Source organism: Nesoenas mayeri (assembly GCF_963082525.1).
Source record: "Nesoenas mayeri genome assembly, chromosome: 4".
Lineage (NCBI taxonomy): Eukaryota > Metazoa > Chordata > Aves > Columbiformes > Columbidae > Nesoenas > Nesoenas mayeri.
Genome location: NC_137540.1, coordinates 62,579,768 through 62,723,946, shown reverse-complemented (window position 1 = coordinate 62,723,946; position 144,179 = coordinate 62,579,768). Strand labels below are relative to the sequence as shown.

Genomic DNA, 144,179 nt, shown 5'->3' with positions numbered 1-144,179 from the left:
CAGAGCAGTGACTTGGTCTAACCAACTGCTAGCTGTCCTGAAATGGGCCCCAAGGCATCACCCCTGCCCTATGCTCTCTCCCTCCACCCTACCCTCCTCAAAATCATCCCATTGCACACTGACATCATGAGGCAATTACTTAATCCGAAATATGACCTTTCATTTCAGCACCTCCATTATCTTCTTTGCTTGCCGAAATTTACATTTCTCACCAATTCCCCTTGTGTTTCTTTAGACATTAACCTCATGTCTGTGCATGAACATGCAGCCCAGGAAAACCTTCGGAAAGAAAGGCAGAAGATGTGGTAAAATTCAGGAGTTTGGGGGCTCTTGCGTGCTTCATCTTGCTGCTAGGGAAAACAATTTGCTGTAGGTCTGATGAGGCACTGTATTATTCTTGGGTCTTGGCTAGCTACGAGCATATAAATATTTCTGTATAACATCATTTCTTTCTAGATTATGCCTGATATTGAAAATGTAGATCACATGGTTAGGCTGGTTTGTGTTGAAAACAGGTATAAAATGCTACAGTCATGACAGCAGTATTAACTACTTGAAAAGCTATCGGTAACTTTTTCTACATTAATTTCAATATTTTTCAATATTGTGTCACAATGACATGACTCTGAATTACCACCTCAAAATAGCAAGTGGATACTCCTGTGGATAACCACTTTTCAGATTCCAACTGCATGATTTCCATAAGAAAAAGACCAAGCAATAAACCATCCAAAATGTTAGGTAATGTTTCTAAAAACATCTTTGTTTCTAAGGAGCTTAAATATGTAACTTTTGAACTTGCACTTAAGCAATTATGAAAAATGTTAACGCATATCTGAAGAAAAGTACTGTTGGGGTCTAAGAGTTGAAAGAGGAAAACTGTAGGAAGGAGAGTAAAAATTTGATGTTTCGTTTTGTTTTTGATTTTTACATTAAGTGAATTGACAAAGGTAAAAGCTGCTAAAGGACTTGAACTAGCTGGGATAAGCCTTGAATAATACGCTCACTCTTCTAAACTTAGCTCAAGATTAACAAGTAACACTAGTCAGAGCAAGGATGAAAGATGGATACTGCTTTATTGGGAGATGAATGGATGTTATTCGCTTACAGAAACAGGTCTGGGATTTTTGCTTATATAAGGGATCAACCAGACAAAAGCTGTAACTCTAGGTTGAAAGCACGTACATATGGAACAGGTGTTGCCTTCCTCTTGTTCACCCAGTAACAGAGCATTTCTAACACCCTTGGTGTTTGTCTGTTGCTGGTTTTCACTGTTGTGACACTGAAGTGACTTGAAGGAGGATGGAGCCCAAATTCTTCATGCAGAAAACCGTGGAGGATAACCAGCCCTTCAAGTGGCTTTGTGTGTGATTCACAGCTAACAAAAGTCTCCTTGGTTTATTCTCCCTTCTCAGTATTGCTAAGAGAACATATCCCCTTTGCAGTTAAATCCAGAAAGAATTACAATTATCTCTTTGACCTGCTTGAAAATAAGAGAAGGCAAGTGGATCTTGGGTTTGAAAGTTCACAAGTCCTACCAAAAAGACAATGAATCAGCTCAGGAGGTGTAAGTAGTGGCATTCTTTCCACTGAGCAGCGTGTCCAGACCTCATGTGCCTGGCACTGGACTCCTAACATGTGGCTGGAGCATGGTCCAGGACAGCTTTGAAGTGCTGGATTCACAGGCTGGAGCTCTCGTTCTGCCAGCTGCTGCACAACCCCATGGTAGAAGAACATAGGAAAAGCGGGTTCCCATCTACTTACTGTGAGCAGAAAAGGGCCCAGGCCTGTTCATTTCAGCCACAGCACATCATGAGCAAATCCCACGTGTGATGTGCAGGTGACCACGTGCCTCTGAATGCAAGATCTGACGCAGCCAGAGGAAAGTTCTCTGTCTGTGATTTCAAATGATGTCCTGTGTGTCAGGACTCAGCAACACCAAGTACAGGGAATGATCAGGTTAGGCAAGATAGCCAAGTCTCTTCATTATGGATCACTTGCTTCTCTTTGGTGACTTCTTGCAGGCCGTGTGAACACAGCAGTTGACAGGACCAAACTCCTGGTTGTAAGTAGGCTTGAGAAGAAGAGTAAATTCACTCACTATATACAAGTACATGTATGTAGCACACCCCTACAAGGACCTAGCAGCAAACAGGTACACTAGGTCTCATTCAGATGTAAGGCACCAAACACAACTTCAATAACTTTTTTCACTTTCTGAGACAAAGAAGTGGCTTTGTGAGTCCCACTGCCTTAGCCAAGCCTACTGGCCATTGCTTGGCCTGTGCTAGTGCAGGAAATCAAAATTACTTCTTCTTCAGGAAAAAGTTCTTTACCCAGAGAGTGGTGAAGCACTGGAACAAGCTCCCCTGCAAAGTGGTCATGGCCCCAAGCCTGACAATATTCAAAAAGCGTTTAGACTATGCATTTGGAAATATGGTTTAATTTTTAGTTTGTTATGTGTGGAGACAGGAGTTGGACTCGATCCTCTGGGGCCCCTTCTGACTCAGGATATTCTTAACCAAATGTCCTGGGACTCAGTGCCTTCCTAGTTATAGAAGAGTTTTCATTCATTGCCCTAATCCAGTAAAGGAGCTTCACATCCCATAAATGACCCTTTCACAAAAGACGTGATTGACACAAACCCTTCCAGATCTGTAATTTTCAAAGGCTGCTTTTGAAGGAAGCAAACTGCTGAGGAGAAGTAGAATCAGCTGGGACAGTTGTGTCTCAATATAAATATTTTGCTGTTGTACATGGACTGTCATTAACTTCCATATGAATGGAAGTTTCACAAATGGAAGTTTCCCCTCCTTCAAAAAATAAAAATAAACAAGCATGGGTGAGCCAGAGTAAAATTCACATCGTAAGCAACAGAGTTCAATGTGTTAAAAACCATTAATCATGCTGAGGTCAACCAGTGCTTTACATATTTCCTCCCCAAACTCTGTCTTGTGGGTGATCTGTATCCTAACAGGTTTTGTATTGCTGAGTTGTAAAGCGTTCCTGATGAATTGTTTTTGGCACTCAATCCAAAGCCTTGAAAGCCTGAGTCCTTGAAAATAAAAAGCAGAGCCTTCCTTTAGCATTAGTGTTGGACACAACACTGGAAGACAGTCTGCATTGTATGCCAAACAGAAGAGCCTATGGCCTGTGTATAGGTTTGTCTGTGACATCAGGGAGAGTCAGGAGGCTATCAGCAGTGTCATAAAGTATAACCATTAGAGAAATTACACTTTTGAAAGGAAGGCTATTAATATTAAATATATTCCTCCTTCACTCTGCCACAGTAATTGCATGACTTGTTATAACCCCTCTAACTCCCACCATCAGACAGTGACCCAGTGCATCCTCCCTGCCATCCTGTTACTCTCCCTGCCTTTCCTTAACCTCTTGCTCTCATTAGTTTCCTCACACTTTTGACAGAAACATGCCTCATTCTCCTACATTGTATGAAGAAGAAAGGCACAAAAACCTCTCTGGCTTCCATCCTTTTATCCTGCATTTGCAGCAGTTGCCATGAACCGTCATATTGAATTCTTCCCCACTGACCTCATCCTTCACTCAGTCTGGTCTGGCGTCTTCCTTGAAATTACATCCTTCCAGATTCCTACCTGAATCCAGATGTTCATTGTCTCTCAACTTTAATCTGCTTTTACAAACTCTTTGCCATGCTTCTCCTGTTTACATCCAACCTTCCTGTGCTTGTTGCCTTTTGAGTAGGCATTAAACAAGTTATTCGACATCTCTCTTTCCTTTTCTTTCCTACTTTTGACAAAGGATCCCAAGATTCCATCCTCTGCCTATAACTTTTCTCCTTCAGCTTCCATACCTATTTTTAGCTGTCATTTTTACCTCCAGTTTCTCTCCAGTCTACAGCCTCATTACAGATTTGCCTTCAGCTGTTCAAACACTTATTGGATGGCCTTCCTCTGTGTGGGGCACCATAAGTTTAGCTTAAACTATTATCTCTGTCAAGTTTCTATGTCCTCCTCTTCTTCATAGCAGTAATATTCACTGTGGCAGGTTTATATATCTAATGAATTTGTCTGAAGTATTCCTCTTGATTTCTTCTTACCTCATTAAAATACCATTTGGGTTTTGATGCATCAAGAGCTTTCTTCAAGTTTCCATCACTGCATGTCTTTGCTTTTCATGTCTCTGGTGTTTCCACTAATTTTCTGCTCTTTTGTCAAATAACCTTTACCTCAACATCTCTCCTAAAGTTGGTTCAACTTCAGCATGAAAACACATCACTTATATATAAATTCTGCTTTCTGTGAAACCAGATTTCAAGAGTTGTGTATAGCCAATAGGTATATGCAGGAGAATACTCTGTCTCCCATCTAGAAATAAATGTGTTTCAGAGAGATTTGTCAGTAAAAAAAAGGACAACTGGGTATACAATTACATCCCTTTCAAGAAACAGAAGAATGCAACTCAAAGAAAGTCCTTCAGCAGAATGAAATTTATCATCTGTGTATGAAAGAGGCAAGTTCATAAACATTCAAAACCAGCAGTATTACATTCTGTAAACAGGCAACACTCCTAGACTGCACAGAAGGACACAGAACCATTCTCTTTTTATTTCATCTGTTCTTGTTCTCTTATCATATCAAATTATCAACTGAGAACTGAAATAGTGCTTTTAAGCAATAAGTTAAAAAAAGCAATATATCATTCATTGTCATATGGCACTGTTATATGGTATGCCATACATGTACACCTCATCCACATATACTTATACTACCTCTGCCATAATTTATTTTGTCCTTCATAAGACCACCCAGATCTTCCTAAATTACCCATAATCAATAACATAGAATGAGAACTCTTCTATTCTCAGACAAATAAAACTGCTTTTCAAATAATAACCTCTTTCAGGTCTAAATATTTTGGTACTATAGTGTCTCATGGTTGAGGGTTTATGTGGATTTAACTATGCAGACTAATTTTTCATAAAGCTTGCAACTTGAATTAACAGATCATTTCTTTGTTCGTTTTCACTGCAGTCAATAGGAATCTGTTCCTGGATTTCAGCAGGAGCTGGATCAAACACCTATTTTCTGTGATATTCAACTTCATTCATCATTATTGTCTACTATTTATTCTTCACCACTTGACTAGGGTTGTGATTAAAACACAACTAAACTAAACAACTCAAGGAAAGTTAAAAGATATTAAAAAATGTGGCTACTTTAATGAAATAATATATGGCAAATAACCATTTAAAACATAAGACAAATATTGTCTTCATAAGAATTAACAAACTGTAATGAAGGAAATATAATAAAATTCTGTTGAGTCTTCATTCCAACAGTATCTTGTTTAAATACAACACGTAGTCACTTTAGTAACTAGCTATGGATTTTTAAGTAATTACAATTTCCCCTATGATTGTGAAAAAGAGTATTAACATAAGGTTGTGAAGATTATTTCCTTCATTCATAAGATCGCTTTCACTTAGTTATTCCACTATTTGTTTGGTTATTTGTCCATGTCATGTCTTTTCCTTTTTTGCCATTAAGTGCTCAGAAAGAATTTTCTATCCCACATTTATAAATAACCTAGCACAATAGTACCCAATACCGGTTACAAGATTCAGAAATAATTTAGCTTCTAATTATAGTAACTTCATTATTATTTATGACCAGCCACAGGAATAGTCCCATTTAACTCTGAGTTAAATAAAACTATAAGCAACATTGCTGTCAGCCCCTTGTTTTTGTGATAGAAACTGTGGATTCAATGAATGCTTTAAGTATCATAATTTTCTCTCTCATTTATGAGAGAATATGTTTTTATATAGACTCAGATGTCAATAAGCTGAATGTACCACTTAATTCCTCACGGAAACCAGTGATCGATGTTCCACCTCAAAATTGCTAGGAATCACTATGTTAGCCTCTAACCTCAGTTGCCCCAGTATCTACTGGGGGTAAGTGGATGTAGCAAGAAATTTCTTGGTCCTTCGAGCTTGCCAATGGTCTGATTTAGAGCAGCGCACGTCACATCTGGCTAGCTGTGACCCCAGAGGGCTGCCTGCCAGCTGGGATTTGCCAGAACATCGTGTGCTTTGGACATTCCCCTGTTCCCACAGTAATGTTCTTGTCAGGGGCTGTGGGGAATGTGCTAAGCAATGAGAATACCCAGCTGAGGAGACGCGGCAATTTTCCAGACGGTGCAGAATAAAGGAGCTCAGACTGACAGTTTCTGAAGCTGTTCACAAGAACAAACCCTCTTGTTCCAGGATTGAAATATCACACCCCTCTACACCAGTCCTGACTCCAAAGGAGAGAAGGGGAAATGTTGCCTACAAAGGCATTTCTACTTTAATAGGATAGCTAAGACAAGCAATGCTAAGTTGTGACTGTGTTCGGATGGAGAGCATTAAGGTAAATCCAGATAACAAGGCACCATTCTGGGTTGAAGCAGTACTATCCACCTTTTGCAAAGTTTTACTTGTGTATTTATCACTGCTGATCAGTGGAACATCACCTTTATAAAATCTGTGTATATAAATGAGACATTTTGTGATAATTAAATATTTTTACACTTTACCTCTCTTTGCAAGGTAAAATACCCAATTGGAACAGGCCTGAACCTACACCCAGCAGTGTGTTAATTTATATTTTTCTCAAAAATAACGTTTCTTGAATGAGACTTAAAAGCACCAAAAGCACTTAAAAATCCCAAGCAGTTTTAAATAAAGATGTAATCAACTACCTCATCTCATTATCTTCTCCTCATTCACTTCCTGTCCCAAACCACTATCCAGGATTGCTCAACAGCATTGGGTGGTTATTGAATTCCCTCCCATCGATCATGGCACTCCAGTGCTGTGTTTCCAAAGCTGCGAATAGTTTTGCAAATCCCTGATGAAATGCATAAAGCACTTTGGGGGAACGTTGATAAATGAAAGCTCCGTAGAACTTTTTTGTTTAGCACAAGAACTTAATGGAGCATGATCGTGGTGGGTGGTGTGCACCTTCAATGGGTGGTGAGGAGGGACCAGAAAACAATCTCACTGAGTAAAAGGGAGAGACAGTAAACACAAAACGGTGGACTTTTAAAGATATTATTTCATTTAAAATGTGTATTCCAATATGCAGCACACATATTTTCTTCTGCTTTGAAATTGCATCTGCTTTTTATAAGAGTAGGATGATTATTATATAAGAAAAGCCTATTTGCCTGAGTATGTGGTTACACATTTTCTACTGACTTCACAAATTGTTCAAATTTCAGTATTTGTTGGCTTCATTATAAACCAGTGTTATTACTGGCAGCTACTATAAGGTATTAAAAAGACTTCTTTTATTGTTGCTATAGTGTGACATTAAGGATCAGAAACTCATCTGAAAAACATGAAAGCTGAAAGGGCAGGAGTAAATTTACATTGTATTTCAATTTAAAATCTTACTTAAATAAATTATATTTTCTCATCAAGTCAAGGAACCAAGAGATTCCCCAAAAGTGTGATGTCTTTTAAGATCTCATCAATTAGAGCTCTCCAGTTCAAATCAAATCCTGTCTGATCACTCTGCTTGGTTGAAGAGACTGACTTTGAGTGGCCTTTGTGCTTCGGTTCATCTCCTACCCAAGGCACTTTCTGGACTCATTTAGGGTTGATTTTTTTCCCCATACTTTGATATTTTCTGTTGGTTTTGGTCTCATACTAACTGAAAACATATTTTTCCCCACAATCATCCATAAAGCAGCAAAGAGGAATCCTGACCTTGATGGGCCATGAATGCATAAGCTGATGAGTTGGCATAGGTCAAGCCAACAACAGTCTTATTTTTGACAAGTTGCCCACTGTTGGGTGAGATGTATCAGTGTTGAATTTCTGCCAGTGTGACACACTCTGACAGTGAGAGGAGCCAACAGATTTCAATGAATTGCTTATCTAAGCCCTCAAGGTCTCTATCATGAGGCAGCCCTGTGACTTGAACACAGGTTCTTCTGTAGCATCTGAGAGGTAACACACAGCTTCAGGTACTGTTTTCAAGGGAAACAGGCTTGGAAGGACCCTTCAGGTCACCACATCCAATCCTGGCTCTCAGAAGCACCAATTCAGGCAATTGTTTTTGTATAATTTGCCTCAAATAATCTGTGGCTTGCTTTGTTTTGATGGGTTTTGTTTCTTTTATTCATGTTGTTAAAAGACTGTTTCAGAAATTCACTGGGAACCTTCTCATTTCCAGCCTGACTGCTTATTTATTTTTATGACCAATCTATATCTGTCTGCTGTTCATGTCACTGCAGTTCTCATTTTTTAATTTTTCTTTCAGTGAAAACCTGAATAAAAGGAGATTTTTTTTTTTTTTCTCAGCTAAGCCTCATAGAATCACAGAATATTAGAGATTGGAAGGGACCTTGAAAGATGATCTAGTCCAATCCCCCTGTTGGAGCAGGAACACCTAGATGAGGTTACACAGGAAGGTGTCCAGGTGGGTTTTGAGGGTCTCCAGAGGAGACTCCATAACCTCCCTGGGCAGCCTGTTCCAGTGTCTGTCACCCTCACTGTGAAGAAGTTTCTTCTCATATTTAAGTGGAACCTTCTGTGTTCCAGTTTGTACCCATTGCCCCTTGTCTTATCATTGGTTGTGACCGAGAAGAGCCTGGCTCCATCGTTGTGGATATTAATGAGGTCACCCCTCAGCCTTCTCTTCTCCAGACTAAAGAGACCCAGCTCCCTCAGCCTTTCCTCATAAGGGAGATGCTCCATTCTCTTAATCATCTTTGTTGCCCTGCGCTGGACTATCTCCAGCAGTTCCCCGTCCTTCTTGAACTAAGGGGCCCAGAACTGGACACAATATTCCAGGTGTGGTATCACCAGGGCAGAGGAGAGGGGAAGGAGAATCTCTCTCGACCTACTAACCACCCCCCTTCTAATACACCCCAGGATGCCATTGGCCTTCCTGGCCACAAGGGCACAGTGCTTGGTCATTCTGCTGTCCACCAGGACCCCCAAATCCCTTTCTCCTACACTGCTCTCTAACAGGTCATTCCCCAACTTATACTGAAACCTGGGGTTGTTCCTGCCCAGATGCAAGACTCTACACTTGCCCTTGTTATATTTCATTAAATTTTTCCCTACCCAACTCTCCAGCCTGTCCAGGTCTCGCTGGAAAACAGCACAGCCTTCTGGCGTGTCAGTCACTCCTCCCAGCTTGGTGTCATCAGCAAATTTGCTGACAGTGCACTCTATTCCTTCATCAATGTCATTGATTAATATATTGAATAGTACTGGTCCCAGTACTGGCCCTTGAGGCACTCCACTAGATACAGGGCTCCAACTAGACTCTGCCCCATTGACCACAACTCTCTGGCTTCTTTCCTTCAGCCAGTTCACAGTCCACCTCACTACCTGATCCTCCAGAACATAATTCTTCAGTTTAGCTGTGAGGATGCTGTGGGAGACTGTGTCAAATGCTTTACCGAAGTCAAGGTAGATCACATCCACTGCTTTACCATCATCTATCCATTTGCTCATGTCCTCATAAAAGGCTATGAAGTTTCTTAAGCATGACTTCGCCTTGGTGAAGCCATCTTGACCCTAATGACCCTCATATCCTTGATATGCCTTGAGATGGCACCAAGGATAAGTTGTTCCATCACCTTTCCAGGGATGGAAATGAGGCTGACCAGTCTATAGTTACCCAGGTCTTCCTTCTTGCCCTTTTTGAAGACTAGAGTGACATTTGCTTTCCTCCAGTCCCCAGGCACCTCTCCCATTTCCCAAAACTTGGCAAAGATGATGGAGAGTGGTCCAGCAATGACCTCAGCCAGCTCCCTCAGCACCCATGGATACATCCCATCTGAACCCATGGATTTATGGATGCCCAGATTGCTTAATTGCTCCCTAACCCAGTCCTCATCAACCAAGGCAAACTCCTCCATTGTCCTGACTTCCTCTGGGGCCTCAGCGGTACAGGACTCCTCAGGACAGCCTCCGGCAGAGTAGACAGAGACAAAGAAGGCATTCAGTAACTCTGCCTTCTCTGTATCATCTGTCACCAGGGCACCCACCTCACTCATCAGTGGGCCTACATTGCCTCTAGTGTTAGTTTTATCTGTCATGTATTTGAAGAAGCTCTTTCTGTTGTCCTTGACCCCTCTCACAAAGTTTAATTCTAAGGAGGCCTTAGCTTTCCTAGTTGCCTCCCTACACCCTCTGACAACAGCTCTCTGCTGAGACTCTGCTAAGTCATTAGTTCTCTCACTATTGTATCTAATTCAGTGCTTCACCGTCATGAACAGAGGCAGGGGGCTGATTTTCAGGAGAGCAGTCTTCCACCCAGACCTGTGCCTGGAATCCCCATTGAAGCCAAAGGGCTTCCCGTTTTGTCACATGTGGGTGACCAAACTTGAAGTAAACTGCAATGAACAGTAACAGTGCCCTTCACAAAGATCAGGTCACCCATATACAGACTCATAGCATTTTGAGGAAACTAGAAAAATCAGGGAAAACTCTGTTCCAAAAGGAGACAGGATAAATCTCTCTTGTTTATGTTTTTACTCTGTTTCATCAGTAAACGGAAACACAAAAAAATGTTTTATAAAATCTACAATTATAGACCGAGGTAAACTTACTCCTTCACAACAGTAAACTACAGTTGTACAACATGTGAAGTTTTAGGGCAGCAAACCTGAGCCTACATCCATCCCAGTAAACCAAGACCACAGGATGTACCCATATGCATTAACAAATAGGTGAGCTGTTGATTTTTAAGACAGTACAAAAACATCAATTATTTCTTTGTCTTTTAAACTGAAGTGCTCAAAGAACATGACAATTGTTCATAATCCAAACACTCTGAGTATGTACAGCGGTTGCCTAACTTTTCAGTGAGACACCAAACACAATGGTTAAACTATTTCCCTTCATAGGGTCACATTGAGTGCTACAGTCAGCAGGAGCCACCTTGCACCCCTGAGGGCAAAACTCATCTTGTTGGGTCTGCTCTCATGCACAAGAGTTTCAGAAAAATCAGGTTTATGGTCAAATGTAGTGGAACAAAAAGACCAAAAACAAAGCCAACAAGGCAAGCAAAATGAAGTGTCCATCTCAATTTATGGCAGCACTACATGCAGCCTATTAGCAAGCATATGTCCAGTTTGCTAAGTATTTTGGGGGGAGAGGTAAAGGCATTCAGAGAAGTGTATGCCTTTTCACAGCGTTACTAGCCTCGGTAAATTCCCAATATCTACTGATTTGACTAGATTTGAGACAGCAACTGAAATACTGTTATTTACAGCAGTGCAAAACACTCAGTAAGTTGCCCCAACATCAGCTCTATTCTTGGTTAAGGACACAAGACACTGGCTGAGCCCAACTTTTCACAAACCCTGGGCAAGACAAAAGATTGTCAGTTTCCCATCAGTAACACACTGCAGTTGTTCAAATGACAGGTTATTTTGACACCTACTGGCCAGCCCAGAGTACAGCATTGTCAATTTTCCAGGTTGAGACAGTGCCAAGAGTAGGCAGATGCTTAAGTCAGCCTCAGTAAAAATCCTTTTTCTTTCTTTTTTTTTTTTTTTCCCCGGTGTGGAAGTCAATGCATGGTTGTAAAATGAAAAGTCAGGACAGACTGGTGAAGATCCCAGGATAGTCGGAATCACAGGGTTACTTTAAAATAATTTGAGGGGCTAGGGACAGGGAGCGGAGTGGAAGGAGGAGAAAAATGGAGACTGGGAAGCAGGATGTTGCTTGGAGAGTGTGACATTTATATTTGTAAGCACTGGTGTGGTTAATGGCTCTAAAATACCTCTTAGGCATTGATGCATGAAATCCATTGCCAGGTCCAGGTGTTGAAAAAGCACTTGACTGATAAGAAAAGGCTGGTCAGAACTGAGAGTGCTAACAAAGATGTAAACAACTGCCATTTGGGGAAGGAAAAGGAAAAAAAAACACATTAATCACCATTTGAAACTAATCAGAACACCATTGACCCTAAATGCTGTTACAGGATTATAGTATCAGGGTCCATACAGAGAGAGGAGTGATGTTATATTACAAGTCAGTTAAAATATATAATGAAAGTAAAATCTAGTCAAGATTTGGGAAGAAAAAATTAATAAACCTTATGAGATTTTGACACTGGGAGTCAAAAAAGCGTGGTTATTGTGGTTATTGTAAACTGTCCTGCCAGGCTGACAAAGCTACAGAATCAGTAGATGTAGACACAAAATTGTGATCCTGCCCAACTAATTTGGTCTACAAAAAGGAGAATTACTAAGGTCCAGAAATGATAATTTTTTGGAGAGAAAAACTGAGTGCATTCATTTAAGTATCAATTCCTGGGTTTTCCAATCCTCAACACTCCAAATCTCCCTGGCTGTGCACCTGAACAGAAGAGAGATCGGATCCTGCAGCGCGAAGAAAAGCAAAGTTCAGAGAAAAACTCAGCTTGAAAGCAGAACAAATTTTCCAGCCTTCAGCTGTTCCCAGCCAGTTCCTTGGATTTAGAGATACTGTAGACAGCATAAGAAACAAGTCATGGCGTGATTTTTACTAGTGAGGAATATTGCAAGGAAACAAGCAAACAAGCAAAACCTGCTTGCAATCTTTTTTTTTTTTTACTAAGGAAATTTAACAAGTAGCACTAGAGTTGCCATATACCACATTATACAGTGAGGAGGGGTGAGGAACAGGCAAAAGAGATAGCCTTTAATGTAAGCATTGAGAGCAAGTACCATCCCACTTTAGCCAGCCAGACTTGGACATGCAACAACTGTTTAGTTGGAGCATTGAAGAAATAAAGAAAAATTGATGAGAAGAGATGGACAAGTTTTCCCACACTGAAGAGTTTGTAAAAAATCTTCCTGGTGAAAGATGAAAGAGGGATGAAAGTTTTCAAATTTTTTTCTTTCTTCCCTCTTCAGACCTTTTTTATCATGTTAGGAGTAATTTATTTTTTTAACTGCTCCGTTACATGGAAACTTCTTCTCCAAACCCAGCAGTGACTGGCACATATAGTACACAGAGTGCTGACATTTTCATAGGAGTTTCTGCCCTTTCTAGTCCTGTTTCTTTACCACTCTCAACCTCCATATTAGTTTTTCTAGAAAGGAGCACTTCATTGCCTTTTTTGCTTCATAGTTCTACCATTTTCTTTTTCCCTGCCCCTTTGATATGATCTTAAAAAGAAGCATGAACCCAGTAATGTTCAAGCTTGAGCTGAACCTTCAAAGTGATGATATCAGAATGTGTTTGAAATTAGACAAAATGAGTTCTCCATTCAATTGATTGGGAAAATATGTCAACCTCTTGACAGAGACATGGGGACTGACATTTTCAAACAGCACAGAATGTTTTTACAACCAGTGTGTGCAGTATTCGAGATACTGAGTCACTGCAGAAAGATTTTGTACCCTACTGTCCAGTGTTGAGAGAGCTCGTACAGAGCTGACACTTCACCTGGGACTCTTAGAGAATACAGCCCTTTTTTAAGCAATCAGTCTACCAACAAATATAACCCCGCATGGTGGCTATAAAAAGGCGAAGTGAAGCTGCAGATGAAATACCACAATTACCTTTTTTGCAGTTTGGCCTGATCTGGCAAAACGTGTTTTCTCAGGCTGTGCATCCCACTGAGACAGGGAATATCTTTTTTGCTCTCCTCTGAAAATACCATAGTCCCAAGTCTCCAGTAATGTGAAACATTGCAGTGAGACTGATATGAGCATAAATCTGCACATAAGAAGAATTATACTGTGAGGATTTAGCCTGCACATGTAAGCAACAGCAATCACGGGCATCTGCAGAATGAGAGATTGCTGACTGCAGTTCCTGAAGTTTTGCTAAACCCATTTTTGTTTGTATTTGAACTAGCTGCAGGGAAAACAAGTGCTGGACATGGACATCAGTGTGTTAAGTGTAGCTTCACCCTGAGCAGAAGAATGACCCCTTTGACAGAAACATTGCAATTCCAGTATCAGACAAGAAGGTACAGGCAAATGCAGATGGGCAGATGGGAAAGTATAAAGAAAACTGAACAAGTCATCTTGAAGTGCAGCAGTCTCACCTTGCCAGGTGCCTACTACTCATTTTGTTGGCTTTGTGGAAAAACATAATTTTAAGAAGTGATACTTAAAATTCATCTGCATGTAAAGCTAGACTCAGTCTCTCCTACCCAATAAAACAAGGAGAAAAATTCTTGAGTTCAAGCCCTCCAGCAAATTCAGCCAAAGAACAAGAGGCAGCGTCCACTGCATCTGAAATGTTAGCAGTGCAGTATCAAGGTTCTTGAAACTTTATACCATCAAATAATGAAGTCCCTGGTAGCTACTGAGCCTGAGGTCAGATATTCCACAGCTGCACTCCAAACACAAAAACAACTTTTATCTTAAGCTTCCCATGATACTTCAGATGCCTTAAGCAAAATTCTCCTCTTTAACATGCACACTGGTTTTCATCTCTGCTGCCGTTTGCTCTCCTCCTGTGGGCAGAGCTGGTGGGATTCCCACTTGAGTGGAGCAGGCAGAATAGCAGAGCTGAGATGTTCTCTGTGATTCCTTAGGGGAAGAAGTTGGATTTTAACCAGGTTGCCCAAAAAGACCAGAATTGATATTATTATTGAAACATTCACCTCCCCCCAGCACCAAAAAAGCAAGTACCCCTCTTCCACTCATATTCATGGAAGAACACAAAAAGCTTGTGAACAAATTTCATAGTTTGATGGTGCTACCTCACCAGGATTTTGTCTGCTCATTTTATTATTGAAAAAGAAGCAAATAAACAACACAGAATATTTTTTCTGCATAAGGAAAGTCACTGTTTTGTGTTTTTCAGTATAATATTTCAGGTGTGTGCCAAGAACAGCACCCAAAAGCACTTGAAAATAGATAAGACTTTAGGAAAAGCCTTTACTCCCAGGGATGAAGGCTATATGCAGACACTGAAGAGAATAAGCATAGGAATGACAAGGCTAGTGTAACACTAGCCTTAGTGTTTCATGCTATAATACTTGCTCTGCAGCTGTAGTTTGTACAAGTAGAAAGAAGCCATGTGTTGAGAGAGGAAAGAGAAGAAGGAGGCAGTAGTTGGCCAAACTAAGGCAATTTTGCAGCTGTATGGGTTACAGATATATATGGGTGAAACAAAGGAAACCCCAGAGCCCATTTTTCCTTCTACTAACTATCTAGCCTCTGAACTCTGATCATCTGCTCCCCCTACAGCTATAGTTCTCTTGGCTTATTTGAGGATTTAATTTCAAATTATACATGTGCAAAAACAGACTGAAATCCCATTTTACCACTGGTTTGATCACTACTGGCTGAACTATAATTCTAAAATACAGTGGCTGTAATGTAGTTATGTTTCTTGCCTGCTATTTGTAGTATAATAAGACACAGAAGCCAGGAACCTACTGTATCAAGCACTGTGCAAACATATCCCTGTACAATTCTTCCTCCATAAGTTTACAGTTTAAGTACACAAGGGTTGAACTATGTTAACACTACTGCTACTTCCTTTTTTTTCTAAGCTCTGGAAGACCTAAACATCAAGTTGACTGTATATGTTACAAATATTTTCTAAATATTATTTACCCAAGAGGCAGGATAACAGCTTTGAAAGTATAAGTACAATGTAAAAACACTTAAAACACACAAAATTTCCCATGCCTCTCCCTTGCAATCCATTTAACACAAACACTCACTACTGTATTCTTCTAACACCTTCATGCTAAGCATTTCCTACATAAAACAGAGCTTGTCTTTACCGTCAAGGCACCACTTAACAATCACCTCCTTCCTTTGCCCAGACAGTAGTATCTTCTAGCCGCCCCTCTTCTTACCATGGCTTTTTTCCACACTACCTTAAAGTTAATGGAACTTAAAACTAGACAGGGCAGAATCCCCTTAAAAATACTTCTGTCCCAAACTAATTTCTACTTGCTACATATAATTACTAGCAGGTTTCTGTACTGTGCTAAATTGCCTTTTTTTGTCTTGGAGTATACCCAAAGATGGCAGGTCCTGTAGGGCCTATAACTCTGAAATGGCTGGTCGGGCTTGATACATTTCAGAGACAAGAAACAAAACTGGAGTTTATGATAAATATGATGCCACCTTTATTTCTGAATTAATTCCATCTTCTTCTGTCTAAAAATATAACTTGAAAATTAATCCTTCCAGTGGGTTTCCCACTGTATATTCTCTTTCCACCTTTAAGCACTAAAGTCAATGGACAAGGGACTGTTCCCATTTTGTGTCTCACACAGAACTGAGCAGTTCTGTAATTTGTGATGAACACATGAAAGTGAAACACAGGAATGTACCACCTAAAGTTTCCATTGCAGATCACTGAGTAAATCCATACAGGACATTAAATATGAATTTCTGCAGAACAGACCAGAATAGTCTCTCCTTTGTGACCCACTAACAGACCTTTTGTGACTTAAGCTTTTTCTTTCAGGAATCGTATTTAGACTGAAGGCTTAGCTCATTGCTTAAACTTGCATAAATTTATTATCTTGATGGAAATTCTTACTTGTTTTAAAAACTGATCTTTTCTTAGAGAACCTATTACAGTAACGAATTATGTAGAAGTCATTATAATAAAAGCATACCTCAAAATCCTCTTCTGTTACATGTGCATTGCTCAGGCAAATCTTCCACATTTTAACCAGTAGCAGGTTTACCCTTACTGCTGTCAGCGGTTTCATCTTAACATATTGAATTTTAAATAATTAATGCTGATGATTACAAAAATCTAGAAATTTATTTAATGGACATTTAATTGCTGAAGAGGGTACAATTTTAAAGCTATTCATCATGTTTTAAGTAGTTTATTACATGTAACTATCCCATTTAAAACTCAAGGTGCTTTGATTTCACTAATATTAATATTTGTCCTAAGTTACTACTAATGATGGATACCAGTGTGAAATGATCCCTTTTTCTTTATATATCTGACCTGCAACCACCCAAGCTGTGAGCCCACTGCAGATGCACTAGAGAATCCATCTTATAGTTGCAGTCATGTCTAGTTTTCCCTCTTTGCCTTATAACTTATCAAAACAGCTGTAGGAGTTTGGAGGGAAATGAGCAGCTTTATATTATTGTGTATTCTAAATAGTTGACTACTCAGCCAAAATAAACTTTGGCCTTCTAGTAGCTTTAAGGCAGTATTGGCACATGTAAAACAAAACATACAACAATACATACCACGATGAGTGCCAGATGTTCATGGGAGAAAACACACAGCTGTTGGGCTTAGATCACCTGAACTCTTTCAAATGCCAAAGACACCGGTCACCTTTGTTGAGCTGTCAGATTAGCAGAGGGACTGCAAAGACTGGAAGCAAGGAAGGGCCGTCTCAGTTACACTTAAGAATGCCAATTTACGCCTCATCAGCCAGCTGTCATGTAAAATTCCTTATGATAGACAGGACTAAAAATAACTAATTTGTCTTAAATGTACTGTTAGGCACATTGAAATAATCCAGTTATAGTTAGTCTTCTATTAGAAGCTGAGTGTTTCTCAAATTTAGTGTAAAAGCCCAATTGACTCTAATTCTTCTGTTCTTCTATAAAGAAATAGCATTGAGTAATTCAGTGAGAGGTTATTCAGCAAGACTAAATTTCACTGCATCACAAAATACAAGCAAGCAGGCTGCAGACTCCTGAATTCTAGATAACTATAAAATAATAACTAGGAGTTACAATTATCCCACATACACAAACATAGATATTATTACAGATGAATATTAGGTGATACATATCCCTGATATGGAGTTTCAATAAAGATTAATTTTGCTCAAAAGATGAAGACAGATTACTACAAATAATTGAACTATTAAAGGTGGAGTTACCTCAGTGCTGAAATAAACTCTGGCAAGCTAGTCCCCAAAAGAGCATTTCCCTTAAAAGCATATAGCTACAGGATTTTTAGACACTTTGATGAAAACCAGTTGTAAGACTAAACACAATATTCCATTCCCAGTGCTGAATTACAGTAAAAACTATTAATATTTTCTTCAGTTTTCTGAGAATCTAAACAGCAGGATCATGTATTCTTCTAGAAGGATTCAGGAGCTAGGGTGTTTGGATCAATTATCTAAAGTTCTGCTAGTGTACAGTCAGAAACATAAGCATACTACTTTTAAATCGCAATAACCAAAAGAAATATCTATTTTTAAGCCTATTTTTGCTAAGCTCTTATACTGCATATGTATCCAACTGAAAATACCTAACAATATGTTGTATTTGCACATGCGGTTTCAGTTGTTTCTCTGAAATTTAATCGAGCCAAATTCCACAATGGTGTTTATCTGCTCGTATCCAAATTTCTATGCTAATTCCCAATAAAATTTGGAGATTTATTTCTTCTAGATACTTAGAAATTGCTAGGTTCTGCTGCCTTCTCATATCTGCTCAAGATAATAGTTCTTTTCTCACTTTCTAGAGACATCCAACAAAATAAAACAGGTTTTGAATTGGCCAAACTGTGTTGACGGTGAATCTAGAATTTTACAGCTAAAAATCTTAAAGGCACGTTTTCAATACAACTTTAGTGGGGAGTGGGGAGGGAAACACACAACCAGCTTCACAAGACTGCAAATATACAATGGATAGCTTTACATTTCCTGTGTATCATATACATTTCCCATGTCTCATATAGCTGTAAAAGCATGGCAACAGAATAAATGAATACAACCACAACATGCAGGTAAACACTCTGCTGTGAGGAGTCTCTCTGCAATTATTGGAACCATTCACATCCATGTATGAAGAAGTCAGGACAATTATCATTGTGCATTTTATTGTCTCACTTTCTCACTATTCAACAGAATCTTCTTTTACTCTTTTTTTATTACATTCATATATAAAATAAAACTCCTTTTGGCAAGATCTTCTTGCCTATACTGAGTAAATGTAAAGATGTGCTTCTGGTTAGCGCAAAGAAACAAAGTTCAAACAAAAGCAATCCTAGCTCTTCACCATTGTTCTACTTACGATGTGATGGCAGATCTAGGAAATTTTATCTTACTGAAGACAAAAGTAAAATTCACACAGTGCTCGTTCATGAAAGATTTGGCTCTGAGAGCCCATACATTAAGTTCCTTTTTCTCAGTCTCCACACGCCTACTACACTCCTGTGCTTTCACACGTCCATGCCGCATTTCCCCAGTACAACTCAGTAAATGGCAAAATTAGAAATGTAAGTTTTTAGTTTTTATGAATCTTACTTAAGAAGACTTACTCTGTCCTCACTTGGAGTCAATATTCGTCTGACAAGCAAATTGTATCATGGTAGAAAATTCAGAACGTATCAAACTTTTGCTATGAAGTTTAGATCCATCTTTATGCAAAGACTTTATGCGAAGAGACTATGAGGCCCATCTGCTTTTGATAGGGTATGAGTGCCTGTGAGACTCCTGTAGTTTCATATTGTGCTATTAGTTAAGGACTTCATTGCTTCCTAAATAAATAGAGCTGTTGAATCCACAAACTCACCACTGTATAACATGTTTGGTACCAGAGGCTTGACATTACCCATCTTAACATCTGATTACCAAAAGCAGGTGAACAATTTTTTGTTCAAATCTCTGTATTTGTATATGCACTGAGAGAAATGCAGAGGAAAAAAAAAAAAAACCACTATCGTAATAAAATGTAACAAATAACTTAAATATTTTCACTGCTATAAAATCTCAGAGGTGGTTTCATGGAAACACCCCCTTTTTATTAAGTCTAATAAATTCAATGCTTCCTTAAGTTGTTGCCTCAACTGAAGATTTTAATTGCTATAACAGCACGAAACATTTATTCACACATCTGGTTTGAATTCCTTTTCTTTGACAAATTTAATCAGTGTAATTATCTATTTGACAGACACACAGTTAGACAAGGAGAAACTTCAACAAGATGTAATTTACATGCTTCAATTAATCGTTCTAAAAATTTGTACAATCTAACAGATGGGTCAAACTCTATGAGAGCATTTGACCAAAGGCTATAAATCAACAGTGACACATTTTCTTTCAGGCAGTAGCTTGAGAAATTAATATTATTTCACAAAGTTAGACAAAGGAATTGTGAATCTTACACGTACAATAGCGCCATTCCTCATAAAACTATCTACTACATAAAGAATATTAGTGATGTAACATTTTCAACCACAACAAAGGATAGGTTTAAAATATGTATTATTCTTGTTAAATCATTTTCTTTTACCCATGTAAAGAACTTCGTAGCCCTACACTACTTCAAATTAATTCACATTAACACTGCCGAACAAATAGTGAAATTCCCCAAAAGGCAGACACCACAGTTACCACCTAATATCACAGCACGCTTCCCTGATTTCATATTTTCCATTAACATTTAAAAAAAAAAAAAAAAAGTGCAAATGATTGTGATACAGAAACAAAATCTGCCCCAGGGAGGTGGTACTATTCTAGGAAAGGCTCCAATAGACTATTTGTACTGTAGAGGAAAGGGGACTGTGACCACTGACCCTCCCTGTTCCAGACACCACCACACTGTGCTGCCCACGGAGGCAGCGCCTGCAGCCCTGGCCAGGGCATTTGTGTTGCCCATGGTCTCTTGAGCATTGATACCACAATACCGGGGCTCAGCACACCTGCGGTCAGCTATTCGAGAAAAGCTTTGGTTGTCTAGGCTGAGAGCCTGTCAGATGAGACCTGCCTGGACCTCCCAGGTAGCCCTCAGAAGGAAAAGTAAACTCACTGCTTCCCCCTCCCAAGTAATCAAAATCCACAGCAGCTGAAGTGCGATGGTCTGCATCAGGTCACCGTGTCACCACTGCCCCACTCCCAGCAGCATTGTATGCCCACTTGTACAAGCAGACACATCCAGAGCTGCAGCACCCACAGGGTCTCATATCACCCCCCCTCAAAGCGAGAGACACCTGATGAACCAAGGAAGGGCTCCTGTTCCAGCTGAGCTCCTGCAAGCCTTGTGGAGAAGGACAGAGTTGCTGCCTCATACAGACGCGTTGCTGATCAGCTGAGTAATGGCATCTTCCTATAGACCAGCTTAAACAGCTTCAGCAAAAGGAAATAATAAAATTTGCATCTCTCTCCCACTATAAGACTGAGCAACATGTCTAAGTCTAATCCCTTCACTATTTAGGCAACTTTTAAAATAAAACTTTATTCACTGGCAGAACATGCTATCGTGCTGCTGTCACAGTATGCTTTAAGATGAGGTACCTTTGAGTGACAATTAATACTTACTCTTTAAAGCATCATGAATGAGAAACCATAGGAACAAAGTTTGTCTGGCATAAAAACATAGTCTCTTGGTTGCGACCTTTGTCATTCTGCACTCTGAGAAGTAACAGGAGCTTCGATGACAACTATGGAGCCGGCAACACGCAGTGCAATCCAGACCGTGCTGTGTAGTATTGAGTGGGAGCAAGAATTTCATTTCAATTCCACTTGTTAAATACATCTTTCCATCTGTCTCTAAGTCAGCAGCCTCAGGCTCAAGGTTGATACAAAGCTCAAGAGGAAACAAAACTGCTCCAAGACATTTTCAAACTTAATATATCAAGCCAATATTTTAAAACATCTGAGGTTCACTCTAAAAGTGGGAGAGAGGAGTGTTCCTTTCTGAACAATGAGTATACTTCAAAGGTAGGCTCTTTTCACTTCAATGTGAAAAGCAGACCTAGTGCTCTACAGTTAAAGCTCCAATGCCCTTGATGTCTTAAAGATTATTTAAAATCAAATAAAATAAAAATTAATACCAGATGGGGAGGGGCAAGGAGGCCAGAGAAAGTGAAAAAATATTAACATTGTTTTATCTGCAGTTATTTTTGGCGTTTCATATTGGTACTTTAATTTTTTTACCCTTCAGTCTGCTATGACTAACTAATTCCAAGCTTAACTGGTAGCGACTATAGGGAATTTTGCTCGCTTGTCAGATGATCACAGCAGTTAATTTTTCCACATCTTTTATTTAATAGTGCTAGGCAAATACATCAAAATTTATTTGCAAATACTTTTCCCTTGTCGATTATTTCTCCTGCTGATTCACTGCACTGGTATTTGCACCATGCTTGTTCACTCAGGCCTTGGATTCTGCTAGTGCTTATGTTCACAAACTATTGCTCACGCAGAGCCAGCCAGTGGGACTATGCATGGATTGAAAGCTCTCTCATGCAAACCATGGGTACAATGGGTACATGCAGTCAAGCTTTGCATTTACAGGGAGAAAAAAAAAAAACCAGCTCTCATTTCACAGCATAGAAATAACCATTACAAATCCTCAAGCAACTTGGAAACTGAGAAGAAGATAGCACATTTTTCCATTTTAGGCTTTCCATAAGGAAACAAAAAGAATAATGTGCAAAACCAACTAATGATCCTATGGCACGAATAACTTGCAGCAACTGGTATAATAAAAAAAACCCACAGTCTAAAATGAATTTTCACAAATTACTGATTGAATATTAAGAACATGAACACATTCCCAGCACAATCCATTTGTGGGAACTTGGAATAATCTTGAGGGATGTATTTTAAGAAGCTGGAAAGGTCTCTTTTTACAACATTTCTAGCTCAATCTAACTGAAAACTCAACTAAGATAATTTGCTTTGAAGTCTTCTAAATGTCACATGGCAGCCTTGGCTCCACCACAGTGTATTTATTCATACTATACTATAATATTATATTAAGTTTTATTCAAAAAAAGCTGTATGGAAGAACATTAAGACTCCAAGTTAGCAAAAAGTTAGCAAAAATCCGGAGTTCAAGTTGTCTGTTCCACCATAGTACTGCCTGCTCATGCATGTACATTTGGACACCATCTCCCATTACATGACCGCTCACTCTTTTCCCTAAAGAAACCCTTCCCCAGATATTGCATATTTTCTCCTTGCCTCACCAGAAAGGTGCGGTACATTCTGTTATTTACTACCCCAGTGTGAAAGCCTTGCTGCAAGGGCAGGGCTCATTTCCTCAGTGGTGAATGTGGTGCTGCACATCCCCCTAGTAACTGAGTGCTTTGACCACGCACATGTTTTCACAACAGCCTTGTCTCCATCCTCACGCCCCAGTCACCCAATTCCTCATATAATCTTGGTCTCAGCCACACTTAAGAGAATGAGGTTTCCATCCAAGCCATAGCTCTGGAAAAAATAACTTTAAAAGGTGGAGTTTAACCCCTTCTGATGAAGCTCCTCCCCGACTCCTGCACACTCGCTCAAGGGGAGAAACACCAGCCCAAACCCAAAAACTTTAGCAAAGCTTTTAAAAACTGAATGCAGGGAATTGGAAGGGGTAATGTAATCTGGTAAATCTTTGCAGAAGTTGCAGCAGCTCTGCTGATAGTCTTTATAAAAGAAGGAACCGCCGTCTAGTGAAAAGGAGCTTGAACTGAGGAAAAATAAAAAAGAAAAGCACACAGGGTTAAAATCACTCCCTGGAACAGAGAGAAGCACTCACTTGCAAAGACCACTTTCAAGGTTAGGACTGCTTCATTTTGCATCACTTTAAGAGCCAGCTCCCAGCAAAATGTGCCAAGGAAAGAAAGTTAATCGTACGGAAAGCAGACGATGTTAACAGTTGTAGTGAAAAGTGTTCTTTATGTGTATTTTCTAATCCTTCCAAAAAGCAAAATATATGACATATTCTGAATCAGTTCTTGCTATCTTTGCAGATTTGAAGTTTTTTAAAGATAACAGTAACATGAAATTACACTTAAAGACTGATCTGTTTTTTTAAGCTTAAACACAATGTTAAAACTTCTTGTCTGTACAGTAATGGGAAAAAAAATGTTCTTGGAAATTTTCTCTCATTAACACATATTTTGGTGGTCAAATCAACACACTCCTGCATGTCGAGGAATAGCCTATGTTGATGAGCTGGACACTCACAAACACAAAACCAGATTCCCTTTACAAAGCCTATGTTTCTCTCCATGCCCTCCGGCAGGTTCTCCTCACCCTGACAAATGTATCTGCATGACAGGACACAATCTGGATAACCCAGGCACATCAGCTGGGGAAACCTGCCTTGGATCTAATCTGTCTCTTTTGCAGTATCTTTGCGCACAAATTACACCAGCTCCTAAGAGGAAACCATAGAGCAGTGTGGGGAACACTATGCTAATGTAAAGCTTCACTGTCCTAAAACCTGTCAGTCTACCCTCTGTTAACTTCTGAACAGATTCTCTCAAACACCGAGTGCCCAGCAGCTACTTTAAACCTTGGAGTCTGAAGAAAACCCTGGCACTGTCTCCACATCTCAGAGTTCACAGTCTGAGTGTAAATGCTCAGGGCTAAGACCTTTAAGCCAAAGGCTGGAGGCCCATCTGTACTCCTTGGCTCACTGTTGTACCTTTGCAGCTCCCCTTTGCAGGACAGCGGTGCAGCTCGTAAACACTCACAGAAACAGCAGCAAAGCAGTTTCATTTCTGTAGACCCAGCAATACGACAACAGCATAGAGGTACTGGCCTTCCACCGTGCAGTATTGGCTCTGGTCGCAAACCCCTGTTAGAGGTGTGGGACAAAATTAACTTTTTCTTTTATCAAATAATTCATATAAGAACTGACCCTGTAAGGTCAGCTCCTAAATATCTCACAGCAACCAGGAGCACTCACGGGAACCCTCCCCACCTCCTAACAACAGAGGCCAAGGCAGATATATTTTTCATACTTGCAGCTTTAGGACCAAGTAAAATGTCTCAAGTTAAAAAAAAAAAAAGAAAAAAGAAAAAAAAAATAGCAGCACAGTGACAAAAGAAAAAAAAACAACCAACAGGCTTGGGTTTATTTCAGCTTTATCAAATCCCAGTGACTTCTCAGAACATTTATTCAGCTGGTCTGGATAAAAAATAAGATTTAAAGTATTTTGAAGTATCATCAGATGTAAGACTCTCTCATAAATTACAAATTGAAAGGTCAATGACTCTATGAGTGCAAATAGCAACCAATTAGTAATCTAGGGCAGAAGTCCAACTATTATGAAATCCATCTCCTGACTCTATTAAGTAGCAGATTATATACTGTGTAACCACATGGATAAACCCTTAGTCCTTTATTCGTCTATTATTTATTAAAATTGAGCAAATGTTTTGAAGGCCACACCAACTTAGTGTAGCATCAACCTTGAACCAAGGAGCCTCTGCTTTTTTGCCATACCTAGTTGGACTGCTTATGGTTTTAACACTTTCCAAAATGGGCACTCCTCGGGACATAAACCCTCCCTATTATGCTTCCAGCTACCACCTTGGGTTGTGAAGTATTAATCTGCCCTGGAGTAAAAGAAAACTTGTAATCTCTCCACAAAACAGGTATGGATTTCCCAAGGTATTACTGCATGACCATTAAAAAAAAAGCAGAGAGAGAGAGAAGCCCAGGTCTCCTGGTCCCCGTCCGAGGGCTCCACCCATGAAAGCTGGTTCTCTTTTTAAATGCCTGGTTGACAGTGTTTATCCAGAATTGCTTTTCCAACTGGGTATCTGACTAGATGCCACCGTCAAGCACCGAAGCACAATTTTTTCAGTCAATAAGACAGAAGTTCCTGTACAGTTAATGTGTTCTCTGAATCTAGCAGTGATGGTTCAGGTGATGCCATCAAACATTCAAGTCACGTGTTCCCAGCTCTTGCCTCCTACCTGGAAGGTGTTCAACACCACCATTCAGCTTCTTCACGTTGAACATACATGATGGCTATTACCATTTGCACTATGTATGAATGCACCATTCTGAATAGCAGGAGGTTGAAGACAGACTCCCTTTGGTTTCTCTGTGAACCCAGGAGACCTCATTTGGCCTCCAACTTGAAAGGTGTGCTCAGTCTTAATCAGAGTCCAATAAGTAATTTTACTGAGTAATATCAGTGTCATCAAGCATCACAGATGTGAAACAGTGAGCAGTTGCCTTTGTCAAAATCCAGCCTATGGAGCTTATTTCCACCTCTAAAAGGGTACCGTACCTCTATTTACCCTTATCTTTCTGCATCCATGTTTGGCTTCCTACTTACAATGGCAGCTCTTTGGAATGAGGTCATAATTTCTTTCTGCATCTGAACAGCATCAAGCTTAAGGAGTTTCAGATCACAGCTGAGTTTTTGCCACTTTTTGATAAATATAGCAAATAAATATTATTCCATGTTTGCCCCAGCAAACACAATGGGGAGAGGAATACTTAGGTTTGAATTATTTAACAAAATGTATATAATTTACATAACAAATGTATATCATACATAAAACACTTATACTGCAAATATAAATTAACAGCTCTGCCTAGGGATTGTAGCTTCTATACAAGGGGGCAACTTCAGCTTTGATGCAGGTACACACAATTACATTACCTTCAGTTGTAGCCATATGCCAAACACACTTTTCTCACACAGAGAAGCTTTTAAACCATAAGCAAAACTACAAGAGAAAGCTTCCAATCGGTATTGATTTGCTATTATGTTACAGTCCTTTCCTTCAGTCACTTATTCACCATCAGATGGAAGGAGAAGAGAAAAGTCAGGTATGTTAAAAACAGTAACTGCTCCTTTCATTAAAAAAGTTCTAGAAAACCTGAAGAGGAATGTAAAGTATTTCTTTGCAACAGATTTCAGAAGGGCTGAAAGGGCACCCCAGTACATTTCCTCTCTCTTTGCTGTTCTGAGAAACCACTATAGAGGTACAGTAAAGGGGCAGGCCATTTTATACTTCAGGTATTAATTTTTGTTCATTGAATTAAAAAAAAAAAAAACATTAAAAAACCTCACAGATTATTTTATAGAGAAAGAAGTTACAAAGATCGATTTTCAAAACATGGGGTAACCCCAGCCCTGCTCAGTGCCTCATTTTAGGCATCTCTGAAGTATCCCCTATTTGGAACACAGTCAGGTCTGTCTTTTGGTGCCAGATGTTCCTTGACGACACAGCTGGCTTGGCAAAAAAAGGGAAAATTATTGAAAATCCTTATTATCTTCTGTGTTTCTGCCATTAATTACAACATACAAGGACAACAATGCAAACTGAATATCTGGGAGCCCAGGAAAGGACTGACTTTCTGCAAGTGGAATCAATGTCAAGAGGAGGTCAGACAGTGGTGAACAGGATGAGAAAAAGGTCGCTTTTCTTTACAACTTTTGTACAGCCTGAGGAATGCAGGTCAGAAAGAGCTTTACATTTTCCCAGGCCTGTGGTTCCATGAGAAACTGTCTTCACCAAACCAGAAACAATTACAAATATCAGAATTACCACCAGCTACTTATTACATCCTCTTTTAACAGAGATTGCAGCATGGTACTGAATGTTACTCAGAGAATTGCCTAATGAGGCCGGTGTCTGCACAAGGATCTGGATTCAGATTTGCCCAAAGCTGAGTCAGATTCAGTGGTCATGATCAGAATACTTTTTTACATTGGAGAATAATTAATTTCCTTATTGCAGGAAATCTTTACTGTCTGACAAACCTGCCATAGTAACAGATCTCTGGCTCTGTAAAATTCCAAGGAGAAATACAGGTAAGTTGCAAAATGCAGTTTCCACACGGAAAATGATCTCTTGAGAAGCACCTTTACCCTCCTTCTTTCTTTCCAGTTCAATTCCCTGCTGATGATCCAAACCAGGTACAGCACACAGCTTTGATTAACTTCATACACAGGAGAAAATAATGATTGCATTGCATTCAGCCCTCTGCAACCAGACAGGGAAGATATTTTTCATATGTTGAATGACAAAGACAATTTTCTCCAGTAGCAGATCATTGATAATGACTTGGCGGTCTTCATGGACCCTACCATTGCCATAATCTACCATATTTCTGTGGGCAACATGAGCATTCTGCAAACATCTGTGCCATGATTTAGCAGATTTGTGCCTCTCATACTGATTTCCAGTTAGTTGTCAGAAAATGTTGAAAGTTGTTGTATTTACTTGTTCAGACAGATATCTTAAAGCACACTCAGAGTGTGGTACCACTATTTCCTCCTCAGATGAACAACAGACATTGGAATCAACATTATTTTACTCTTTTGGGGGAAAGTTTGGCCTCATCCTTGCTATTCCAGTCTGGAAAACTAGAAAGTGCTACGAAACTGATACAGAAAACTTGAACTTTTGTTCAGAAAAGCCACAAAATGTGCCCTGAGAAACCTCTACTGAATGATGGAGGTCAGTGTACACAGAAGGTAGTAGTAATTTATGAGCACTCATTTTGAAGTATCCAGGTACAAAAGGAGTTATAGGACTTGCCATATAATAAAATGCAGAGCCAACAACCCACTTCTTGCACTGATCCCATCTTGCATTTCTCTGACTTTCCACAGGGACACTCCACAGATCAGTGTAGGACTTATGGGATATACAAGACCCTGTGTGGATCCTGCCCACTGCCTTCTTTCATGTGCACGATTTATGCTACCACGGAGATGAGCATATGTGCACAAACCCACCTTTATTTTGAAATTGCTGCATTTTCCATAAGTCTGTTTTGTCTCTGGAGGGCACGGATTTCCCACTCCCCAGTATAAATCGCTCTGAGCTGTTCCTCTACATCTGCTTTCATGGAAGTCTATGAACAGGGCTAAATTATATGAACTCAAATACATCTTTTTGGAACACACACATAAAGAGCAACAATAGCAGACAGCATGAGGTACAGTTCAACAGCACAGGTGTGATATAAGTACTTATATAATAGCTGTGAGGAACTGGATTTGCTCTGGATTTGGGTGAAGATGGAGTTAAACTCTGCATTTCAATGGCTGGCCATTTAGTCAGAAAGATTAGCAAACCTTAATGGGAAAAAAACCAAAATAAAAAGATAGGGAGCACTCTCTTAAGACTCTTGATTATATTCAGGCTTAATTGGCACAAACACAAATTGTGCTTCTAATTTGATAATGTGTAACCTGCTGAGTACAGGCTTATTTGTATCGCTGAATTTCTGGGTGAAAAAAACAGGAAAGAGGTTAAACTGAAAAACTTCCATTTCCTTTCTTACATCAGTGTGTGATTCCTGAGGGATATGATTAGTTTTCTTGTAGTTTATGCTAGGTTGTGAGCTCACTCACTTTTATAAATGGGTTGTCTGAATAATTGTTACCAATTACATGCAAATTGCTGCTAAATGGCACAGACAGCCCATTTGTGCCAAATGTTGGTTTACACTTTGCTCTCTTTCCAAGACAGTGGGGAGATAAAAAAGTAATTGGATTGATGAGTGGGATGTCAAAATTTCTCTCCAGTTTCCATTATGCAGTTAAACATTGCCTCACCATTCTTTGACAAATACTGGAATATATCCAGAAATCACACTTCATTTTTTCCAAGATGGTGATCAAACACCTCCCCAAATCTGAGAAAGAAGTACCGGCTCTTGTTTATCCTCCATGTCAGATCTGCAATTCAGACACTACAAATGGGAGCTTGGTATGTTTTCCTGCACTATTGGTCAGTATTCGGTTTGCAAGGAGACTTGCCAAGTGTCTCCAGATTCCATACTCTGTTTCAGATTCATTATGGATCTGAGGGGCATTTGTTCCAAAAACAGCAGCTATCCCAATGTCAAGTAAATGCTCTGATCACACAACTGAACCAGATTTCAACTTTTCTTTTTCCAAGTTCTGTATCATTCATGCTGGGCAAAAGTATCAGAAAAGCAACCGAGTATATGAGAAACACCTTTTTACTTTTTTTTTTTTTTCAACTTGGGAGTGGCTTCAGTTTATACCCTTCCCAATGGACAGAAAAATTTAAGGAACGACACTGAATTTCCTGAAAGAACTTTAGCCTCAAAGGCATTTATTTCAATGGAGCCAGAATTTCTGTGTCAGCAAAGTATGCCAGAATGTATTTAACTTCAAATTTGTACTTAAATCACGTAGACTTCAAGAGAACTTAAATACGCGCTTAATTTTAAGCATATGCTTAAGTGCTTTTGGTGAATAGTATTGAACCACAGCATTCATCTCTTTGTAAAGGAGAGAATGCTTTCCAAAGAACATTTACTTCTCAGGGCACCGTGTGTGTCTTTTAAATCCTCCTTTGATGTTTCTTGGTCTACTTTGTTTTTAAAAGCTCACCAGAAATCAAAAAGGATTAGTAGGTCATGATCCTGCAAACTACCTGGTATGGATCAGCCCAGGAAAGGACAGAAATGGAGTTTAGCTAGCAAAGAAAAAATGTTTGCCTGGAGCGGTTTACAGGAGCACTTTTCTGAGGCAAAATTTAGATAAAAACAGTTTGGTATTTTATTTTGCATTTATAACAGTTATCATTCTAAATAACATTTAAAATAAGTAGAAAGCAGAACATTGGATATTTAGCAGATCATACCAAATAAAGATGACTAGTAATTTGTATTAAACACCTTCACCTACGCCAGTGATACCTTATACAACATAAGCAGTTTTTTGACTCATCCTTAAAACTTTCCTGAACGAAAGTATAATTACCACATTTTGGTTTTTAAATGGGGACTTCAATTAATATTTTTATAAAATATTGGTTGTCAATATGACATGAGAGTAGAAAAAGTCTTGAAAGTGAAATTAAAAAAAAAAAAAAGAAAAATATCTGGATTCCTATTTCCACCAGAATTCAGTGTCAGTGCTCTAAATGTGGTATCTGAGCAAACACAAGCTCTTGACCTCAAATCTATATTCTTGTCCGAGGTTTATCCACTAGGATAAGGAACGCTGTGTAACAGTTAAATACAAAACAAACCTGAAATTGGTACCTTCTGAGGTTTGGTTCTGCCCGGTCTTTGAAACAAGATTGCTTTCAGTCAATTGGTTATTTCAGCACTTGACATCACCCCCACATAAAACAAGGCAAATGGCCAATTAGCTAACTGGAAGTTTTCCAGTTCAAAATGGTGCCAAAATGAACGAAGATGAAGTGGAGTAGGAAAAAAAAAATTAAAAAAGAAAAAAAAAAAAGTTTAAATTGGCTGAACAGTCAGCTCTCTATGGGAAGCCGAAAATAGAAGTCAGTTCATGGAACTCAGGAGCTTCACTATCTTCTATTTGGGGAAGATCAAACTTCGGCATTTGCAAGTTAAACAGGGATCCCCAAGGCTTCTAGAGAGTACTTTATAAAAAGAGGTTTTATATAGGACCTGTGTATTTTGCAAATAAAACTGTAGCACATTAAATTCTAATCACATTCTATTCATAGCATCTGAAATCAGAGTATAAATTTGCTTCCTACGGATAATTATCTGGACTGGAGTTTTAATCTCGTATGTATTCCATTACCCCTATGCAAACACAGATACATTTTTGCTTTTTATTTCCAGCAGCATTCAGCTATTTTGACATTTAAGTGGTTATGAGTCAGTTTTAAACCAAGACAGCCTAAAGAAATTAGATTATATGTTAAGCAGTAGGACTTGAACTGAGAAAGAAAAGAATACCGCATTGCAGAATAACTTCCTTGCTTGGGAAATAATGCTCAAATTCCAGAAGGAAAAGTAGTTACTCATGTCAGCTTTGAAAAGATAATTTCTATAAAACTCAATCCTGCTTTAAATACATCTTATCAGGCCCCTCATGCAAACTGCTAAGCTACATCAGAAATTAATGCAAGCATTTTAAATAGGAAAAAACCTCCTGCAGAAAATTTCCCATTACTATAAAACTGTTAACTATGTTAAGGAACAGCAGCTTAGTCTTCTATCCATGACAAAACATACACAGGACAGTATGGTTCTAGTTAGATATACCAAGATTTACTTTGACAGGGTTTCAGACAACTAGTTATGGAAGATTTTGTTTTGCTTTCAGTCAGTTGCAGTTGTTGGGCCAGCTGAGAGCAGTGACCCAAGCACGGCACAGGCACAGAGTGACACGGCTTCAGTGCAACTTGCTCTTCCCAGCGACACCTGAATCTTTGGTCTCAGAACAACACATGAAATAGGGACACCTTCCAAACAGTACTCTCTACTACAACTTGTATGAAAAGCTCAGGGTCATCATGAAGCAAAGATTCCAAACCTCCTTTTGTGAAAAAGCACCCATGTTCCTAATACAGCTGTAAAAAGGAAAAACATGATTTTGACTTACTTAAATTGCCATCATCACCAAAAAAGCAAAAGAATAGCAACTTCAAATATTACTACAATGTTTTTTCATTATAAAATTATTAGAAGATTTTGGCTACCATGTTAATTATCAGGTGCATTTGCCAGTGTTTACTCTGACAAGCAAATGAGCTCTGCATTTAAAATAAGCCGCCTGATCCAAAAGCCCTTTACTTCCAGTGAAATCCAAACGGTGCATTATGGAGCAGGGTTTTTTTGGTAAACAGATGCCTAATGATGCAGATAGACAGCACCAACAATTTCCAAATTCCTCAAAAGAGAACACTTCATGTGATTTTTCTAGTAAACTTTTATGTGTCCTTTAAAGCATTTTTTTAAGCTATTCTGGTTAAAAAGAAGCTTCGTGTGTTTTCATAACTTCTATGAACTGTCAAAAGAGAAATGTATTCAGAGAGGAGATCATGAACTCATCGCAGGTTCTGGCACTCACAGCAGCTGGTCACCAGGGAAAATACCTTCACACAGCTGTTTGTGAGAGACACTCAATTTGACCCCACCAAATTTTAGAACCACAAAAGTTGTATGAGTCTAAAAACACTTCAAACGTGTTAAAAGCACTGGTAATCTAACACACAGCCAGATGCAATGTACCTATTGGCATCCACCACAACACAGAAGACTGACCCAAGCGAGAAGCTGAACTTGGAATCCAACAACTTTTAGCTGCAGAGCTGTTACTGAAATGATTAGTTACAACAGCTCCGAGCAGGCAGATCACTTCACCAGTGGGGATCTGTGTAAGATCAGGGCCTGAACACATTTCTTCCCTTCATCTGGCCTCAGCTTCAGGAAAAAACATGCTTCCCCCGGCCCCAGCCTGCTCCCCATGTCAATGGACATTAAGCATATGTTGCTTCGCTTTTGGAAAGTGTTGCATTATTTAACTTCATTACTGTTTGTTGAATTGCTTTCAAAGAGTTCTCACCTTGCAAAAAACTTTTAAGTGCATTAACACAGCAGATGCTTAAACTCCACCATATGTGAACCGTGTGGATCAGCAGTGGGACGTTCCTCTCAGAAGGACACGGGCACAGGGCAGTGGCTCACACCCCCCTACACAACCTCTCTGCCTGCATTTGTTTCTATCCCTCTCCTCTCAACAGAGACCTTGCCTTCCCTCCAGAACAGCATCTACTCCCTCGCTACATGTTTCTTAGTCCTCCGGAACTTTCTCTGTCCTTTCTGCTCAGGCTGGTGGAACTCGGGCCATAGCAGCCACAAAGGCCCCCTGAACCTTCACCAGTTGCTGCAGCATTTCAAAGGCGGCCATCGCAGCCCAGGGTTTGGGCTGCAGCTGGAATCCGGAGGCTCAGGGTGGGGTCCCCGGGGCTGAGGAAAAAGAGTAAAGCTCATTTGTAAGGATTAAAACGTGGACAGGTAATGGATCTAAATGGGGTGGGAAGGGTAGGGAGAGGCAGGGAGAGTGGAAGTCAGTATACAATACAGAAAATCTGAGGAGGTTAAGAGGGGCAGCAAAAGGAGGGGCTGGGGCCACAGAAGACAAGAGATTCCTGGTTAGCGTAAATAATACACATGTATGTTAGGGAGGAAGAATGAGAGCAGCTTAGAAATGTAAACATAAATATCTTCAGAGGAGGTAGGGCTTTACATAGAGAACAGTGAAAAGATCAATGGGAATAAAACACAAAAGGATGTGCAAGTCAAAGACAGCTAGGAAAACAGGCACTAGGAATAACAGATTGTGATGAGAGGAGACACAAAACCCATCTGTAAAACAGCTTGGACTGGGACTTGTATTACAGCCTTCATACTGCTGGATTACACCAAATGTAAAAGCAAAAGTTTTTTATTATTCAGGGTAATAATGGGTTTTGCATATTATTTTATGAAAAAGCATTTTTTTCTGAAAAGTAAGATTACAGAAGTTTAAGAGAAAAGCATGGTTTGTTTTTTAAGACCATGCTACATATTGCTTGGGAAGCAGGACTATGAAGTCAACTCACATGAACTAGGGAAGAATGCTCCAGCCACCCAGCTGTGCTCAGCTCCACAGAGAGGGGACCCTTCTCATGAATATTTGAACATATGGGCAGAGTTCAGGATGCACTAAGAAATCTGAGGGTGCAAAAAACTTACCACATGCTTCAGAAGGCATAAACTTATCAGCTACTTCAGTAAAACTGTTTGAACAGATGTTCTCATCTGGTGGTAACAGAATACAGTTCACTTCTCAGTTGCATTCAACTATAAGGTAAAGCTATATGGTGGGACACAAACTCCATGGTACAGGAGCAAGAACACAGACTGTAACCATAGGATAAATATTTCAAATTCACACCTACCTTAGTGTAGAACCATTTCTCCATATCTCAGCTTGTTGCTTAGAATTTCCCACATTTGAATGATACAATATTACAACACTAAGTCATTATCGTGTAGTTATAAAACCATGTGTCAAGCTGCGTGTTGAATTGTTTAAAAATGAACTTAGCTTTTCAGTGAACTTGGAATATACCAATATAATAACAAATAGCACATTTTTGCCATCTGTAATTTTTTTTAACATAGTTTAAATAGTTAAGCTATTTTATTAAACTATTAATAGTTTAATAGTTCCACCTATTAAGCACTTGCTTAACAGCTTAACAGGAACACTCAGTTGAAGGACCTTGTAATTTTCACTTGTGATATACAAGCTTCCTTCGCTCAGCCTCATTGATTTTCCGAATCTCCAAAAGTTTTGTTGTACTTTATAAGAAAACACATTCTAGAGTTAAAACAGGAAACAATTGCTAATTTGGAACCAAGTCCACTTATTTTTTTTTCTCTCCTTAGCTTTCTTTTCAGACGTGCCAGCAGAGAACTGCATGTCTAAAAGCAACTGCTAGAAAAGGAGCACAGGAAAAATGTGATGATCACAGAGCAGACAGCTTTTTTGTCATTTACTCTGAACTAGAAAGAAAAGAGTATCAAGCCAAAAGTCATTCAGTTAGTTATTAAAAATGATTGACTCTAATTGATCTATCAACAGTTTCTAATGCATGTTGAATATATCACTCAACATTTACAGCCCAGACTGTTGACTGAGGTTCATCCATATTCATGAAGACATATGAGCATATCTACCACTGCAAGAAGTAATGCTGATGGGGTAACAAAAACACACAAAACCACTAGCATTTTTCAGAGCATCCATGGAGACAACCCAAGACTTTAGAAAAGTAACTAGTTTTATATTACAGCTTTATTTCAAGCACTGTTTCTTACTGGATACAATTTATACATTTTGCACTATGTGTGTATATATATATACACTAATGGAATACTTCCCAAATTACCCCTAGATAAAATATACTATGTGCTTAACAATATTCCAGCAATAGCTTTTCTGAGTTACATTTTGCTGAGTGGTAGTTCAGATCACAGAAGAAAAATTTTTAAAAAGCTTTGGCAAAATACCCTTCCATGATGATGTCTCTGAATGCAGGACTTCTTAATCCATTTTTATTCTGGTGTCAGACAAATAGAGAGAACAAAACATATAAACACAGTTATACTGCTTTATTCAAATATAATTTAAAAGAGTAGAGAGCTTAATTTTCAAAGTGTGTGGTCTCACGTTTGAATTTTGGCCAGTCAAAAAACTGCCTGCTGCTCTCAACATACAATGCTGCAACACCTTTTTGAAACCTCTAGTTGCATTGTTGCAATGGTCACTGTTAAAACAAATTTCCTGGTAATCCCAGAGCCTGTGTCAAGGTAGGAGGACCACCAAAGGTATCAAAACAGAGAAGAGTCTGGTCATTGAACTGCACACATTGAGCTTCTAGGAGGATTAACGGTTCTTGTCACAGGCTCCTGACTGTAGTTGACAATATCTGCCTTCACCACCCTCTGTCATAAAAGAAAACAAAGGAACAATCAGAAAATAGAATCTTCATGCTGGCAAAGCATTCAACAGATATTTTCCTGTGAAATATGAAGGGAAAATTAGGCAAAGCAAATACTGTTTAGGGTTTTTTTCATTACCTTACAGAAAGTGTTATCAGGTGCTAATTCTCTTTCAAAATGTCATTTTATCCTTACCAAGCAGAAGGAAGTGCCTTGGCAGGTTTTCACATTACAAATGGAACATGTGTTTTTTTAAAAAAGCAATGAATACAGTTTTACTTCCATGAAAACTGTTTTGTATAGGTATAATAAAACAATATTTGTTTACAATGACTATGGCCCACAATTCTTGAAGAATAACTGCCTAAATTGTAATTGGCAACTGTACATAAGTTTGTCTTTCCATCTTTACTCTAAGCACTTCACAGGAAAATATGGGACAGAATTCAAAGCAGATTTCAAATATAACCATATTTCAAAACAGCTTTGATAGACACAGACTAAAGACTAAATTAATATGAAAGTGACCTCCGCATACTATAATATTTTTCTAATACAGAATCAACAGATATTATCCATTCTATTTACAAAGTGTTTTATAAGACTGTTGGCTCTCTCCTATATGAGACGTAAATATTCCAGTCTTGTGTCCATTCCCATCTGAGACAGCTATGTAACATTTTGAATACACAGCACTGAAGGAAGTTCCTAATACAGTAACAGGAATTATTTCAAAAATTCTATTAACTGTCTTGTTAGACACACCATGTAATTGTACACAGTTCCAAGTTAATACATTAAGCTTTACAAGTACTTACAGATACAAAATATATTTTTCCAATAGAACTTACTGTAACAGTTGTTACCCCATGTAAAAGCAATGCAGCTCAGAAAAAAACCCCAATTTTTCCGTCAATACCTGAACTACTGCATTGAGCAGACTTTGCTCTGGCAGTTGGAAGTGTTGTGATGTTGGTTATCTTCTTCAGGATATTTCACTAGTTCTGCCCTGACAACATGCTGTTAATCATGTATCAACATAATGGATAGAGGGCAAGGAGAAGAATGTGGAAAGAAAAGAGAAGGAAAAAAATGGAGAGATTGATCAGTAGTTGAAAAGAATGAATGAATGACATAAAAATACTATGCAGAAGCAAAATGAAAATGCATATTTTTCAGGCCTTATGCTGATATAAGAGCAATACGTCCAGCTGAAAGCGGCACTATCAGCACCAAGGCTGCTTCTCAAGCTTCTTCAAGGACATGCCCTCGCAAAGCATCAAAGTGAAATGTTCATGCGTGCAACCAACAACAGGGTATTAAAGCAAGAGAAGGGACAGACAAAAAGGAAACAATTCAGTGGAAGAAAAGATTACAACAGCCAATTCCTTGAAGTCCAGCGTACTTAAATATTACATTAGTCATCTTCCTATCAACAATTGTAACAAGTGCATTAGGTCTACACATGCATCTTTGCCATTACTATCCATTTCAATATTTACATTATATTTCCATAACTATCACACTGTAACTAAATATATAATCAAAAACAGTGACATAAATTAACAACCTCACATCTAAGTGCTGCAAAGCTTTAATTTTTCTTTACTTCATTTAAAAATAAAAGGCTTTTCTTTTTGATCTTAAAGACAAACGAAACCGTCGAAAGTTTTCTCACTATTAATACAGGGTTTGTGCAAAGAGGTGAAAAATTCATAGAACTATTACAACAAAGAAGTAACAGAGGAGGTAGGTCTGCTATGAAAGATACTCTAAACCAGTTTTATAATTTTTCTTAAATATTTCAACTTTAACACAACATATTTTCAAGGTTAAAATTAATGGATAAAGGAATGAAAACCACTGTTTTAAAGGAAGCAACATAGAAACTGGATTATATATATAAAAACCGTATATGTTAAAGATTACGTCTATAAATAAAACCTGTATGTCAAACAAGCAACAATAACTGAATTGGCTGGTAAGGGATCTGGATTTATTAGCTGCTGATGTACTCTTCTTGAGTTTAATTGATCACATTCATATTATCTTATCTAGTGGACAACACTCATGATTTACTGGACTCCTGGCCTGATGTTATCAAGGGAAAGGTTGCCAAATCCCATGTAAGGCAGCAGTAGAGTTTTAGCATTAAACAGTGTTATCTGACCTCACAGGACCTAGTTTCTTAATACTAATCTTCTGACTAGAGCTGAGGAGGAAAGAAAAAAAAAAAAAGGAGCCTTGCAATCAGTGTGCAATTAATTGTTCCTCAAAACATTGGTCTAAATCCCATCATGTAAACACAGGCAGGTTAGTGACCCATCCTTAGACACCTTGTAGCAAGAAACTGACTATCATAAATGACTTGTATTTTCTACAGGAATTTAATCTAATAAGGATAAAAAAAATACCACTGCAATGTTTCTTTTATTAACTTCGTGGTAATTAAAAGTTTGGGCTTCTTTGTATTAGTTTTTATGTCATGCATATCATTGCCATACTTCAAGTTGCTGTCAATAACGAGAAATAACCTTTCTTGGTGCAGGTGCCCTGAATTCCAGATCTGACTTATCTACCAAACGTTTTGTTGTACAAAGCTGGCACATCCAGCCTAGTTTGCTGAACTGCCATTCAGTTAAAGAGAAAACTACACATCACGTACAAAACTGCTGGCTCTTGCCAATGCCCAGGAACAAAGCTGTACCCCATGCAGCTTCTACACTATGGTTGAAAGCAAAAAATATAGAAAGAAAAACATTCGATTAGTAAAGGAGCTATTTCCTCAAATTTCATCAGACCCTTGCGATTTAAAAGGGAGAGTATTTTGAGGACTGAAAAAAGTCAGAATCTGCATTTTTTTTACTTTGGAACTGTTCCACTTCCAAAACATGCTCTACTTTCCAGTCACGCATAAAGAGCAATCTAGTTCTTTGTTTCACCACGGTTTTGACCAAACAAAGGTTTGATTAACAGTCATCTCAGCATGTTAACAGACAAGGTTTAGTAGCTCTAGCTGAGATAGTTTAAAAACTTACCACCCCCAAATGTCTGTGCTATTCCTCCGCTGGAGATCACTGCTGCCAAAGGAGAGCTGGTGGAATGTAACGTGTGCTTGTACCTCATCCGCTTCAGCACAAAGTCTGGCAGCTTCGCTTAAAAACAACTTTCGGCAGCAGTTTAAGCTAAGCTGCTCAACTTCACCCTGATGTGGCCAAGGCACATGATCACCTTCCATTTTCTGATTCTGCTGTGGGAGTGATAAATTCCAGCAAAAGGGCAGAAACATATAGCTTGGGTTGCATTAATATCTTAAACTGCTGCAGCTGTTTTCTAAAACAATGCATAGTAAGTAGTTAAATTTCTAAGGCTTGTTCTTGCAGTTAATTAACAGAAATTCTGCTGTTAATTTGAAGGGGACCGAGAACCCCATCCACTTTTCACAAGAACTTCTGCAGTTCTGCCACTCATCAAAGCTCAGAAGTCACGAGTCAAGCCCCACAAATTCATACAAGTTAAAATAATGTGTTTGTGATTCCTATTACTTATTTCTAACCACCTGTGAGTCACTTCTAAGACCTTCCTCGTGACTGTGACGATTATAATTTATTTTAAGCACAAGAAACATGATTTTCAGGCATAAAATAAAAAATGGGAGATATGGTTTTTAAGATTATTCTCAATATTAGGCAATCGGTAACAAGGAAGAAATGCATAATAACACCTAATTCATATATATGATTTCACTGTTGGCATCTCACACAAACGCAGTATTTAGTCTTATATTTTCTTACCACCTAGACTGAAGAAAGACATCAGATGTTCTCTGACAAACATATTCAAGCAACAAGCTTCTCATTTTTCAAAATAAGGAAACCTCACATTACACAAAATATGGAAATACAAAGGTATAATCCAGCATATAAATACTGCACATTTGTAAAAACTAAAATGTATTTTATTATTTGTTTTAAAATTAAACCTAAGTCAATATTTGCATACTTACTCGTGTATGGATGAGTCACATTACTATTGTGGGTTTTGTTTCTTTATAGCTTTTACCTAGCATCCACCCATCTAATAATCTACTTTTATAGGCCCTTGGCTAGAGTATTAACCGTCCAAAAATTTTAATATACACATTCACTGTTCCACAAGTTAAGGAAGCCCTGTGCTCATTTTGGAGATAGAGGAAAAAAAAACTAAACAAATAAAAAAAACCCCACCACACTAAGGAACCTGTACCCGTCACACCAAAAGTATATGATAAACCAGAAACCTAGTAATGGCAACATCATCTAACACCAGCTCCTTCTAGCCAAGAGACCAGCTCCATGATTTTGAGAAACAGCATCAACATTTTACTTCAATTAGTCTTTTCCACTGCAGACTAAGAAATTTCTCTCAAGAAATGTCCTTTTATTCATCTCCCTGTGAAGGTTAAAGTTTTCCTTCTCCAATTTTATGTAGAGACTTTACCTTTCCTGTCTTAAGAAGTGACCAAGGTATTTGGTTCCCCACAACAGTGAACCTTAAGTTACAGCTGACAGACACTCCAACACAATTCCCATGGGCTTGTCATTGACTTAAATTTGGGCCATTCCTACAGCCCACTCAAAACAGCACCCTGGAAGGAAGCAAACATCTTACTGGTAACAAAGAACTACTGCTAGGTTACAATAAATTGAAACTACTCTTATTAGCAGAACCTTGCAAAGTCAGGCAGCTGCTTTCCAGCTCTCACTCTTTAGCTACACGCTCAACAAAAATTAAAAATTGTAATTACAATACCAAGGTAGAAATAAACCTACTTAAAGTCCATACCAAATTGACATAGAAAGTTACATACTCCTGAGTCAGTGCTATATAGAGGTGCTTACTTTAAAAACAACCTAAAAATAGACACTTTCTTTAGAAAGCTACAATTTTCTCTTTAACTCCATTTCTCGTATTCTCTTTTTAATGTAATTTATTTGCATACGTATCTACAAGCTTACACCTGAGTTACAGGAATACAACACCACACAGCACAGGGAGGTCTGAGACTGATGCTCCAGTGCTAGCTAAACAACCAAAGAAAAATTAAAGAACCCTCTATGTGCTGAATTATTTATATGCAAATAATCACAGAGCTCAGAACAATAGGTGATGCCTTAGTAGTAAGAGATCACTGAAATGACACAATATTTCTCTACCTATTAATTACAGCTTTTCAAAGCTCCCTGGTTTTGCTTGTTAGGTATGCACTATATTTTACCATTTTACTGTTTGCAATACAGTTTTTCAGTCCACCACTTCAACACAGATTGTAAACACTGCTGTGGCAAAACACTTTCAGAAATTAAATATTTATTGTATATTTCAAAAAGCAGGAGATCAAGACATACATAAGAAATGTTTTGCCTTTCTTCTAAATAAACTTGTTGACTTATTTTGTGGTACTTGCTTAATGTGTGTAGTTACTAGCACTGCTAGCATATTACACCACTAGAACAGCTACCTTTTGGTTCACTAAGTATATTTAAAATAAGCATATTGTAATCTGAAATGTCATTATATAGGAAAGCTTGCTTTAGCATTATAAGCTTAGTTTTCAAGGTTTCTGAACCTGGATTTGTATAAAATCTTTTTGGTTTAAACCTACACACACAGTTTTCCTGGCAGGAAAATTATTTTTAGAAGCAGGAACTAGGAAGAAATAGGTGGTAAGAGAAAAAAGGGCTTACATTAGAAAACCTCTTGCTTGATAGCTTATTTGAACAATTAATACATTTTTGATCTCCTAGCTTTCACTGATGGAAACAAAGTGACTTGCAACTCTGGGAGGTGAATTTAAGCAAGTATTCACACTTCAGTTAATTTACTTCTAGTTCAAATTTTCAAAAACAGTGAAAACACCTTTTCCACACTAATTCGTAACGTCATAAAACAATGTTCTCATTAGAGCTATTTTGCATACATCAATTACTGAACAGTAGGAACTGCAACAAAGCTCTGCTACAGTTCAGAGGACACACCGCAGGGTTTTGCCATGCGTTCCCAGTGAAATCACTATATTCACATCCATAATGCACTGCTAACCAATATAGGACAATGGGGGACAACCTGCTTGATGACCTTCCCACCTACTGCTGGGAAACATTCTGCTCTCAGCCCTTTCTTGCTGCAGAGGAAATGGCCGAACCTCCCCAAGATAACACTCATAATGCAAAGAACAAAACACAAGGGCAGAAACGCTGAGGTTCCTTTAGAGGGAGATTATTTGGGACTGGTACAGTGAGAAAAAAAAAAATTCAGATGCCAGGGAGCCATAACAGCTACAGGTCTGTCTGCTGCTGAGAACGGGTATGCTGAACCAGAATAGGATTAATTTCTCATCTGCACATCAGAATAAAATGGGAAATGGTGACTAGAAAGTCAATATCCCTTCCCCGAGGTAGACAGTCACTAGCAAGGAAAGTACTCCTGTGCTGTATTATACAGGCACACAATGAAAATTAAAATCTGAGATTAACCAAACACAGGATTTGACATAGTTAATTCCTGACTCTGTGACTGTCAGATATTTTTCTGTATGACTACAATGAAGATTGATTTAGAACATTTCCACTCACAGAAGCTTATGTCTTCTATCACTTAAATTTGTAGTGTTCTAAAATGAAATTTATTTTTAAATGTAATGAATTAAAAAAGAACCATTATCATAAAAACTGTAACTGACATCAATGTACAGTAATAAACGTGTATGACTACCTTCCAAACCTGTATATGCATACATATAGAGAGGCTTTAATTTCCAAAACTATTTTAAGTACTATTTTTAAACAAACAGTTCTCAAACTAAAGTTTTTTCCTGATTTTTTTAACATATATTTTCTTGTTTCAGCAATTTTATCATGATGGACAAATAAGGAATTATTATATTACAAAAAGTTGTTGTGAAAGAAAATAATTGTCATCAGAACAAGAGATGCAGCTTGCTTTAAAGGACAGCTATTAATTTGCAATGAGATTACTTTTTTAATACTAAACAAAATACTATGAAAAAACATGTATTTGTGGCAAATCACCTGTGACTGTTCCAACTCTGCTTTGTTTAATTTGATGCCAAGTATGTCAGCAGCAATTCTCTGAAAACACAGAAAGACCTATGGAAAAAAATTAAATTGCATTTAAATGATTAAAACCAGACATCCAGAGGTTCTTTCAAACATATCAAACCATTCTTGAACTGTAAACAATGAGATATACAAAATTATGACCTGTGCAAAACAGATCTGAAAATAACCTCATCTGGTACATTCAATTTTGTTTAAAAATTGGAGAAAATAACTCAACAATGGCACAAGGAATGAACAGTACACTGGATTGTTAAGCAACACTTCTCCTCTGCCTCCAGAGACCTAAGTTTAAACAAGCTTCTACACAACCAACCTCTCAAATACTACTCTCAGTGCTATAATATATGAATAAGGGTATTCACTAATGTTTCGCACAAGAATACATTACCAGTGTATTGTGTAACAGAGATGTAGGTTTTTGAAACTGAAAACAACAGAACTGTGCATCAACATCACCAAAATATTTACTGAAAGTGTTTGAAAAAGCCATTAGCAACACAAAAGTCAAGCAAAGATACTTTTGTTCTGAAGAGTCTTGCAAAACCTTGTGAGTATTACACTGAACATAAGTTATCTAGGAAACAAGCAAGATGGTGCACAGCACACTCCAGCCTAGCAGCGCTAGGCCTGGGACAAGGTTTGACAGATAACATGGAGTGGCAATACTATCTTCAGTAACTCCTTCACTTCATCTCAATCAAGTCCTCCAATCTTACTTTTTAGGCAGCTGCATGTTAAATGAGATTAAAGAACACAACAGATGTTAAAGAGGAGCAGCTTAAGCTTCCACTGCTGCTGAACACTGTTGTCAAGCTACACACTATATTTTATCTACATGTTTTTTCAACTGAGCTCACAAGCTGAACTACTAGCGAATTTTGCTTTTCATCATGCAGCTGCCGCTCCCAAAAAAGGTAAGGCCTGTGTAAGTGCTTTTATTCATTTTCAATGAAAATTCAAACAAATAACATTTACACAATCTCTTCTTACACCTGATGTGGTAACTATAAACAAATTAGTGGCACAACCAACAAGTCATGATAGCTTCCAAAATAATTTCTCTTTAACTACTTGTTCTGTTACAGCAAGAAAGGAAACCCTGGACAGACTCCCCTGAACCTGCACCAGGTTCTCAGGTGTACTGAGCTACATCACCTGCCACGAGGATGCTTTGTGCACAAACATTCAGTGCTTTAGTTATGGAGTTTGACAGACAGCAAGACAATGAGCTACACTAAATCTTTCATCAAAGTTTTTCTCCCCTGAGGAGACTTTTGGGCTTTCCTATTTCTAAAAATTAGTTTTTGCAAACAAGTCTGCTGGAAAGATGTGAGCTAAACAAATCAAATCACTTCATTTATCTTGAGTATTTAAAACTCCTGTAGTCTATATCCACAGTAGCAATGAAAAACCTCTTCTTAAATCACTGTCCAGGGTAAACACCCTGTCTTTCCTGCACAAACCCAAATACATGAAGGTTCTTAAAGGATAGATGGCAGCAAGAGTGAAAGAGTTAATTCAAATCTATACTGAAACTAAAAATGGACTACTGTAAACTATAGCTCATACCTTCTTTTGTTAGTAAATATTTAAACAGAGATTCCTTCATAATTTGTAATGTTAAATGTATCAGCCTTATAAAAATAATTGCTTTTTCTACATATTACCAAAACCCACAAAAAGGTTGTCTCCTTGAGAAAGGAATACGTTTTATCAGATGTACACCTCACTGACTGAAGTATTATAAAAGTTTTATTCTGTTACTAGCATAAAAAGCTGGAATTTTCACACTTTAAACAAAAACTTATGGCAAAGATTTAACACAAATTACAAGGAGATTCAGGATTCACCTCATTTGTAACAGCAGTATTGTTAGACTTTACAGAATAACTATTATCTTATGAAATTGGGCAGTACGGTGAAGAAGTTTCATCAAGGATTTTAAAACAAGTGATTCCATTTGTGTTACAGAATTATATTTCCATGTAATTGAACATGGTATTTTTATGTTCTTGAACAGTAAGAAAGTAAAATTTGTTCCAGTAAACAGGAGACAGACACAGGGCTGTTTTATGGGAATGACAAAGTCATTAGGCATGTAAGAGAAATCAAGCAAAACAATACAGTGTGATTTAATTTGACTGATACAGTCAACTGAAAAAGAACCTTTTCTTCCATAGGCTTCCAACTAAAACAAACAACCCAGCTTGGAGTCAAAAGATTGTTCAAAAATATGCTTTGCAAAGCACTACAAATACCAGAATGTTCAAATTTCAATGGACCTGCAGACGGTGTGTGTCTCATGACTCAGTACCCACATTTAAAAACTTTGATCACAACACAGTTTTGTGACATTATCAACTGTTGAAAGTTTCTGTATTGATGGCCTATGGATGAGACTCCACCTGGACTGAAGGAATACATTAACTATAGGCTGACAGCAAATAGAGATCTAGCTGGTCTCAGTTCTCATGGTGATGTATAAGCTAGACCACTTCTATATTAAAATCTATACCTCAAACCGCAGATCAGATGAGAAGCCACTGCAGTTAATAAAGAACATATACACTAATACAAAGATCTGTTTTTCAGGCAAGCAGGTAGGCAAGAAGGACATGCAGCAGCCAAAGTTCTCAGTGGTTTGATATGTGAAGTATAATAGAACAGTTACATCATATCCCAGAACAATGGCTTTCTTAACAAAAAGACATCTACAAGGATTTGGATTTTCTTACTTACAGAATCTCCTGTCTTGGCCGACACGAAGTGGCTACTGAAATTGTTTTCCTGACAAAACCGCTGGTGCTTGTCAACTTTCACTGTGCGCATATGCTCCAAGTCAACTGAAAATAAGTTGAAAAAAGGAAAAATTACTACAATGGAGCCCATTTAGTTACTCGTCTTAGAAACTATTCATTGGAAACACATTAGATGTAATTTTTGCCTTTACAGATGTATGCAAATACAAGTTTCTTTCTTTTTATAATCATCTGCCAAAATATAAATAACTAATTGCCCCAGATTCATCTTGTTTGCAAAACTAAAATAAAACCACAATTAAAATTATATGGTCAAATTCAAAAAAATCACATCTGAAACAAAGGACAAATTTATTTCCAGATACACACAAGAAATTTGTAACAACTTTTGTACTAACTACCTACAAAAACCTGAGACAAAACTAAATTTTGCGCATTCTCTTTGCAAGCATGATGCATATTGGAGATTACAGTGCAATCTAAAGACTTTTACAAAATGGAGTCCACCAAGCACATCTGAATCTACATTTTTTTTCTAAGTAAAATAGTAAACAAGTTAAAAAGAATTTTATTGCAGAACACGGTAGAGCAAAAGCATTCACTGTAATAAAAAATGAGCTGAGTGAAACCATTGATGCATAGTTACTTGTACACAAAGTTTTCAATTCCACAAAGGTATGGTTCAGAAAATTTTAAAAAGTAAAATACATATTTCAAGAGTCACACACATTTTCATTTTTATCATTTTACAACCCTTGGAAGCAGAACAAAGTTTTCAAATGGTATTTTATGTTGCAAAGCACTGGTTGCTTCCAAAACAACATGGAACTCGAGCCTTGCACAGGTTTTATTGTGTACATTCCAGTTTCTCCAAATCTGATCCTAAGGTAACTGGAAACTATATTGAACAGTTTCTCTTTTTATTGCATTACAGTTCCTATAAGGGTGTTGACTCAATGCTGTCAAATTATAAGGCAAATATATTCAGAAGGATTTAAGGACAACCAGCCTCTTTGACTCAATACAGGAAAAAAAACTTAAACTGATTTCCTGAGGAAGGGACCCAACTGACTTGTAAAAACTTGTAAATTTGCAAATCTAGTAAGCCTGCATAATAGTGTCATTTGATTATCAGTTGAAAAAATGCTCTCCTACTACATAAAAGGCTTTATTTTAAAATGATATTGGAGGTCTTTAATTTGTAGGCTCTGGAGATTTTCTCTTGGAGATTTTGAGTCTAACAGGGGATTCCTACACCCCATTTATACTGCTTACCTTGGTTAATGTGGAGTTTTTGCCACATATTACTGTTCCTTGCACATCAGTAAGGCCTTGTTTATAAGAGCAGGCCTAAAATCATCCAGTTACCACAGGCATTAATTTGTGAAGGACTAAAATACTAAGCTATTAACACTAACATTTGAAGCACAGTTTTTCATAATACTAAATGCAGAATAAATCGTTTTCTAAAAAACAGGAAGAACAAACGCATTTACAAAGACAGAACTCAAAGTCAATAATTTTGTTAAAAACTCACGCAGTCTGTGTAACAGTTACTTAACCTTTTTCTCTGCAAAATAACTACCAGAAGAGAGCCTCTGCTGAAATGCTTTTAAGAATAAAATACAGCATACTGCCTAAACCATGTCATTATTAGCTATTATTTTTATTCTTCACATATTAGCTTTAAGTGCAGCTTGGAAAACACAACAGCGAGATTACTCTTTTGGGAAAAATAAATAGGTTTCTTTTTAATTTTTATCTGACAAGCTCTTAAAGCAACCTTAACCCCAGCTCCACATTTTACTCACTCTACCCAAAATGTACACACGGTTGCAATAAAAATAGATAGATAGATAGATAGACAGACAGACAGCATTTACACTGCATCCCTCTAAAATACCATGACATGCTTATAAAAGTCCATAAATACAAGCTTCCAAGTTACAATCTCTCTCATACTCTCCCAAGAAGGAAAGAACAGGGAGTGGAAAAAAACAACAGCATGCTGAAAGCTTGATGAATTTTCAGGAAGAAGATGCCACTGCCATATTGGAAATCATATCCTCAAGTGCCTTCTATCTTCTATTTGAAGAAACATCAAGAATAATATATGGTCAGTGAAGCGTATAATTCACTACAGTTGAGAAATTAAAAGCACACAAGATCCTAGAATCTAGCAGACTGAAACTGAAAATCAAAGTGAAATCATGTTTCTGAATTTTGTGTAATTCTCAGTCCCTCTCCCCAGTTACAAGTATTTCACCTTGTGCCTTCTGAATTAGGGGCAGTCTGCTGTGAACTGTATGATCACTTGTACACCAGATAACTGCACCATAACTGTCCATGTGCACACTCGCAGCCCACTGTAAATGCAAGGCAATTCATGTCACATTAGCTCTCAATGAAAGAGGGCACAGTTTTAGTACAAGAAAAGGGTTTCAAGCGTTAATAAATATTTAACTATAAAAAGGTGCAGTTTCCAGTCAATGAAAGACAACTATGCTAACTCAAATTACTTTGCATTGCCACAGGCTAAAGGCACAATCACAGACAGTTACTGAAAATCAGCTAAAATACAGTGAATAATTACCCTCCAGTCCTTTTTTTTTTTGACATTGGTCAGCCTGACAGGCAGAATTCTTAGCACACCAGGAGATAAGTCTTGTCCAGCTTTTGTTTAGACATCACAGCAAAAAGACTAAGGAGGGATTTGGAGGAGAAAAGTGATTTTCTAAGAACATGTTTATAAGGAATGCAGGGACTTTATAGAAAGAAAACTAACAGCTGGCCAATGTGGGCTCATATGATGAGCCAATTAACAGCAGGAATAGATATTTCAGGATGAAGGATGATACTAGAATGCATTTAAGCCATGAAAAGTTTAAAGGCAAAGACAAATAAGTTTTGGATAGAAAGAGAATCAGATACATAAATACGGTTTGATTTTACAAACCAGGAAAATGATCATTTAGAATGACTAAATGACTAGATAACATTGCATTGGCCAAGAAAAAGGAATTACTGAAATTAAGATGCAAAATAAGAATATTTTTAACAGTGGTAATGGTTATGATAGGCCATATCTAACAAAGGTCTCAAAGAAAGAGTCTGCAAGATTTGGACACACATCGAACACAAACATTTAGAGAAAGGCCCAATGTGAAGTTTACGTGCCAGATACTACAGTCATCCTCCTCATCTGAAGGGAATGAGAAATAAGACAATGGCAGGGGAAAATTAAAAGCTCCATTTTTACCAAGTAGAATTTAAATTGATGGCTAGAAATTCACAATGGGATGTCAAAGAGATGTGCGGATTTTTAGTTTGAAAAGTGAAAGAAGAGGTATAACTATTTGCAAATGGTGAAAGTCTAAAGCACATGAATGTTACACATCGGTACTTAAAAGTGCTTGGATACAAACTCTGCTATTTACATGAATAAATTCTGTTTTCTGATCATGAAAAGCTAAAAGTAACCCCAAGATGTGTAAATTTTACAGACTGCAGTGAGAGCATTTATTTGTTCTACCATATCTAAAATTCTAAAGGTCTTAAAAACGGGACCAACAGGAATGGCAGTTAACGTTAGCAAAGCAACAGTTAAAACGTCAAATGAGTACAAGAACTTCGCTAATTCTTTGACAATACAGGACCCACTTAGTATATTTGTGTTAAACTGCGTACTTAAATAACTACACGAAAACTGAAAACAGGAGAAGCAGAAGGACATCACGAGCAATGGCAGAGAGAGATAAGTCACAGTATTGTTTCACTGACCGGCCTGATGAGGACACAAAAAGGGGCTCATCAGCCCCCAAAGTAATTTTTAAGTCCCTTTCTAGAAAAAGCATCCAAAAGATGGGCTGCTGCCATTTGCTCATTTTTATGTCTGAAGTACACGCTAAAAAACTTGTGTGACAAATACCAAAAACCCCCAAGGTTGCCAGATATTCTCCAAAAATTATCTCCGTTGTCTTAGTTGTCCTGTTCTGCAACTCTCTTTCTACCTAACCAGTCAAGAGTTCAACCTTTTGATTCTCTGGAATCAAACCAAACATCCACCATTAAGCTTGTCTGGGTGGGAAGAGTCATTTCAATCAAAGCTAGTAAGATAAATTGTTGCTCCATAGCTAACAGATCTATCTGCATTTGGATGTACAGGTACCCCATAAAGATACTGGCACAACAAAAATAGATTAGGAACTTCAGTAATTCCGACATAAATTGCATGAAGTCAGACAGATCCAAGTGAAAAAAACCTCACCTCGTAGATTAAACCAGCATCGGTCAGCATCTGCTGTACCAAAACCAGGTAAACCTTGCTAAAAAACCTATTGCTCGTGAACTCTGGAGAGTTCAGTTTTGATTTGAAGGTGAGACTAAACAGAGATCGAGTGAGGTGAAAAAAGAAAACAGAATCTAGCAGACAAGTATGAAACTCCCACAGAAATCCCCAAGATACTCCCCTTTAAGGCATTCCTGAAGATATGAGGAAAAGAGGAGAAAAAAAAGAAAGGGGAAAAAAAATCAGGTAAGAAGAGAACTGCAGAATCTATGGAAGGAAACAGATGCAAACAACATGATGGCTGCCTACGTGGAGAGCAAGTGACTTTTCAAAGAAGCCAAGGACAAAATAGTCAGTTTAAGTTAGGACCAGACAGATTTGATTAGACCGCACTTCAGGTGATTTATATAAACAACATTTTCATCATCCTTTGAGTCACCTTTTGAATCACCTATTTGCAGTGAAAAGCTGATAGACTGTGCTAACTCAGAATGGAAAAGGAAATCGTACTTTAAATGTCTGTCTGCAGGGCTAGATACCATATGACAGAAAAATTCTCAGCAAACACTTGAGACAGTGTAAATGGTTATTCAAAGTCAAATCTCTATAGAATTCTACTTGAGAAATTAAGTCACTGAAACTTTAGTTTATTGGGTAGTAGCAAGGGAATAGAAAGACACTAGATAAAGTGCTAGATAAAACACAGATGGGTGCTTTACAATCTACTCACACACAGCAATTTAGTCGTGATGGAATAATTCTGCTGTTTTTGACTTGAGACTCTGAAACCACTAATGTTAAATACATTAATGCCAAATTTGTTTCTCTTACACTACTTAGATGTATGTGCCATTCTTTTAAGACAAAAAAGGCTTGCAAAAAGCCACACAGCACCACTGTGCAGGGACAAATGATCATTTAAATTCCATTAAACCATATGCAGGTGGAAAACCAACAGTCAAGTAGCTTAAAGACCTTAAATACTACTTTAGCTCACCTGCTTCACTGAAATGAACTAGAACAAATATAAGCAGCTAGCCAGAGTTTGCTCCAAGGAATAAAGTGTGATATCAAATCCCACAGCTGTATTGTCTTAAAATACAATTTATCAGAGTAATACAACTGGTATAAATATGAAGCCAGAAACTATTTTAAAGGACAAATAATCAGTTAGAAGAATAATGAATGTTCTCATTCTGTAATCTTTAAAAATGGCAAAAATGTAATAATAATGTATTTTTATTTAAATATTATCACTCAAGCAAATAACTGCACATACGCTAAAAAGACATCAGAACATCATTTATGCAGAACGTAAAAGCTGCTACTCATGCTATTTATCTCCCTTTCCCACAGGGCTGCCAGCCTCTTCTTTCATAACATAACTGGAGAAGAACTCCATGTGAAACTACAGTTCTTTAAAGTCGGAAAACATCCATTTTGCATGAATCTTCCTTTCAGGTAATTCTGGAAGAAACACAAATATGTAACTTGTACAGGTACTTCCAAGCAGCTGAAAAAATAGTGTCAGTACTTGTTCAGAATGGCATAAACAGCTGAGTGGCATGCATAATGCATGTTAAGCAAGTCTGAATGTTTAATAGTTTGTTGGCATTTCTCTTGGACCGTGAGATTACACTTGCAAAGTATAAGGCACTATACAGTCATTGTAGATGATTGTAACAGTGATAACTAACCTATTTTCTAAACCGTATATTTGAAAAGAAACATGAGACAGTTCAGAAAATTTCAGTAAAAGGATCGCTCTCCACCCAAATCTGACCATCTTTCACTTTCAAAGCTTGCAAATGTAATAACTACGAGGGAATCTGTTACAAAGGAGCAGTTCTCCTGCCTAAGCTAAACTTTTTCTTTTATTGATAATTACAGTATTTGCCATTAAAACTGGTATCAACACATAAATGAATTTACAACTATCTAGTTTTGTAGTTATCATGCATATTATAACTATTTCATATTTTAATATAACCAAGTATAGTTTTAAAGTTATAAGTAAACATCTATATTAATCTACAGTACTGCACAAAAATATATTCTTTTATAGTATGCTGTGAAAAACGAAATATAAATCTTTCTGCAAAGTATTTGCAGCTGTTCACACAAGGTATACAATTACATAATGTTTAAATAATGAGCTATCACGATTAGCCCACACAGACATGACAAGTAAAATGCTTTAATAATTTATTAATTTGATTTACATGTGCTTAAAATTATGTACATATTTTCTCTTCTGAAAATACTCCAGGGTCGTAAGAAAGGGGGCTGTATATGACCATCTCTTTTTCATCCTGTTTTTTGGTAGTATTTCAGCCTGATTGCTGAAGAACAAACCTAGCTTGAGCACCTGAAAACCCAACAGAGCGATGAAGACAGCCCTGTCACACAGTAACGTCTCCGTGCAGTAATTCACTGCTCAACAAGCACAGTCAGTTTCATTTCAGAGCGCAAAGGCTCTGCTTCTCCCGGGCATAAACAAAAGTGCATGAAAAAGGGAATAAAAATGATATTTCTCTAAGATGTGCCCAAATAGCCACTATTCTAAAGAATAAAACAGAAATCATGATGAATACTGGGAGCAGCGTCCTGGGTAACAGGGTTTACTGCCCAGTTTCTCAGAGCTCTGCCCCACAGAACCTCGGCAAAGCCCGGCCTGGCAGGTCCCACAGCTCTGGCCACAAGGAACCCGTCTCTGGCCTCTTCAGCAATCTTACCCAGTTTTAATTCTAATCCTGCCATCACTCCAAAGAAAATAGAAAAAAAAAAAAAAAAAAAGGCAACAAAAAAACTCCCTAGCTTTTTATTGCCCAGCTTACCAGTAACCTACTGCTTTCCCACTAAAAGACAGGGCTATTTCGTTATGCCTTGCTTTTTAAAGGATATTTGAATGAGTTACTTAGAACATAAGCAATCGCACTTTCATTTTCTAATTAGACACAAGGGTTCTTTCTGGGTAAATAAAAATCATCTAATGGAACGTATATCTGATGTTATTAATAATAATTACCAATATAATAACATAAGAGTAATGCAAATTATGCAGAAATAATAATAAGTTAATTTGACAAAAAAATTTACCACATCTGTAGTACTATCAGACTTTGTGTATTACCCAGGTTTTTAAAAATCAGGTTTGCTTTGGTAGTTTTGAATTACTACAGCACACACTTCTCGAATATTCAAACCTGAGTGTTGGAGTGCAAACTGCAGCTTTTTGTAGTTACAATTTTATTAATACTTTCAATCTTTTTCTCACACTGAAACTGTATAACTGCCAAGAAAAGAAAACTCTTTCATGGAAGTCCTGAAAACTATGTCACTACTCCGATTTAAGGAAGCTCAAAACAAAATATAAATACAGTTCCAGTACAGATTTTCTTAGTATTTTTTTTAGGTTATCAAGAAAACATCTAGAGTGTTGATCTGGTTATACTCATGTCAGACAAACTACACGTCACATTAACTACCCCCAGGAAGTTATTCCAAACACAAAATAAACTGTTTATGCCCCTTCTCAGATAGATAGCATGACAGATTGTTATTAGTTGAAGACAGATGAAATACATTAATTTGATTGCAAGCATGTGTTTACTTTCTCACTGTCATGTACACTCTACTGCTGATGCTTCCCTATGAGGACATAGTAACAAATCAAATGTTGTATTAGAAGACTTGCTAAGGCAGAAGAATAATAATAGCTGGTGCTGCAATACTTAAAAAAAATATACTTAACTTTTCCAGCTACGACAGGAAATTACTGGTTTCAGAAAGAAAAAAATTTAAAAAGATAGCTTAAAAACACTCATAATTTACACAGAACATTGTAATACTTCCTCCTCTAAAAAGTCAAAATTATCATCAAATAGTCAATTCATTATCATCAAATTGTCAATTACTAAAGAAAAATACAACTTTCTAAATGCCAAAACTATGATCTAAGCTCCTTCTAAACCAAAAGATAGATTCCTACTGATACAAGACATGAAAATGTATGCCGAATATGGGAAACGAAAGGGGGGCAATTCCTAGGTCTCCAGTTAAAAACAGAAAGGCATCTTGCCTGTGAAATGAGGTTTGCCTGGTTTTATGCATATCTCCCTTATGAACCTCGACTTTTGTACAAAGCCTATGTGGAATTCTCTTTTCTCTCAAGGAATGATATAAGATGACACAAAATCCATTATGAGCTTCTTAGAATAAGTGTACTTCACACAATAAAATCAGATTGATGATGCTAATAGTTTGTTCTAATACAGGAAATAATGAGAAAGAATGTGTTTAGCATGACAAGTTCTCTTTTATTTGTATTTATGGAAGTAGTTGTAACATTTATATTAAGTTTTCTACACAAAAACATCCCATATTAAATGAGGCTCAAATACTGCTAAATAATAAAGTATTACAGCATTTTTACTAAAGTTAAAAAACATAGTGGTCCTTGTACATCTTCAGAAGACAAAAGGCTAATAAGGTTAACGTTTCCAGGATTTAAAATAGGGTTCAAGAAAAGCACAGCAGCCAGAAGCAAAAGTAACCATCTCAGCACACCAAGGGCATCTAACTGTGGAGGACACAATGTTACAAGACTCTTGCCTAATAACAAGGCATGTACAATGTTTGGTAAATGACAAATTGTGTTTAAAAAGACATGTTAACCTTTGCAAATACACACAGCAGGCATTTTTTCATACAAAAGTAAAATTCCTTATGAAGAAAAAAAAGAATTCACTCAAGTTTTTCAAACCTAAGATGACAGATGACTGGCTTTACACAGTTTGATGAGACAGTTAACAAGAAAATAAGAATATTTTTTTCTCAGCTAGACACTTCCCATTTTCATTTTTCAATACATTCTTGGCTGAAATTCTTGCAACCATTTAGCATTTGAATGAATAGCCTAAGCTTACACTGAGTGTTAGAATCTGACCCCTTCTGTTATGTACCTAGAGTCCTTACCCTATCCCACATGCAGACAATTTCAGAAATTAGTATTCAAAACTGATTATTTTATTAAAGAAATAGATAACTCAGTCACCCTGTAGTATTATTTTAGGATTAAAACATAATTGGAACAACTCTGCCTTTTTTTTTGCCTTTTTAAAAGACTTTCATAAGGACACAGAAAGAGAGGAGAAGGCATGTGTTGATGGTCATCTCCCCACCCTGCATCCCAAGTGACCAAGTACATAGAAGATGTGACAGTGGCACAGCAAAGAGATGACCAAGTTACCTTGAAATGCATTAATCTGGGTATAAGGAGTTTAGATGTGGCAGTACAGACCTCTGTGCAGACGATTTTACCAGGTATCTCTGTTTACTGTCGGCAGTGCACAGAATGAAACTCTTTTGTGCGTATTGGTATGGAGAGGGAACAGCCCTGCTTCAGCAAGCGCATTGATGCCCTCTCTCTCAAAAGCGTCATCTCATGGGACTTTATGTTCTTTAATTTCACACCTTTGATTAACTAGATTTTAACTTTTCACAAAGAAACCTGTCCTAAGATTACAAGCTCCTCCTGGAAAAAAAGACAGTTTGTTCACTCTTCCTTTTTATCAGCAGATTCTTACAGGGCCCTTATCACCAGTTTATAAGCACTTTGCAATTGCTAACAAATCACTTCCTGACTAATTTTCTTCCCAATATATTAGACAAATATTATTCTTATTTTTACAAATAGAAAAATGCAACATATATGAAAAGATAAATTTAAAGCCTTGCCTAAGATCACATAAAGCTTCACTGAACCATGAATTTATTGCTTTGTGCACTAAATCATCTTTCATCTTTTTTTAACACTTGTGTTCAGGCTTCCTAATCTTTGTGCAAATATGAAATTTGATAGTGATTAGTTTTACTTCCTTATTAAAGCTGTTAATTTGCGTTCAAGCATCTTTATAAATACCTACTTCCTGGAGACAAGGAGAAATGAGGAAAAGGTTGGGACAGGACAACACCCCACTTGGGTTTTCTTGCTATATTAATCCAATTATAAATATATATATATAAATAAATGATACAGTAACAGCATTAGGTGACCATCTTGGAGAAACGGCAATTCTGTTAATCAAGAACCATAACTCAAATACAATATAGCATAAAAATATGTAATAATTATTTTGTACCTCTGCAACTCTAGCTGCAGCATTTCTTCCCCCATTAAAAGTTTCTACAAACAATAAATACAATATTTCACTTTTGGGATCCAGCATCCTTCACAAACACAGTAACTAAACATACTCATTGGAAAAAAACAAGTTTCAAGTCATATGTCATTCTCTAGCTGACAGTGTTTTAGCAACACTAACAAGAAAAATGTTATACCATTTAGAATCCACATTTTCTCACCAATACAATGCTTCCCTTTACAGAGCAACATACAAGAAACACAGAATTACTTGATTAATAACCTTGTAAGACTATTTTTAACATATGATGACTGCTATATATATATATATTTTAAATGTTCACGTGAACTCCTCTGGACAAATGAATTGCAATGAGCCTAACTTCAAACAATACATTTCTCTTTAGATTACACATTAGCAGTTCTGATAGTAGTTTCCAAATTTCTCTACACTGAACTTTAATGACTCTCCAGACACCCTGAAACAAAACTTGCTGACAGAAAAATAACAACAGACACTTATTGGATTCAACATGAAATTATTTTTATCAGGACTAGTGAAATAACATTAAGAAAATGTTTAAATGTATTTATTTAGCTGAGCTACTAGCGACAAACAGTTTTTTTCAAAAAATCATTTCTCTCCTTGTACTTTTTAGGACAGAGGTTAAAAAATAGTAAAAAAAAAAAAAAAATCTTAATTTCTCACTAATCCAATTACAGATATTCTTTGTTTTGGTTTAATTTAATAACTTCATAGACTCAGAGTGTAAAAAAGACACTGTGATTACTGAAATTAAAAGTTAATTTTAAGTTCTTTAATACCTTAGTGAAGACAAAGCTGTAATGTACTAAACTTTCAGAAGATGGTGCTAGTCCAATATATCTGCAAGCCATGGATGGATCAGCTTTTCTTCATCTCTCTCAAGTATCTTCTCTAATTTTGAAGTATCCACTGAATTTATCAATCCCAGTAAAAAGTACAGTCAGCTTCAATTAAATACTAAGAACACTACTACATACTTTATCATTCTAAAATTCAAAAAAGTTTAGTGGATTGACAGCCATAAAATATAAAGCTCATTATAATTTTACCAACTCGAAGTCTTGTGATCTTAACGAAAACTCATACCTTTCTTAGGCACTCCCTTCAGTCACTCACATCTGCCTCCTTTTGCAGTCAACAGCAAGACCTTCCAGCCACAGATCTAACAATGCCAGCACCAAAGCTTGGAAAATCTCACCAACCTGTCCCACTCCTGGTTCTATTCTCCCCTCACCTACCAAGGAGGCCATGCAATTCATACGAGCTTATGAAGCTCAATGTTAAAAATAGCCATTTCTTCTTGTAATGTTCTGTTTAACCCAGATCAAGTCACAGATCTGCTTTCCCCTGGGGTAGCAGTGTAATTTCAAGCTGTAAACCGGCTTCACCACAAAACTGACCCCATCACAGAAGTGCAGCCTCTGTGACCTCAGAAGGGCCAGAATCCCTGTCAGCATTCAAACGGACAGCCTAGGTAACAATGTCTTTCTATTGCCTACGAAAGACTAAATTTTTCATGTTACCAGAAGCAGATATTTCCTTATTAAGAGATAAGATGCAGTCTGCAATTACAGACAGAATATTAAAACAAAACAAAACAACACCACCACAACAAAAACAACACACCACCACATACCACCTTCCCCTCAGTAAACCCTCACAATATGTCAGACACAATTGCAGTTGTGCCTATAATTCAAACATTCTAGAGTGCCTTGTAAGCTAGGTACAGCTGTACAAGTAATTTATTCCAAAAATAGTAAATCTGGACATACTATAGCATCAACCGACAAGCTTTATTCTAACACAGCAGTTCCTAAAACATGTTCCTATGCATTATTTTGAGAACACTGTCTCAGAACAGTATATTTCATGAAGCCATGAAAAATAACTATTAATAGAAAATGTCTTCCTATAAAAAGTATTTATCTAATGAATAACACTCCCTCACAGGACCCATTCTAGCATTCTTGATGGCTGCTGCTGCATCCATCTCTACAAACTGTTTCCACAGGTTTTCTTCTGTTGATTTCACGCCAAACAGCCATGTTAAAAAACTTGCTATTCTCTCCAGTGTGATGCTTTTATTCAATATTCTGAATTACTTGGTCCTACCACAGCCAACCCAGGTCAACTCCAGGGCCCTTCCATGCCTGATTCCATCGTTGCTTCCAGCAGATGTAATAAAGAGTTGGAGACACTTAGTGCTTCTCCTACATACGCCTCTGGGAGCTCTCCCACAACAAAAATTATAAATGAACATGAAATCATTCACTGGGATATAAAAACAAGCCTTAAATGTTCAAAGATCAGGCCAAGTCAGTATTACTGTTATTACAATAAACCTCTAGCATTAAGCAATTTCAAACATCAGTTCTTCTTCCAAACTTTTTTCAATGTAGAAGCAAGATTGGCACATATCTGAGTGAAATTACTCAGTTACTAGGCAATTTATTACTGCTTAACTGTTCCATGTGTATCAAATCCTGTTTGACAGCAGCCCAGTTTTCCTTCCATTGGAAGCTTTTGTAACTAATTATTACCAAGCCAAACTGTTTTGAACTGGTAGTTAAAAAATTAATAGTACGACTCAACTTCATATTAAATTACTTTTTATAAGAAAAAAGTAAGACTGCTTAGTAAAGAAATATAACATACATCTATTAACTATAAAAGGAGAAATTAAAAGCAAAAATATCCAGGTCACGGATAGTAAATTTATCAGCTCTTTCTTAAATTGAGTCACAGCATTCTATAGAATACAAAGAACTGAATTCAATCCATTTATATTTCAACAATACAATGATTTCAAACAAGACAGTAGAAATGGGTTTGTACAAACCTCTTTTACATTTACCAACTCTCATAATTTCACTAGTCATCCAGGCAAAAGACAAACAAACAAACCAACCAAACCCCTGAATTTCAATTAACAGCTTGTTTCTTCCTGATAAATTTCTACCACAGTGTGAACACTTCGATCACAAACTTTGTTAACTTGATAGAAGGCTATAATTAATTCAGATACAAGAGCTCTTCTACAATATTTATATATACTATTTTTCCAAACAAATTAAAAGCTTTAAAAAGTAATCTAATATTGCAACTTTATAGAAGCTATATACTGCATAAAGGACCCAAAGGAATAAGAACAGTACTTTATACATCATTTGATTGTTACAGATCTAACAGAGCAGGGTCCACACTCTTCTCAAAGTTAACCTGGCCATCTGACTGTGCAGAGCAATCCAATTACCTCTTCTTGTCTCACATACACACACAAAAAGAAAAGTCATACCAAAAAAAACTTTTATCAAGAAAGTGGGTGGTTCAGTGGAAGGGGCTGGCCTGAATTAGAAAATTAGAATTAGAAAAGTGGTAGTTTCTTTAGCAGCTTAAACTACCATAATTGCAAATCAAATGGATGGTCCTGGCTTTCCCTGTTCTGGTGCCAAGCACTCCCAAACCTTCTTATGTGATAGTACTACTGAAGAATAACAGGAATCCACAAGTTCATTCAAACAAGAATTCATCCCATTCTTCTCTTCAGTTTAGGTTGGATCAGTGAACTGAACCATCTCTCGGTGCAGCACTATCACGACTACAGTCGACTGGGTTAAGTCAGTTGTGAAACCACCTTCTCAGATTGGGCTGAGGGTTGTGGGGAACAGCACTGGAAATAGCTGAGTTGGACACATGCGCACTCTTAAAAATTCTTGTCAGTATTCACTTTAATTCGAAAATATTAAGCAAGCAAGTTAAGGTTCAGCTGAGATTTCTTTTTGTAAACTTTAACACCTTTTTTCTAAACCTTCCTAGAACCAAAGACAATTTCAAGAGTTTCTGCTTCGTTCAATTTTTATTGAAGTTAGAGAAATCGACTACATCTGACTTACAGCAGAATTTACATGCTGAAAGCATATTTTCCCACATCATTTGGTCAGTCACAACCTCAAACAGTTAAACACAACCACTCTACTTTTTATAGTTAAGAGTCCTCAAGGATAAGCAGCACTTCCTTTGCTGGGTTTGAAAAGGAAAGGGAGAATATGAGTCAATAAGTTAACAAGTCCCTTGTAAATAACCCCAAGATATTATCTACTAAAATTTTAACACAGCCCTGATGATGACTTAGTTTCTTTGTGACTTCGTATGCTCCACCTCTTCTAATATGCATTAAGAGGGCATAGAGCTTCTGCAGGCATAATTTCCATGGGTGAATTTTTCAAAATTATGACAGTAAAGAGAGTTTAAAGTTTAAACGTTCATTTAGGCCATTATTGAGTACTTTTGGAAAAATAACATTACCACCATACTTCCATTTAAAACATATTTATAAAAACATATTAAACAACATGTTAGATTTTTAGAACTTTTCAGCAAAACAAACTTCTTTAACATAGTGTAGGCAAGAAGTGGCGTTTTCAGAAGAGTCTGTATGACTAGCATAGCTGAATTGGTTAAGAGCAGATACTGTAAAGACCCTGAGGGCCTAAAATTAATGACTAGGGATTACTCCAATACCCAGTGGCTCTCTCTATCCCGTAAACTTCTTAATTACTCTATCCAAAGACTGCTGTGTTGAAAAATAAATGAGAGTCTGTGAAGCAACGACCAGATTCCAGGTCACATTCTCTCATCTGCACTGTTTCAACCAACCAGCTACAAAGTAATATATGTAAATACAGCTACACAACCTAAGGCACTGAGGGCAAAATGGCAAGGGGGGGTGTTTCGTTCACTGTTCTGGGGTTATTTTTTGAAGGTGAGGCATTGGAGCAGTCACTGTAGCAGCTCAAGGTCAGGAATTTGGGGTTTTTAAATCTAGTATTTGAAGGTCTGGTAAAACCCATGCCAGTAATGCACCTCAAGGAGCAGTCAACAGCAGGTATTGAGGCAGGAAAATAAGAAACAATACAACTACAATGATCATTCCTTAATACACACCTCACTTTGAGGCAGCCTGCATTCCCCAGCCTGACGCTACACCTCCATGTTGCTAGGAGTACACCTGAAGCGTTTTACAGCCACTGGTGGACCAGCCCCGCACAAATCTCTGCGGTTCCTTCCTGAACCCATGTGCACTTTTGCCTTCTACAACAGCCAATGAATAGACTTCCACAATTTAATTATTCACAACATGAAAAAGGTGCTTCATTTGTTTACTATGAGTTTCCTTGGGTTTGTATTAAAAAGATGGTATATAATTGTTCTCTAGTCTCTTCTCGTGGTTTTACACGTCTGTTTGTCTTTTTCCTACTGCTAAAGAACTCAGTCTGTTTTGTCCTGCTCTATATAAAAGCTTTTTCATTCCTCTTGCCATTACTGCCCTCCTATACACACTCTGTAGACAGGGACTACCTGAACTTTTCCCAGTTCATTAGGATAATTCTGTGATTTATACCCAAAATTCTAATCCCAGCATAGACAGAGTTCTGTGAGAGCTTTACACTTTGGTACCAGGGATACTCACTGTGACAGAAGTTATTCAGTCTGAATTTTGTTTGTCCCACTTGTTTCTTCATTTCCTTTCAGAAATAATAGTAGGAAAATTTTAGGCAATTCTAACTAAAAAAACGCAAAAATGAGACATCCAAGAAATTGGAAATTATAAACAAGCTTTTTGGTTCTTGCTTGCTAATAATATGAAGTCATAACATATTTACAAATAGAAGCAGAAAACAATGACAAAATAACTTTAAAAGAATTTGCATTGCTACACAACTCATCTTCACTAGCTGCCCAGGCAAAGAAAACATGGGCATATTGCAAAGGCAGATGTGTCAAATGAAAGCCATACCAAACCTTCAAACCCAAAACATTAGGCTGCATAGTTTGGGCTACACTGTTGAGTGAAAAACTGATACTGAAGGTGTAACACAAGCGTGGAAATCCCAACACAGCAGTTAGAAGTGTAACAAAGGGACCAGTGCCAAGAGAGACCATTTCAGTGTCAGCACCAGTTAACACAGGCTGTATTCTGCTAAGATTAAGAGATAACAGGCACCTCAACAACAGGCTGCCCTCCCCCCAAAAAAAGTCAAAAGACTTATTTAGAAAGTGTGGTTCGGGGAACACCTCACCTCAGTGGATCAGCACAAGTTACCGTGCAAAGCTTTTTGAGCTGCACTCACACACAAAGTCATGTCTATATATCACATGTAGCCCTCACCTATGGTACAGCCATACATCTGCCCGGCTTCCAAACTGTACAGAGACAATTCCACATCCAGATGCGTGTTCTGAGTGTTAATGCACGTTGACAGTGTAAGCTCGATCTAAGCAAACCTATTGTGTCCCCACTACAGTGTACCCTGGTGGGATCGGTCACACCTGCTCAGACAAACTGCCACCGCACCTCTGGGACAGCACTACAGCAATGACATCTTGCTTGCGGAAAGGACCAGCTAGGACAGGCCCAAAGAAAAGTGCCCAAATCAGTTCCAAACATACATATACATGGTTATTAGGTCGCAGAGCATTTATACTCTAGTACCCCTTCCCCATCAGTAAAGACAAAAAGTTTGTGAAAGAACTACTTTTTTTTTTCTCTGAAAGCTCCTTACGGTACAGAAGGTGGACTGAACAAGGAATGTTCTAAATCTTTCCTCTTTCTTTTAAATATTCAACATCTGATAAATTCCCCGCATGTTTCTGTCCAACCGATTAGTCAAATTTGGTAACTCAGACTCAAAAAAGAAATCCTACGATTACCTCAAAATGCTGAAGTCATGAGCAGGACTATAATGGCTGCAAAATACGGCACAGGGGAAGTACTATCTTTCTATGCTTAGTCTTGGAACTCAGGAATTTCAAAGAATGAGACCCCTCATTAGTATCGGATGGGGACAGATGTACTTACACAGTGGGTGGGCATGGGTGGACATCAGCCCCTCAAACCTCTCTAATGAGCAATTTCCCCAGATTCAAAGAAAAATTTCATTAAAAGTTAAAGAGAAATGGCAAGTTGCCTCCTATTACCACTGGTGTAACTGCTTGGGCTGCTGCTTCTATAAAACACAGGTTTTTTCAAAGAAAATTATTGTTAAAACCATTTGGCTGAAAGTGAAGAACTATTGAAAAATACAGTCAAACTGGCAGCTTGCTCTTAAAATTCCCCCTACCACTTTTATAAGTATTGTTTTGCTTGTGGCTTTTAACAGCTGTTCACACACGCCTAAGCTAGATGTGAACTTTTATTTTCCGAAAACTAAATGGGAAGCTTTAAACAGCATCTGTTTTAATTTTTTTTTAATTAAAAGTAGAGGTTAAAAGGACCGTGGAAATGGATGATGCAGCTGTGCTGATGCTAGGGAAAAGAACTCCAGAGCAAGTGAGGTAGAGTAAACACACAAAATAAGTTTCACAAAACTAAGTGTGTACCACACTTAAGTGATTTTATTAGCTAATGGGAAGTTAACTCTATGTTTCTTCAGAAATGTTTTCCAAAATTAAATTAAATTGCATTTTACAAATATAATAGGATTTGGCTGTCGACTATCTTTTCCCTCAGAGTAATCCTAAAATTAATTCCAGAATGAAGCGACTTCACGGGTCCCAGCTTTACTCCCAAATACATTTGGGAACTCAGAAAACTCAGACACACAACTCAGAACAAGCTCACTACTACTGCCATATATTTACTGTTTTGGTTCTCAAAAGAATTTAACCTCCCCTGGTTTTAGATGTCTTATTGGAATAATTAAACGTTTAGAATCAGATTTGCAATGGTATTGAGACACCGAAAGATGCAAGCAGGGACTCCTAGGGGGATATTTTAAAGTATCAAAGCAGCTAGTGGGCAACTAGGTAATGGTTTAACCACATTTGAAAATCCCACCAGACAGCAGTCTATATTTTTAAGCACAGGCATATTCACAAAAATTCTGTTCTCTTATCCTAATTACTTAATACATAGCACTAGATAGCAAATTCACAAAAACAAACAAAAAACCCACAGAAAGAAAGAATAAAAATGCCATGTTTTATTTCTACTTGTACACATTAAATATAAAAGCACACAATGAAAATATAATAATTCCAGATATCACCACATATTTAAAGGGTCTTTTCTACTAAAACTCTTAGGAAAAACATAAAAGTATTTTTAAGGCAGAATATTCCTGGGATTATGAAGGAAATGCCATATTAATCCATTTGGATTATATGCCCTGTAGACTGTAAGAGCTCCAAAAGAAAGCTTTTCCAGTGCACTAGTGCAGCTACTATTTAAACCAAAAGACCTCAGCAGTTCATCCATCAAGTTTATTCAGCCAGAGAAGCTGCTCGATTTTTATTAGATGTCTAATATACTAAAAAAGTATGCAAAGTAACCCCCACTTCTAAAAACATTACTATTTAAAAAAAAATAAAGAACAAAAACCTGGTGGCTTAATATCAGATTTATGAAAGCACTCACAGAAGATCTATGATTGAAAAAGAAAACCAACAACATTAAGAGCACTCCCTTTGCACCAAACACAAGGGACAAGGCATAAAGAGAATGGAAAAGATAAAAAAAGTGCAAGAAGAGAGATTTGTAACCCAGCCTGGACAGCAGAGCCTAATGGAGGGAGGCAGGTGGAAAATTTTAGTTACACAGTCATCTGCTTGCCCCTCTTGTCCATCCACAAGTAAGAGACTCAAGGATGAGAAATAAAGCTCTCATAACAAGTATGAAAATCTGACCTAATCAAAAACAGGAATCCCGAATATTCTAGTCAGGTCCAGCAAAAAAAACACTACAACCTGGATTCCTGCCTAGGGTTCCTCTGGGACGTAACTTAATATTGCATTTGACGATATGGAGCCTTGATTTCCATTGGGTTTGTTCCTTGCTGAATCAAACGCACAGTTTGACAAATGGAACCCAGGTCACAATTAAAATATTTTATGCAGATGCATATTTGCGTACTTTAACACATCAAACACAACCAATTAAAGTTCACCACAGGTAAACACACTGATAAAGCAAATTTAGCACTAACGTTTCTGAATCTTCTACAAATAAAACCATGTTTTAAGAACTGAGATTAATATACTGTACACCACTGTCAGGTAAAATGATTCATAGTGTATCAATCAGAAAAGCATGTCTCATATTAGACAGAAAGAAAATTCAACTTCCGTAACTATGAAGTGGTTATAAGTCACTTCTTGTCCAGTTGCCTAATAGTACTGCACTCAGCACTACAAATATACATATATCAATAATAAAAGTATCGTTTAATGATAAGACAAAAAACTATCAATGACCAATATACATTTGGCAGAAATACAGTTCCTTAATATTCCACAAGTTAACTGAAAAAAGACTTGGACAAGTGATCTCAGAAATTGATACATACTACAAATAAGACCACAGAGATGCACACATACTATAAAATGCTCAAAAATGGATGGCGTGTAAACAGAAAATGCCTTGTTCCCATATGATATTCCTTTGTCCAAAGGATACCAGAAATCCTCCTGCTTTTCCCTCCTGTCAGTCAGTATGATCCTGAACATATCAGAAGCTAGCTCCCCAAAGGAGCACAGAGATTTTCCTGCCTTGAGGATTCTTAGCTGCAAGTGTTCTCCACAGGTTAAACAACTATAAAAGCATATGATTCTGCAACCTAAAAAATAAAGGCATAACATGGTGAAACTAATCAAATGGAAAGAAAGCATAACCATTTCCATCAATAAAGCAATATAACCTGCTCAGGACAAGGAAAGTGGTTTTATTGCATGGTTGCTTAGTGTTTCCTTTGCACCTTGGTTTCTTAATCTCTAATTTTGTTGAGAGACTGCCTTTGTCTCCTAATGGGAGCAGGGCTTGGGATGTTAGCATATAATGTGTGTACTGCACTGCTTGAGTAAAAAAACAATGGCCTTTTCACAATGATCAATCCTAATTCAGTCTGAATTACTAGACGTGAAGCAAGAGTTAGCAAAAATATGATGACCTCTGCCATGCAGATCAAACCTGATTATAAAGCAGGGCTTGTGGCTAAAATCTCTGAAACAAATCTTGGTCATGTTGACATCAAAGGCAAAAAAGTACTGCTGACACTGGAACTAGATGCTCAGTTTTGAATGTATGATGTTTCAGTTCCCTCTCAAAGATGATCAAGAACACCCTAAACCTTAACCCCACATACCTGTCAATACCACAAAAATGTAGGGTACTACTTAGTATAAACATCGTAATTAAAATAATAATTCCATAATCATTTGTTTCAAAATTAAGAGATAAGCAGAGTTAAAAGTTGTTTTGGTGGCAGTTAAAGAGCAAAACACCAGATTTGAAGTATGCTTCACTTTTAGAGAAACCAAATACAAGACATTTTTCTGCACATGTTGCTCTCTAGTGATCTGCTTCCATCATTAGTTCAATGCCACACTCTAAGTTTAAATATATGAAGGAAATGTCTGTGTTCTTTCACTGCTTTTGAAGCAATGAGACCACTTGGAACAAGTTGGGATAAGCGTATACCATGGGATGGTGATGTTGCGGCAGTACTTACTCTTTCATGAATAGTAATTACTCTAGCAAGTGTGTAAAGCAGACAGGCCCGGTTGCAAAAGAATCAATGCAAGTTTTATGAACTGCAGAAAAGCATTATTAGGTGGGGGGGAGGGGGCAGGTGGAAACACATTTCACACTTTTATTGTAAAGAACATGAGAATCTCACAGAAACTGCCAGAACAGATGTTCATAAATTGGGCCCTTAATCTGCAGCACTTTCCAGGTTTTAAGCTATATCCACTGGTCTGTAGAACATATTCCTCTCTTTTCAATATAATTCTTCTGTTTAGTTTTTTTAATAAATAAGTTTATGACTTTAGTAGTGTTGCCAGCTGTCCAATTTTGATTTACTGTCAGAGTCTGCTTTAATATATAGTGGCTTTTGTGGCTTACCCATATAGATTACATTTTAAGCTTCAAGATATCACTATAAAGCAGCTGGAAAAAGCACTGGCTGTGCTCAGAAACCAGCATTATTGCCCTAGTGATCAACCACTTAAACATGCAACTACACCAGTAACTATTCTCTAAAAACCTTTTGGATACACCATTCCCAAAATAAAACTGCAAAACTTAAGGTGTAAAAGGAGGTCATCTTAACACATGAAATTTAAAAAGCCAGGCCAAGAAAACTGTTAATTATTAGGGAATTAGTTGGCAATAGAGTTCTCTACAATGACTGTTCTTTATTGTTTCATTACATTGTTTCCTTTACTTGTACTGTGTAGCTTGAGACAAATAAAGAAATAAAAACCCTTCACTTAAAAAAAAAAAGTTCAAACATTATTAATTCCAGACATTTTCAGCAATTGTTCCTGATAGACATCAGTAGTGTTGTAGACAGTCACAGTTATTGTAGCATTAAGTTAATGTAGGATGACAAGAACTAACAGTAAAGAATGCAATAAGTAACTTCTAGGAAAACCCAGAACCTTTCTACAGCCTGAACTTGCACTCCATATTTTACAATTGCTTTATACAGTGCTTTCTAGAAAATTTCTTTACAGCATTGTTCACTGAATATTGCTGTCAAAGAACTGTCAACCGTCTTCACACGTCTTCCATTTTTAACTTCACAGAACTGAAATATAACCAGACTAGGCTTTTTCCCCTCTTATCTGCAAGTACAGGGCAATGATATTAGAAAAGACTACTACAATAGTACTCCTAGAATCGAACAATGGATCAAAATCAAAAGCTCTGGAAAATCTCAAGAATTGGACTAGTCCAGAATTATCAGTGAGAACTACCAGGGGTTTTTTAACTGCACTGAAAACTGTTTTTTTTCTGCTCAAAAATATTCCTTTTTCCATATAAAACTAACTCCTTCCGCCCAAAAAACTAACAGAATAGTTTTAGACACTGTTATTTTCTCCCAAGTTTGGATTGGCCAGTTGGACAGTATGGACAATATGATGCATTATTCTCACAAACTCCTATCATACCTAAGAGGATGTGATACATCATGGAAGACATAAAAGGAAAAATAAAACAAAACGAGCCTTAATAAACATAGCATCAGAAGCTTAGCTCGTAGGAGAATGGGAGGAGAAGCATCAGCCCTACACTTCCCATGAGATGTAGCAGTGGCATCACTGAATCAAAATACTTCAAGCTTTTCCATAATGGTTTTGAAGGGAGACTGAGAAGTAGACCACAAAATGCCACCATTTTCAATGTGGGGAGCAGAACATAAAAATATTTTTGAAACAGTTCAACTTAACATCCTGACGAACAACTTCTATACACTGCTTTCTCCCTTCTGCATGCCTACAGCAAATGACTTTTCAAACATCTGTAAATGTATAAAGTAGGTTTTAGCAACCAATGGTCTCTCTTTCTTTCCAAAGTATCAAAGGTACGCTGTCTGTACAAATCTTATTTTTTCCAGCCTTCATTTTAAACTATCACGAAAAATGCATAAGATTGCAAAATCCAACATTTTAAAGTTGCCTTCAACATACATGATTATATCCCAGTATTTTTCAAAAGCGAGCTTTTCTTAAGACATTTTACTATACTGTGTGTTCCTTCAACTATTTAGTCTGTATCTTTTTTTTTTTTCATTTGTGTTTGCTCAGCATCTGAAACAAGAGGGCAATGATCCTAATGGTGGTTTTCAAAAGCAATTATGTAAGAATGCTTAGGAATGTGTTCTCTAGTCAAAATCAGAAAAAGGTAACATTATTCCTCTTTCTGTATGTGTCTCAAAACTTTAATGAATTCTACTGTCACATACTAGTATTATACTACTATGATATATTCCTATTATCACAACATAAATAAGTAAACAAATTGGACAATACTTAACACAAAATAAAGACCACATGGTAAGTATATAATAAAAAGCAGTCGAAAAGAATATTATACCATCGGGGCTATTCATGAAAACACCAGAGTAAACTAGGAGCAGATCATCTGAAGTTACTAAACATGCTCTAAATTTTACACCTATGTAAACAACTAGAACTTTTATCTTAAGGTGAGTGACTCCCCACACCGAACAAGGCAACGCATCAAATGTGATATTTTACATTTGTAAAAATTTTTAAGTGTTAAAAATACTAATTGGGATGGGATGGGATGGTTACTCCTTGTGTTCAGAGCATCAAAGGATGAATGGATGGAATTAAACTAAAACTTCTCAAAAGGTTCAGCAGAAGTTACATATTTACAATTCCACTGTCGTAGTCACAAAATATACTGTTGCATTGTTAAACAAGGGAGACAAAACTTGGAAAGGGCTACTTCTGCAAAAAATATCAGTTTAGAAAGCTAAAATATATAATGAAAATTTCACAGAGAACTCAGTATTTTTTAAATAGAAACTACATACAAGGTACATAAAGCCCTCCTCTCTTAAGACCATTTTTTAAATAAACAAACTAGCTTTCTAATTTACTATTCATCATCACTGTACTCCTTAATCAATACATTTCGGCAAATCTTAATTCCTTTTTAACACTGACTTTTTTTGCACTACAGAATCTTAGATGTCTCCTTTGAAAACAAACATATTTTGAGGTTATCCTCCATATCATGAGGGCTGGAAGCACAGATTGTAAATAACAACAATAATAATAAAAATGCTGTCGGCATTTAAACTGCTTGGCTTACCTCAGTGAACTATTAAGATCAAGCAAAGTTTGATGCTGGCTTAGTAGTTACTCCCCCGGTAAAACCTTCACAGTTTCATATTACACAGGCAAATAATGAAATATCTTTTTTCAAATACCTGTTTTCAAAACTGACTTATAAAATAAACCCAAGTAGATAGCTGAAAAAAAATGCACCTCATTCAGAACCACATTAAGACATACTATCTCAAATACCGGGACAGTAAAGAATTCATAACCAGAGGTGCTGATGTCATGAAGGCATTAATATGCTTGAAGATCTATCAAAAAAGCCCTGCATTTAGCAGACTATACATACTTCTATACTGAAATGGGCATCATAAACTCAGAATGTCTCATTATATCAAGCGCATGGAGCTATAACTGTGGACTAAACTTGAAACAGTACCATTAATCCCTGCTTCTTCTCTTGCAAATGCCCAATAAACATGATAATGTGCTGACAATTATACAATTTTAAAATACACATATGATGATATTACGTCCCATAATTTTTCTTCTTCATTGAAAAATCTGCAAGTACATAGTTCATACTATACCACTTAAAGCAGGTGATTTGAACACTCTACTCATTTATCTGTCCTCTATTATATTTTGCTCCTAAAGGACCTGACAACAAATTATTTTGACAAACAGCAACACAGGAAGATAATCCTGCAGTATTATTTTAACTCTGTAAAAGCTTCAAATTTTCTAAAATATTTTCAGGACAATATTTCAGAATTGCATTATTCTCAGTACAAACTCCTATTAATCATATTAATAGAGGTCATCCATTATGATTGTTCCTCATATTAGCATAGGCTGTGCTTCACCCTCTAAATTGTACTGAAACAACTACTGGATACCTCCCAGAAAAATCTTAACATTTTATGGTTCATTGAAATAAATAGAAAAAGCTTATTTTTTCCCTGCTGATTAGTAAGAAACTTCTCTTCCACACTTTCTGCCTGTACAGAGTAGTAAACATATTCAATGACTATATGCTTTTCAGTTGAAGTTGCAGTGCACACACATTGTACAACTGTTACTACATTTTGTTAGTCTGACTCTGAAAATGTGAAGCATTACAAAAAGATTTGTCTACTGACTACCTAACTTTTAAGTAGAAAATAATGCTACAATAGCACTTGTCTTTTTCCCATTTTGTCCAAAATCCTAATACTAATGTGCTATTCACACGTGAAATTTGGTTATCCTCTCTCATCAACTTCCTTCAATAATAATATATGAGAATATATTTCCACAGTAGCTAACGGAGACATTACTACAAATCAATGTGCTGCAGTGATACAGAAATAAAAGCTTATTTCACTGTAATGATGCTTCCAGATTTCCCTCAAGTCAGGTGGTTACTTGCAGTTAATGATCTGTGACATACCACACAAGTAGTCCTAAAAAGACTTATTATCCACTGCATGTGCAACAATATTTGCTTTATGGATGGCTAAATGAATGAAGACATTCAATGTAACTGTAAAAGTAAAATCAAAAGAAAACTTACACGCAACATGTTTTCTTTGAGTAAAAGAGCTGTGAACATTTTCCATTAATACTTAACCTTTTGCTGGAGCAGTGCAACCACATATAGTGCTTGAATCCATAAAGCTCAAGAGCTGCTCAGGGTTAACACTGATTAACTGCCCCCAATCAAACTTTTAAAAATTTCAGAGAGCTTCACTCCACTAATGAAATCAAATTGCATTTATGTCATATGACAAAGGCGGGAACAGGACAACTTGTAAAGCAAAGAAATTCTGTTTTAAGAACAGATTCTTTTTTCAGTCCAACACAACAGACATGAAATGGATTGGTTTTTAAAACCACAGTTTTTATGCTGCACTGGCTTTCATTAATATACTAATAGAAAAGAATAGCAAATTAATTTTAAATAAGCTACAATTCAACAGTACAATATCCCCCATGACTCTCAGACTGTGCAGGCATTCACACATTTTCTGTTTATAATTTTTTTCATTTACTAGACTCAGCTTTTGTCCACCATATGTCCACCGTAGATTAACTATTCCCTTAGGTACAATTAAGGGCTTTCCATTTGTTGTAAGAAGACCTAAGTATGAAGGACGCAGCCAGAAAAAACATTTCTACCTAAACCAAAAACAGAAGCACATTCAGCCTGGACTATGGTTTATGCAGCATCTTTTTTATTAGATGTATATCTACACTGCTAAATAAACTACAGACAAAATCCATGGAAACAGTAAGAGATCTCTCGGCATTTCATGTGTGTATTATTATAAAAATAGGCTACATATACTGTTCTAACCTTTGTATTTAAATGGTTTACTTCCACTTCCATTTTTCAACGACATCCTTAAAGATTTTTCTGAATTTAAGCATAACTGCTAGTGAAAGAGAATATATTATTTACTGACACTTCCATCACACTGGTATTTAGTTCCAACTACTTTAACAATATTCTTAGTTCTTGGTTGGTCTTAGCAGGCAAAACCTATGTGCACAAATAAAAAAAAATGAAGTACAGCCTCGAGATTTTACGTGCAGGAAGAAGAAACCAAGTTATTCATGCTCAACTAAAATAAAAAAGCACAAGGACACTGTATCAGTTGGACTAGTTTGTGACTACCCTTGCTTTCTTGTTAAAGTACCATATGATCCAAATGAGAAAACATTAATTTCAGCAGTTTGTACAATATCTAGTCTGTCCTGGTTCAAATGTATGCAAATTCATTATTTTCATAGAATTACACCTGTTTATATCAGGGCTCTGTCTAGCTGTCCAAATCTCAAATTCGGACAAGTGGTGTAAAAGTAACAGATCTTCTGTGGGCAAGATGTATGTATTATTCACCTTCATCCCCGTACTGAATCTCATACTGCAGCAGAAGACAATTTAAAAAAAAAGCTCACTACTAGCTAACCCTGTCTGTGCTGAACATCAGAAACTGGTCTTAAGACAGGCAGGGCAGAAAATTACAATAATTATCTTTTGAGCTGCATGACAGCAAAGATTTCGCCTGCTTACTCTGTTATTGTTGTTGTTGTTAGTACTCTGGCACAGGCCACGTGGCTTCTGAGAGCCGCCATCAAAATCTCTTCTTTATACATGCTTCAGTAATGGCTGCAGCACTGGAAGAAAGTCCAGAAGTCTAAAAACCTGCCTTTAACCAGGTGATTTAGCAGCTGCTGTGTCCACTGTGAATTCTCACCCAAGAAATCATTTTACAAAGGATTCTGAAAGAAGGGTCCAAGTACAACATGGGCTGATTTGCAAACAGATGCAACAGATACATTTATCACAGCAGATTGCAGATTACAGGGAGACTGGGGCTAGAATGGAGCAGATATGCTCAGATCCTTGTGATCTATCCTGCCAGGTGTCTTCCCTTCTCAGCAAATGGAATACATCTAAGTAAATACTACACAACAACAATAAACCTTCCTTCTTTTGTTCTGCGTAATTTTTTGTGAGCTCAGCCACTTTGTAAAGAACCACACTTGAGGCTCAGGCTCTGTTTACGTGTCTTAGTGTGTCATATATCACAATTTAGTAGACTTGCCCACATGGCAGCTTAACAGACATAATTAAATAGATCACTTTGGCAGTGATGGCAGCCAGCACCATTAATATTACACCAAGCATGATTTAGGATCAAAATCTCACAAGAGAGACACTTTCTCAGGCACGCAAGGTAATTTTATCACTCAAAAATATGTATGTTTCTAAATTGCTCCCATCTCTAAAGTAATACAGAGCACATTTGGACACTAGGTTAGAAATATATTATTATGGTGAATAAAAAATCATTTTGACCTGTGATTTTTCCTTTTCATTAAGTTTCTTGTTAAAAACAATTTAGGGGAAAAAAAAAAAAAAGTTACCCAACTATTGAAACAAACAAATCCATAAGACTGCAATCTTCTATTAATCTTAGGAGTTTGTTGAAACAAACATTCTATACATATTTTGAAACAGGGTAGCATTCTACATTTATTCAAATGAGTTGGTAAATTGACCATGCACAGGACAAGGTTTTCTTTTTAAAGGAGTCTCTACATGTAAGAAGTTTACCCTCCAATCCCAGGAGCACGTATGAGGCTCAGGTCACTGGACCTGCTGTCAGGCTCACAGGAACTTTAATTTAATCAAGCATAAGACTCAAAAGAACAGGGGTCTTCACATTTGCTACTCAACACTTGTCTTAATTACAGGTGAAAGACCAAACAAGTGCAAGCCCACAGGAAACAAGAACAGAAAACAGCTGAGGAAGGTTGGGAGGGAAAAGAGAATGAATGCATAGTTGTGAATTTTAATAAGCCAGAATCACAAAATGAGTATTAATGAAGACATTTTCTGAGCGCAACTGGGGAGTATAAGTGTATAAGGCAGTAACAGAGTCCAAAGACAGACTGGGTATGTCCTCTTACTTGCCAGATTCACATTAGTACACAGTACAGTAAACATTCACTTGTATCCAGGCTGAAAAATGTTTCTTACTGCACTCAGATAAGATAGGTAAAAACATTTTAGGTTGTATGTAAATGCAAGTTAAAGGGTACACTAAAATGTAACCTTTAAACTTCACAATGTAACAGCATACCACTTCCTGTTCAGAGAGAGCACTCCAAGATCAATTAATCATGGCTAAGACGAACAAACGGTCAACATTCTTAATTAGCGTTGATTCATTCTCCTCTGTGCCCTCATCTGTCATGAAGACTGTTTAAAAATCTGAGTTATTACTCTCTATTGAGGAGTGGGTCTGGTTAATATCTCTAAGAATAGAAATCATTCATCCATCCAGTATACACTGGTACCTGATAATTCCTACCCCTAAATAAGCTCCAGATAACCACCGCCCTAAGACCATCTTGGGAGCTATAAATCAAAATGAGTGTAGCTCCCATGCAACCTGGGTTAATTTTTGTTTACAATATATCGACTGAGAATGTTGCTACGACACTTGAGGAGTCTGCTCAGAGATTAGTGCAGAGGAAAATATATAAAGTAGTCAAGGTAGAAAGGAAAGAAATACATCAGTCATACAAAACACAGTAAAATCTCCCAAATTCACACTAACGACTAGAAGATCCATTGCGATTACTGAACTTTGTCAACAGCAAATTTAAGTCAAGACCCTAAGTCCACAAAACATAATTAATTCATTTGATAATTATAGTTCAACTTATCCTGCAGAATATAATAACTCAAAGTATTTGGCAGCAACATACGTATAAAAGTTTTAAGTTACTGCATTGAAATTTAAAAGCATTTGTTAATTTAACTATAAGGTTTACTCCCTTAATTCTGGTGTAAATGAAGTGGTATTAGCAAGACAGAAATAAGCACACTTCAAATATACAGATTAAAATACAGCACAGTGAGTTACAAGGAACGTTAAATTTAAGATTCGATGCCAACAGTAAATTTTAGGATTATTACAATCTTATGACTTAAAATTAATATGAAAAAGAAAAATTCTACATTAAATTTTAAAATTCCTTTTGTTGTTCACCAAACACACAGACAAAAAAAAAAATCTATGGAAAGACAGAATTAACTGATAATCAGATGTAAGCGAAGGAAGCAAGTCTGGGCAAGATCTTGACTCTAATCAGTCTTCTACTCTCTCTGACAAAATGTGTAAGTCAGCAATAGAAAAAAAACGTATGTGAAGGAAGAAATAATGAAAAATAAACCTAAGCACCCAAGAGGAAGACAGTCACTTTAAATAAAGTACCACCTTCACAATGGACGACTGCATCTCTGAAGCTCTTGTTCCCCCAATTACTTATAAGGAATTAGTGGGTAATGACAGACTTTCATTTTAGCTAGTCCAGAGGGGAAAAAAAAAAAAGGAGTGAGGGGGGAGGTAGAGGCAAGAGGTCTAGAATTTAGGAGATCTCAACTCATACAATATTATTGTCAAATAAATTTCTGATGGATGAGAGACTGGAGACCGGAGTATTGTATGTAGAAATTACCCTTCCAATGTTTCATGAGTAAATCTTAATCTCTTATAATCACAACAGGATATTTTAATAAATTGCCACAACTCTGAAGTTAATTATCATGCTTTCAACAGACACACAGTAGTTTACTGTGTTCATGCTTCTTATCTATTGCAATGTACAACAAAAAAGAACAGTCAAAACTAACACCAATTTATTTAGATCAGCACTGAAAAATTTCTTCAAGTTTGGTGGAATAATGAAGAAATTTCTGCAAACTTAACACATTTAACAGAATGACTACAAATCGATAAAAAAAATCCACAGGTAAGTCATGCAGTTTTATGAACAATTTAACAGCTAGTACACAATTCTGCTCCACATACTGCTATACCTAAATTAATTTGCTTTCAGTGACAAAATTACCTAAGGAAATTATTTTCATCTATTAGGATGCATATGTACAGTTTTCTATATTTAATTGTAAAGAAAAATATTTTGCATTGTTGTCATCTAAGTTTTCTTTTTTTTAAAAAAAACTATAGCTTTATTCTTATTTCTGAAGCACTACAGCAGACATCTCAGGTGTATTTACCCCAAAATGGAAAAACACACATTTCTTCCAGACAGTATTAGCAAGTGAAAATGGTTAAAAGAGAGACTAAGCCCAAGCTAAGTATACTTAAAAGAGCAGCACTTAATTTAGGTCAAGGTTTCAAAATGGATGGTTTCAGCTGGGCTTCCAAATTCTTATCTAGGTATCTCGATACTAATCTAATGCTTTCCTGTTGCTAGGAATGAATATAATTGAATTTTTGGCAATTTTTAAAATCTTTTATTAGAAAGAAAGTGTTAGAATAACTCGTCTGGGGATATAGATGTTTCCAGTTTTCAAGCAAGCATACCCAGATATTTTCTTAAAAGATGTGCATAGCTCAGAAACAAACACAAACCCGAGACAGAAACTACAGACTGAAAGTATCTCTCCTATATGACGCATGAGGTCAAATAACTTCATCAATTCATCAAATGGCTTTTCTTGGCTTTAAACCTATTATTGCTTTTGCATTGTGTCTTATCACTTATTGAGTAAAGAAGTTGAGCCATTCTGAACACAGTGACTCCACCTGATGAACTTTGTTAGTACTGGTAGCTTTATCCTTTCATAATTTACAAGAGTTAACAGCATGCTTCTATAAAAACACCTTGTTTTCTAATTATGCAACAACAGGAGCCTGACTACAGTTGCATCTTGCAGGCTATTAAAACATTGGAGTGGAAGCCATCCTAGATATTCTTCTATTACAGAATTCAGAAAAGCAATACATTTCTAAAAGCTTAATTTTTATCATGCTGAAATAAAAACAAAGCAAAAGAATGACCTCTTTAAGCAGCATCCCCTACACACTTGACATGTGAAACAACAACGATCAGCCTTAGGATCACGTGAAAGCAATATTTTGTGTTTTTTCTTTATAGGCAGCTTCTGAAGGAAAATAAGGTAGCAAGCACACTGTTCTTTCAGCTGCTATTTTCATAAAATGAAAGCTCTTTCACTAGTCAGAGTCAGCCTTTATCTGGAAACTCATCTATGAAACCATAATCTATTTGTAGATTCTCCCAAGGAAATACTTGGATTTTTAAGAATTGTAGGCATGTATATGAGAAAAATATATACTTAAGGTATGTAACAGAGATAAAATTTCTTCAAATGGAAACCAGTGCCTGATTTTCTCCATCTATGGTGTCATTCTGGCAAAAGAACATTATTTATCTTATGTTACAGTGTATCTTACTGTAAATACTTCATAAGATTTGCAGAACTCAAGATAGGAAGTCCAATTTTGGGGCAAAATATAAATCAGTGAAAAATATTTTTAATTTGATTTTCAACAGAATCCTGTATTATGGACTCTGGTCAGCTAGAGTACAAAACTGTCTATGTTATAGTTTCAGAACTGCTATTTATATATTGTAACTCTAAGGGCTTCTCTGTTTTCTTCCCAGAAAATAAGTAGTCTTTCATAATTAATATCATAAAATGTTACAGCAACACAGTAGTAACACTACAGTTAAGGGTTTTGAATGAACCATTGTACTGTCTCTACATTGTTTTCAAATACATTTAAACAATACTAAATTGGTGGATGAGGTTTTTTTTTCAGGTTTGTTCATTATATGGACATTGTGACATGGACACATGTCACTTGGAAAGTAAACTACTTGGAAAGTTTAAAAAAAAATAATAAAAATCAGATCTGTTTTTTGTTGTTCGAGTTCTTTGAGGATGCCAGAGCACCGGAACAGGCTCCCCAGAGAGGTTGTGGAATCTGCTTTCTTGAGACATTTAAAACCCACCTGGACACATTTCTGTGCAACCTGCTCTAGATGAACCTGCTTTAGCAGGTGGGTTGGACTGGATGATTTCCAGGGGTTCCTTTCAACCCCAACCATTTTGTGATTCTGTATCAAATATATTTACATTGTTAAAAAAAATCTGTATCTGCTTCCACCACTTTGTTTCTAAAATTGTTCTATGTTGCTTTTATCATCTTCAATAGAAAAAGGGTAAAGAGACCTCAGATCACAGAATCACAGAATGTTAGGGATTGGAAGGGACCTCAAAAGATCATCTAGTCCAATCCCCCTGCTAGAGTGGGAACACCTAGATGCAGTTACACAGGAATGTAGTAACAAGGATGTTTCTGTAAGATTTCTTAGCTGGAAATAGAGGAATTTGGAATTCACCTAATTAGGAAACTTACTAGGTGATGGCTATTTAAAGTGGCATATTTTGGTGGTCAGAAGAAAACCATTATATCATATTTAAATGATCCAAAAAAAAACCAGGTTAAAAAATCCCAGAACAACAGGAAATAAGTAACCTCATGCAAAACTTCACATACCATGCAAGAAAGCTTAATAAGCAACTCATAAATATTATGCCTACTGCATAGTGTAGTTATTTTAAATAATATATACTAGTACTTAGTTTAGCAGTCTCTTGACATACAAAACCATGAGATATACCTGTTATTAGATCCAGGAATGCTTCCCAATTCTCTGTTCTAGATGCATGCCATGGCTATATCCTGAAGCCCTATCAAATTCAAACATGGGTGAGAGACATCTCTTTACTTCTGTGTGCTGCTCCCCAAGTAAAGTAAGCGCAGGCACAGAGGCTGCAGGCTACGCAAAACATAATGCAGCAAGTCCCTCAATCTAACAGCCCAGAACCAGAGTCCTGAGGTACACTCAAATAAGTCATTTGTACACAGCAATAACACACTAGACAGTATTTAGTTTCATTTTACTAAAGAAAGATGCCTTGTGACATTTCTTCAACAGAAAGCAACATCCATAGTATTTCAACTAAGATTTAAGTATGAAGAACTTACCTTTATTTCCAACCAAGGCCACAAGTGGCTGTGTTTCTGAATCTTCATTCACCTTTTTCACCACATTATACCAGTCTTCTAAATTTTCAAAGCTCTGCCCATTGGTAATATCATAAACCAGGAGAATACCCTAAATAAAAAGATATATTTAAAATGTTACAGGTTATAAAAATATTTGAACATGGTAAAATTTGCATCGGTCTAAACTATTACAATAAAATAGAGCATTAACAAATAATGGTGTTGTCTCTTTTGAGGAATAATCAAAAGAACATAAGCTTCTGTAATAAATACGTTTTATTACATTATTTCTCCTGTATTCCATGCGTTCCAAATTCAGATGTTAACTGAACTACAAGGGCCAAAAATAATGGCAATTCTGTAAAGAGCACAATTAGTTATATTTGAAATATGCTTTATGAAAAACCACAAAAATACTTCACACTAATAGTAAGATAAAATCACACTGGAGAAGGACTTTTATTTTAGCTAACGCTATCTCTAGTTTCACTGTTCCCTTTTTGAAAAAGTCAAAAATAAAAGCAGTTCAATCATAGATTTCTGCACATGGCGTGACTGTTGTCTCTCTGTTCTCCTTTGGGAAGACAGACCAGATCCCTTCCTTCACTGTTGTAGAGGATAAGCAAGAAGTACTGGCAAGCTTTAAACTTTCAAAGGAAAAACTAGAAACGTGATCAGAAGTCTAAAATAAGGGAGTCCCATGTACTTCAGCAGTTTTAAGCCAGGCTACAAGTAACAAATACTCAGACATTCCTGAGGATTCCTCAGAGCTAGTATCCAATATTACAAAGCACAGTCCATTAACAGCCCAAATGTCCACCTTCTCCTCTCCATAATTCTAAGATCAGCTCTCACAAATCACTCTCCTCTCAATTACTGTCTTCTGTCCCTGCTTTCCACTACACCCTAATAAAGTATTTTGTAAACGAGGAACAAAGTCAGTTTTGGCTTCTGTTGCACTTGTTCTCATGGTGTTTGTATCTGAAAAAAAAAAAGTCCTTAAAACTGCACAGTGTTCCTCACATGAAATTTTTACTAATGTTCTAAAAAAAAAAATACAATACATACAAAACTAACTGACTCAATGACCCACTGTCAATAGAAAAGATTTTTTCAAGTCAGGTTTTTCAGGCATTTTCCTGGGCCCAGCTTTACTTGATAGCTTCATGAGGAGTGTCTTGGATCAAAAAACAGAGTACACACTTATTAATTTAGCAGATGACAACAAACTGGTAGAGACTACAAGATTATTTGAGGAGAGTTAAGATTACATGATGAGAAACAACCTAAAAAAAATAGGATGCAATTCAATAAGTAGCATGACAAGTTCAAAGGATGCAATAATCAACTGCACAATAGAAAACATCTGGCTTTGTAGCAAGTTCTATACAATAGGATCAAGGAGTTATAGTACATCACAGTTTAATATGTCAAGCTTATTTTGTAGCAAAAAGGCAAATATCACACTGCCATGAAACATTCCAGGTGAAATAATGCATCCAGCTTTGGATACTGAATGTCACAAAAAGGGTAGACTGGAAGAGACAAATAACAATATCAGGGGTTTAGAAAACACAACCGACATCAGAAAATTGGAAAAACTGGACAATTTCAAACACACACAAGACTGACTGCAGGTATGATGATGCTGGTAAAAGTTTCAAGAGAAGATAACAGGAGTTCTCTTTTTATATGCTCTTATATCTAGTGGCCAGGTGACATTAAATCATAGTTGGCAGATGACAGTAAATCAGAAGGACCAGCCAACATGCCTGAAGGCACGGCTGCCATTCAGAGGTACATACATATGCTCAAGGAATGAGCAAACAGGAACCTTTCAACACTCAACAAGGACAAATGCAACACCCTGCAGCTGGCAAGGAATAAACTATACAGGCCATGGGGTGGGAGGGGGACACTGACTGGCAGGGGAGCACCTGAAAATGACCTGCAGGTCTTGGTAGCAAGCCAAATATGAGCCAGCAATGTTCCCTGGCAGCAAGGATGGCCAACGTGATCCTGGGTTGTATTAGCAGAAGCACATCCACTAGATCAAGGGATCTTTTCCCTTCTACTCAGCACTTATTAGATCATACCTAAAGTAACACATCCAGTCTTAGGCCTCTCAAGACATCAATAAACTGGAGTAAGTTCAGCAGAGGGCCACCAAGATGATAAGAGCCTGGAGCACTTGTTTTATGAGGAAAAGCTGAAGGAATCAGAATTCTTCAGCATGGAAAGGAGGTGGCCCTTTGAGGACCTAAAAGTAGCCTTCTCATACCCACGAGGAAGCTATGAAGGAGATGGAGCCAGGTTCTTCACAGCAGCACATAACCAGAGGATGAAGCACAATGTAATTTGAAATGGGAGAAATTCAAACCAGATATAAGGAAAAGCTTTTTCACTAGGAGGAGCATCAAGTAGTGGAATAGGTTGCCCAAAGAGGTTGCTCAGTCTCAATCCTCAGACGTTTACAAGAAGGAACTGGGTAAAGCCTTGAGCAACCTAATACCACCTCAGAGCTGACCCTACTTTGAGCAGGAAGTTTGACTAGAGACCTCCTGAGATCTCTTCCACCTGAACTTTTTTACAATTCTGTGATCAATATATGTAGCAACAAGTTTAACTTACAACAAGAAGATTATAGCAAGGGTAAGTACTAGAAAAAAAAAAAATGTAGACAATAAGAATAGTGAAAGTCTAAAATACATGACTTTAGCGATACCAGAGTCACCAACACTGGAGGATTTTTGAAGGCTGATAAAAAAGAAATGGACATTATACAGGTACAGCTTCGGAGAAGGGCAACAGATTCTACTGAGATCCTTTCACTTCCTATTTCCCTATGGCAGTCTTCTCCTTCAATGCCATTAACTCCTTGGCAAAATGAGTTCTTGTTTCTTATATTTATATGATTGCTATTAATTTCTGAGGAACAGCTTTCATTAGTTCCTTCAGGCAAATTAAGAATTACCACACCCATCTTTTTCCTTGCTATCTTTCCTCCTTTACTTTACTGATCAGATTTGATATTAAACATCCACTTCCCTCTTCCAACTTTTCTACAATATAGTCTTTAATATCTTGCATATCAGTTAACTTCTCCTAACTATTTTTATAACTGCTCAAATGCCTGTGCATGCATTTATTTGTTTTTCATAATATTACTACTCCTACATTTAGGAGTAACTACTCCTACATTTATACAGTCCTAAAATTACACTCAGCCCTTTGAAGGCAACCGTAAGGCTGATGTGGCCCTTGGTGAAAATGAGTTTTACACCCCAAAATAAGGCTTGCTCTAGGAAGGACATGTTATTAAATTCTCAGTCAAAAGAAGAAACATGGACAGGTATTGTAAACGTCACAAAAAAAAAAAACAACAGACATAAGGCTGAAAGTTGTAAATAAGAAAAAGCACATGACACACTTCTTTCACCAGCAGTCAAGTTCTCTCACCAGCTTGCAGAAAAGCAGAGCAGACCATCTAAACCGTCTTCAGCATCAAAGAGTTTAATTAATTTTAGAAGTAAGATGAAGTTAATAGAACCTGGGCATTTAAGGTGGGCCAACTCTGCTTCTAACCAATTCTTTATCAAAATGCAAGTCTGCTACATGTCCTCTAGCCAACTGCGGTCTACCTACACCTGTGGAAGAAATAGTATTCACAATGGATTTACTGTGAAAGAAATAACTGAACAAAGTTCACAACTAGAGCTCACCTAATTTCCTTTTGCCTCCCTTCTCCATGAACTAAACATTGCCTCTAAAGCATATTCTTCTCTTAACCATTCTTTTTTTTATTCTTGTCAATATTTGCTATAGAGGAAACAAAAATGGCAGGTATGACAACTTAAGAGATGCAAAACAAGCAGCATGGCATGCAGGTCATAAGGAATACTTCTTGCTTAAATTTTTGCTATGACAGCACTCTATAAGCAACTTAGTATGATACAGATAATTAATGAAGGATTAGTCATAACTCTATAGCTAAAATTTATTTCACCTTTTTTAATATAATATAAAAATCCCATCATTGCTTTCCAAAAAATACATCATATTTTCCACAAACTTACAGTATATGGAGTGCAGAAGGAGTAGACAGTGTAAGAGCTGTTATTTCCCCATTATGCGTGAGGAATTAAGGTAGAAAATTAACACTGGCCTTTTCACACAAAAGTGGCGCATTTCCTTGCTATGAAAAAGGTTTTAAGGGTATGGAAGACAACATGCCGAGAACAGCACGTTAATTCTCTAGTCTCCATGAACATGGAAAATACTCCCTGCTTGCATAATTGCACTCTAGTAAGAGAGACATTTTGCCTACATTAGTGTATATGTGAGTGCTTTTTGTTTTGGAATTATAGAGTATTTTCAAAAATAGGTCACTGGAAACTGAGAATATTGCAGAAATGATTTGCTGGTCTCTGGAGAAGGCAGAGTCTGCAGTAACCTTATTCTATTAACAAGCCAATTTATGAGGTAGCATATGCTAGCTCTTAAAGATATTTTAAACTAGATATGTGGGTAGGGGCAGCAATTATAAGGAAGAGATGGGAGAGTTTCTGAAATATTTACCATGCAAAGAGAAGCAGAACTTCTATTATGGAAGTGCTGTAATCAGGCAATATATTCACACTAGACAAACATTTAAAAGGTGTCAAGTTTATGTCAAGATTTGTCATAATAAAAGAAAGCTACAGAAAACTCTAATTAAAACCATACCTTCTTCAGGTTTGTCCTCAGCTGCCCTCATCCTATAACTGACTTTAGTATGAAGAACTAAATTAACTTTCAAATCTTCATTGATATTCATTAAATATGTCAGAACAAAATTCTAAGATATTTTTTCTAGCCATAGAATATCCATTTTAGCAAAGAGTAACTTCATTATGGTACCTTGCACATCTGCAGAACTGCTATTTTTACAGGTGAAAACAGTTTACAGTCTACATACGCTTAATCACTCTTGTCTTTGCTGACACTGAGGATATGGTCATTCAAATGCATGCAATTGAGTTGCCATAATTGAATGAGCTACTTTCTATCAGCTCAGCTGTAGTAACTGACTATACGATTACTCTTAGCCTCTCTCAATTCTGAGATAACTGTGTCAGTTTTAAGCAACACTGACAAAAAGCTGTTTATTAGCACCTTTCACTTCCAAAGACCATAGAGCTCTTTTTCCTCCCAGCTTGCAGAGTTCTGATCCATCAGTGAAATTCAGCTACCAAGAAGGGATATGGTAACTATACTGTTCTGGATGAGCAATACCAAATTAAAAAAAAAGGGGGGGCGAGGAGGCAGGGGGAGAAAAAGCAACTGCTTCAAAACAGTAAGTGAATTGTAATTTACCAAAGTGTAACCACACAAGCAAATTATTATAAATAGGTTCCCATTCTCAAATCTGGCACTCTTATTTTAAAACATGGCACAAAAAAATCAGGGACCTCAGTCAAAAAAATGGCACCTTAACAGTAACTTAATCAAAAGATCTATCCTAGAGAATTGATTCAGCTCTCAGTGGAAGAAAAGGAACCCTCCAGTGGCAAGGTTTGCAGCAATGTATAGACAGATGCTCCACTTACTTCCCCTGGTATCTTGACCAAAGTTCAACTGACACCAAGAGAACTGTAGACTTGCTATTAAGATAACCTTGCTGTAGACTCTCAAAACATCTCCAGCTGCTCGTAGTATTTTATAAGTAGGTCTACCATACATTTGGATTTCTGCACATAAAACCAAGAATTCAGTCACTTGCGATTTCTGAATCTCACAGTGATCAATCAGATGAAGACTATTCAAGGTTGTGGATATCTGCAAATACTGGATAAAAGCATGATGGTGTTTCATTAATTGATGAAAATAGTTTTATGTCTTTAAAAGGTGCTGTTACAAAGGTAATAGAACAGTGTGTTGCAAGTCAGCTTTGATGATAAGAAGCCTATTACAGACACTGGCAATACATACCAACAATGGGAGAGAGAACAGTTATTAGTTCATTAAAAAAATTACGGTTACAATGAGGGTTGTGGAAGGATTAAAGTAGACGAGATTAGATGTAGGGGTTTTTGTTAATGTGCTCAAAATTACTAAAAATCAAATTTTTGTAACTTTAAGATTACTGATGTCAACTTTTTCACTACTTTGAGGCACTGGTATTAACTTTTTGATCTGCTATCGATGATAAGAAGCTCCTAAGTTTACCATCAAATTCAATAAAGAAAAAGTTAATAGCCTTTTATTTCCTTTATCGAGTTTACTTGGGCATATGGCAACAATGTGTGATTTATCAAATTCCCTCTGTCATGGAAGCCACTTTCTCCTGTTGCTTGGTAGATCCTTAACAGGGCAGCAAAATGTTTTTTATTAAAAAATAAGAAAATGCTATGAAACTGAGGCAACAGCTAAAACCAGCCATTTTTTGAAAGTGACAAAATGTTAAATTGTCAAGTTCGTCTTTATCCCATTAACTAATAAATCCTAATCTCCTTAATTAGCCATTCCTGTGCTGTATTTATTAGTACAAAGTTTCTGTCCAATCGAAGTTTTAGGATTCCATACTCCTACTGCTTAAAGTACTGGGGGAAAAAACAGTTGTGTTTGTTTTCAGATAAATACAACATTATATAATAAAATATGTTATGCTTATTGTTCTCATTACAAACTTCAAACTGAAGAACAGACTACATTTTAGGATCACCCATGTTAATAAGTTTGGCATATAATAAGTACATCCTCCTAAATCATCTAATAACTCAAGATACTGTTATAATATTTAGCTCTTACATAATCCTACAATTCACTTTAAGTTGCTTAGTTAACCACAGGATAAAATTAATTGGATAGGAGTTCTGCAAAAATATCTAGCTACCTGGTTCCCTCCTTTTGTTTGCCCTTTTATAACCCCAGTTGTACATATGAGTTTAATGGTGTAGGATTGCTCTTAATTTCCTCCTTCTACTTTGTCCCCCCAGGAGGCATCTGTTCTAAAAGCAGCCACTATATCTACCATGTGGATATCCAAATGGCCTTTACTATTTACTATGATTGCTTTTTTTTAACTCAAGACAAAGCATGGAAACATACATCTGTTCTTGAGAGTTATTCAGATCCACAAATGCACATTCTTGCTTTGGTTTTCAAGTTAGCCCTAAAAAATTAACTACATACCAAAATTAGATTTGTGTATTAATATCAATGAAGTTTAGGTTAAGCAGAGATTCAACATTTGAGATTTCAAAACAACAACCTGGAAGTTATTTATATTTTTAAGAACAAAATTTCAATTAATTTTATATCATTACTATGATACAATTATAATAATTTATACTGTACCTGAGCTCCATAAATATATTTATCCAGCATTTTGCCTCCTATTGTTTGTCCCCCTACATCCCACACTTGAAGAGTAACATTCAAATTTCCTGAAAAGAAAATTACACAGAAATTGTATAACCTGAACAATTTAAATAAAAAATAAAAATAAAAGATGTATTATCACAGCAGGTGATAATATCAACAGCATTAGCATTTTACAAGTATACAATAAATAGCAACTAAATTTCAACACAAAGATGAGTATCATCTCGAAAAAAAGCAACTTGTGTCCAGCTAAGTCATTTAGATGCATTAAAACTATAGCTAGACACTAACATATTTAATATTAACAGAAAAGAATTGGAACTGCATAAAGTATAACATTCCTGACTTAGGAATTATATAACATACTTCACTGAAGAAACATGTAAAACTTTACAGAGAAAGTTCTATAGTACAGTACTTGGAATTGAAAGGTAATACAATTAATGCCAACTTAATCAGATTATTTCACACTCTGTGTCCCTTCCCAATCCCTTCCCTTCAAGTTTTCTTTCAAATCTAGGAAAAAATCTGCATAGTAACTGCATTTTGGTAGTGATGCTCTTAGTATTACACAGTTAAAGAATTATATAGTTGACAGATTTTAAAATGGAATACTTACATCTAAGTTGAGGATGCAAACTATGATTATTTCCTCTACCCAACACCCCAAAGCAGGCAACTAAATGATTTACATATTTTCATCTTTGAAGAATCTACATCAAGAACAGATCTTTCTTTCTACTCTAAATAATCTTTAAGCGATGTTGAAGCTCTGAACAGGTTTTCAAAGTAACCAAAAAATCAGTGTAAATACAGAATATTTAATATCCTACAAGTCATACATGTTCTGCAAGCTAACAACTCAAACTCACAGACTAAACGTACACACAGCAATCTATGTCACCACATGCATACAAACATATTAAAGTATAATTTGGCTCATTTTGCACAGTAGGCAATGTTTACAAAACTGCACAGATTACCTGGAAGCACCAAGCTCTAGTATAGTAAGGCCTGATAAAGATTTTTCTAATCTACATAAAACTCAAACGACTTACATATTAATAACTATTCCACATACTTACAAATAATAATAACTGCCTATTAATTTCTTGACAACAATTGAGACTTGAGTGAAAAAGAACACATTATTTTGGGCTGCTAAGAAAGACATACTCTTAATTAAACTAGTTTATGTTATTAACAACTGAACTTTACACAATGTCATTTATTTAGCCATCACTTTGTAACTAACACATTCATATAAGTTATGCAAGTAAGTATGCTCCATGGAAATATATCCCAGCACTTGGTGAATATAACCAGCAAATTAGAGCCACATAGCAAATTAGAGTTACTTGTGGTATTAAACATGCCATATTATATTTTTATGATGCATCTTGCTTTAATCTGGTTAAACACACAGATTTCCTAAACTGCTGCTTTGGTCTCCAATAGATAGAGATGAATATGAGACAATCTATTCAAAGTACTTTTAAGCTACACTGAATTTTATCTAAGATAAAGAACTTCTACATGGAGCTTAGTAAACATATAAACATTCAAGTTCAATAAAGGTAACCTCTCACCGACTAAAAAGCTTCTTTGTTTTGACAGTGCATATACTATATATTAATTCATTAATTATTTTTAAAGCTTAGAACATATGTGACTGCAAACAATGCAGGAAAGTCTTCCACAAAGCATCTGGCAGGGATAAACAGGTGAATCCCCAGTCTGAGATGACTACGCATCCTCAGTGGGTAAACAAACTAAACCAAAAGCCCATCATGCCGCAGTATTCTACCCCTAACCTAGCTGTGTGTATTCTACTGGAAATTTACCATGCCATTCATGCCAGCTGTTTGGAAAAAAAGCTTTATAAATATTATCACTTTCAAACTCAACAATTTTCAGATGGCCAATTTTGAGTTCAAATGCTTCAAAAAGTTTCTAACTTCATTTTTCTTCCTAAGAGTAGCAATCATGCACACCATACTGGGCTTAGCATCTGGATAACAGTATGAAATTATCTGAGAAACTTTAATGCAGGAAGTGAAATTAAATTATCTAACAGTGACTGTTTAACTTAAAAATCTACTATAATGAATTATTTACTTCATTTCACTAACAACAGAAAAAGAAACTGGGGGGAAAAAAAAAGAGTTGGAATGTTCATTTAAGGTGAAGAGATTCTTCATTAAGACCTTACTAACTACTGAAATTGATGTTTATCATCTCCAGTGTAAAATGTTTCATATTCCTTTTTTTTTTTTTCCAGTTAGGTCCTGTAATATTTGCTTCGTACTCAGATCAATTTTGGGGGAGAAAGAAAGATGTTAGAATTATTCTAACAGAAGGAAAAAATCCAGACAATTTGCCTAGCAAATATTTAATTAACGACTACGATAGTAGCATATGAAATTTTCTACAAAGAGTTTGAAATCTTCTCTTTTTTTCATAGATTTAAGAGGAACATACAAACCAGGGAATGACAATAGAAGAAAAACAAACCAAGCATAAGAAGATAGTGCTTAGAAACAAGGGTAATATATCAATAAAAATAAATTAAGAATGCCATATAAATAGTATGTAATACATTGATAAGGAACAAGAAAACACTAGCACTTCTTCACTCTGTACAAAATGCACACAAGTACTAAGTTAAAACATCTGAGGCAACACAGTGCAGGTATCTAGATTGTTTCTGGTATGAAATGAAGCCACTAGGCTGATTCAGCAGTGATCCTGCGAAGTAAACTTGCTGCATTGCTTAACCTTACTTAAAATGCTGCACAGTCAAGATAGAACTAAAAACATGAGTCTGCCCACTTTTTGCAGTGATGACTTTAAAAAAACATCCTTTTAACAGAAGAATACTGTTTACTGGATGGCACCTACAACCTTCCTAAAAGTATCTGACTATAGCTCTTAAAAATCTCTTATCAGCAGACCCTCTGACTAACAGATACACTATTTAAGCACTAAAATCTACACCATGGTTGCATCCAGACTATACAAGATACTGTCAATAAATACACTAAAATGGATTTGCATTTAAAAAAATATTTTGAACAATCTGCATGAAAATAAATTGTCAAGAGCTGAACACTAGAAGTCACATTGTTCAAAATTCATGAAGGGATTTACTGTTTGTATTAAATCGTATTGTTTTACCATGTAAAATAATTTCTTTTTTTACTGCAAAACTGCATCAGTTACTAAAACAACTGGTGACAAATACCACTTTCATTTTTAAAAAGAAAAAAAAACAAAACAGAAAAACAGTACTTTATTTTACAAGCTAAAAAGCATTTCTAATGTGGCCTAGTATAAACATCTTTGCAATTCAAGAAATCAGTAATTTTAATTTCTGAAATCTTTGCTTATACTTAAGGAAAAAATTTTTAAAAAATCAACTACTGAACCAGTTATTCATTTATTCTCCTAATAAGCAAGAGAAATTGAGGCTTTTTTCTGCTGATACACAAATTATAATTTCTGTGCAGCACTATGAATTGACCTTTCAAGTAAACTTAGCAGCTCTGCAAAAGCAGAACTAATCAAGAAATTTAAAAAATCCGCTTGCATAAGTAATGCTTCCCATGCCAGTATTTAGAAATTTTATCTCCCTCCCCTCTCACTCGCCCCAACAAGTTCATCTTACCTACAAAGCACAGAAATCCAGATATACCTAAACACATATACAGGCACAGGCAAAAACTGATTGACAACGTACAGAAAAATGCTTCTTCCTGACTATGAATACATTCCCTTTTGTTAATGATAAATGAGGAAAATAGATGTACAGACTGCTGCTTTGGTGTTATTTTCATCTACATTCTGATTTTATTACAAAATAAACCAGAAGAAATTAAAACATGAATGCATCAATAGTTGATAATTTTCCAAACCTTCTACTCAACAAGAGTATTTAGAATCCCAGTAATGTACTAATAGCTTCTGTATGCTTAACAGCTGGAAAAAAAACTTGCAAAATACAAGTTCTCAGCATGCACACTACATGATTTGTGTACACATTCCACTTGCAAGTACTGCTATTAAGTATTATGCACACTGGTATTTTTAGAGGCATGAGCAGGACAATAAAAAAAATTATGCTGTTGATTTTATGGAGAAATAAGCACTGAAATTTGGTACTTTATCACTCACCAGATACTAAAAAAGCACAGCAAAAGGGCCAAACCAAAATAGTGAATGCAGGAATAGTCTGAAAAGATTATTCTGTTTCACTGAAGAAAATATATAAACATAATCAAGAAATTATTAGCAATGTAATTTTAACAAAATAAGTTCAAGAACTGTATGTATTTTCTTACACATTGAGGTTATAGCTAAAATGCTTCATTTCTGGGTTTGCTTCCCTTCCTATCCTCCACCAGGGAAAAAGACACAACTACATGACTTGCATCAACTTTTATCAAATCTCACTACAAGCTTTAATAATTACATATACTTTCCTTAACTACTTCTAATTTCTGAAGCCAGAAGAAAACACATTTAATGAAATACTTTCATACTTAGAAATTGAGCAACCACAATCCAATGAAAAGACTTATTTCAAACCCTCAATTGTTCAGAGACAAACTTCTACCCACAACTATTCTTTTTTAATTATTTCTTTGCATTTTCCATGCAGTGTGCTGCAACTGCCATCTAAATAGTTTCTTTGCCATCATGAAGGGAAACATCTTGAATGCTCAACCTGTATTTTTATGAGTGCCGAGGGACCCTAAATTTTAGTGGTCTATTAAATGCCAGCAATTTCATGCTGCCTTGCATAAAACAGCATTCACATATTAGAGCACTGCGATTCCATAGCTGCATTATGCTTCTCTCACACAACTCAAATACGAGTTGTGTATTTCATTTAAAAAAAAAAATTCTTTCAGGACACATACTGTTCCAATGAATGTATTTAAAGTTGCCTTTCATTGTTGCATGTTACACTATCCACATGGAAAGTGAGTATACTCAAATAGAGATAATAAAAATCACTAATGTAGATAGCATTCCTTTTATTTAAATTCTGTGTTTTTCTTAAAGATATAAGTTGCAAATGCATAACGCTTTGTCACCTGGCAAGAATATACTAACATTTTCTCTGATTAACCTGATTTACTTTGCCATAAAAATCACTGTACTAAGCTTATTTAGTACACATTACTTTGAAAAATCTCCTTCTGCAAGTCTTCTGCTGCTGCCCAACCTTTCAGTGTTAGTTTTTGTTCTCTTACCTGGCAATATTATCCTTTTCAAGAAGAAGTCCAGTCCCATGGTTTGTTTATACTGCTTTCCAAATGTTTCTTGGGCAAAACGCGTAGCTAAGGATGTCTAAAACAGAACAATATCCAATTAAGTTGCAATTTTAAACAGCCAAAAAACTCGATGATAAATCATGATATAAAGTTAAGCACTTTCTAAATCAATGCATGCTGACACTGTTCATGGGTTTGGAGTGACAAGCATTACATCCAGTTTCAACATACTAAGAGGAGGTGGCAAAGGCTACTAATATACGCAAAAAGAAGCAAGGTGCATATTTCCTTTTTATTTCAAAGACACTGTGATAGTCATATCACAAAATATCACACAGATTTGAATGAGGTATCATTACACACTCAAACTCACACAAATCTAAATGAAACTATCCATATCCGAAGACATTATTATTTTTGAAAAAGCATTCATTTCCAAAACAAGGGTCCTTCCCTTGTACAGAACACCATGATCCCAGACCAACTTTCTGGGAGGGAACAGAGATCTGCACAGTGCAGAGTCCCACAGGAGCTTCAAGTGTGGCAGATTCCTGCCCCTGTACATCAGAGTTTCGGGATCAGGGATTACACAAAGTCTAAGATAGGAAGAGAACTTTCTTGCACACACAAAAAACTAAACTCACATTAAGAATCACATTTGCAGAATCATTCCTTTAAGCAGAATCTTGGAAACTTATTTCTTTAATTTATATTTTGTGTATTTATGAAAGTAGACCAATAGACTGTTGACCTAATAAAGGATCAGCTTTTACTACATACTACTAAAAGTATACACAACCAACCTACACAGAGTAATGAAGCAAGGCATTTATATTCTTTCACCAGAAATTTAAGTTTTCCATGCAAGGAAAAAAAAAAAAGGAAACAAGGCAACAAAGAAACAAAAAAAAAAGAAGAAAGAGAAAGATGCTCCACAATCTAAGGTAGAAAATAAAGGAAAGAAGAAAAAAGAAGTGCAACTACAAAGAATACAGAAGTCTGTATTGTGGAAAAAAATTAAATATTGTATTAAAAATGTATATCACATAGATAATATACATCCTACATCAAACTAGTGATGTATGCTCACAAATCTCTTGTTGACATGACATCTGAGAAAATGAAAACAAAGTAACTGCAGAAAGAAAAAAAATAAATATGCATTTACATATATAGGAGGAAAAAAGCCTGACAACCTCACAAAACCCATCACTGTCTGAGAAATCTCAAAATGGACAAAAGGGAATTTTTTTTGCCAGCCTTCCATTCATCAAGACCCCAAGCAATTAGTCATATCAATTGTTATTAGAAATTGCTGTTAGAGCACATTTCGTTTAAAAATACAATAGCAAAATAATGCAAATAGTTCTGAAAAATTAAAACAGGCAAGTTATATTAATAGAACAGTTATAACAAAGATCTAAATTACGCTAATAATGACAAAAGTACACAGGAAGAAAAGGTAACTTACTCTTTTTGTTTGCATGAAAACCAGAGCTCCAGCACTAAAGCTCAGCATAAATAGGCAAACAATTGTTAATCTATCAAATTACCTGTAACCAATAACACAAGATTTACTGTTTTCTTGTTTTTATATCACATTTATATTCCTATCACTGCCATATAGATAGTAAATGAAATTTTGATATCAGAAGGTATGTCTAGGAAGTAATAAAAAAATCAAAAAGACTATGGCAACATTTTCATTTACTTCAAACTCAAGCCCTGAGAGGATTACAAATAAATAAATAAATAGGAAAAAAAGCAAGTAAACTAGAAATAGCATGATTATGCTTATATAATTATATCACTGTGGAAAGTGTGACGACCACAGAGGATGAATCGTAAGAAGATTCTTCTGCCTACAGCTATGTGACAGTAATACTAACACCACGCACTAAAGAAAAGTCAGTGAGGATTTAGACTGCAATACTAAAAAAAAAAAAAAGCAGTAGAACTGATTCTTTCAGTCACAATAGCATGTTAAGATTACAAAGACATTATTTTTAATCTGTTATGACCTTAAAGATGTAGATAATAATAAGAACATTGCAGGAATGCACCATACAGTCTTATCTTTGAAATTTTCCTTTTCAGAAAAGTCACTAGTACCCAGAGTACAGAATAAAATATTATCTGACTATATCATAGTATTCTGTGTTCTTCAACGCACTCATTTAGATCCCCATTAAATAAGCAACCACTCCCTTCTAGTTTTAAGGGCTCAGTAAATATTAGCTTTATCACTCTGTGACACTCAATATTCCCTAGAGGGGTTCTAGGGGTGTTAGTAAAAATAAACAACATACATTCAATTTACAGCCAACCAATAAGAGCAGCAAGTAATCAACAGCACAGTAAAATCCTCTTAAACAGTTTTCCTCTCCTATGCTCTTGAATGCAAAGGAATTTACAGTAGAAAATCATTGACTAACTCCTTTTTATTTTTTTTTCTAATAAATGTTAGAGCTCAAGGAAGGTGTTGGATTACCAGACTAGAGTCCTCTATTTATTCACAGAACAAGCATTTTTTTCACAAAATACTAAGAGCAACAGTCCAAACTTCTCAACAACGGTAAACAGAGAATTTGTGTAAATGCATATTCAAGTACCTCTACAATGCAAACACTCCCTTCAATCCTAAAATTGTTCTCTGCCATGCTTGCCATAAAAGATTCTGCATGACAGTTTTGCCTGTAAGGATATGTGGAGTACAATCCACACAAAAAAATAAAAGTTAAATAACAATTCACCAGAATAGTAGCTATAAAAATAAATAAGTGATCAGTGACCTTTTTTTAAAAAAAAAGATTATGTGCCATTCATAAAATTGCAGCCGTTAAACTAGAGACAGATGATATCAAGAAGGCTCTGGTTCTTCACATCTCTACAAAGACAACCAGGCCACCAACTTTTATAGCAGACTTTCTATTAGACCCAGTTTGGCAGGTTCACACATTTGTCTTAAATATTTAAAAGCAAATGTTTATATGCTGTTCTGAATACCAATACACTATTGAAGGCTGGCATTATAAAGTCCCTCCTTTCAGACAAAAAAAATATCTTCAGGTTCTAACATACAGCAATCAAGACAGCACTAAAAATAATACATAAAAATTACAGTATTCTAAGTAAAAAATCCAATGGGATATTTGGGAAGGCATTTTTTGAAAGAAACATGCAATTAAACCTCACAGGTGAAGCAAGACAACTTCTTGCTTCTGTTTTTCAATGTCAACAACTGACAGTACAAACTGCTGACATGCTGTTCCTAAACACCTGGATACTGAGTAAACAGAAAAAAGCAAACAATATTTATTACATAGTAGCAGACAGGTCAAATAGAACAAGCCACGATAGCCAGCTCTGACTCTGACTACTCACCAGGATAACACGGAAAGTTGTATAAAAAAACCCTCCCAATGACAATTCTTTGAGTACAATCCTATAGAAGAAAGCTTTCAGAAAGTAATGCCAAAGTGTAGTAGCATAGTTGTAAGAAGAAAAAGTAAAACAAAAATTCAATGAAAGGCAAGCATATATTTCTGAAGCCATGAATTTCCATTCACATACCAACTTTCCCAGGCAATTAGGAATGCACTTTGCAAAAAGCAACACATGCCTGTCCCTTCCCACACTCCCTTCTAGAACACCAATGCCATTCTCCAAGCACAGCAACGTTCATCCCTCAGTCACATCCTATCCCTACTGGCAAGAATTTTAAGACAGACAAAATGAAAATAAATACCAGGCTAAATAACTAAATGTTTTAACTAGCATAAAAACACTTAACTGTCCAACACAGAGAACTTCTCACTGAGAACAGCCTAGCTTTATGGGGGGGAGTATTTTGTGAACAAACGAAGCAGTTCTGTCATCTGAAGCTGATGTCTTTCTACCCCACTTCTATCTACTGATGAAACTTTATTCACTGAAAAAGATAAAATTACCAAGACTTTTTGACATTAGACATGCATCTATGAAGCTAGGACAGTCTGCACAGGACACCCGATGCAGTTTTCCATTTGCAAGACTAAACAGTGACGACAAAGTTTTTGCCGACATCGACTAAGTTTTTGAGCCCATGTGTAACAACAAGATCCAAAATTAGCACAATGCTTAAAAACTTGGTATCCTAAAAAATCCTGAAGTAGGACACCACTCTGTCTTCCAGCTTGTGTAAATTCTCACACCAGGTTGAGCATTCGCTCTTTCATTTTCATCATCTGTTGTTAAGAGCAGAAGGAAACGGTAGGATGTTTCTGCTATTGTACTTTAGTCCCAGTTGCAATGGATGGCAGAAACAAAGACTCTCGGCTGCTTTGTTCCTCCTGCACACATATTTTTCAGGACTGCCCCGTGAATAGCTCCGAGATTTGCTTCCAAAGGCCCAAAACGGTTTTCAATGGTAGCAAATTAGAGTGGTTCTAGCTTAAATCAGCATCATTATAAACTTCAATATTAAACCAACCTGTGCACAACAAGAGTAGAAATATTTGGATCATAATGTCATTTATTTCAATCCATACTAGCACTGCTTATTTTAATGGAAAATTATTTTGGCTGAGGAAGAGTAGGTTGATTTTAAAAAAAATAGATGCATAAGGCTGTTGTGTGTATATATGTTCCATCCTGTAATCCAAATCAAAGAGCCAGCTGATACTAATAATTGTTATTTATTTTCACCTGATGCTGTCTCTGCTTCCAATTTATCTTCAGATTATTTTCCTAGTTTGTCTAGTTAATTAAAATCATCCTCTATTATTATCTTCTTACTAACCAATCTTGCCTTCCTCAACTTTTCTTTTTGACAATTTACTATTTCTTTACCATCTCTACTTTGTCCTAATACTTTTTCGGATTCTACTCTGTCTGTCTCACTCTTCTCATTCCTTCGTCCCTTTCCACTCTACTATCCTTAGAGCTTGTTCCACTACTGCTTATTCCTGCCCGTAAAATTCTAAGTATCCAAATATTCATTCAGCCACCACAAAACAAATTAATAGCAGCACAACATCCCCCCCTTGCCTCATGGATAGAGCAATTCCTAGCTAGTGGAAACACAAACATTACCCTGAGCATGAACTGACACTGATTTGTTTTTAAACTGCTACCAACCGATGCACAGAACCTGAATCACATTGCTTCTAAACAACAGGCGAGGAAAAAGAAATTAAGTTTTCACCTTCAGCCAGCTGACTCACAAAGACATGAATTTTTTTCCTCTGGAGAACCAAAGACCAGACAGCCCCAGATGGCCAAGAGGGAGGGATTCTTTTTTTTTTTTGGCCGGAGGGAAGCAATGAAGTCAAATATGAACATCTCACATTAAACATGAGACGCAATATTTCAAAGATATATTCCATTATTTTCTATACTACTCCTGGCCAATAATCCCAGCAACAGAGGAAGAGAAAAACCAATGTCTTGTACAGTAAATGAGAGGGTAAGTATACATATGTGTAAAGACCAGATGTGGACCAGATGTGAGAGTCAGGCTATTTAGAGTTGAAAACATATCGACATGCATGTTTCAACAAGTAAGCAGAAAGATTAGCCAACAAAGGAGAGGAACCTCAACAATTTAGTCTTCTGAGTTGCTTGAAACAGCACTAGGTACATTTTATCCTTCCATTCCATGACCCAGTCACTACTTTATTTTTACAAGATCTTACAATAAATCTATTATTGCAAGTGTTTGCTGTTAGGCCATAGGATAGCTGGAAGAAGCCTCTATTACAGCATCATCTAGGGGGGACAGGAGGAAAAGCAGCCCACCATAGCATAGCTGCTGATGATGAAAAATAAAGTGCACTTGAAGCACAGGATTCCTAGAGCCAGCAGGAGATTCAGTGAGTGGCAGGTCCTGTGTGAGAGGTAGGAACCAGCAGGAATATGCATCAAAACTCAAGAACGCTTGAAAATCCACAATTGGCGAGAGGTCTTGCCACAAGGTGCTGAACAGCAGTAGAGAAAGAATTCCTCAGTTTGAATGGAAAACTCCTGGGGAACACTATCAGTGAAACAGCACTTCAGCTGTCAATCCTGTGCATTCATTATGCTTCTCAGCACATAGTGGCTTGGAATTGCCCATCTACTGACTCAGATGAAAACAATACTACTTCAGGCTGGGTTTAGAATCGCTGGAGACAAACAATATTTTGTTTCTTCATAGAGCTCTGCATAAGTAAGTTAGCAAAACTACGCATGCACTTTAACTAAGAGCTTATTTCTACTAATGGCAGGTGGTTCATTTAAACCACTCCTAAGAATACTTCTAGAGTTCATCAGAACTGTGAGACAGGCAGACTTCTGCCTCCTTGTGTTTTCAAGTTAATGACAGAGGAAAAACTGTATTCTTCAAATATACAATAAAACTTGAATGTGTATCTGACAGGCTACATATTGCAATAGATGTGTTCACACGTGTAAGCAAAGATCAGTGGTTATTTCCATGGGTAAGAAAGCACCCTCTCTTTTGCCTAACTTGGTCTCTGCTTGTCAAAATTATTCTTTCAAAATGACAAGTATAACTTGTTTATAAACAAACTGCTTATATATAGTACTTAATTATGTTCATTATAGATAGAAAAAAAAATAAACCTAGAAATCACAAACAAAGACTAAACTGACCCAGAAGAAGGTCTTCCTTCCAACCTCTGAAACAGTAACTCAAACAGATGCAAACTGTTCTATCCTCCTCAGGAGGCTATTAGCCCTGCAGCCGAAATGAAGAGAGCCTGGAGACTCAGCTGAGCACCCTTCCCTGCTCGCCATTTCGGCGGGAACCGCGGATTCCCGTGCCCAACCCCGACCCCAGCCCGCCTCGGGCACCGCCAGCCGCTCAGAACAGCTCTGGGCTCTGCCAGCAGCTCCAGCCGAGCGATCGCCCGTCACCAACCCGTGGTCCGCAGCGCCCGGGGATCGCTGGGAAACGCCGCACCAGGCAGCTCCATAGTAATTAGGTTATTAGCCGCTCATTTTATTATGGCTCAAGAAAATTGGATTAAATCCGTGTAGGTCGGTCTGCTGACCAAGGCTCTTCGGGGGCTACGAGAGGACAGAAGCCCCGGTGGAGGGTTTCGATGCGGAGCACGGAGCGGATACGGGCGGCCCCGGAGCGAAGCGCCCGGCTCTGCCTGCCGGGGAGCGGCGGGGGCCCGCCCGGCTCTCCGTCACGGCCCCGCCGCACATACGGGGCAGAGCACGCAGAGACGTGCACGGCCGGGGTGACGAGGGAGCGGTCAGCCAGCGGCACGCCGCCGAGTGTCGCGACAACGGCAGCACAGCAAACTGGCAGCCGCCACGGGCTGCTCCCTCCTCAGCAGGAGGGCCGGCGGGAGCACTGAGAGGGAAGGCCGGGAAGGGGGCTCGGGGCACCGCGGCAGCGGAGAGGAGCGGAGCGGAGCGCTGCCGGCGGGGCCGGCACTGACCTTGCCAGTGGTGCCGTCCCCCAGCACCACTAGCTTGAGCTGGCGGTCCGGACCCTCCTCCTCCTCCGAGTCCGACATGATCTGTACGCCCCCGGCGGGGAAGGAGAAGAGGCGGAGGGCAGTGGGGAGGGACGGGGTGCAGGAGCAAGGAAGGGAAGGGGGAAAGAGGCGAGCGCCGCGCTCACTGAACCGGCAGCGGTGTAGAGGCCGGAGCCGCCATCTTCCCTCAGCGCGCCTGCCGTCGCTATGGCCCGCACGGGACGAAACCAACGAGAGAACGGAGGGAAGGGGGAGAGGATAGCTCGTGGGCGGCAGCTACAGCAACAAGTCCAACAGCCGCTGCGGGCGCAAGCGGGAGCACCTGCGACGGCCTCACTTTTGTCTCCCCCTCCGTCCCCCGGCGGCGGCGCCGCGAATGGTTCAGCCCATCCCTCCGCTGCGCGCAGCGGTGGTTTAGCCCCGGAGTGACGCCCCGCGCGGTAACTAAGGAACGGGGAGGTCAGAGGTGACGGGGCGGGCGGGCGGGGATACCAGGGGCGCTCCGCCATCCCGAGTGCCCGGCTCCGCGGTGCGGGGCTCTGGTGCGTGCACGGCGGTGGCCGCCCCTCCGAGCCCCGCGGGGGCCTCCCGGGAAGGGCAGCTCTGGCGGGACAGTTAGAGGCTTACAACAGGAGAATAAAACCCGGTTCGTTCCCGGAGACGTCTCCGAGGGCAGAAACCGGCCGCCTGCGGTGCCTCCCTGCAGACGCGATCCGCCCCAGCCCAGGGGCTGCGTTTTCATTCTGCCCACAATCCGCCTCCGTGGGCGAGCCCCTTTCGTGGCTGGGCTTCTCCACAGCAACAAGGCGTGTTAATATTTTTAAAGAAATGAGCTAGCACAGAAAGCAAACCTGAATATTTTTAAAGAAATGAGCTAGCACAGAAAGCAAACCTCACAGCAGCGCACGGAGCCCAGCCTGGTTTCCCCACATTGCAGCTCGGCTGCTGCTGGCAGCTCTTTGCCCAACCTTCTCCTAAACCCCCTGGGCAGGGTCACTGACACTTTCTTACATAATCTACTCAGAACTTTGCTCTCCGTATAGGCAGTCAGTAAGAAAACTTGTCATCATAGCTCTAGCTGCGTTTTAAACCATTATTTTATTGTGCGCGATGACCACAGAGAACGGTTTATAACCTCCCTCTTCTGCAGCAGCCTTTCACGTATTCGAAAACTGCCAACCCGTTTCCAGTCTGCCTTATTTTCCGTAGACTAAACAACTCCTCTTCGCTCAGTCTTTCACTGGTTTGTCTTTTCTAGACTTCTGATTATTCTTGATGCTTTCCTTTGGCCCCTCTCCACTTTCTTGAAGTGTTGTGCCAAAAACTGGATACAGCACCGTGGCTGAGACCTTGTGAGTACTGCGTACAGTGGAAGTTTTGCTTCATGTGTCTTACATATGAGACTCCTGTTTATATATCCCAGTATGATGTTTGCTTTCTTCACGGTATGACACTGCTGACTCACACTGTGTCTGATTTACTAAAAAACGTCTGAATCTCCTGTTATCAGGATTCCATACACTTTGAGGTTTTATTCATATTTAACTGTAGTGCTTTCTGCTTGTCCTCATTGAATTTCATCCTATTTTTCAGGCTACTTGCACAGTTTGTCAAAATAAATTTGTCTATAATCTGGTCCTCCAAAATGTGTGCTATCCCTTCCGACTCAGTTTTATCTGCAACTTTAAGAATCATATTATCTATTCTAAAGTCATTAATAGAGATATCAAATAGTAGAGGTCTATCAAATAGACCTCTGTAAGCCCCTATTTGCCATATCCTTCCAGTACGACAAGTGATAACAAGTGATTCTTTGCATATAGTTTACTCAACAATTTGAAGAAGAGAGACAGCTAAAACTGTTTAAAATATAGATGTACTTTAATGGAATCAGTATCAGGCTATGAATTTTTATAAGAACTTTGTGTAATGGCTGAATAGAAATCATTCCTGTTTCAGTGTCTTCAAGATTTCATTTTTAAAATTAATATGTCAGAAATTTCCAATATTACAAGTACACTGTTTTACTCAATCCTCAGCAGGATCAAGAAGATTCCTTATTACTCATGTACTCAAGTGTTTGCAGAATTGAAGCAAAATGCTTTCCCAATGACATTTGGGAAAAAAAAAATATACAAAAGAAAGCAGAAAATACCTTAATTTCTGATGGAAAACCAGACACACATCTTAGTCACTTTCCTCATACTTCAAAACAAATTAAACGTGTTACTCATCAACTACTTTCCATTTCAAATCTTCTTTTAGCCCAATTATACTGCAAGTTCTCTTAACTAGGAACTTCAGCAAGATCAGCATCAGGACTCAGCTGAACGGCATTTCTTGAAGGGAATAGCAACTGGGACAAACATTGAATTTTACTTTGATTTCCAATGTACTGAATGGTTGTACAATTGGTATTTGACATTCAAAAGCTCCTTATCTCATATCAGGGCAGATAGGTGATTGATAAACCACTGTTGATGGAACTGTTCATATTCCTGCCAATTCTGACTCAGTCACGTTAAGAAAGAACATAAAAGATTAATTCAAAGCTTCCCAGTGCTTTTGGGATGAAGCAGAGTTCTATTCAACTCCAAAGATGAGAATTAGGGAGGCTTCAGGCTGCATGTGCAAAAGCAGAACGATCAGAGAGGAAGGTGCTCCATGTGTCTAGGCCATATGTATTCTCATTTGAAATATGACAAAGAAATGTGTGTGTTATAGTACACATGCCCAAACTTAATTTTCTTCATAGATTATATTTATTTTTCCTCCAAAAATCACCTGATCTTTTTAAAAGTTAGTGTCATCATCTAAATGAGTGAACAATATGAAAAGAACTGTCTCATCTTTAATACAGCATTCATGGGCTTAAAGTTGTCTTGAGGCTGTGCATGATCTATTTAAATAAACATTTATATATTAAGGCATAATTTTGGAAATACAAAGAATACTTGGTATGGATAAGCACACGTTTGCTGTTGACCACCAAGAAAGATGAATGGAAAGTACTCCAGGAGACAGCATAGGAACGTAATTGGACAATTCAGCCCCAAAGAGCCTCCTTGCAGTTCTTAAGTGTATGGATGACAGGGAGGTACTAAAATCCTTTTTTGCTCTATAAATAGTCAGTGTACAAGATTAAAGCTGTCTGGTGGAGTTGATGTTTTAATTCACAATAAAACTACAAAAGACTGTTATTTACCATATTTCACTTTATACTACCATAATGGAGCAAACAGTCAGACAACAAATCTTGATACATCGTATTTGTTGACGTTCAGCAAGTAAATTACTGGTGTGATGTAGTTATTTTATGTGGAGTGATATGGATTGTTGGTACCAGCACATCCCCTCTAGAGAGGTTTTCAGATTGAAATATTTTTGTTATGCAATCTTAACTAATTTGTTATTTGCTAAATATGAACAAGGATTTATAGATTAACTGCTTGATACTTTACAGGTGAAGAAAATATGTCAGTCATATTGAAAAGCACTCGAATTAACAAACAGAACATACTCCAGTCAATTTTTTTTTCATTGACGGCAGCATGCAAATAATATGAAACTCCTGCATTTTTAGAATATGAAGAAAAGAATTCTTGAGTAGTGCCTTTGAATAGAGCTTTCACTGCAAAATGCCTGGGTCACCCAATGACACAGGAAATAATTATTGTTTATTGGACAATCAGACAGTATTTTTATATTTGCTCTTTTGTTTTTCATTATACTTTCTATATACTTTATATTATTTCTTTATGAATAAATAAAGAAATTATCTAGTAATCCACTGGTAACTGAGAATATTGTCAGTGATAAGTAAGATGACAATGGTTTCAAAATTTCCATATTTCATTTACGCTCCAAATAAGAAAGTAATTGTATCTCCATTCTCTGTCAGGTTTGACCTATTACTTGGCCTCAGCATTTTCTGAATTAGTTCAGCTTCTTAATATGTGAAAAACCAAATGGTATAGACAGCTTCCTATCTCTATACTTCAGAAAATGAGAGAGAAGAGCTATATATCTTCATTTTGATTCCCTAAACTGATAGTTCTTTGTCATTGGAGACTTGGGTGTTTGAAAACACTTTGCAGGGGTCCATGGAAGGTTGCTGAGAAAGGCAAACCCAGAAGGCTTAGATTTAGCCTACACAGATTTTCACTTCAGGTTGAGGACTTCTTAGAGTCTGTAAGGCTGATTGTTGCTGCTGCACTATGCCACTACTAAATCTTACACATTTACTAACTGGGCAGTGAGCTTAATAAATGTTTTCATTTGGTTGGTTCTTCATCTTCAGATTATCACTGAAGTTGTTCCAATTCAGTTTTAGCTGAAAAGCTGGAGTATTCGAAGTCTTGGCAGCTCTCCCCAATGGAATTGCTACAACTGCTGAATGAGTTGTGGGGGGGACAAAGGTAACGGAGAGTGATAGGAAGGTCCAGAGAGGTTTAGGAGAGGAGACAGGCAGTGGTGGAGGAGTCAGAGGTTTTATGTAGGTAGGGAAGGGGGACTGGAAGGGTTTGAGTGGGCATTGTGGGAAAGATCTATGGGAATTTCTCAGGGTGAGAGACAAATGTGGGAATCTCTTATTATTCATTCTCTGCAGTCAGCCCCTCCTGTGGAACATCTTCCTCCTTCATGGGAGACAGAGCAGCTCACTCCTCATTGGGGTCAAAAGGAGCTTTCCTTCCTGTCACCTGCTTATTTCTATACCTCTCGTGGATGCCACCAGTTCTCTCCCGCCCATCTTCCCCTACACCTTCCTAGTCACATTTTTCAGTGCAAGCTATTGCTTTTCGTTCTGCCCCTGTTTTGAGCTGGCAATCAGAAATACTCCCTTTTTTTCTGCACCATTTTTTTCCAATTTAATTGGAAAACAATTGTTGCTAATCAGTTTCAGTTTGAAGAAGAAATAGCAGAGTTCCAGTTTTGGTTCCTTTGTCCCTTTGTTCTGAAGTTAACCTGACTGTGGCATACACAGTCTAATATATTTGCGAATGTAAATTGTACAAATGCAAACTAGATCTTTGTGAATGTGTGACGTTTTTAGAATATAGTATGAGGTTGCATTTCCTATGTGCAAATATCTTCAAAAGAGCCAAAAATCACTATCTACATAGGAAATAGCTCTATGTTTCTCGCAGGCTCTAAGAAGAGGTGTGAACCAAGCTGAATGGGTGGAATTCTGGGCTGAGGGAAAAAGGAATAGCATGTGTGAGAGCCTGCGACCTTTTTGCCATCTTGGTCAGGAATGCAGGGTCGTTAGCTAGCAAGTCATCTGTGCTGTCCTCTTCAGTGCTTGATGGAAACAACACATTTCTCAAAGTGATCGACAGAAGCTGTGTCCTCTGTTACCAGTACAAGCCATTCTTTTCACTTTTGTTTTTCTGTTTCTTCCTGTGCTTATACAAACACGGCCATTTCCTTTTGTGTTTCATTCTTATCAATTTTTCTGTTTCAGGTCTCTGTAGCTGGGATCCATAGACACTCCTCTTCTCCAAGGTGGAAATTGCCATTACATCTGTTTGAATGAAGAAAGTTTCCTTCTTGAAAATAAAAGTGAAATTGTTAAAAAAAAAAAAAAAGTGGAATGTGCATTTAATAAAAAAAATATTTGTTCTGTTGTGTTGATTTTGCCACTCAGCTAAGAAGCTGAGAAAACAGCTGTTACTTTTAATTGGACTAGAAATTTGCAAATAAAAACCAAACGGTTTCTTCTTCATCAATATAATCTCTAATGTCTTTACCAGATAGTCTTTTTTTCTGCACTGCTTGATTACTGTGCCTTGAGTCAGACTCAGTGATTAATGCAGCTGACTAGACTGACAACTGAGTGGAAATGTTAAATAATCACTTGTTTTTATACACATTAAAAACAGTTATTACTCAAGTTGGAAATCCTTGCTTTTGGAAGAGCATTCTTCCATCTTGCTTCCTGCTAACCTAAGGTCATCTAAGGAATAACCACTTTAAGTGCTGTTGATTACAGTGATGTAAATGTCTTTGGCCCGGGCACTGCAGTGAACAAGACTTTCCACACAGGAATATGGTTAAACTGAAGGCCACAGCTTTTATGAACTACATTGCCTAATAAAATAGGGAAGAACCGCTAGCCAGCTTTTCCCCACAAACTACCCAGTAAAACAGGACCAGTGAGGTTCACCAAGCACGAGACTATGGAGGCCAAGCTAAATGTTTAAGAGAAGGCTAACCGCATCCTCCCTCCTGCAAAAGTGACCAAGGCATGTGGTCCCAAACAACATCTTTGCTTCTACACTCTCTGTGACAGGCAGAGAAGTGTGAAGTAAGTAGTAGCTTTTTAATTTCTGCAAGGTGCTATATTTTCCTTGCATTGTGGAAAGGGAAATCGCTAACTGACACCTGGGTAATATTTAAGACATGAATAGTAATTCTGGCCACAGCTAACATGAAAAATCCACATTGGAAACTTGCTCTCCAGTTGTGTGTATGCACAAACAAATTCTCTGGTCTTTCCACTAGCTGAATTTACTAGTAAAGCCACGCCACATTTGCAGTGTGGTGGACACTTTTCCTCACTGTTGAAGGAAAGCACACTAACCAACTCAGAGTAGAAGATCCAGCAACAGACAGGCTAAGTAACAACAACAGTTAGAGAAAGAGGTCAAAAAGATCTTCAGAACAAGAATTAATTTGTAGAAGAGGCAACTGGAATTCGCACAAAGTACATCTGACTTCTACTGAGAGGGTCGTGCAAATTTGAAATTTCCCACCTGAACACAGAGGATCACTGGGAACTCCTGTTCCTTGTCTCAAAACTGCAATGCTTGTTAGAATAATGTAGAAAGCTCTCTTTCTCACAGTGTTGACTTGTTACCAGTCTAAAAGCCCTCACTGCTCTTGCTGGAAGCTTGTTCTAGAGCCATGATCTTACTCCGTGGGGTAGGTTGACCCCACCTGTCAGATAAGCACCCACCCAGTCACTTGCTCACTTTCCCTCAGCAGGATGAAGGAGAGAATCAGAAGGGCAAAAATAAGAAATGAAGGTTGAGATAACAGTTTAATAAGTGAAACAAAACTATGCATACGAACAAAGCAAAAAAGGGAATTCATTCACTACTTCCCATCAGCAGGTAAATGTTTAGATCCTTCCTGGAAGGCAGACCCTCAGCATATGTAATGGTTACTTGGGAAGACAAATGCCATAACCTCAAATGTTCCCCTTTTCCTCCTTTCCTCCAGCTTTTATTACTGAGCACTACAATTGCATTTGCTTTTTTCATAAATAAAACACATTTAGAATAGATCTATCTCATTCTCCTCTTAAACTGTTAACTGCAATGTCTTCTCCTGAAGATTTAGTTACTGGTTTCCAAGTGTATGACCTTGCACTTTATATGGTTGAATCTCATCCCACAGATATAGATGCATCCCGTTCTTTTGGCCCACTATCCTGAGCCTCCTCTATAGCTTCCCAGCATCATCTTACCAGTTAATCAGCTCAATCCTGCATTTTGTGGGCAACTCACTAAGAAATTAATTACACAAGATTTCACCTGAAGCTTATATTTGCGTAGCCCATCCCCTGCAACCTGATACTTCTTTCAGTAATAACCATCATCATCTTCTCCTTACCTAGTTCTCTCATCTTCACTTTATGCACTGATTTCCATCTTTTTTAACTTAATGAGTAGCTACTCTCTATCAGTGTCCACATAGGTGACATCTACCACATCTCCATTGTCTTTCTGCAAAGAAAACTGTCACGTTAATCTGACACGTGAAATAAACCTGTGCTGCAATGTATGCTGTTTTCCACTTGCCTGGAGGTCCTTATTAATTATTCTTTTTCACACGGAACTTTATGCCAGGAGAAATCCCTTGGATGTACATCAGTAAATGTCTTTATATAATCTACCAGTCTGAGAAGATATTATCTACTTGTGAATAATACACAAGAAGACAAACTCAGTTTTCTGAATAAATTACTAATTTCAGATGATTTTTAACATACCCATGATAATGAAAATACCCCTTCATCATTTTTATGATCAGCCTCTTCAACAATAATCGCTGGCTATTGATCTCCATCCGAGGTACTGCATGTACATCAGTTGAATAAATCTTGGTATAGGAAACCCACTGCAATCCTCTTTCCACCAACTCTAACTGACCTGTTTATAGTCATATATGGTGTCAGCCTCAAAGGCAAGATTAGAACTCAGTGTTTCCTACCTTGACCTCTCCAAATATACATTTATGTCCAGCACTAAACTGCAGATGTTAGTAATGACTGTTATACCTAAACATGCAGTTCTGTGTTCACTGCAGTGCATACCAACCATGCTTTCGGTGTGTTCAAACTTAATTAGTTCCCTAGACTGCTAGGCTTTATTTTACTAGTCTCTATATAACATAGAAAAATATTCTGGTTTGTGATCCACTTGGAAAAATTTGAATCCCTGTTCCAGGAGTTTTGTTCCAGAAAGAGATGTCTCTACACTTCAAATTATTTTGGCTATGTATCTGCATAGCTCTTCAAGAAGCTGTACTGTATGGGGAAAACCATTACCAGTCCAAACACAGAAGAACTCCGATGTGAAGAGACAAGAGCTTACTCTACTCCTTCACTGCTCAACCTCCTTGTCTATAAGTACCTTTGCAGCTGGAATGCACTGATGATCCACGACAGTTATCTGTCAAATTAAATCAAATTGTCTCATTGTTTCTTGCTTCTCCCCTGCAACCGTGGCAAGTTCCTGTTTCTTTCTTTATGCCTAGGTTGCAATTCGCAATTTTTAAGGAACAAATGTGACCTATTTGCTATACCTGTATACATCGTCTTGTGAACTGAGATCTTTGTGCCTAACTAGAGATTTTAGCTGCTGTGAATATCCAAGCAATGCAGTCAGTTGTACATCTCAGTCTGGAATTACTGAGCTGGATGCCTGGCTTTCCTCTCAAACCTTCATGAGAGAGGTAGGTTTGCACTGACTGCAGACATCCAAACCTGATTTTCTTGAGTAGGCCACAATTCGAGTCCAAAATTAATTTGATATGTCTGTAAAGTGTCATATAGTAGCCTCCTACACAAGTATGTAGTGCCATAGTGATTACATAAGATATAGGGCAAGAGAAAGAGGATGAAGCCTTGCGTTACGTCCACAAACCATCCAGCTGTGCCATTTCAGTGCAACATGTCAGCGAATGAAGGCAAAGATGATTGAAGTGCTAATTATCCCAGTGTACTTTGCCAGAAAATTATCCCTATTTGAATAACTAAATGTAACAAGTCCTAATCAACTTTGAAATGTCTGTTGTGCCTGACAGGCATTCATGTCACTACCCAGTGTGGCAGAGGGCTCTGATTCATGTTCAGAGAGCAAACAGCTGCCGTGGTTTGGGATGTTATGATCCCCACTCCCTCCTCATTTGCTACCACACCTATGCCTATGGTTACCCTCGCAGCACAAGACTTGGCAGAAATGACCATGCACTCACACCACAGCCTCGTGCCTTTGTGTGAACTCATCTTCATCAGTGACTTAAGCCGTGACATCAGCAGTGAGGCTGGACACAAACCCCTGCTGCCACTTCAGCTGCTGTGACATCGAGCAAAGCTGATGTCCTGACTGAGCCACTGGGCATCACAGTCCAGTCCAGCAGCTGGTTTGTTGTACCTCTAATAAACATCCCCTCTGGGATATTAACACAGTAAAGCTCACAGCTCAGTGGTAATGTGTCTCCACTGAAATGACAAAGGGCTAGAATTTCAGATACTGCCCATCTTTTTATTGAACACAACTAAAATCAAAACTACCTGCCAGTAATCCATGAGTAAGACCAGCAACATTACATATATTGGTAACTGATTTTCAAAAGCCTTTTTTGTACTGATTTTCTTCTGATGTGGTATCAAAAGTCATGACTCACCCAAAATGCTTTCGTTCAACACTGGGCTATGTGTTTCCTCCCAGGAAATTTTACATTTTGAGGGCAGTTCATCTACCACTGCCAAAACTATAGGAGTTCTTGACAGAGCTGGAGTAGCTTTATGGCATGATTATGTCAGATCTGTGTTTAGCCAAATTATAGAGATATATTAGCAGCCAGATGAGCATAGAAAATAGCAAGGAAGAGATAGGAAAAGCACATGAGGAAAAATTAAACTGTGACAGCATTTACATATCTAAATCTGTACTCAAGTAGACCAGAATGAAACCTTGCAATTAAGGTTTTGAGAATGTGCAAGAGTTACTAATGAGAGATTAGGTGTAATCTCTCTAATGAGAGATGATTACATTTTCAATGTCTTGAAATATCCTTTTATCACCTAATAGTGGATAAGATTCTGATGGGCTTACTTTGTTTTACTTTACTCAGGCAAAATTATTGCTGGTTAATAACAGCCTAAAATTCATGTTCAGTTTGGCAATATATTAAATGAATGAAGAGTTTTCACAGCTTATTATATAGATCTGATGAAATACCATGAAAAAATACACATTGAGAGCGCTATAAGAACTGAGACTCAGAATTACAATTAGATGTGCTGACTCTTTAATCTTTCTTACCATGCAACACGATTTGAAATGTTTGGAGTGTTTTGCTATGGTTACTTGTAGAGTACTTTTTTTTGGAATAACATTTGATATATCGAGTTGATAGTATTCCATTAAATGGACAAACGCATGCTCATACACAGCCACACACACTGACATATGTATCTGTGACTGCTGGAGCACATCATGTGAAGTGGCTGGATTTTAGATCCCCACTGGCAAACACAAATCTGTTGGATGCTGTGAATTCTGTCACTTCACTTCGGTTCTTCAGTGGTAGCTCAATCTTCTCAAAAAAAAAAAAAGCTGTCATAAATGTCTGAGCTGTTTGGCCAAGTTCCTGCAATCCTTTGTCTACACAAAATTGCTTTCTCCTCAAGCTCTGTTAGTCCATTAAAATGTTAACAGGGATCTACACTGATCTCATTTTGTCATGCAAGAAATTTTAAAAAAAGTATTCCCTGCTAGATTTTATCTTTAACGGATAGGTGTTGGTATGTTTTTATTTGTCCTCTCAAGTGCAAACCAAGGATCTTTGTCCCAGACTCTTGCCATGCACATGCAAAGAAAATTTTTGGAAATCTAAGGAGAAAATCTGGCTGGTCTGAAGGGTAATATCACTGTTAACCCTATTTTATTTTCTGCCTAGTGAGAATGAAGAGAAAAAGCTTTATACAGTATAGATTGTAAACATGACAGTTGAGCCTATCAGTGACAGGAGACATGCATACCTGGATCCTGACAAGGATATTTTGTGAGCAAAGGCAATAATGAGAATTTGAAAAGCACATACTTCAGATTGGTAAATGTTTTAGAGCTGTGCTCACACAAGTTGTGATTTAAAAGGCTCGAGGCTTCAGTCTGAGCCACTAAAATTCAAAATGACAGAAACTTACAAAATTTTATTGCTCTGCATTTAATAAAATTCACATTTACAAGCTGGCAGTTTGAAATACTGAATAACTCATAGTTTAGAACAACAAACACCAGTTGAAATTGTGCTTGAAGTCCATTACTTCCAACTTAAAAATCTTTTTCAGATACTCAGAATACATCAATCCACACACTTCTGTTATCTCTTAATTCAGCCTTGGATCAAAAAATCTATTGACTTTGCAGGAGAAGACCATGTATCTTCTTGCCTTAAAACAAAAATAAGTAAAGGCATAATTGAAAACTCCCTTTCTGCTTGTTTATCATGCTAATACGAGATCATGAAGGCCAATGTACCATCTACTGCTTGGTTGCTCTAGCTGTCTAGATTTTTTGTTAATTTACGGACTCAGTTAGTTGTGTAGACTCTTAAATCCACAGCACTGGTGGGTGGTTAATGAAGAAACATAGAGTAGGAAACTCTTTGAATGCCTGTTTTATGCATATCTTGGGTAATATTTTTAGGAGAAAAAGGATCAAAGATTGTAACTTTAAGAAACTCTCAAGACAGGAATAAATGTACGTGGTTTTAAGGCACCCCTAAAAATTACGAGATGGCTAATATCCCCACGATTCTGTGGTCTGTTCTAAAACAAAAATATTAAGCCAAATGTTTGGCTCTGTATAATAAAAACAGATTATCTAATGGTTTCCAGTGGGAAATATGAGAAAGACCATTCATAAAGACTCTGTAATAGTTATGAATTATAAAGACTTCCTCATTTTCAGTATAAACTGAGACCCCAATAGAAACTGTTAGATATTTATTCACATGTCCTCAAAGGGACTGCACATGGACATTTTTAATTAACATTACTTGCAACACCTAACTAAGTTGTTCATTATTCATTTGACATGTTTTGAAGTCCTGACCAGAAAGTTTTCATCACTTACTCTAATTACACCATTCTTATATGACTTTAATACTTTTAAAAGGATACAGTGATTTTCAATCTATACTTATTTTAATTAAAAAAGAAAACTGTGTTTAAGTAATCTAGGTCATAACATACCAAAAGAAAAAATCAGGAAACATTAAATAAACTTTGGGTCATTCCCTTTAACGTGTCACGAGGCCTTCTCTGTGATTAAAAGAAATAGATAATTTTAAAATAATACATGATTTGACAGCCCTTCTGCATATTCAGAGATGTCTCTGTTGTCCCCATTTTACTCGTCCCTTTCCAGGTCTCCAAAATGTTTATATCTGTAGTAGCAGGTATAAAATGGTTATATCACCCTCAGTTCCCCTCCATCTGTCCTCACTGTGCCAGTCAGTTGAAATGATTAAGCTAGGGTGAAACTTTCTTGTCTTGCCTCATTTGATTGTTTTTTCCATAATTTTTCTCTTTCCTGCAGCTTTACCTATTGAAACCACTCACCAGAACTGCATGGTGAGTCTGTAGATATCCATTTGTGGTTACAGTAGTAGTAGCAAAGGCAGAAGATATGCAGAAAACTATTGACATGATTTTCATGTTTGTGTCTAAACAGAATAAACAGACTCTGCTAGTTTCTTCCTGGAGCATAGTAAACAAGACTAGAAGAAAAGTGCCACTGGAGAGACCTGAGAGATCAGCAAAGCCTGAGCTGAACCGTGAGAGACACAGAAATATCTGGTCCTTTGAGAAGACCCATCAGGCTCAGTTATGCTTAAGCTATGCTATTTCGCTAGAAGCTAAAATGTTAAAATGTAGTGTCTTAAATAAAACGAGCACTTGGCACCTCCCTTTGAGACCGTATGTTAAACTCTCTGCAGACCCAGCTACACTTTTTTCTTGCAAATTACACCTTTTCATTGAAACTTGGTGACAAAGACTCTGTTTTTGTAAATAATAGCTGAAGCTCTGGGACACAAGATGGCAGTGTCAGACACCACGTCCCGAGCCAGCGGGGGACTACAGGCTGGTTCAGCTGCATCTCCTGGGACGGAGGACCTAAGCACTGAGGACTTGGTACTTTCCTTGCTATCCCTGTGGAAATCTTGCTAGGAAGCTAAAAGACCTTTGTGTTCCCAGGATACCTAGAAAATACACTGCAGAAGCACAAAAAGACAGTACTTTCTGTGGAACAGGTCTTTCTTTCTTGCAGATCTCTGAGATCTCCAGGTTTAAGATGGTATGTTAAGACATAAAAGAGTATGTATCTTGCAAAGTTCTCAATGAAAACAGACCTTCTGTCTCCGGAACATTGGTTTGGGTTTTGTGGGGTTTGCTTTGGTTTGGTGGGTTGTTTTTTCTTTTTTCTTTTTCTTTTTTCTTTTTTTTTTCTTTTTTTTTCTTTTTATTTTTTTCTTTTTTTTCTGGCGAGGGTGGGAGGGGGGGTGCCTGTGGTTGGGGTGGCTTTGGGGGTTGTTTGCTGTTATTTTGTTGGTTGGCATGATTGCATGTTTGGGGTTTTTGTTTTGTGTTGTGATTTTGTTTGTTTTTTCCCTGTGGTTATCCCAACAGAGAACAGAGAACTAGGGCGATTTTTTTAAAACTTTTTTTTTTTCCAAATTGATATATAACATGTCTCTGTAGCTGGCTAGAACGACATGTATAGTAAGAGCCTACTCCCTGTCAAAGACATACAGGGAAAATTATTTATCAGTTCTGAAATGTCATGGGTTTGTCTTGTTCCTTGTTTTAGGAAGCTCACTACAATCGATTAGGATGAGCATGTGAAGGTCAGAGTGGAGAAGGTGCGCGACTGTGATCTAAAACATGGCAAAAGCCACATATCAAACTTGGCAGAAATCTGGAGTCCAGACACCTGGCAGAGTCTCGGTGGTAAAATTAAAGTTTAAAGACCCGTTAATCGCACCAGTATGTCTAAACCCCGTGAGATCATGAACAATTATTTTTCTGCTGACTTTGGGGGCTTCTTACTGAGGTGTCCTTGATGACTTTCCTAGCACTACAGAGCTCCTGAACCTTAGTCCTGCTCCCACTGAGGGACATGAGTCTATTCCTTTGCATGCTGCAGTTCTGGACCCACCAACTTCCCAGGTGCAACCAAGCGAAATATTCACTGAATGTCATTACTTGAGCACGGACACTCAAGTCGAGCACTTGATATTTATGTGTCTCTTTCAACTTGAGATATTCCGCGATTCTATGATTTCTCCCGTTGAGCTGAAAATGGGCAGATCCCTTGAGGGCGAAGAGAGGAAGGATGAGAAGATATTTTGAAGACGCAGGTGGTGCGGACGGGAGAGCTCAGTGGTACCCGGGGCCCTGCAGAAATAAGGGCCGCTGGGATAAAGCACCCAGGGAGGGGCGGCAGCAAAGACACGGGGCTGGAGTTCCGCATGCGAGGGGGAGAGGGGCTACAGGAGAGGGACCCGGCTCCCAAACTGCCCGTTCTCCCTGTGCCGCCTTTCCCTGCGGTATGTTTGGGTCTGCCTGAGAACCGAGGCGTTTCGGACCAGCCTTCCTTTCCCAAGCGAGAAGCCCTCACTTCTGGCAGTCAGTCGATATTAAATCACTCGCAGTGCCCTAATTTTTAACATGTAGTGGGCTGGTGTTTTTTTCCGTCGTCTTTACCTCGACATCGAGGGCTGCGGAAGTATTTTGTCAGAGGAAACTGCAATCACACCTCAGACATGCCGTGGAACTTTAACTACAAATAAAACTCATCAAAATACCTCGCCTGGAACTGACAAAACTCAGTCAATCAAATCCTCTAGTCCTTATTTTAAAGCATATTGATGGATAAATCTTCCCAGTTTCTCCGTTAGGAAGACTATGAGAACCACATTTCCTCCCCCCAAGCTGTCAAAGGGACTTTATCCCTCTCGCAGACGAGCGGGGCCGGGACGACGCGGCGGTCAAGCCAAATTCAGCACTTTCCCACCGATGACAGTTCCCGCTCACCTCCCCGAGCCGAGGTCCAGCGGAGGATGCTGGCCCGGCAGCTCCCCCCGGAGCTTCACCCTGGAGGACACGGCGGTCCCCTCGCCCTGCAGCCGCTCCCGGCAGCCGCGCTGCCCTTTGCGGGTGCCCAGCAAAGAAACAGCGGAAAACAATTTTTTAAAAAGGGTATTGAACAGGAGCTGTCGAGTTCGGGTGGGATTTAGGCTTTGAAGCTGAAGGGAAGCGATGTCCAAGGCAGCGGGGAAGGGCTGTGTGCAGCTTGAGTTCACGGGAGAGCTGGTAGAGGGGCTCAGGGAAAAAAACCAGGGGATGAGGGCACAGGGAAGCGCCGGGTGATGCCGCGGCATGCTCGGGCGCATGGCGCTCACACCGGTGGTCGCCACCCCTCGGACAGATCTGCCCGTCCCGCTGGAAACACGCGTGTCTTTGCGCGACCCTGTCTGTGCTTGTCAGTCGCTCTAACTAGGCCTTTACCTCCGTCGGTGAGCATTGCAGTGCGGGGCAGAGCAGCACAACGCCAGGGTCTGACCTCGTTTGCTCCCTGTCTGCCCTTCCTTGCAGCTGTGACTGGGATATCCACAGTCAGTTATTCCTGCCGAAGGAGATTCTTCATGTGACACTTCAAATGACAGCACAGCAGAAATATTTAGGGCTGAAAAAGAAAGCGATGCCTGCTGATCTATAGAAACGTGGAGTTTCTCCCTTTGCAGTACTCGGCAGGGACGTTGCGCTGTGCTGCTTGTGTCGTGTCACTTGCGGCGCGTTTCCGTCGGCGGGGGTTAAAACCAAACGCCACGGCTGCATTCTTTTATTAAAAAAAAATTTAAAAAAATCAAAAAAAATCACCCAGGATTAATTATCGCCCGGTTGCTTTTGGCAAAATGTGTCTCGGCGCGGAGGGCCCGGGGGTACCAGGCAGCGTCTGCTGGCGCAGCGAGAGGTGTCCCCCGGCCGGGGCGGGCCCGGGCGAGTGGAGCCGGCGCGCCGGCAGTGGAGGCGCGGAGCTGCCCGTTCTGCTTCCACCGGGTTCATCGCATCCCACAGAGATGCAGAGGTGCATCGGATTTCCAAGGGGACCGTGGAAGTGGATGCCCCAGGAAAGCTGATGGATGTGATGGAAAGCACTCCTCGCCCTTTCTGCTGCTGAGCCTCCCCGCCACCCTTTTCTGTCTCTCCCATATGGGACCATCCAAGGCCATATGTCCCCACGTCGAGCAGCATCAGGGCTTTTCTCCTGCACTGAGAGCCGATCTCCCTTGGCGCTGCACAAATAAGCGCACGGGCTCTCCTGGCCACGATGGGGCAGCGGAAAGGGAACAGCTCGCAGAGACGCCCCTGACTCCCGGCTCCCGCTTTTCCTCCCAGCCTGGACTTTCTCCGAATTGTACAGCTGCTGCGAGGCAGAGCCCAGCTGGGTTACCCTAGGAGGGCGACGGGGCGGTGAGCCACCAGGCCAGCTTGTTCGGCGCGGGACTCAATTCTCTCCTTGCCGGGTTGCCCCACGCACACCCACGGCCACTGAGTTGCCGTTCAGGGGCTTGCGAGAGCAAACGGCCGAGCTCCAGCGGCCTGGGGAAGGGTTGGAGGTGCTGGGGGTGGGGGGTGGGGGTTGATGACATCCCAGGTGCCTCTCTCAGATGAGAGGGGCTTGCTGCAAATGTCATTAGGGCCTCGCAGCCGAGCCCGGCGCATTTCAGCCACATATGGTGGGTGGATTTAGGTGTCAAAAGCCGGCGAATTAGAAATGGTAATTGTCCGTCATTATGGGTGAAACGCGATCTATCACAACAACTGGAACATGTCTGGGCGCTAGCAAAAATAATTTGAATGATTAGCGATCATTATGGATGTCAAGCCACGTCCATTAAGTTGTATGAAGAAATTATCCTTGACGTGCGAAATCAAACTGCAAATACACAGGCCTGGCATTGAGGAGACCCTCCCTGCTGGGCCGCGGGAGGCCGAGAGCAGCCCGGCGGGGCGCTGGCAGGGCCCAAGAGAGGGGCCGGGGCCACTGCGCTGCCGGGGCCGCCGGACGCTCCCGCCCCGCTCCCTGCAATACGGGCGAAGGTTCTGCCCCGAGTCTGCGTGGCTCTGCTCACTGTGCGGGGTACAGAGGAGAGGCGCTCCGTCGTTCAGAAAAGGTTTTGCAGGTATAGGGATGCGAGAGGCAGGGAGCCAGGCGGGAATGCGGCCGCGAGGAGCGGTTGTCGCGAGCAGCAAGCACGCATCTCCCGGAGGAGAGAAATTATGGGATTCGGAGCCTGCTAGAACGGTTTCTGAAAGATGTCCTCTGCAAGGGACACGTCTACATCTCCCGTAGTTAAACCAGTCCTTGGCAGGAGGGGCTCTTGAGGGAGGGCAGCGCGCCCTGGCCCCGCCGCGGTCTCCAGCCCCCAGCCGGTGCCGCCAGCCCCGCTCATCCCCGCCGCGCCTGCCTGGCGAAAGGGCTTTGCCACAGCTCTGAAAATGAGACTCTTCCTGAGGCGAGATTGGTTTACAAGCATTTTCCACGTTGCAAAGTTTGCATATATTTCTTTCCTAAGACAAAATGTCGTTTTTTCCTTTTAAATTTCACTCTTTACGGCGAGGGCTTGCGATAGATTTTTTTTTTCTGCATCCTCTCATTTCGTTTCTAATCGTTCTTCTTCAGCGAAATCATTTGTTCGCAAAAACGAAGCAGATATTTCAGTATCGTTTGGAAATATTTTTGGCAAAACTATGCCATTGTTATGCCTCGGGTCAGAGACTGACATGGACATTTAAGTACAACTTCCCAGGGTCCACGAATACATGCTGCAGACCACACTTTTAAAAGCAACACGTCAAAGCTTTTGCGTCAAAGTGAGGAAAACCGTCCGTTTCTTCCAGGAATTTAATATTATTTTTTTATTCTACAAATTGGTCAAATTTTAGACAAATTAGAAGAACCTGCAGAACCACTTGACAAAATGAGAGCCTGCACCCCTGCAGAGTGGTGTTTATAACCAGTGAATTAGCGCATACATTCTGTTCTTGCGATAGTCGGATAATGTAATATGTCCGTAGAAGTTCCCCGTTTCCGATATTTTTTTGTTAACTGAGTAAAGGATTCTGCATATCGTCCTTTATCTGTTTTTAATTAGTCAAGTACAAATTATTTGTTTTCTGTGTTCATTTAGAAGTACTGTGCCATTGTGCAAAGCGGACAGCGACGTCGGCAGTTCGGTAAATCCACTCAGGACAACCCTCCCGGAGGAAAACGGCCCCAGGTCTCCTCGGCTGTCCTGCTCGGGTTGCGCCCCCGCTCTGACACCTCCCGCACCACCACCGGACACCCCGCGCCCGCCGTCCGGTACCACATGCGAGTGCTAAACGGCAAAGCCCAAACACGACCTGTCCCTCGTTTTCTCTGTTCCGAGCAGAAAAGCCCGGCACAAACCTCGCCACCAAGCCCCAGAGCTACTGGCAGCCAGCACAACTGCTCCCTTCCTTCTCCTCCCACCGTACCCAGCTTTATTCGTATAGTTTGCAAATCGGTATTATTCCCGTACAAGTCAAAAATAATATTAGTTTTCTCCACACGCATTTCATCCCTAATTATCATTCGAGTCCTTTGCGACACGAAGGATTTCCCCGGCCGGTTTTAGCGCAAAGCAACGCATATGTATGGACGAAGTATTTTACCCCCACCGGGGAGAAAAGCAGGGGGGGTCTTGCCGTCGGGGGGAGCGATCAGCGATGGCGAGCAGGGTCCTCCAGCCTCGAGTGGAGAAAGGGAGGATCGGGATCTGAAGCAACAGTCATGGGAGGTAGAATTTTTCTGATCCATCACCGCTTGCAGGATTTGCTTTCCACAAGGAGAAATTTAGGAAAGAAAGCGGTAACCCGTGCCCACCCCTGGCAGACGGCTCCTGCCCCGTGGGCGCTCGCCCTGGTCCCGTTTCGGCGGCCAACCCCCTCCCCGCCGCCCCGCTCCCTTGCTCCCGCACTCTGATTCCATGCAGCCCAGGAAGCTGAAAATCAGAACCTTCTTTGCCTTTCCACTCGCTTTATAGTTTTATGGCCATTCTTGCTCGGTGTGGAAGCACTGTTTTGGTTGCCATTCGGCCGTGCATGAAAACGCTGAGTGCAGCCTTGCAGTCTTTTCAGCTCGTTTTTTTTTGGTTTTTGGTGTTTTGTTTTGTTTTTTAGAAATAATATAGTTTTTAAAATATTTGAAATACATACGAGCACTATTACCTATATATTCATCGTTATTAATAGCTGTGTCCCTATTCTGGTGGAAAGGACATCAGTCACCAGTCCTGATGGCAACCTGTACCCCTTTGGAGAAAGCAGGTAGTCTCTTCAGGTCGCCACCCGCCCCTGGCCCTCAGCGGGGCTGACCCTCTCTCCCCCCTGCTCTGCTCTGCTGCTCCCAGCGCCGAGCTACTGCCGCGGTAGAGGCTTCCCTGGCTCAGAGGAGGATCCGTTGCTGGCTACCAACCGTGTCATTCGGGAGCACAAGTGCTGGCCTCTTTACTACCGACTCAGATTTTAGGCTAAAAGCCACGGGAGCACCTGAGAGGCCCCAAACGGCGTAACGTGCGGTTTTGCAGCCACCACTCCCCGCTATTACGTTTTCAATGAACGCCCCGACAATTGCACTCATCACCAGCATCACTTGGGAACTGCCTTTCGGCTAACACCTCTCCCAGCTCCGGTACAGAGATGGGCAGAGGCGGAGAGGGTTCTTTAGTGGCCCCGACGGCTCCGGGGAAGCGGAATCAAAACCCTCACCCTCTGGCCAGCGCTTTCCGCTCGGGCCCGTGGGACCTGGCTGGGAGCTGGGCAGGGCGGTGTCTGCGGTAGCAGGGGAAGGAGGGCAGCCCTCACCCCTGGCCTGCCCGGGGCTGGTGCCGTCCCTCACCGTGCACCTCGGTATCCCTTTCCCGAGCAGGCCCGGGCGTGAACTCGCCCTCCTGCTCCGCACCATCCATCTGGAGAGAATGAGGGTTTGCATGTGGATCGCTGAAATTCTTTCATTCCCTTTCAAAAAATATGTATAAAAATATACAAATACAAACCATGTTGGGGGGAAAAAAAAGACAAGTCCAACATGCGGGTGAGCGTCCGCCCGGTCCCATGGTCTCTCGGCAAGGCACCGGACAGCCACCGAGACGTGCTGCCGCGGTGCGGGGGAAGAGCGACTCCTCGGGGGCAGAGCGGTGCGAGGGCCACCGCAGCCGGAGGAACCGGCGCAGCCGGGGTCTCCGGTCACGGCGTCCTTGCCCATCGGCGTCTCTGCTCTCCCCTGGAGCAGGAAGCGCTACCCGGCCCGGCCGCCGTGCGACTTGGCTGTGAAAGGGTTCTCGGTTTCCCCCGCAGCATCAGACAAGGCGAAAGCACACCCCCCTTTGGGGAGGCTTTCGGACAGGCGAGGAGCGGTAGCATCTCTGAGGTGTGTTCCGGGCCAGGAAGGTGCTCTATATTTTCCCCATCACCTGGGGAAAAAACAGGCTCCTCGCTGGAGCCACCACTGCCACTGCCTTAGGGCTCCCCTGGCCGCGGGGGTCAGCCCTGCCCCAGGAGCGCTCCTGGCCTGCTGCGGCGGGAGCATCCCTGTCTTGGGCTCTCCAAGCCGCGCTGCTTGCTCCGGGCGGTTTGGTGCTCTAGTCCCGGGGAGACATCAGGAGGGCAGGTGAGCTTCTCCGTTCCCCCGGCCCGTGGGCCGCGCTCGGGGCGCTTCACCTTCCCACTGACAGGAGAAGCGGAGCAGAAAGGTACCTGCCAAAGCCCCAGGCTTGCCGGGGAGAGGCCCTTAACCCCCGGGCCACCTTTGCCCCCTGCTCCCGGGAGCCACTGGGAGGCCAGGCAGGTGCTGCGCCGCCGGGGGGCTGCCTGTGCTGCGATATCTTCTGCTGCTTCTCCTTCTCCCGGGGAAGCGTCGCTGGTTTCTGCTTGACAAGTGAAGGGGGAGAGAAATCTACGTGGTTTCCTGTTTTATTACCCTGCGAGCAAGCAGAAGGTATCTAAATATAGGCAGCCTCCCGGTTACACAGTTGGTCTCTGCGCCTGTGCGAGTGTTTAATACACAAACACAAGCGCCTATGGAGACATATGCAAAGATATACACAATTTACATTACATTTCAACAGTCGAATGTCTTGTAGCTGCGGCAGTTACTTTCTCTCTCTCTCTCTCTCTCTACCTCCCTCCTTCTATTGCAACTATTTTCTTTTAAGACTGGAGCTTGTCCACGACCGGATGGAAAACGATTCCCACGGCTCCTGTACAGATTCGCGTTTTGAGAGAGGGTCCGAAGTTGAAATATATCGTTAGGGAGACTGTTTTCCTGTTGCAGCCGTGGATGTGCTGATCAACGGAGTTTGTGTTCGAGAGGGGATGAAGAGAGCATGGTAGAGCCCGGCTTCTGCTGATAACTGCAACGTCGAAAATCCAGACTAATTCCCTTGGCCCTAGTACAGTTACATGCGGGTTAGTAGGGACTTCGGCATGAAGAAAAGACAAAAGACTCAGAACGTTTGCTTTATATTTTAAATCGTAAAGTTATAAGTAAAAAACAGGAATAGAAACGTCTCCTAATTCCCGAAAAATTCCATTAAAATAGCGATTAAATTTTCTCGATGCAAAATACTGACTTTTCGCAAATATCGGATTCTGCCAATCTCCACCGAGGACACTCTCAAAGCCTAAATGTTCGATATTAAACACTACTCTAAAATTACAAGTAACTTCACTTGAATAATCTATTTCAGTAATTTCTGTCTGCAGTAAAATGCATCTTTGTTTTACCAGATTCGGAGAAAAATAGTTTGATGCTTTATCCTATGTATGTTATCTGTGTTACAACCCGGGGAACCCCGGGGAAGCCCTAATGACCGACACTTTCTTTTCACATCAGGCGGTTCCCTACAGCGCTACATCCGTCAGCAAGCACGAAGCAAAATAATAAAACACGGGAAAAAGCAGGCTTCGAAATAATCCTCCTTCCAACGGAGACCCCGATGGGAACCCAGCTTCGCCGAAAGCACTCCCTCACATGCCCACCGCTTTGCCTCCCCATCCCTACCGGGACCAAAAGCTCCGCTGGTGTAAATTGTCCTATCGAATCTGGGATGGGAGTCAGCGGCTGTATGTCTTGTATGGGCTTGCAAGACTCATATGGGGCTGCAGGCAAAGAAACATCCCCAGGGGTCAGAAAAGGAGCAAACTGAGTTGTCCGCGGGTCAGCAGGGGCTCCTCCTCACCTTCCCAAGTGCACGGGGGCCCTGCTCCTGGAATCCAAAACTTTCATTTTTCCAGGAGTAACAGCGTTGGGAAAGGTGGAAGAAATTTTTTTTTATTTAAGATTTCGGGATCAATATATGTCAGTCCTCGCGCATCCGCCAGCGCCTGCTCTATAGAGCACCCTTTTCGCCAGGACCGCTACATCTGGAGCGCTGCTTCCGTCGGCAGGATTGCCGGCTCGCCCGTGGGAACAGAACCAAAACCAAAGCATTCCCCGGGTGCTCTGACGGCTTCAGGAGCAGTGAGGTCGCCCCGAGCCCCGTTGGGGCCTCCGTCGCCCCTCTGCCCCCCACACCGAAAGCAGCCGTGGCTGCCAGCCCGGGTGCACCTCTCCTGTAGGGCAAACGCCCTCAGCCCGCAACGCTGATTATCGGAGCCTGGAGAAAATGAAATAACAAACCGGGCGAGGGCCGGGACGAGGAGGTGACGGGGGAACAGACCGGCTGTCTCTTGGAGCGGCTTGCGAGAGCTGCGGCCGGGGGGCCGTGGGGCAGCAGGAGCGTCCCAGCGTTAACGGAAAGAAGCCGGCGGCGCCGGAGAATCGGCGGCGCCCAGGAAAACCAGACTCCTGTGAGCGGGGCTCAAACAGGTCTCCATCGGCGTGGAGAAAATACCGTAGCCAGCACCGGGTCCGGTACATCTGAGCATCATTTCACGGCCCGAGCCCCTCGGGTGGAGCTGCTCACCCCAGCGCAGGCTGTCCGTCCCGTCCAGCAGTGCTGGCCCCGGCGGGGCGGCGGAGGATGGGAGCCAGTGGCGGGGATGCGCTGCCAGCACCGTGACGAGGGCCCGGGCTCACCGCGGAGGCTCGGAGGGGATTTAGTCCAAGATGGGAGGCTGCCCCAAGTGGCTATCGCGGTTGTGTCGGGATACAAACAGGCTCGGCCATTTCGCCGAGGAGTGCAAAGCCACGTCTTGCGGCCCCAGCCGGAGCCTCCGACCGCCCGCGGTCCCCGGCCCCGGCCTCTCCGCCAGGCTCCAGAAGAGAGAAAACAATCCGCCGGCCCACGCACTTTCCCCGGGAGCTGCTAAGGTTTCAGACCGATATGGCCCGCACAGCGAGATCTCCCTCGCCCGGTAAAACCAATTTAACGTGCCCGCGGCTCCTCCGACCGCAACGCATCCTCACCGTCACCCAGGCAGCGTGAGTTAAACCAGCGATACCGGCTCTCCGGCGTAAAGGGGAATCGCTCCATCCTGGACACGCGTTATCGAATAACTCCTTAAGGCGCCCGGCCCGAGCCCTTTATTCTTCTCCGCTTCGCACGGAGGAAACCGGCGCCGCACGGTGCACACGGGCAGAGCGGCGCGGGGACCGGAGCAGAGATGCCCGCCAGGCCCCAGGATCCCCACCGCCGGAGCTGCCTGTTCCCACCAGAGCCAGCGTCAGACTCCGTGCGAGTGGGAAAAGAAGGGACGTGGTCTGAACTACAGCCTGAAGTCTGCTGCAGGGAAAAAGTCACTGGGGAAACCCGTGTCCACTCTCAGAAACGACACAAGTGGCAGAACTAAGTGTTAAACTAAAGTTTATAAATTAAAAAGGAAAGAAAAAAAAAGTACAGCGGGTAGCTTACAAACATTCACAATTCATTCGAAGTAAATAATCTAGTTGAGTGCACAGTGCCATTAAAAGAGAAAGGGAAAGAGAAAAAAAAAGAAAAAAAGAAAAAAAAGGAGCAATTAGTTACCTTGAAAGAAAGAGACTGTAATTACATTGCTGAGGAGATCTGAAATCCCCGCCCCTGAAGGAGAGGTCTGCAGAAGAACTGTAAAAGGCACTGATGGTATTAACATTTCCCGTTACATCGATTTCTTAAAATGCCTGACTAGAAATATTCACATTGAATATAAAAATAATAATAACAACAACTTTAATACAACTGGAAAGTGCGAAAAAATCCATAACTCCTCCCTCCCCAAACATGGAAAGATCTCAGGAAAAAAAGGAAAAGAAGAAGCCTGGGGTTTTGATAGAAGTCTCACCCTTTTGTGACATATTTATCCTTTGCCAGGGATCATGGAACACAGGAATAACATGGGCAACAAGAGCAGGGGGGATCTGAAAGAGGCTTCCTTACATTCAGCACCATACAAGGCACACTCAGTTTGCAACGAGTTGGAAGACCAAGGACTCAAACAGACGTCAAAAATAATCCTCCTTACGATCCACCGAGGGAGTCCTTGATCTTGTCTTTTGAGCTGCATTTGGTTTTGTGGGTTGTTGGTTTTTTTTTCCTCTCCTTTTTTTCTCTCTTTCTCTCTCCCACACAAGATCGAGTCTCTACCAATCCAAAGCGAAATAAAACAAACAAACAAAAAGTCTACACCAAATACACTGACAACATGGATACCATGAACTAGTCATGCCGAATCGCAAGAGTCCTCGGCTGGCAGGGGGGACACGGTCGGGGCGGGGGTGGCTGAGAAGCCCTATGTTGGAAGAAGAGAGGGTGAGGAACAATCCAAATAATATTAATAATAAAAATAACAATAAAATAATAATAAATACTGTCCAAGGCACTGAGAGCTGCAGCTGGGGCTCTGGATTTGAGAAGCTGGATGGATGGATGGAGGGGTGACAGAGGGGAGGTGGGTGTTCTGGCTGCCAGTGTGTGTGGTGGGGGGGCTGCGGAGGGTGGGATGTATGTGTGCCCCTCACTGAGTGCCGGCGGCTGCGGCGCAGGTGGACAGAGCCCACCCGGGCAGGCAGTAGTAGGGGTAGTAGTAGGAGGGCTGGAGGGAGAGCAGCGAGGGCGGCCGCAGCACCTCGCCGGGGTGATACTGTCTCTGGTCGTCGCGTACCAGCACTTTGACGGCCACTTTCTTAGCGGCGGGGGCAGCGGCCAGCAGGTCGGCAGCCATCTGCCGCCGCTTGGTCTTGTAGCGCCGGTTCTGGAACCAGATCTTCACCTGCGTCTCGGTGAGCTTCAGGGAGGCGGCCAGGTCGGCCCGCTCGGGCCCCGACAGGTACCGCTGGTGGTTGAAGCGCCGCTCCAGCTCGAAGACCTGTGCATGGGAAAAGGCTGCGCGGGAACGCTTCTTCCGCGGCTTCGGCGCCGCCACCTCCTCCTCCCCCGGCAGCAGCTTCCCGCACTTGCCCGCTCCTTCCTCCTCCTCCGGAGGGCTGCGATCTGCGGGCAAGGAAAGAGCACGGTGGTCAGGGCAGGCAAGCACCGGGATACCTACATCCCCGCGCCCCGCACCGCTCCGCGGACAGTCCGCACCCGCACAGGCGTCTGCGCGCGTTCCTTGAGGCCAGCCTGCAGCGAACAGGCGGGCGGAGGCCCCGCCGAGCCGCTGCCCATCCCGCCGCCGGGACAGCCGCCGCCGGCAGAGCCGTTTCTCGCTCTCCTTTAAGCGCCGGGCGCCCTCCCGGGCTCCGGTCTCAGCCTGGCAAAGCGCTCTGACCGATCCGCCCTCTCTCGTCCCGCGGGACGCGTTACGTGCGCCTTTTGCCCCGGCAGAGCCTGGGCCCGTTGCACAACCACTCGGGACCGGCGGAAAGCCCCGACCGTCTCCCTCTCCCGGCTCCAGCACGGGACCCTCCCGCCCTACCCGCGAGGGTGCGGAGGGGCCGCCACCGAGGCCGCCCCTACCTGAGACGGCGGCCGACATCTCGCTGTCACTGAGGCCGGCGGCGTCCCGCTCCGCCGCCTCCGGTGGCTGCATCTCCTCCGCCGCCGCCGGTCGCCCCCCTCCCGTGGTTTCGGCGGGGCGGGCGCTGCCACCGGCGCCCTCCTCCTCGGAGCGCCGCTCGCCCTCGGGGTCCTCGCTGAGCGCCGAGTCCGAGTCCCAGCCCGCCGGCGTCCGCGGGGCCGGGGCGCGGGCGGCAGTCGCGGGCGTGGGGAGCGGCGGGCCCTCGGCGGCCCCGCACAGCCGCCAGCCGCCGGCCGCCCCCGGGGGCGGTGGCCGCCCCGCCGCGTGGCGGGCGCGCTCCTCCTTCTTGTTGAGGATGGCCTGGATGGAGAAAGGCGTCAGGGCGTTGCCGCCGCGGACGGCCATGGCCCGGCGGCGGGCGGCCCCGCGGGCGAGCAGCGGACCGCGCCGCGCCTTCAGCTGGGCGACCGCATCGCCGGCCGCGGCCGCGCCGGTGCCGGGCCCTTCTCTGCCGCCGGGAGGGAGGGCGCCAGCAGGGGCAGCCTCTCTGCGCCGCTGCCGGCCCGCCCGCCCATAGGGCCGGGGCCACCGCGCCGCGCTCCGCCGGGCGCCGCCGCGGGTCCCTGGCGGCGCGGGCGCTGCCTCCGCCCCGCTCTGTCCCGCCCCGCGCCCGCCCTCTCCTTTTTCTCCCGGCGGCGCTGTCATCCCTCACGGCCGCCTGACAGCGCCGGCCCCGCGCCTTCCCATTGGGCAGCCCCCGCGCAGCCCGCCCAGCGATTGGCTCCCCGCCGCGGGACGATGCGGCTCCGCGGGGCGCGCGGCGGGGCGCGCCGCGACTTAACCCTTTGCGGCCCGCGGGGCTCCACTGCCGCCCGCCCCGGCCGCCGCGCTGCTGGCCGGTGCCACCCGTGGCGGAGGCGACCCTCGGAGGGAGGGTCCCTCTGCTTGGCGGAGAGCGGCGGCTTCCGCCCCTGGAGCGAGGGATAATAGCTTCATCGTGTTTCCACTCTCGGCCGAGCCGGGCAACGAGCGCTGCAGCTCGGCGGCGGGGAAGGGTCCGGTCACGACGGAAAACATCTCGGGGGAATGGGAACGACGCCACAGGCTGGCAAGCATTTGATGCGTGTTGCTCGGGGAAGAGCCTCGAGAATTAGTTTGTTGCAGGGTCTGTCAGGGATCGCTACGCAGGGCCGGGGCCAGGGCTGTGTGAGGTGCGGGGAAACCTCCCGAAACCTCCGTCCGCTCGCCTTGTGAGTGTAAATGCAAAATAGCCTCGACTGTTTTTCGAAAACAGGCTTTTCGCCCGATATTTGTTTAAAAGTGTAGTCAGTTTTATGTTAGGGACGGTCTTCGGCCCATGGGGCTTTTGAAGACCGTTTTTGGAGGGCAAGTTCTCGCAAATTGAAGACTGCTTTCCTTGAAACCATTCTTCCTCCCCCCCCCCCCCCCCAAAAAAAAAAAAAGGCCCTAAACAAGAAGCTTTTGGAAACTATTACAGGCACGTGAATTGTATCAATGCGACTCATTGCCAAAGCAACAATGTGCCCCAAGTATCATGCTTGTCCTTATTTCTGACATTATTTGCATTCTCAGAGCTAACAGAAAAGTCCCAGGGAGGGTATCAGCAGGTACACGAAAAATGAAATTCCAGCGCTTTACGACCGTGATTTTTTTGATGCTGGGGCGTCGAGGCAATGTAACGAGCTAGAGAATAGCACAATCATAACCCCAAATTTGGCTTCGCTTCGTGAGCCGATTCCACAGGGTGTTAACCAGCTTCTTCACGGGCGTGCGTCCACCTTCAACACTTTCTTACTTGATCCCACAGAGATAAGCTCCTGTTCGTAGTAGACCAGGAAGCCACGATAATCGATTATCAACGACTCTGCCACGAATTAAGTGTTTTCATTCACCATTCCTACCCTGAAAATAAATTAATGTAATAAATAATCCCGCTTTCATTTGCAGCACGAAGCCGGAGGGCAACTTCGCATGACTGGAGGAGAATAGGCTTTATCTTTTTGAACAAATCCAGCCCACTTTAATAATCTTGCTTGGAATCACCCATTAGGGTTTTTTTACCACCCAGATATTTCTTGGGAAAGCCGTCGCTTCTGCCACCCAGATTTCGGTGCCACAATACACTCAGGAAATATCCAAAGGGGACTTTTTTAAAATTTTTTTAAAGCCGGAGGGAAATAAGAGGCATCTGGGGAAGCTGCGAGAGATCCACTTACGAGGAGATGTGCAGGAGGTGTAGGAAGAGTGCCTCGTGCCGGCATTTTAAGGGGTGCTAAACAGCCGAGAGATGAAATTTGAGGTGTTAGAGGAGATGCGTGGCCAAATACGTGGGTATAGAAAAGGGCTCTGCTCTTCTAAGGGGAAAAGCTGGAGGTGCGGGTGGCAGGAGCTGACGGCCGGAGAGGGGCTCTGGGCACGGCGGAGTCGGGGCGCTCCGCGCAGGAGTGGCCGGGGCAGCTTTCCGGGCTCGGCTCAGGTGCGGCAGGCCGCCGAGCGGGACGTAGAGCAGGCGGCTGCTTTAGGGCTGGGGGAGCGGCGGGAAGGAGGCAGAGGCGCTCTCCCCGGTGTGCCTCCCTCCAAGCTCCGGCACAGGCAGTTTCCAGCCCGCGAAGTCCCTGATTTACAAAGTTTCGCGTCCAAGCTCTTGGAAATACCTGCGGTTAGTTGACAATGGGTGTAATTCTTTGCTAATTTGCTCAGCTCTCCCTCCCTCCCACCTCCTTTTATTTCTTTTTTTTTTCCCTTTCTTCTTCTTCTTTTTTTTTTTTTTAATTTTTTTATTTTTTTCTGTCCCGCTCTCCCGCCTCCCGGGGCGATCTCTGCGCCCTCTTCTCGACCAGAAAACTACTGTTTGGGGGAGGAAATGCCTGGGGAGGAGGCCGGGAGCGAGCAGCAGCGGGGTAAGGCGCAGGGGAGCGGCAGGAGGTCGGGCAGGGCCGGCGGTCCCGGGACTGCAGCGGCCGTGGGCCAGCTGGGTGGTCCCGCCGCGCCCGCCCTCCAGCCCCGCCGGCGGAGACGGGCAGCGGGAGGGAGGGAAGGAGGGAGGGATGGGAGGAGAGCGGCGGCCCGGCATTGCTTCACACTGACCGCCGGGCGGAGGGCTCGCAGCCGACTGCCGGCCTCCCTCAGCTGGGGCAGCACGGGAGGGCCAGGGCTCCTCAGCCGCGGCGTGCGTCGGGAATAGGGCCCCCGCCGAGCGCTGGGGGAAACTGGGCGCAAACTCTCCTCGCAGGAAAAGGCTCGAGGGGGACGAGAGGAAGCAGCGGGGTGGGCAGCAGAGAGGGCAAGGCAGCGCCTGAAACGGGGATGTCGGTGGGGGCACGATTTCCACCTTGCCCCCACCCCTAATAAGAGCTCCGCACCCTATTCCCCGATGTTTGGAAGCAGCCAAAACCCATTTGTTGTGTCCGATCCGCCGTTCTACAGACGTGTATTACGTTGCAGCGGGGAAAACCCAACCCCCGCCGTGCCCCATAACTGCATTTCCCTGCGCACACCGGAGACCCCCCCGGCTCTTTATCCGACACCCCGCTCAGCAGCCCTGCCAGCCGCTCCTCTCGCTCTGCTCCCGCCCGGCAGCGGCCCGGAGGCCCCGCGGCGGAGCCAGCCCGGCGCTGCCGGCGGGCGGGCTGCCCCACCTAGAGGCGTCCCCGCCGCACTGCCCAGCCCTAGGCGGCCAGCGGGTCTGTGGTGACACTGGGGGCGGGGTGGGCCAGGGCAAGGTCAACCCATGTGGGAACACCGGTGGAAAGGCACAGCCCCAGTGCCCGGTCCCGGTATCCATGGCAAACCCTGGTGTGGGCTGGGAACGCGGGAGCGGAGCCTGCCTGGCTTTTTGCAGTCCCTGAGACGTTTTTCTGGCCAAGTGTGAGGAAACTTGCTCACAGCAAGCACTGCATATGGTGCGTGGGGTGAAGAAACAGAGAAGGATGTGTCCTGCTTCACGGGCATCTTACCGACACAGCAGATAGGCATGTGAAAGACAGCGCACGCATCCACGAAGGTGACTGCAAAACTTTACAAGAGCCTTTGCAAAGATCGCACACCACATAACGTTGTATAAAAAAATCTAGATGGTCCCGGGGTGGGAGCAGCTTGTACTGGGAAAACATAAAATGTTGTAACATTTTCTTCGGGGTAGAATTTTTCTTTCTGGGAGATGAATTAGTGATGTGGCCGCTATGTGTTGACTCTTGGCCACACTTAGAGCTAGGCTAGTTCAGGACTGGTGTGCCACTTCTGTCCTGGCTCTCTGCCACCCCGAGCCCTTTTCAGCCCTGGAGCAGGCCAAAGAGTTTTGTGGCCCAGAGCTACCTGGCTACTCGATACCCCCCTTGGCAGTGCTTCCCAGATGTGATGTTTTTTTCCTGGACAGAAGCTGTCTCCACAACCTTGTCCCTAGGTTGCCTCCTGATATACAGAGAATGATGCAAATCCTTGCAGAGTCTCAGGGCCTTAGGTGGAAGACGGCAGTGGTACAAACAGTGTTTCTTCCTACAAGGAATTTTAATCCTCTGTGATTCTATCGGTGATGGAGAAACCTGATTCATGGGTTTTACCTTGGCCATGCTCCTCTCTGGCTGTGCAGCAAAGGCACATAAATGTGTCCTGAACAACTTGCTGGTTTTGCAGGAAAGTCTCAGCTCATCTGCTTTTGAACAGGTTTTGACTCTTTCTTAAATAATAACAGACTCTTGCCAAGTAAATACAACTGTAGCTACACAGTAGGTGACAGCCGTGCATCTCTAAAACAAGTTCTGAGCAGGATTGCTCTGTGCGTTTTGGGAGAGACCTCACGTAAGTAACTGCTGCAACACTCAACCTTCAAATTGCTTTTTTCAGTTGACGTCAGGATCCTGTGTTGTTGCTGAGCTGTAACTGTAGCATGCTTATGGACTTCAGTGAAAGAAGGATACACCGCCTACAATTAAGAGAAAAATCTGAATGATTTTTAGAATTCAACTGAACACTAAACCTGGAGAATGTGCAAATGTTTTCCTGACAATGAGAAGTTTAATCTTACGAACTTGACAATGTCTTAGCAAATTAGCTCAGTAGGATTTAATAGCTGGCTTGCAATTCCCTTCGCTGTACATATTCCTTATATGGGGAAAAGCCTGTGTGCTTTAAGGCTGGGAGGCTCAAACGCAAACATTCCTATAGGAGTTTACAACCAAACTGAAAGAAACGCTTGAATCTTGCTGGTTGCGTATATATGGTGACATGATTTGGCCCAGTTTTATTGCTCAGAGCTGCTGTTTCTGGGAAAACCAACCCAAATCTCCTTCTTGTTGCTTCATCTTAACAATAAAAAGCAAAGGCTTGGCATGCAGAGTGGCAAGCACGGAAACAAAACTACCAACATTTCATTTCACAATATGGCAGGTTTTTTCCTGAATTATTCCTCCTTGCAAGACCCTGCAAAGGACAAGACATATGGACTATATAATCATCAAGCTCCCGAGAAAGAATGAAGCTGTACAGCCGTTTTGTCTGCTTAGTACCAGGAGGCCACTAGCTATGGACGCACTGAGAGCCCTGACCTGCAGCTGTGTTCAGGCAAGTCCATCTTTTGAAATAAATCTTCTCTTTGACTATTTCCATACTTTTATTCTAGGCTTTCTACTACCCACATAAATGGCTATATATTTCTCATCTTCTGATGTATTTATCTGCGAGACAGAAATACAACCAGGACAAGATTTACTAATTGATTTACTAATAAAGCAAACCAGCATATCCAAATGGCTAGATACATCTCATAGTCATTAATGGAAGTTTTTGAGTTTTTCTGTGAAATAAATATAGCGATATTTAGCTCCTGCATTTAACTTTCTGTTTCAAGCAATTTTAAAAGGAAGGGGTAGTCTATTTATTTTCACTCTCTGACTCTCTACTGAATTGAAGTAGAAACAAATTGAACAATTTATGCCAAAATCATATATGTGTGAGTCATCCATACAGTATCTGGTCTAGATACTTGTTCTGATTTTTTTCCTTATTATTTGCTAGAATACTTTAATAAATTTTCACCATATTACAGTAGTGCATTTGCTGTATGCAAGTCTGTAGGCCTTTAAGAATATGCATACAAAGATTAATCATTTGGTGTTTATTTGATACAGCATCATCTGAAGTCCAGATTTCCTTTACCATTGCTCCTCAATCTATAAATAAGTAATAATCGTTCCTACTTTTTGTTTGAAATAGTTGAGCTCATTTTTGACATATGGTGGACTAACTTGGTAATTAAATCGATGGATACATTGGGGTAACATTTAAATATTTTTATTGCTTCTGATGCTTAGGTAAATCAAGTAGGCCTGCCATCCTCTCAGGATACTGGAACTGTTTAAATTTATAAAGTGATTTCACATCTTTGTCTAAGAGTCACATCTTTATTGATAGCAGGTCAAGTAATTTATATTAATTTTTCTGTCTATTTTTCATATCAGGAGTAAACACCCAACAATGGTAGTATCTGGGAGTATTTGGAACTTATCCATTATACATTTATGCAGATCACCAATTGCTCAAAAACTTCAGAATTTGAGATCATGGACTCAATTTTTTCACATCCTCCTGACACTGAATGGGAAGCCAGAACCATGGAGCTGGGACATGGCATTTCTGTGCACATCTTGGGCGGTCTCTTGCGTACCGTGCTGGCTGTCATTGTGCTTCCACAGAGAAACAGACCCAACTCAGGAGCTTCAAACTGGACTCAGTTGCCTCAAACATGATGTGTTGCAGAGATGAGAATGGTGGTATATCTGTCCTGTTCTGGATCCAGGCCTATGTGTTTGACTTTGTACATGTGAGTTCATCAGGTAATTGCACAGGGTGGTTGGTCTGGTCCCTTCATTGCGCAAAAAAGGGAGCTCCATGGTAGCTTTGCTCTCTAAAGGGACCTCAGCCTCTCTGAGAGCTTTTTGAAACCTCTGGTGGAAAACAAGGTCCCCCAACTCTACGTGCTGTGTGACGGGGAGTCCACGCCTGCGGCTGCATTGCATGGCCATAATGTTGACCTTGCCGTGATCCTTGCCCAGTAACCTGTGGTGGAGCAGTCAGGCTGTTTGAGCATGAAAACCTTGGATCCAACGTTGGGTTTATGAAGTTAGGGCAATTAGCAGGTTCACTGTGTGAGTTGTTTCCACTGGCAATCATTTTGTATGTACAGTGACTGTACATTTCATCTGAACACAGCTTTTACATTAAATCACTAATTTTTTTGGCTTGCTATGTGAGAATACAAATACTTACATAAACTCCACAAATAAATTAGTGACTTGGTTGTGTTCACTTCACATGCAAGCTTAATTGGCTGCCTGAAAATTAGCAAACATGACACAAGTTGTCTGCAGGCAATACAGATATTGTTCATATTTTCTGTGTGAATCCTAGTGAATAGAGACATTGAGCATGTCAGTTATGGATGACTTCAAATATGCACCCTGTCTCATCCTTATGACACTCAGTTCTCTCCTCTCAGAATTTCCGTCTTCATTAGTGTTGTCTTGGTCTAAATTTAGAGATTCTGAGTTATAGGTTGCCTCCTTCTGAGCATTTTATGGTGTTGAGGGGAGCACAGTCTGAGTGGTTTCTCAGGGTATTCCTGTCATAGAAGTAGCTATTTTTATAATTCCTTAGCAAGACACACTTTGGGATTTACCTAGCACAAGAAAATAATATTAAGACAGGTGACAGATGACAAAGAATGAAAATGTGTAATATGAGAAAAGCAGTTTGTACCCTACCTGTTACATGAATGTGAGTAAATTATATGGTTGAAGAAATCTCCAATACTAAAGGACTCCTGTGGCTTAGTGGAAAACTCTCACGATGTGAGAGGCAACAGACACGCGGGTAGGCAAAATGTCAGTTATGAATCCCTTCGAAAACCAAGAAAATCCTTGTATTTCTCCAGGAGGTTTTTCTCAACAAGAGGATGCAGAAATCTGCCTGAAAGTGAAATGGAGAAGGCAGAGGAGTGCTGGCTGGAAAGACATTTTGGTAATACTTTCAAGATGGCAAGTTGTGATTTCCTGCACTGTGGATGAGGTTATTGTTGGCAGGAGCAATGAGAGTTTTCTGCTCTCCCGGCCTGGGAAAGTGGGTAGTGTGTGGTGTACCCTTCTGGTACTTTACAGTATTGTCTGTGTTTTATGAGAACTGATTAAAACCCTAGTGCTTTTCTCTATATACTTTCATAATTCCAAGCCCATTTAGGACCACTGTAGAGTGCTGCCTGTAGGAAGCGTTAAAACCTGATCTTCAGCCAAAAATGCTGCTCTCAACTGTCCTTCTGTATCTCTGGAGGACTTCTGATGTGGCTATGTTTCACACAGTGCACACTTCGTGCAACATCTTTGTGTCAAAGAGATTCCCTTTGAGAAGGGGTGTGCAGGATAGTGTTCTGTTTTGCATTATATACACTCCCTCATGAGGAAATGAAGCTCTTAACAAAGCAAAGAGTTATGCTTCATAACTCCAACAGTATATCAGCAATATAGTCTTCTACAAAATAAGAAACAAAGTCCTTGTAGTCTAACCTCCTTGTACTGTCACGATGATTGCCTGGTTGACTGACCATCCCAAAAAGGAATGATATATGTGCATATTGATCAGTTATTCTCCTGTTAATTATTAATATCTCTGACTTTGCCTATAGTTATCTTAGGGGGGACGAAATTTGTCCAAAGTCAAAGGATCTTCACATAAAATAATATTTCATTCACAGGATTTAATTCAGCTATTTTAGTGGTTTCTCAAGAGATAACTAGGAAATCTCTGCAGCCGTAAGGTGTGTTGACTTTGAAGCCCTGAGAACTGCTGGCAGACTCTGGAAGAGTGGCAGCACCCTTGGAGAGAAGAGCTGATATCCCTGCAGTCTATGGGGGTTATGGCAATACCTGGCATGGAAGAACTTCCACTTTCCAACCCCAAATGCCTTGCTTCTAGGTCTGCATTTGGCCAGGGGCACTATTAGAGCTCCTAGAACTGTTTTCTAGCACATGGTGACTGTGGAAGCAGGCCTGGGCAGGTCATATAACTGCTTTGGTATAAGGCTGCTTTTTACAGAGATCATAGTAAGTGTCAGAACACCTGTATAATGAGATAGTGAGATGCTTTCAGTGAGGAGAAGACAAGACTACCAGCTGTGGAGCTGAAAAGGAGCCTGTCATCCACAAATCAATGTCATGACAGGAATTTGTGCATTGCTTCATTTCAATAGCCATAGCCCTTTGGACATGGTATGTGGTAGTGGTATTTCTCATGAACAGCTCAATGCCATATTCTTGCATTTGATAAACTCATTTTCAGAAAGTGTTAGTACTGAGCCCCGTGATAAGACCAGTTTATGAAAATATTTGGATGTTATTTGCTGTACCTAGCTTTGATACGCATCCCTTACCATGTGTCATAGCTTCTGGGCTCCAGATGACATATAGAAGTCCCCTGTGCATTTTTCTCCAAGATACAGAGAAAGTTTGATCATTTCCTTCAAGAGCGGGCTTTATTTTCCCACCTGCTGGCTCACCTGTTTTAGGTTGTTGACTCTGACCCAGCTCTTGCTTGCTGGGTCCTGGGAGCCTGAAAGATGATTCCAGTCACATCAGAATTAACTGCAAAAAATGAGGAATAGGGATGGCTAATGAAAAAGGAGTTATAATTGCTTTAGTCAATATTTTCACAACTTCTCTTATAATCTTTTAGCAGCTAGTAAATGTAAAGACCCCTTGGCTTGTGTCTAACCTGTCTGGATGTCAGTTCATCCAGGTACTTTTGCCATCCACAGAAGTTCCTGGTCATGGCAAGAAGACTGAGAGGAGGGAGAAATTGAGCTGACAGGAGGACTTTCAAAGAAATGAAAGGAGGACAATGGCAGAGGGAGAAGTCAAATCTGCCTGATCCAAGAGCATGCAACAAAGTGATGAGGAAAAGGAAAAGAGAAGGGAGAGAGGAAAGGAAGGGAGAACTCAGAGCTGAGAGGGAATCTCAGAGGCAACTGGAGTGCATGGATTTTGAGTGAAAGACAAATGAGATGAGAAGTGAGGATGGAGGGAATTAGATTGGCAAAGTGCTAGGAACTGGGGGCTCCAAAATGAGAGAAATTGAAAGGTCTGGGCAAGGTATCTGTGTCTGGAATGGATAGCTTCTATTAAACCTCCAAATCTAACTTGTTATACTTGAAAAAAAAAAAAAAAGTTAAATGCATTGCTCCTCAAGAAGTTTGGTGTGCCTGTAAACACAGAGCCTGTTATACAGAATTTATGTTGTATCTATAAACATAACACTAGACGGGTTTAGACCTCTATGTGACATGCTGCACAGTACAGTAAAGAATATAGAGCAGGAAATAGGTATTGCTGCCGAAACCGGTGACATCCTGCCTGTGCTGGTCTGTGCCATGCAGCAGCTCAGGAGGAGCTGATGGATGGGCAGATCAGGATGGCCAGGACCATCTCATGGCAGCCCGTCCTGGCTCCTCTGTCGTGCTCTTACAGGTCCAGCCCGTCCACGGCGCAGGCTGCGCTACCTGCCAGGCACCACTTGCCATCTAGTGGCGATTTTAGGACTATCTGTGCGTGGAAAACACCTTTTTCCTCAACCAACCCGCAATCCTGCGATTTATTTTCTGGAGAAGATTTGCATGATAGATCCCTCAAAGCCTGGTGAACCAGTTGCACAGAAACAGAGGGTCTGATGCATGTAACAGAGAATGGGCTTCCCTTTCTGTAGCGTGCACAGAGCTTGTCTTTGCTTTGCAATCAGAAAAATTACCTGCTTGCTTTCTAAGTGTGGATTTTGCAGGAGGAGAAGGCCAGGAAAGTCTCAAAAGCAGCTGATTGAGACCTCAGCCTTGCTGGGAATAGGCTGGCAAAATGGAAATGCTTCCAAGGAATTCGGCAGGACCAGGATCTTCACTGCTAACTTGTAATGATTCTGACCCCAAACAGATTGTTGGAATATGCTAAAAATTTTTCTTGTATTTTAGTACATTCACCCTTTCCAGATCCAAATCAGACTAAGACATGATATTCTAGCTGTTGGGCAAGTATAAATCAAATATTGGCCCAATGGATATGTTGCATGTTGGCTCCACACCATCATCTCTCTCCCTGATCAATGAAAACTGAAGAGCTGGTGCAGATGGACTGTTTCAAGAGTGATGCCTTTAAGCACAAACGAAAGTAATTGGACTTCTTTCCCTTTTTTAAAAAAAGCTGTCAGGCACTTTCCTATTCTTCCTTTTCTTACAGCAGAAAAGAGGTGATGAAAGCTGAGGAAGAATCTGAGAAAAGTGTGAAAAGAGGGAGGGAAGTGAAGGAATGAGATCTGGGAAGGATGCTGTATTCACTGGCATTGTCTTTGAACAACCCCATTGCCTCAAGAAACCAGATGGACAAATCCTAAGAGAAGACTTAGGTGAACTTAGAAAAGTGAAATTAAAAAATATTACCTTTTATTATTTTTTTCTAAGGGGAGACACCTATGAAGGAATGGAAGAATTTTCCTTCTATATCTCATAGAGTGCTTCAGTACAACACATCCTCACATCCAGTACTGTGGTAGCGTTTACTTGTCTTTATGTTCACTTATGACAGATTATTCCATTTTGGATTATTGCGATTGTGGTATATAATCATAGCAGCAAGTATTATCCAATTGTGTTTTAAGTACTTGGTACTTACACTCTATTTTCAGAAGCAAAACTTCCCCAACACTGAAAATCCAATAAAATTGTATAAGCATCTATTATGACGTTATAACGGTAACTGGACAGTGTTTTGTTCATGCAAGAAAAATGAAGCTAGCAATATGTCTGTAACAGTAAAGCTTTGTGAACATGTTATAAGACACAGCTGCCTTTCTCTTTTCTTGGCTACACTTGAAGAGGCTCCCTTGTCTCTTAGCTTGAGGCTAAGGCAAACTAATGTATACCTGCAAAGCTTGACTGCAGGGCAAAACGCTGAAACCTGTGTATGAAAAAAACATAGATGACTTAACAGTGGAAAAAAACAAGCTTGCTTTTTCTTTTCTTTTCTTTTCTTTTCTTTTCTTTTCTTCTTTTCTTTTCTTTTCTTTTCTTTTCTTTTCTTTTCTTTTCTTTTCTTTTCTTTTCTTTTCTTTTCTTTTCTTTTCTTTTCTTTTCTTTTCTTTTCTTTTCTTTTCTTTTCTTTTCTTTTCTTTTCTTTTCTTTTCTTTTCTTTTTCTTGCCTTGCCTTTCCCTTGCCTTTCCCTTTCCTTTCCTTTCCTTTCCTTTCCTTTCCTTTCCTTTCCTTTCCTTTCCTTTCCTTTCCTTTCCTTTCCTTTCCTTTCCTTTCCTTTCCTTTCCTTTCCTTTCCTTTCCTTTCCTTTCCTTTCCTTTCCTTTCCTTTCCTTTCCTTTCCTTTCCTTTCCTTTCCTTCTTTTTCTTCTTTTCTTTTCTTTTTTCTTTTCTTTTTTCTTTTTTTTTTTCTTTTTTCTTTCCCTTCCCTTCTTTTTTCTTCTTCTTTCTTCTTTTTTCTTCTTTCTTCTTTTTTCTTTTTTCTTTTTTTCTTTTTTATTTTTTCTTTTTTCTTTTTTTCTATTTTTCTTTTTTCTTTTTTTCCTTTTTTTTCTTTAAATGCAGAACACTTTCCTTGTTTTATATGTTTATTTCAAAACAGAAGAAAACTTTGCTTTATCTTCTTTCCGAATTGAGGCTTTCATAACATTCCTCCTTTTTTTTTTTTTTTTTTTCTTTTTCCAGTGGAGAAAGACAGGAAGAAAATATATGAGACCCTGAAAGCTGAGAACAAAATCATTTTTGATTTTTGAAAACAGAAAAGTAGCAAAACTAGATTAAGCAAAATGCAGAGAATTTCAGGTTATTAAAAAAGAAGCTTTAAATCTAATCAGCAGCAAGGGTTAGGTGACACGTGTAACTGTTGTTGCTGGAAAGCTGTAGGGTCTGGTTAGACATCATGTGTTGGGAATAACCTGGAACAACCTGCCTGTTGGATCAGCCAGTCTTTGCCTCCTTCCAAGACAGTGGATCCAGGCAGCTGACTTACAGAGGTGCTGGTGCTGGACCTTCATAGAGACATGAACTAGGTACTTATGAGCTCCAGCCCCCTCTTTGGCAGTCCTGTCACACTGACCACTGCAGGCAGTGGGACGGGGAAGGGTACAACCTCCACGGGCCCTTCGTGCATGTCCCTGGTGGCTTCTCTCCCCACTTCCACGCTCAGTCTGTGTCACCCAGCCCTCCTCTGATCCAGAAGAGGAGTTGGCATCTCACTGGGAGTGTGCCCGGGAGTGTGGGACTCCCATTTTACTTTGATTAAAGCTTTCCCAAAAGGATATTTCCCATGCTTGAGGGCCTAATGGAGTTGAAAGTTCAGAATTCATTGAAAGAAGTTTTATCATCAGTTTAATTTTTTAAAATTTTTTACTTTTTTAAAGTGGCCTTATATTGCCTATTTACTTAGCCTGAAAAATCCTGGCTGAATAGAGTTAAATAAGCACTATAATACTGAGCAATTCTTAGTGCTTGTTTATATAAAAAGAGCAGAGTGAACCTTCGTTGTCTGAAATGAAAGCCACATTTCAGATCTCTGCTTGCTTTGGGCACTGAAGCAGGAATGGCTATTTAATTTTAACATTTTTAAATTTATCTACTGGAACTGGTGCTGGCGTATCATGAATGTGATCAGTGAGCATTTTTCTCCCATGTATTGCACTTTATTCATTCATCTTAATTTATATTGACTTATATAAATCACTGTGTATCATGTGTGGCATGAATAAAATCTAGAAAAGGGACATCATTAGAGAGTTGAGTTGTCCAGCTGACAATAAGATTGACAGCTTTGATAATCAGTTATTGTCAATCACGTCCTCAGTACATGGCCCAAGGCACAGCCAGTGCCTGTGCTGTCTGGCTGTGTGATCAGCAAAGGAATCGTGTTTAAAAATATGGCTCAATTTTGGGCCACTCATGTGGTTTGCTGGTGAGGGAGTGCCCAAATTATGCTGAAATACATGGTAAAGCTTTTTATACTTTAGCTCTATTCTCACTGGCTAACTAAGCCAGATAAGAGCTGCACTTTTTGTGTGGCTCAGCTGGCGATGTGTGTAGACATTGTCCTTCCATGAGGAAAAGCCCCAGAAGGAGCTCATCATGAGTGCAGCACGTACGTGGTCTCCAAACTGAACTGGCAACTGATGGAAAGGTTTCTATTTCCTCAGTGGAAATCATATTTATTTTCAATATATTTGGTGCCATTAGAGATCAGGGCTCTCAGACAGCTTTTCTACATCACAGTGCATCGTAGCTTGCTGATAAGAGATGCTGATGGTGAGGGTGGAGATGCAGAGCCACAGCACACCTGTGTCTTACATTCACTGTTAACTCCCAGCACAGTTAGGTTAGTGCCTGAGGATGCTCGATAAACCAAAGCTAAGCTAACAGTAAGCATGGCAGTGACATTATAGCTACCAGCACCAGCAAAGTAGTTCTAATAACTTTTCAGTACTTGCTTTTCACCTTTACTAGACCTCTTTCCAGTCTGTGTCTGCTTCACCCATCATGTCCTGCAGAATGTAAGTTTTTTGCATTGTACTAACAAAGATCTGGACCTCAGTGCTAGCAGGCGTCAGTAAAGTGATCTGGTCTGTCCTTCTGCATAGTCTAGGTCACTGGTTGCCTCTTATGTCATTACTACATCACATCCACATGGACAGTGCAAGTTTCACAAGCCGTGGTTGTGAGATGTTGGATAAAGTAGTGTACCAAAAATCCAGTAACATGTCCCGCCACTGATCCCACTTTGCCTTTCAAGTGCCAGTGTATCTTGCTATCAACCCAAAGCAAATACACAAAATAAACAGTAAAGCCTAATTGTTGGTGATGCTTTCTCTTTTTTCTATGAAGTTATTTTTATTTTTAATAATCTTCAGATAAGCTGTTTCCAACATGGGAAAACTGAGGCCTGTGATTATAAGAGGATTTACATTGACAATAGTTAATATTGTGATATCTTCCTTGGAGGTAGATACCCACTGGGTGTCCCACTACCTCAGCAGGAATCCTGCACAGTGCCTGGGGAAGCAGCCAGGCTAACTAGGTGCCTGGTGAGGTGTCTGAGCTGGACAAACCAACCTTCAAACTCTGTTTTAACACCTAACTTGGAGTGGAAGGCGATGCCTCATCCTGTTCAGGAGCCACAGGCGTGAAGACAACCTTGGAATTAAAATCCTAAGCATTTCTTTTTGACAAACGCTGAATGAGATGGTGGTACAGGTATGCCCCTAACAATGATTTCCTCAGTATGCTATAGAGTGGAAGTAATCTGCAATGTGGACATTGAGACCTGGTCCCCAGCTCCTGCTTCAGCAAGTAGGACATGTCATGGGATGTAAAATGTCTTAACAGGAGGGAAAAAGCAGTACCCACCTTCAGATACCCTACATCCTTCCTGAGACGTATGGGTTCAAGCCCCCCATGCTCTAACCACAGCATAAGAAAAACCTTTATTTTCTTTGTGTCTCTAGAAGAAAGGCCAGCAAAGGTCCATCCTTGGTGAAACCTAAGCAGAGGGCAGACTTCATCTTCCAGCACTACACACCTGCCCTTGAGGAGCTAATACTAGATATTTCCTACAGGCCACTGCTGTCAGCTTCCAGGACAGTTTGCTCAGCTTTGTGGATTGCAGCTAAGCATCTAAATCCTGATACCAGAAGCTTTGATGCTTCATTTGGATTCCTAACTTCCTCAGGAAGCCAGCTGGCTTAAATTCAGATGTTTCAACATTAGATCCAGTTTAATCTTTGAGAACAACTGCAACCTTCACATCAGTTTTAGAAATGGGGCTTCAGTCCTGAAGGACCCTGAAAAATCTTGTTCCATGTCAGAATTCAGAGCAGCCCACTAGGGGAGAAATCATCGCACACTTGCAAGTAATTTCACCATTAAACTACCTGTGCTGCCGAGAAGTGACACAGCACATTATAGCTAGTCTAAATTTGGTTTCTGCTTTCAAAGACTGCATGATCTCTTATTTGTACATGGTAGACAGCAAAGATCCCTGATGAGTTAGGTAATCCATGCTTCTTGCAAGAAGTCTCCTTGCTTTGTCACTAGGAAAAGGTAAAACCCACAAATCAGCTCACTGTCCATGGATACACCAATTACTTGATACAGAGGTAGCATAAATGCACATGAGAACTAATGGTTCACCTGGATGACCGGCCCAAGTGTACTCAAATCCATGGTACAATTGAAGAGCGATTCCACATGTCTCTGCCACATCAACGTCCTCTTTGTGCGGGCAGCAGTATTTGCACAGCCCCATCAACAGCTGGTTTAGTGAACTGACCGCATAAACAGCTAATCTGCAGTTTTGTTTTGCAGAGGAAATTTCAGGCTTCCGTCCAGCAGCCTGTGATGGTACAACTCATCGCTCATCTGTGACCTCATCACTCTCTATAACTACCTGAAGGGAAGTTATAGCCAGGTGGGGATTGGTCTCTTCTCCCAGACAGTCAGCAATAGGACAGGGGCGCATGGGCTTAAACTCTGCCAGGGGAGATTTAGGCTGGATATTAGAAAGAAATTCTTTACAGAGAGAGTGGTCAGGCATTGGAATGGCTGCCCAGGGAGGTGGTGGACTCGCCGTCCCTGGAGGTTTTTAAAGTGAGGTTGGACATGGCACTTAGTGCCATGATCTAGTAAACAGACTAGAGTTGGACCAAGGGTTGGACTCGATGATCTCTGAGGTCTTTTCCAACCCAGTCGATTCTGTGATTCTGTGATTCTGTACCTCAGCACTGGCATGCAGGAAGGCACTGGCCAAGGGGCAGAAGAAGAGGGAAGGTGAAGGTGCCTTGCAGTTGCAGCTGGACCATGAAACTCCATCCTAGGCTAATTAATTGCACAGACAGTGCCAAAAATCTATCCCTGCCCTTCTAAGTTACAGCCATTTCAAACCATATTTTTCTTCCCTCGTTGTTTGGCAAGAGTGTTATGTTCCCAGCTTTAAATACAGCTATCTAGGGACTCCCAGAGAGACATTTATTTTTATTATGTTTTTCTTTTGGGCTTTATTCACAAAGCCAGCAAAGATAAGAGCGTAAAAGCTGAGATATAACAGAGGAAGGGATTTAAATAAGAAATAGCCTTTCAAGGAATTTTTGTGAAACACAGAATCTGGAAACAAGACACCAAATGTAGATAGAATTTCCTTGGTGTTTAAACTTTCATGTTTTAGTAGAAAAACAACACCCTGCTTGAAACAGACCCAGGATTTTAGAGAAGCTGAAGGAAGTAATGGAGTGTGACGCACATAGCTGGGACGAGGAACCTACTGGAAGAAGTAAGCACAATATCTTTAAGAAATTACCAAAACCTGAAGGTTGACAAGGGCAATTTCCTCTGAACTGAAGCTACAAGCAAATGAAATTGATGGAAGGCTGTTGAAGTTGTGAAGACAAGAGTCTTCTGACCTGGTGTATGAAACAACCGAGCAGGCAATGTCGAGAATTACCAAGTTATCAACGGCTTGGAGTAAGTGTGAGCTATATGAATGTGCAGTCGCCTTTGTTCAGATGTTCACATTAGATCTTAAAACTGAAAACATTTCACATGGAATAACTTCAATGGGAAGAGAACAAAAATCTACTGGGTAAATTCAGTCTTTACAATGTAAACAGATACAGCTCCAAGCAAATCAAATGTTGCTTTGGAAGGACATGTAGAAGCCACTTGGTGTATCCCAGCTTCAGGGCAGCAATTCTCTTCAGATCATTGACTTTCAGTACCACAGAGGTCCTACTACCTCTTCCAAAAGCAATGAGTGACAAGAGTCTGTGGTGGCAAGTGATCTTCTGCCAGCGCAGAACTTGACACAGGTATCAGACTTCGAAGTGTTGACACCTAAGTCTGAACTGACTTGCATCGTAGTGGATGTCTGTTGATAGTCGCCATGACCAGGAGCACTTGCTGCTCTTGCTTGACAGGTCTTATGGGACAATTATTTATAGAGCTTCTGAAGGCAGCTCAGGACAGCATGCTGCCTCTGGGGGATCAGGGCCAGAGGTTGTTCTGTACACACGATGCTCTCAGATCATAGGTTGGGAGAGAAGAAACAGGGAATGTGTGTATTTGGGATGGATATCACAGACTAAAGAACCAAAACCAAAACAAACCCTTGAAAAGTAGATGTGTTAACTAGAGAAGTGGCTCGAGTAGAAAATTGAGGCATTCAGAGATCTGCCAGCATCAGCAAAACTTTGCCCCAGATGCTGAGTGCACCTACGAACTTTGGATCAGGTTCTAGAGTGAAATGCCACCAACTGCAGGAGTTACAAGCTTGCTGGGCCCCATAAAAAATCAAAACTGCAAATGAACTTGTATCGATGACTCTTTAATTGGTTCAAAAAACCACCACCACAAAAAACCCAACCAAATTGCATTTGTGTGATTTAAAAACTATATAGTAGATAACCCTATAGTAAAGTTGCAAATAACCTTTTATGTAGAATGCACTAAAAATTATGAAGAGACACTGACAACCAGCCAACAGCCAGTTGGTCACCACAGGCAGCTGAGGTGCG

General features: G+C 40.0%; 2 protein-coding genes across 2 annotated transcripts; both read right to left on the bottom strand.

Moving 5' to 3' along the window:
* Window positions 1–36,822: 36,822 nt before the first annotated feature.
* Window positions 36,823–99,412, bottom strand: RAB28 (RAB28, member RAS oncogene family; the record flags this gene model as incomplete). The annotated part of the gene is made up of 7 exons (XM_080343816.1): window positions 36,823–36,918; window positions 42,969–43,046; window positions 45,759–45,862; window positions 79,237–79,366; window positions 86,596–86,684; window positions 91,881–91,977; window positions 99,335–99,412. 7 exons carry the CDS (start codon window positions 99,410–99,412, stop codon window positions 36,823–36,825), a joined length of 672 nt encoding a protein of 223 aa, XP_080199942.1.
* A 25,222-nt stretch (window positions 99,413–124,634) lies between these two features.
* NKX3-2 (NK3 homeobox 2) lies at window positions 124,635–125,981 on the bottom strand (the record flags this gene model as incomplete). The annotated part of the gene is made up of 2 exons (XM_080344055.1): window positions 124,635–125,110; window positions 125,576–125,981. 2 exons carry the CDS (start codon window positions 125,979–125,981, stop codon window positions 124,635–124,637), a joined length of 882 nt encoding a protein of 293 aa, XP_080200181.1.
* Between the last annotated feature and the right edge of the window lie 18,198 nt (window positions 125,982–144,179).